Below are 144,179 nucleotides of genomic sequence, written 5' to 3'. Positions count from 1 at the left end.
CACATACAAACACACATATACTCTTTGTCACACACACATGCTCTCTCTCTTACACACACATACTTTCTCTCTCACACATACTCTCTCACACACATACACACTCTCACACTCACACATACCCTTTCTCTCTCACACACACATACTCTCTCTCACACACACATACACACAAACACACACTCTCTCTCTCTCTCTCTCTCTCTCTCTCTCTCTCTCTCACACACACACACACACACACACACACACACACACTCTTTCTCTTTCACACACACATTCATACAAACAGTCACACACGTACAGGTTCTTGGCCACAGAATTTGAGACTGGTTCCATCTCAATGCTTATCTATCAATGACTCAAAATGAACACCTTGCTTGCTTCCTGTGCCCGCTGTTTCTCTGTGTGGCTTTCACACATGACACGCCATCCATCTGCATGTCCCTTCACATGACATCCTTGAACTTCTATTCATCCTTCAAAGCCTTGCTGAGGACCTTTCCTCCTTTTCCTTCCTCCTAGATGGCATGGTCCATTGCTTATGTGTTTATCCCTGTGACCCTGATGTTGCTTATCTTCTGTTAGCATTTGCTATGTAAATAGTTCCGTCCCTCGGGCATGCAAATTCTAAGGTCAAGGACTTTGATGAGTCATTGTTGTTGTTGTTGTTGTTGTTGTTTTGTTTTTTTACTCTGGAATACTGAGCACAGCATTGGATGCAAGATAGTCGCTAATAAGCACTTACTGAACTAAGCAGTGTCTTCTCACCCCAACCTCTGCATGTACAATGTGCTCTGAATTATCAAAACACAGTAGAGGTCATGCTCCTTGGCTGAGACAAGTAAGCTTCATTTTATGTGTCACCGTGACTTGGTTAACAAGCATGTAGGTAGGTGAAAGAACACTATTTCTGGGAGGTTAATTCTGTGATCAACAGACTCAGTAAAGAAGGCCTGCTTTTGCTGATAAGGCAGGCACCATCTAGTCCATTAAGAGTCTTGTTGGGCGTGGTGGCGCACACCTATAATTCCAGCACTTGGGGAGGCAGAGGCAGGCAGATTGATGTGAGTTTGAGGCCAGCCTGGTCTACAAAGAAAGTCTAGGACAGGCAAGGCTACACAGAGAAACCCTATCTTGAAAAACTAAAAAAAAAAAAAAAAAAAAAAAAAAAGAAAAGAAAGAAAGAAAAAGAGTCTGATAGAACAGGAGAGAGGCATATTTGCTTTCTAGCATTGGACAAAGGCATTCTTCCCCTGCCCCGAGCCATGAGAATCTGCGTTCTCAGGCTTTAGGCTCTGCAAGTTACAACAGAGGCCCACAGGCCCACAGGCTGAGTTAGTTAACCTGTTTGCTCCCCTAGCTCTCAGGCCTTTGGACTCAGACTGAGCTGTGCTCTGGACTCCTAGGTTCTCCAGCTTAGAGACAGTGTATCATGGGGCCCCTGAAACCTCAATAACCACATGAACTAGTTCTTACAATAAATGCCTTCTTATGTAGTCACGTCTATATCTGTTATTTCCATTTTCTGGAGAATTCTTAACAAATACAGTGTTAAAATAGGAAACCAGACACTGTTGCTTCTGCTATTAATTTGGAGTAAACGTTTGCTTGTCCAGCTTTGTGGTTTTTTTCATTTACTATTGATTAATTTACTATTATTTATTTACTTTATTGAGACAGTCTCACACTAGAGTTCATTGAGGCTGGCTTGAAACTCATTATTTAGTCAAGCCCGCCTTGAACTTACAGCTGTTTCCCTCGCCTCAGCTTCTCAAGTGCTGGGACCACAGGCATAGACCATCATACTGGGCTATTTTCTTATCTGTGGCTCTAATGTGCCCATATGTTTCTCTCCCACCCCCTCAGCACACTCTCATCTTTCTGTCACCATCTCTGTCACTGTCTGGTTAGGTTCAAAGTCAGCTCTATAATTAGACCAGTATTCCTTCATGTGTCTCAGCAGATCAGAATATTTCACATGTTGGGGGGTTAGGTGCAGTTAAGCATGACAGTTCATCTCTATAAATTCACACTGCATTTGATTGTCTGACTATTAGCTTTCTCTACTGCCCAGCCCTCCCAGCGATCCTGTCTTAGGGCACCTAACAGTAAATGATGGCCATGCCAAGAAGAGAAGTTATTAATTAGATTGATGCTCGAACAGTCTCCCTCAAGTTGTCAATACCCATATTTATATCATAATGCTGTGATTTGGGCAGAATTATTTGCTTTTTATGAAAATGTGATGAAGCAATTTTCCAATTTCCTAACGTGAATCAAAAGTTTGGAAAAGACCCGCATGGATATATAACTGTAACCCCGTTAACTTTCTACCACTCCGTGGGATCTTTCTATGCTTTGGGATGTGAGCTGGGGACAATTAACCAAATACGGCAAGAATGAGGTTTCCAACAGATTTTTCAGTCCAGTTTTGAAAAGGCAAGACATTCCGATAGAACCTCACTCATGAAAATGTGCTAGCAGTGGAGTCTGCCCAAGCTTCTGCTCTCTGCTGAACAATAACAAAGTACAGAGAAGATGGGAAAAGACTTTTTGTAATACCTACAGGAGTGTCACTTAGCAATGTGAGGTTGTTGTAAAGAGCTACAGAGTGTCTAGTGTGTGAAACTGTAAACAATATAACCACATCAGCTCACATGCGCTGACCCCGCGAATATAAAGCCCGTATTATGCTCCTCCATACCGAACCTCCTCCCTAGGAGACCTCAGCTCTCGTTTAAGATGCTGCTCATCATCCTGTAAGGAGAATGAGCTGCGACAAATAGCTGTACTTTCAATGTCAAGTGAGTTAGGTGTATACCAGGCAAAAGTAAAAGAGCAAATGCCAAGCAACAGATCGATCACAAGACAGCGTCAAAGTGTAGGTCTTAGGACACCCAAGAGAGAAGGCTGGAAGATGGGGCTGGAGTTCCCTGCTGAGAGTGTCCCTGCAGAGCAGAGCATCCCCTTGGGGCAGCGGCCTCCCAAGGCAGAGGTTCTCATACCACGTGGAAAACAATGACCCCTGTTGCGATAGGCTCACTTTCTAGTGCTCCTCAAGAGGGAGACACTTTTTAATGCTCCTGTTTGCTGTTCCTCTTTCTTCTTGTCACAGAGCAGGACTAACCCGCTCCAGAACAATCATTCTGGAAGTGGCAGAAAAACAGGAAGACAAAGTGCAGGTGTTTGGGTCAGCGCCAGGGTCATCTGTTTAGAAATACTAGCCTTGTTTTTGAAACCCATATTTTTAAAACCTAGAGTCTATTTAAAAAAAAAATACGTGTATGAACTTTTTTTTGCCTGTTTGCCTGTGTATACCATATGTGTGCACTGCCTGCAGAAGCCGAACATGGCATCAGTCCCCTGGAACTGCAGTCACGGGCTGTTATGTGTGGTGCTGTGAGCCAAATCTAGGTCCTCAGCAAGAGCCGCCCATGCCCTTAACCTCCAGGCCCTTGATTTTGTTATTTGTCACTGAAAAAAAAACAAAAAACAAAAACAAAAAACAAAAAACAAACCCATAAACCTCCCCCAACACTGAGGAAAAGCTTCAGGAGGAGGGATTCTCTCTGACAGTTACGTGGAAGAAGTTAAAGGAATCTGACAAGGGCGTCACAAATCCTGCACCTGGGGACATGGAGGTGAGCGTGGACCTTCCTGTTTGCATTAGTGCTAATCAAAGGCGCAGTGTCCATCTCCTCGGGAGCACAGAAGCAGCTCTGCACCGGCCTCTGCTTAAAGACGCCTCCATCAGAGGTGTCTTCCTTCTTCGTGATAGTCTGTGGAGCCCTGATGGAGGCGCAGCTCTGAAGGTACATTTCATTCACATTAACCAACACTGTCTCTGGGCCATTGAAAGTACAATTCAATATGCAAAGCTTACCAAGTGTCTCTTATATGAAGTCCCAGAGACTGAAGGTAAGGCTGATAAAGCCGGTGCCTTTTCTTTTCCCCAAGTACCGAGATTATAAAGCCTAGTTTATTCTTTTTTTTTTTCATAGTCACAGAATGACAATTGATTTCAAGCCAGGAAAACGTAGTAATCCACATTCATTATTCTACATGTGCATAGTCAAAGACTCACGCAGTCCGCATGCTCTGTGCTATTAACTGTCCTTGCGGATCAGCCGTCTCCCCATTGCCTCCCAATGCCAGGGATGGAGCGACCTGGGTTTAAAAGTCAGATGCTCACTGCAAGTATTCAATCATCCAGGAAGCCACTGGATAAACGTATTGAGTATTTGGAGCATCATGATGTCTAGTTGCTAAGATTCAAGGACTGGCATCAGACAGATCAGCCTGTGGTGAGTCCTCTGTACCCCGCGACCTCATGCTAACACAGTAGTAGGTTCGCTTGGTCAGTTCGCACGTCTAGCTCCCAGTCAGCTGTTATTCAGTCATTCAAGCATGAACAAAGATCAGCGTGCCTTACCTCATCTGAGGTACTGCAGGCCTTTCTTAGACTGACCCTCCGTTACTGGAGCTTTTAGCTCTGGTGTCTGTTGACTCTGGTTGTTATTGGGACTCTCATCTGGCTTAGAGTTCATTCCGCCTGGTCTCATGTTTGTGGCTCTTGCCTGCAGCCCCCAGCCTTAGGCACTTCCTGTCTCAGCCCTCTCTGCCCAAGAACTACTTGTGGGTTCTTGGATTTATATCATTTTCTACACAGTGCAGTTGCCCCTACGGTTCTGACTTTAGGTTGGTTTTAGAGGACACAGGTCCACATGAGTGAGGAGGACCTTTTAGTAGATTCAGTCTAGCATTTTCTCAGCAAGTGAACGAATCTATTACCCATCCCCACTATGTGTAGCATTAAACCCTCTTTAAGAGGGAACAGCGTCCCTTCTCTAACCTTTGATGCTGCTCCACCCTTGTTGGTCTTAGCTAGAAACATGAGCCCAATCCAGCACCATTTCCCTCCAGGCCTCAGGCTCTTGTGCGGGGGCTTGTTCTCCAAAGACTTGCTGCGTGACATCGTACCTGAGCTGGCCTTTTGCATGGTGGGGTCTGTACAGAGCACACATGACTCCATCTGTGTCCAGACTTAGGCCCAGGTGTATGAAAAAGCCCAGCATCCCCAGCAAGCTTCCCAGCTGACTCAGGAGCTAAGTAGAAGTTCATCATTTTATGCTCCTGGGTGGTGGTGGTGGTCATTACACTATGTACCATGAAGGGAGGTAACATCAGTGCTCATTTGCTGACCTAGGACAATGTAAAACACACACTAGTGTCAGAGTCACAGCAACTTGGAATCTGGGAAGCCAGAACGGCATTTCTCTATGAGGCTTCCATACTGGTCTGGTTTCTAGCCATTAAGTACAGTGCTACCCAGAAGTCTTGAGCTTAAGATGGCTAGCCACGGAGAAGCAGGCCTCATGTGTGATGAGGAGAATGCGGATCTGCGGTGAGCATCCTCACAGTAGGAGGCAATGGGTGAAAAGGGTACGAGTTAAAGCCTGCACGGACAGGATGCACAGTTTCTCCTGCTTATCCCGCGGAATCATGCAGATGGCTTCCACTTTCATCTTGGCATCCAAGGGCAAGAAGAAAGAAATGGCAGGGATTTTTTTTTTCTGGTTTTGGGTTGTTCTCTCATCTCCACTGGATCGTCCTCAGAAACCCCCGTGACTTTAATGGAACCCCCTTTGACTCACAGTCCTGACGGTGGCCAAGTCTTTTCAGGCATTGCTTGGGGAAGCAGTAGCTGGCAGTGAATTGGCAAAGGCGGCTTCCTTTGCGCTTTCTTGGCTCTTCCTCCCACCTCCAACACAGCACTGCCACCAGGTGGGGGGAGGAAGGTGAAGTCTAGGAATCAGGACCACCTCGTGTGACCCCACAGAACCTGACAGATTTCTGGCCGAGGTAGCTGGAGATGAAAGATGTGAAGGCATGAAGTACATGACACAGACTAAGGGGAAAGCCAGCAGTTTGCTTTGGCGGAAATACAAAGTGATGAGGAAAGCTAGTGGAAGGAGGAGGGGAGTGAACTAGTCTTCCAGGATGTGGGAACCTTGGAAGGTGCCATTAGCAGAGTTTCAATATCTGATGCCACCAAGGGGGTGGGGGGGTGGGGGGGGGAGAAAAGGTTAAGAGAAGAACAGTACAGATCGGGAGAATGGTTCAAGTGTTTGTTGTAGTAAAGCAGGGAACACAGGACCATGGCAGGTACAACAGGGCAGTTAGAACTGTGGCTTTGTTCTGAGGCTGGAGTGACGGCATCGGATGTAAAGGGTCATAGAAAGAGGATGAGGTAACACCTTGAGGGTCTTTGACGAGGATATATGATAGTCACAGAATAGAATGACAAGAGTAAGGCAACTTGTCTGCGTATTCACTCACTTCACAGAGGTTCTACATGCCCATGTGACCATCTGATGCAGGAAAGCAGAGTGGAGCTGGTCATGTGATGACAGAGTTTCTTCCTGAATGCAAAAATGGGCATTAGTGATGTGTCTGTGCCCAGCGTTTAGACACTGAATGAGCCAAGCTGCCCATGGAGGGGGTGTATACCTGGAAAAGATGCAGAGACAGATGCAAACAAGAGCTTAAAGGGATGAGTCAGAAGAAGACAAGTCAACTAGAAGGGAAGAAGATGTCAAAACAGGGTTTTAAAGACAATTTCTGATTGGAGTTGCTTTTGTAAGCTGTCTTTGGTTCACTCCAAACATGTATGCTACTGCATCCAAATGCTTCTTAGATCTGTGTTTTTGCATGTAGAAAAGAATGGAAGCTAATAAAAGGAAAACGCTCACATTCACTGTTTCTCCTTTTAAAGAGATTCATGCACTCTCATTGTGTAGATCAATAATTTCATCTGTCCAATGCCCTAGTTAGAGCAAGTCTCAAGCCACAAAGGCGTCTGTTACACTTCCTTGTGTTGTGTCTCATTTTGCATGCGTCCTGGTACACAGTTGGCCACAATCATCTCTAGTAGTCGTGGCTTTAAAGTGTATGAACACACTTAGTACAAGTTCAACTAGCACAGACAAAGTCTTAAGCACTCACATAACCCATTTGCTTTTTTTCCTTTTTAAAAAAACTCATTCATATTACATTTCAATTGTTATCCCATCCCTTGTATCCTCCCATTCCTCCCTCCCTCCCACCTTCACCCTATTCCCCTCCCCTATGACTGTGACTGAGGGAGATCTCCTCATAGGGTATCAAGTCTCTTCTCTGTAGCCTGCTATCCTTCCCCTGAGTGCCACGGAGCCTCCCCATCAAGGGGACGTGGTCAAAAATGGGGCACCAGAGTTCGTGTGAAAGTCAGTCCCCACTCTTCACTCAACTACAGAGAATGTCCTTTCCGTTGGCTAGATCTGGGTAGGGGTTCGATGTTTACTGCACGTATTGTCCTTGGTTGGTGCCATAGTTTGAGCAGGACCCCTGGGCCCAGATCTGCCCATCATAATGGTCTTCTTGTAGGTTTCTAGGACCCTCTGGATTCCTCTATTTCCCCATTCTCCCATACTTGTCTCACTTAGAGTCCCAATAGGATGTCCTCAAATCTATCCCACTTTCCTGTTAGATGAAGACTTTCATGGGACGTGCCCCTTGGGCTAGTATGCAGATATAAGTGAGTATATACCATTTGAGTCTTTCTGCTTCTGGGCTAACTCACTCATTATGATCATTTCTAGTTCAATCCATTTGTCCACAAATTTCGGGAATCCATTGTTTTTAATAGCTGAGTACTATTCCATAGTGTAAATGTACCACATTTTCCTTATCTATTCTTCTACTGAGGGACACTTAGGCTGTTTCCATGTTCTGGCTATTATGAATAAGGCTGCTATGAACATGCCTGAGCATATGTCCTTGTTGTATGCTGGAGCATCTTCTGGGTATATTCCAAGGAGTGGAATACCTGATAACCCATTTGCTTAATCTCATTTCCCAGATGTCCAAAGTTACATCTTATACCTTCTCCGAGACATTTAAGCCTTTGTACTTAGGATATAGTGTGTGTGTGTGTGTGTGTGTGTGTGTGTGTGTGTGTGTGTGTGTGTACCTGTGGAGGCCAGAAGAGGGTCTAAGCTCCCCTGAAGATGGAGTTACAGGTGGCTGTAGCTCCCTGATACAGGTGCTGGCACCTGGACTCCAGTCCTCTACAAGAACAACAGGTGTCCTCAACTGTGCAAGCATCATTCCGGTCCCTCAGTTCACACCTTAATAACCTCCATGTTGGGTTCTCTCCAGTGTGTGAGACCATGCTGCACTTCTGTGTGCAAGCATCGTTTCAGTCTCTCAGTACACACCTTCTGTGCAAGCATCGTTCCAGTCTCTCAGTTCACACCTTCTGTGCAAGCATCGGTCCAGTCTCTCAGTTCACACCTTCTGTAATAACCTCCATGTTGGGTTCTCTCCAGTGTGTGAGAACCATGCTGTACTTCTGTGTGCAAGCATCATTCTGGTCCCTCAGTTCACACCTTAATAACCTCCATGTTGGGTTCTCTCCAGTATGTGAGAACCATGCTGTACCTCTGTGTGCAAGCATCGTTCCAGTCTCTCAGTTCACACCTTAATAACATCCATGTTGGGTTCTCTCCAGTGTGTGAGAACCATGCTGCACTTCTGTGACCCCAAATACAAAAGAGGAGAACACTCTCCCATCTCTGGGGCAGAAACTGCATCATTCTGAGAGAGGCCAGCATTTCTTTGCTTAAATATGCTTTTTGTTTCTGTTTGTTTTGAGGCAGGGTTTCTCTGTGTAGCCTTGGCTGTCTTAGACTCACTTTATAGATCAGGTTGGCCTCAAACTGCCAGAAATCCACCTGCCTCTGCCTCCCAAGTGCTGGGATTAAAGGCCCATGTCACCACACCCTGGCTCAAATCAGTTTATATCCTAATTGTGTCCCACACCTTATTTCTCTTTTACCCAGTGTCCCATTTTGCATATCCAAAGGGTGTGGCTTGATAGTTAACGGGTGGTTTCCCTGTCATCCATCCAGCACTCACCAGTGGGGAAGGGCCACACCTTTGGATGTTCTAATCACAGTGGTCCCTATGGTCACCTCACCTTCTGCCTTCTAGAAGGACTGGTAGAGTTGAGAAGATTCCTCAGCATTGGTGTGAAATGTGACCTTCTTGTTAGAAAGTAAGGGGACGGCTTCATATTTAGTTGTGAGAATAAACCTTTTGTCACTTGTGGGAGCTCTCCAGGAAATTTCTTCATAGTGACTGTACTGGTTACCTTTTTTTTTTTTCCCAATTGACACAAGCTTGAGTCATTTTGGAAGCTAGAACCTCCCCTGAAAAAAAAATTGCGCCCATTAGAATGGCTTTTGGGCAAGCCTGTTGTTCATTTTCTTGACTGATGCTTAATCTATGAGGGCCCAGTCCATTGTAAATGGTACCATCCCTGGGCTGGTGGTCTTGGGTGCTATAAGAAAGTAGGCTGAGCAAGCCAGTCAGCAGCACCCCTCCATGGCCTCTGCATCAGCTCCTGACTCCAGGTTCCTGTTTTAACTTCCCTCAATAGTACAGTGTGATGTCCCAAATTGTTTTTTGGTCATGGTGTTTTTCACATCAATAGACACCTAACTAAGACAGCATTCAAGTCCCAGAACTCTACCATGTAGTAAAGTTTTCTTCTTCTAGGAAAAGGTGTGACTAGTGTGGAGTGATCTCACTCTCCTCTTCGTAGGATGCAAAATATGCTATTGTCCCTGACTTTCTCTTTCTAGCCTAGAGAAGATCCAATAGCACCTGGAAACCCTCTAGTGAAATGTGCCTGTTTATTTACGCATCTTGATGTTTTAGATTATGAGATAACTGCCCTTCTTATGTGTAAAGCAAGGTAAAGGTATTTGCATTTGAATTCTACTACAGGGTCCCATATTTCCGTTGTGGTAATGATTAGCCCAAGTGATGACTTGCTTCTTCTGAAACTGGTACCTGGTTTGTGGTCATAGGCAAGAGTCATCTTCTAACTGTTGACCGGGCAGCCTGAGTTCCTCATCACAGTCATTGGTTGGCCCGATGGGAGATCTGTGCCTCCAGGTAGAGTGCTTGAACCATGAGAAATCCCGTGTAGCCACTGGGTGTGGCACTGGTAGAGACTGCTATGGCAAAACAGCCCACGGACTGGATGCTGCCCCATGGACCTTACCGGAGTCCCTGAAGTCTTCCTGTCAACTCACACATCTAGATGTAGCTTTTCCCGGAGATCCCGAGAGCAGATGAGGTTTGCTCTCATTTCTGTCCTACTCCATCATTGGGGGAGAGTACATTACAGTAGCGTGGGAGGGGATCCCTGTGTGGAATCATTTTATTTATAATGCTGCTACATTCTCAGTGAAAAGGGGGGGGGCTGCATCTTGTTATTGTAAAGGGGACAGTGACATCCTCCTCCATAGATCATAAGCACGTGATAAGATTCTAGGAAGATCTGCATGGGCATATCCAGATAAGAATTAAGTTTAAAAGTTAATGTTACATATATGTGGGGCATCCTGGAAGAGTAAGGGGGCTAAGAAATGTGTTTCATGTTAGAGGGTTCCTGTACTCAGTTTGCCGAACTTGCATTTTCACCCATTTTCATTAGGGCTGGCAATGGTCTCCACATCTCTATGCACGCTGAGTCCTCTCATCATCAGTAAGCTTTGCAGCTTGCAGCTCCCTGTGTGCTAACATATAAGGCAGCTTTGAAATTATGCTCACAGGCATTTAATTTGCTCAATTATTTTGTGAATGGTGTACTTTCTTTTCTTTTGTTGAAAACTGTATTACATTTTATTATTATTTATTATTACTGTGTTACACAATAAAATGTGTGGGTGCACGCATGCGTGAGTGAGTGTACATGGGTGTGCATGCACACATGCCTGTATGTGTATATGTACCTACCACCTCACTTGTGTGAGGGACAGAGGACCACTGCTTAGGGATAATTCTCCTTCTACTGTGTCGATCTTCAGAATCAAATCTCACTCAGGAGATTTGGTAGCAAGCTTCTCTATACACAGAGCCGTCTTACAGGCCTGTGGTGCATTTCACTTGATATCCCATGCACATCTATTGCTGAGCGTATGGATTTGTTTTTGGAGCTTAGACTTAGGCACCATCGTCTTTTGAGGAATGGACTGACTGTGTGCTTATTTACCTTGGCACCCAGCTGGTCTCATACAGTCTGGCGTCCCATAGAGGTTCAGCATGGCTGCCCAGGAGCCAGAATAAATATGTTATCTACAACACAGACTCACCAGCATTTTGTTCCTTTAAGCTAAGAATTCGTTCATCCCACTTCCCTTTGCAGTGATTTTACAGATCGTTACATTAAGCCTCTTTAGTCATTCATCAAAGTGTTTGTAATTACACCCCGCCTCAATGTTTGTAGCTACAATGAAATATTCGAACAGTCATTGCTACACTCAAACCATACCTATGCACGCTCTCATGTCGCTTGCAATGTCTGCAGACAGACTCAGGTGGAAGTCTCAGACTAACTTCATCTTCCCTGGTCCTTCTCCTTCATCCATGTGAGTTACCTGGAGTCATCACGTTGTAAAGATAGTTAATCCACACAACGAAACTTATTAATGCTATCAGAACAAACGAGCCCCGTCACCCATACTCACCAGGCATAAAGCTTTCCCTAGGCGCCAGCATCCCAGAATAAGTTTCCTGAATTGACTTACAGTGCGGCCTGCTCTCTAAGAGATCGCGCGGCACATTTACGAAGGTATAAGTAATGTGGGGAGCTCTGTGCGGCAGGCACACGGTCCACCAGCGTTAATGAGGGTTGTGAATGTTCTGGGATGGATGCAAAATGTTTTTATTGGTCCTTATTCATGGGACAGTCAGTGCCTGTGGCACTTATAGGTAAGGTTCCTGTCCTGATAAGCTTAGAGTCTAATTCAGAGAGGCGACATCTGTCAGGCTTTGCTTTAGTGAGCCAGCTTCTCTCCCGCCCGTCATCACACCCTGAGGACAGTGGAATGTGGGCCTAGCTACCGAGCTGAGGGGCTAGATTCATTGCCCAAACGCAAGTGATATTTTAGAATGTTCCCAAATACAATCACTGTGCTTACCGATGGTGGTAGGGCGGTTGATTATGTGGGTCGTGCTTGTGTGTGGAGGGAGAAGAAAAAGAACCATGAAGTTTGGAAAAGAGAAGAAAGCAAGTTAAAAACAAAACAGAAAAAGCAATACAGAGAGCTTCCAGGTGCTGTGCTGGCCATATAAAACTGTCCAATCTGGGATTAATCATATCAGTCATTTATGAGTCGGCGTGTGTCTCACTTTTCATAAGCGTCTCGCCCCGCTATAAATGACATTTTGTTTTATGAAAGCATAATGTGAAAATCCACTGATAAGCCAAATAATAAAAACGTTATAGCATGTCAGGGCCTTTTTTTTTATTATTATTATTTAACCTCAATCAAGTTATAATACCGAACACATGTATCCTTGGCCTAAATCACCTTGTCAGTTTTAACTGTATATTCAAGTTCATTTACATGACATATGATCTAATACAGGAGAACAACAATACCATTGTAGTGTTAATTGAAAACTCCAAATGCAGAGAGGAGGAAACCACGAGGCTGATTGCTGAGGGTCCCAGGGAAGGGTCCTATTCCCACACCTGCAGTCGGTCCATAACACAGACATTGTTACGCACATCTGGGTCTAATCAGTCTAGGGGCCTTGATACGCTGCTCCTGGGGCACATAAATTTAGCATTACATTTATTTTAAAAGCCCGCTCTTTCAGTTTCCTAAGGACAAGATAGATTCATGGCTCCACAGAGTCTGACAAAGTAGAAACCACAGACAAAGTAAGTTACTGCCACAGGCCGTGCGGACTTGACTTACCAACTCATTGCCACTTCCATAATGGAATTTTATATCCAGCCCTGGCTAGCAACAGTGCGTTTCCAGCAGCAGTGAAGTCTGACTGAAAAGCTGGATTAGAAATAAAAGCAGATCCTCAGAACGGGAGCCAGTTTGTTTAAATCAGGGTTTCTGTGAGATCTTATAATACTGAACAGAGAAATACAAACTCAGGGCCCCATCATTCTCCCGTTCTCTTCATAGTCGGAGGGCTTTTGGGAACTGGCCCTTCGTAGCACGCTTTAAGGAGGCTTATATCCGTAGGGGCTTTTCTGAAGAAATCCTGGAGATGTTCAACTCTTCCACTGCACTGTGGTGGGATGGTGTCTGAGGACGAAGGGTCAGCTTGGACCTGGCAGTTACTTCATGGAACTGCCTCACAAAGCATGGCTAAGAGCTGCCATTCAGCGTGAGTGGAAACCAAGCATCTCCCCATGCTCTGTGCAGAGGCCCCGGGTGGCCAGGGTTCTGAGGAAGGAAAAGCCCATGTGCCCTTCACAAGCACATCTATTATGAATAAGATAAACATGAACAAGGGCAAAACCCTTGGCAGCCTTGCACGCTGCTTACTTGTGTGCCTCAGATGGGTTTGTTGCAGGGCAGAATTATGAATTTCGTTGTTTTGGGGGTTTCTTTTTTTCTTTAATTCTTTTATGTTGTCAAAACAAATGAACGAACAAACAAAAAAGAATTGGCTTATACAACTAGAGAATTATAGAGGATATCTGTGGGTTGATGCAATTTGTGCTTTCGGGCTGTACTGATTTTTTTTTTTTTTTGGCTAAACATGTCTGGTTTACAGGAAATCCTATTATCCAGATAAATTATCCACTAATAAATGTCCCTAAATAATCTACCACAGGAATGGATGAGTTTACTGTTCTCCAATTAGAAGTGAGAAGAGGCTAGGTAGCCACTGCCTCTTGCATTTCCATGCAGTGAGAAGCGGGTCCTTTCTCTCTCTCCCCTCCAGGGTTAGCAAGAGCACTCCCTGATGTAGAGTCTGTCGAATCTGAATCTGCACACATCCTTTCTCAGGTACTTGATGGTCTACTTTGTAGTTGGCCACATTGTACACAAATTTGCATTCCAGGCGAAAGCAGTCACATTTTCCATAAGAAAGAAGAGATTGTCAGAGTTCCTGGGGAAGCACAGGAGGGGAAATCAAAGGTCCCCAAGAAAGGCAACACAAGTTTGAACATATTTATAAGGAGAGTTTACCAGGAAGAAAGGTTTGAACAAGGCTCTGCTTTTGGGTTTAAAAACTATTTTCTCCCAAAACTTCTGATTTCAAAAGAATGCTTTGGGTTCTCTGGAAAAATACAGTGATATGAGGATAAATATTTAACTAAGCTGCTCACATAATTCAAACAGCCCAGGCATTTGGATCTCCAGTCAGGGTAGTAGTGGGTTTGGGATATGATAGGTTGCCTCAAGTTACATGTATTGAAGACTTGGTTTTCAGTGCAGCAATGTTCAGAGCTGGGGCCTCGAACTTGGGTCGTGAGGGCTCTAACTTTACTCATTGCTGATTAGTCTGTTAGCAAGGGGAGCTTAGCTGGTGGACGTGGGTTGCTGGGGGTTTGTCCCTGCCCCTTCCCTTCTTCCTTCCCAGTGCCATGCAGGAAGGAGCCTCCTCCACCACACTCCTGATGCTATGGTATTATTCTTTACTACAAGACTTGAAATAACAGAACCAAGGCATGGTGGATAGAAATCTCTGAGGCCCCAAACAAAATAAATATTTTTTTAAAATTATTATAATTTACTCAGATTATACCCTAATTGCTATCCCTTCGCTTATATCTGCCTGTTCCCCTCCCTCCCTCTTTCTTCTGCCCTATTTCCCTCTCCTAGACCTCTGACAGAAGGTGACCTCCTCCTCCACCATACGACCACAGCCTATCAGGTCTCATCCGGATAGCCTGCTTCCTCTTCCTCTGTGTGCCCTCAGGGCCTTCTCAGAAGGGGAAGTGATCAAATTGGGGACACCAGAGTTCGTGTCAGAGGCAGTCCCTGCTCTTCCCTGTGGAGAATGAGCTGCCCATTGGCCAGATCTGAACAGGGGTTCTAGATTTTACTACATGCATTGTACTTGGTTGGTGCAACAGCCCCCCCCCCCTTCCCCGGGTCCAGATGTGCCAACCTTGATGGTTTCCTTGTAGGTCTCCTGAACCCTCTGAGTCTTTTCATCACCTCCCATTCTTCCACACCACTCTCAGAGCGCCACCTGGAGTCCAGCAGCGAGTCCCAGCATGTCCCAGGGAGTCCCAATCCCTTGCTGGGTGAGTCTATCAGAGGACATCTATGTTGAATTAATATCCACTTATAAGTGAATATATACCATGCGTGTCTTTCCCGGTCTGAGTTACCTCACTCAGGATGACCGTTTCTCGCTCCATCCATTTGCCTGCAAATTTCAAGATTTCCTTGTTTTTAATAGCTGAGTAGTATTCCATTGTGTAGATGTACCACCATTTCTTTAACCATTCTTTGGACACAGGGACATCTCAGTTGTTTCCACATTCTGGCTATTATGAATAAGGATGCTATGGACACAGTTGAGCAAATGTCCATGTTGTGTGGTGGAGCATCTTTTGGGTATATGCCCAGGAGCAGAATAGCTGGGTCTTGAGGTAGCACTATTCCCAATTTTCTGAGAAAGTGCCAGATTGGTTTCCACAGTGGTTGTACAGTTTTGCACACCCACCAGCAATGGAAGAGTTTTTGCCTCTCTCCACATCCTTACCAGCATGGGCTGTCACACCTACCAGAATGGCTAAGATCAAAATAACTCATACTTAAGTTGATTGGTTTTGGACAGTTTGCCACATTGATAGAGAACTCATTAACACAGGAGTAGGCTGGGCTGCGATGGGAGGTAACTCCTCTTTGCCAACCTGACTAGTCTTGAACTGCCTAGGAGGCGCACCTCAGGCTTCATCTGTGAGGGCTGACATAGAGAGGGTTAACTGAGTGTGGGCAGCATAAAGGCTGGGGGCTCACAGTGAACATAGGGAAAGGGGAGTTGAGGACCAACATTCCTTGTTCTCTGTTTCCTGATCGCCGCTGTAAAGGGAGCGCTCTTCCTGTGCCTCTAACCTCCCTCAGCTAGGGCCAACCTCTGCCGTCCTTTTCCCTCCATGATAAAATGCACTCTCACACTATGATCCTAAATAGACATTTCTTCCCTTGGTTGCCTTTTGTCACAGCTAGAACCAGAGTAACGGACCCCCGTGACCTACCAAGAGAACCGAGTAGGCGGTTCTGCATTTAGTTAGTAGTGGTTAGTACTTTCGGGTCATTTTTTCTAAACTAACTTGTAATCTGCGTTTGTTATTAATGCCGGGTCACATTTGTTGAGATGTTTGTGCTTTAATTCTCTGGTATGGTTTTTAAAGGCTGGTGGGGACCCTCACTGCCAGTGTGTTATGATTGACACATTGTAGCTACACTAAACTCTCTGAAGAGCTTAAAGCTGGGTCAAGGGAGCCACATCTGTTTGAACATAATGCACACTTACAGAAGTATAGAGTTTATTTCATTTGTTTAATACAAAGTGATCTGAGTCATATGTAATGGGAGGATTTCCCATGAGACAGACTGAGGAGTGCTGAAAATTTCCCATTTACCAAATAACGCATGTGGGAAAACCCATCCCGAGTCTGGAAAGGCCCTTCAACATTTGCTTTCAATGTGTTTTTAAATACCTTGTTCCCGTAAGCTTAATTTGGCGACTCGGAACACTTTCAGGAAGTGAGTGTGCAGTGTGTTAACAGTCTTTGTACGCGTTGGGGTGTGAGTGGGGTTGGGGGAGCAGAGGCTGTCTTTATTAAGTTTTATTCAGTTACCTTGACAAGCTCTGCAATCCCTAGAGCCGCCCACTGATCTGAGTGTGCACCCATTTCCTAGTGCTGCCCTGTGAGGGGAGAGGTGAGGAACCTGCCAGGAAATCTGAGCCTGTAGCTGGGTCTCTTAATACACATGCAACCTACATGTCCACGGGTGGGGGTGGTGGGGGTGGTGGGGGTGGTGTGGTGGGGGGCAGGGGTGGGGGTGAGGGTGGAGGTGGGGGAGGGGAACAAGGAAGGGTCTCAGCCCCTGTCCAAGAGCAGTGTACAAAAGATGGCGCCTTGTTTTAAGTGAAAATTCCAAACATTCTAGTTTACCAGTAAAGACTCAGGAGCCAGATGCTAGGGTGAAAACGTGATAGCTCACAAAGGCAGAGAGAAAGCTCCCAGTGGACCTTCCTCCTCAACCCACTACCAGAAAAGGCCCAAAAGGCTCGCCAGTTCAACTGACAGGCCCAATTGCCAACGCCGAGGAGCTGAAAAGCTCGAGAGCTAAAGGGCTCCTTCTCCATGCTGTCTTAAATCACCTCAAGTCAAAGTCCCTCCTACTCTTTAATCCCTGTCAGCTGGCTTCTTGTTCCGCCCCTTGACCGAGGATTAACTTTATTGAATTCTGTGTACAGAAAGCTCTTGGATTAAAGGTGTGTGTTAGGGCTCAACTGCACCAAGCGAAAGACAGGTTTTTACAGTTTACAATCTCCGGGATCACAATGGGATCCAAGATCCTGCCAGAGTGCCTCTAGAGCAGCCACAGCTCAGACCACTGCAGACCTCTCTTCCTCAGCATGGACCACATCTATTACCAGGCGCCAAGCAGTTAGATACATTGTCTTACTTAATTGCTATAGCAACAACCAGTCAAAAAAAAAAAAAAGGAGATTGCAATTCATAGAGACTAACACGCCCAAAGCCACACAATTCCCAGGCTTCTCAGGTACTTCATGTGCTGTTTCACATCACCGTTTGCATTCTGAATTGCCACCACTGTTGGTAGGTAGCTTTCGTCTCCCTTTCAAGGGCAGAGTCATGCTATTTTCGAGTCTGACGTCTGGCGATGGTGCCTAGCACATAACTAGTGCTCCTACGTTCTTGTCTTCTTCCTTGCCTGCCACTGAGGACTATCTGAATGGACACTGTGGTCAATGCCTGCCTTGATATGTTCCTCTGAGTCGAATAGTAACACTAATGGAGCTTGTGGAGGACTTTCCTTTTCCCTTGGCTTATCATTCTTGTCTTAACTGGATTTTGTACTTCAGCTCTTTTAGTTTGCCTTAGTCACCTCTCCATTCCTGCCACCACCCCACCCCCGCCACCTCCAGCCTCAGTCACAATCTCCAAGGACAGCAAGACTTGCCTCCCCAGGCTTTAATTCTGCCTCCCCCTTAGACTTTTATAAACCAAAGTTGAGCTCTTAGGCTCTGTGTAGTAGCAGGGAGGGCCATCACCAAGCGCCTGTCTGCTGCATTTTAGATCCTCATCCCAGCACTGGACCTATCGCCCTGTGTAGACCTGGTGTTGAGGGATAGCTATTTCTTCCAGGCATTGACCACCAGGCATAATGGAATCAGCATTGTGAGGACCTGCAGAATGATTGGTCCATCATCATGGGAGCAGGGCTAAGCAGAAAAAGATGTGTGTGGACCTGTGTATGGTATTGGTGATGGAGCTGGCATCATCTATTACCAGAGGAGACAGAGGAAGGAGGGGCAGCCAGACTCTCACCTTGGATTATAGCTGATAATGCTCCACTCACCCCTGTCCCCAGACGTAACGTGGTCGTGGTGGTTGGTAGAGGATATAGGAGGCAAAAGTTTAACTGGAAGCGGGACTCCATGAGGCTGTCACCCATAATGGAGCGGGATTTTATTGCATCACAGCTGTTTAGAGATCGTTTATGCTCCTGTTAGTAGCCCCTGCCACATGCTCCTATAGCTCAGTCTGATAAATCCATTGGTTCACCAAGGAAGTAGAATAGCTTGGGTGGAATAATTCCTATAGTCTGTTGTTGGTGCCCTATCTGGAGGGAGAAGATGTTTGCTGCTCGTGTCCTTTGGGAAGTGACACATCTTATGATCATGCAGAATATTCAAGCCTGTCAAACCAGGGCTGCACGTATGCATGAGTCTGCATTGTTGCTACCAAGAGAGTAAGCAAGGAAGAGACCTTGAACCAGCATCCCGATTCTCAAGACATCTTGCGTTGTTGCTATGGAGATGGCCCAGTGAGTTAGAGCATTAGCTGTGCAAGCATGAGGACCCGAGTTCTAACCCCCAGCACCTTTGTAAAAGAGGATGGGGCAGGCAAATGAAACAAAATTTGAAGAATTGAAAGAAAATGGAATAATAACATATTTTAAATTGCAACTCAGCCAAAACTAATGTCTGTTCCTTACCCTTCTTTGGATCTCTCTATTCTTTTGAGGGGGTTGTCTTTGAGTGCTTACAGCCTAAGGGATTGTCACCTGCTTGGTGACAATATACTATGGTAATATACACCACCCCCTTCATCTACCAGGTCTCACCAGAGAGGTGACAAAAAACACCAGAAGACTTTTCCATTTCCAGACAGGGTTTCTCTGTGTAGCCTTGGCTGTCTTGGCCTCACTTTGTAGACCAGGCTGGCCTTGAGTTTAAAGAGATCCGCCTGCCTCTGCCTCTGCCTCTTCATGTGCTGGGATTACAGATGTGCACTGCCGCCCCCAGCTCACATTTAGAAGACTTTTATCACTAGCCGTCTTCTCTCTCAGAACTGTTTCATTCCCACACAGCACCTGACATCACTTGTACTTTTCTAGGGTCTTCTTTGCCTATTGTAACATTTGTTGAACGTGTTCCAGCCTTCTGGGAGCGGGGCCATTTTCCCTTGGATGGCCTTCTGCTTCCACAGTACCAGAGATTAGGGTCCGGAGGCTGAGTCATCAAGGCTAATGTATATAAGATGTCTTTCTTTACCTGAGCTTCCCCTAAGGAATGGATCACGTTCCAAAAGCCCATGTTATATGCTTCGGAGAGGTTTAGAAAAGGCTGTACACCTCATGACTGATCTGATTGCCTTTTGCATCTCCCCTCAACTCTCTAGCCTACTCCCATTCTTAGGACATCTTCCCCTTTCTTAATAAGCTGCCCCTATTTCAGTTTCTTACCACATGTCCCTGACGTAATCTTTTGTGCTGATTTATTGGAGCCTGGAACGGGGTATCCTTTCAACACAGAAGGGGATGCTTTCCTGGACGCTGGGCTTCCTCCTTGTTTCTCAGATTTCTATGCCTTACTTAAAAGATATGACTTTCTTTCTCCATTCTCTCCTTCTCTTAGTAGCTACTAAGCTTTTAAGCTTGCTTGGCCTATGGTTTCTCCTCTCAAACTTTATTAAAATTGTCCATGCATTTCCTTTGGGGTCCATTCTTAGAGTCTCTTGCAACACACAAAGCCAGGCAACTATGCAAGATGCTGGTTCTGTGTTGTAACTGTTACTGTGTTTATCACATTGTGTTGTATTCCTTAAGCATCTACAATAAAATGGTATTGAAAGACCACTAGGTCGTCTTAAAAGTCATTCAAAGTGGCCTCAAAGGCCATGACTGTGAAGGTCGATGGGTCTCAATTATCCTGTGTCAAAGGTGGAAGGGACAAAAATAAAGACCCCCAAACACATGACAGATGCCTTAGAACAATTGAAGGCTAACTCTCAATTCACTGAGTAGACACACCAACCTTAAGAGTTTATGGTCACAATAGCCTATCTATCAAACAATAGGAAACCTACACTTAGACAATAAAAGGAGGAGACAGGAACCAATTAAACATAACTGAGAATTTCAGCACTTTGTTCTCAATAAAACATAAGTTTATACAAACACACACACACACACATACACACACACATGAAAACACACACATACACACACATACACACACATGAACACACACACACGAACACACACACACACGAACACACACACACACACCAATAAGAAAAACCTGAAAGCACTGTCAAACACTTAACCTTACTGGCACTTATATAATAGTTATTTCAACAACAGATCCATATCTTTTCATATAGCACAAAAACTGTTCAACAGTGTATATTTTAATCTGAGCTATTAAAAAACTGTCTATATATTTTAACAGACCTCATTATTTGTGCTACATAGATTAGACATCAGTGTGAGGTATCAAGAAAAATCCTAAATACTTGGAAATTCAATACTGTAAGGCTACATAAGCCATAGATCAAAGCAGATAGTACATGGAAGCTAGAAATCTTAACAATGGACTAACTGCAAAAATGCAAACTATCAAATTCTGTGATGCATAACTAATATGATATGGGAACAGACAATTATAGTTTCAAATAGCTTTTTTAAAAATATTTTTTGAGCTGGGCATGGTGGTGCACACCTTTAATCCCAGCACTTGGGAGGTAGAGGCAAGCAGATCGTTGCGAGTTTGAGGCCATCCTGGTCTACAAAGCAAGTCTAGGACAGTCAGAGTTACACACAGGGAATCCCTATCTCAAAAAACCAAAAAAAAATTTTTTTTTGAAATTTAGTTACATATTTCTACCTTAGGTAAAAGCAATGAAAATGACCAAAACAAGACAATAAATATAAAGTCCATTGACAAATTGCACTTGTATTTTGGAAAGATTGCTAAAATTGGATGGCTTCATTTTTGTGGCATTGTAGTATTTTGTAGAAAGTCTTTTTTCTAAGCCCATGTCTTGAAGTAGTTTCTTCTAGCAGTTTTAAGGCTTAAAGGATTCACATCACAGTCTTTGGTCCATTTCGAGCTGACTTTCTTACAAGGTGAGAGGCATGGATTAAATCTCATTCTTCTGCATGAGGATACCTAGTATTTGAAGAGGTTGTGCAACTTTCCAATATTTTGATTCCTCTGTTAAAAATCAGGTGCACTTTACTGTGTGGTAGAACCTCTGGGTCTTCTATTCCATCCCAGGTGTGCCTCTTCCTGTTTGTGTGACTGGATCAGCTGGTTTTGTTACTATGTCTCTGCCTGCTTGTAGTCCTGTATCAGCTTGGTTTGTTACTATGTCTCTGCCTGTTTGTGTGACTGTATCAGGGTAGTTTTTGTTACTACGGCACCGCCTGTTTATGCTCCTATATCAGGCTGATTTTTGTTACTATGGCTCTGTAGCACAGTTTGAGATCAGGTAGTATGATGCTTCCAGTATGACTTCTTCTGATTAGAAACCTACACAGAGAGATGCGTTTCCTAAATTAGCTGAAGCCCTCATTCATGGTCAGCTTTTCGTTCTTCTCCAATTGAACCATAGAGTCAATTCAGTACCAACTAGTTTTTAAATAAAATTTGAAACGGTGATTTTAAACTATGTGTGAAACTATAAAGTTTCCAGAAAACTCAAAACATATTGAAAAAGGAAAAATATGAAGTAATTATATTACTTGATTAAAACCATTACTGTAAAGCAATTCATTTGGTAATGTGTCACTGTTCATACCTAAAGTAGTTCATACCTGAAGTTAATCGAAGAGTCCAGAGATGGAACAAATTAATTTTTGACAAAGAAACCAATGAAAGAAGCAGGAAAAAACCATGTTAATGCCAATGTTGAACTGAAAACTATATGAAAACAGTGGCTTTCATGTCTATGGTGTCACAGAAGTAATTCCAGGTGCTAGTAGGAGGAATTGTTAAAAATAGAAAAATTTAAAGTGCCTGGGAGAAAACATAGGGGAATATTTTCAGAACCTGGGTGTGAACCAAGACTTTATAGGCAAGACACGGAGGCAATGAGGAGGCTCGGAAGGTAAAAGTGCTTGCTGTGTGTGCCTGACGAACTCAGTTTCAGTCATGGGACTCATGGTGGAAGGAGAAAAGATGGAAAGAGAAACATGATCCTTCAGAGTTGTTCTGTTGCATATGTGTGCCTTGACTCAGATAAACACATCGCATACATGCATCATCCTACTCTAAAATAACACTAAATGAAGGAAGGTTTAAAAAAAAATAGACCAGAAACATGAAGGAACCATCATCCAGCTAAAGAATTAACAATTAAAATTAACCTCTGCTCACTAAAAGTCTCCACTGAAAGAAAACAAGACTAGATGAGTCCAAAAATACTGAAAGAAAAAAAAGGGGTGGGGCTCAAAGATTTCTATTTAGAACATATGAAAGAAAGACAGTCCACCTATAAACTAAGAATACATACTTTTAAAATAGTGAAGCCCATAGATATTGCAGAGGCAAGAAAGGCAAGCAGCCACTAAACACACAAGAATGCTCTCAGCATCTTTAATCATCAGGGAAACTGATGCAAACTAAACACTTAGTAAGAACCCATTACGCACCCCCAGAAAAGTAAACATTGAAAACACCTATGCCACCAAAAACTGGCTAAAAGTGGGGGAACCAGGACATTTAAAGTTTTTATTTATTTCCTTTTATGTGTATGTTTGTGAGTTCATGTACACCACATGCATGTGAAGCCAACAGAGGCCAGAAGAGGGCGTAGGATCCCCTGGAATCCATGTTATAGACAAAATGCTAGTAGCAAACCCAGGCCCTTTGCAAGAGCAGTAAGAGCTCTTAGCACTGAGACATTTCTCTAGCCCCACAATTAGAATCCTTACACATCACCAGAGGCCGTAAAACAGCCAGTTTCTGTAAAGGTTAAGGTAGTCCACATAGCATTCCACAGAGCGTTCCACTCCTAAAAGCCCTATGCTAAAAGAAATAAGAGAGGTTTGTGCAGAAACAGCAGCAACTGAGCATGATCCCTCCTGTCTTTGTTTCTACTAGCTCTAAGCCAGAAACAACTCAAATGCAATTAAAGTCATAATGGATAGAAAGGCTTTGGTATAGCCATATTCAAACATTGGATGAAATAATGTAACACTTATTCATAAAAGATAAGGGACTACTGACAGTTGCAACAATGTGATGTGTCTCAAGGGCCTTATGCTGAGAGATAGACACAGGAGGAGTAAATGCAATGCAGACATTAGTGTAAACTTCTAGAACGAAGTGAGAAAGACTATGAGGAAGGAAGGAAAGAAGGGGGGATGGAGAAAATGGATGGAGGGAAGAAGGGAGGGAAGAAAGGAGGAAGGGGGAAAAAGGAAGAAAAGAGACAGAAAGAAACAAACAGAAGGTTGCCTTTGGAGTAGGTGGGCTTGACAGGGTAGGGGCTTGAAGCAGACTTCTCACCGATAGATATAGTGTTTATATTTGAGATGATGTTAAATATCACGAGCAGTTTAATAAGTTCATTTTATTGTGCACTTACAATTCATACATTTTTGGAAGACAACTTGTATCCAAAAGTAACAACAACAACAACAACAACAACAAAAACCCCCACAAAACCTCATAACATACATTTACAAAATAAACATGACCTTTCCCCCCATTAAGATAAAAGGATATTACTTGGGAAATAAACACATAGATTTGAGATGCTTTTATACAGAGGGTAGAAAGAAGCACAGATATGTGGTAGATGCATCCAAAATCATAGAGGTGATGATAGAGGGGCAGGTGACAGAAAGGCAAGGAGGTGGCTGATTGGGGACAGGTAGGTAGGTAGACAAATAAACACCCAGCTAGCTGGATGATATGTTGAGCTACTGATATAATTATCTATCTGGCATAAGCCTTGCATTCCCTTTCTGTTTTGAAATCAACTGTCTCTATATTATCATTCCTTTCTTATTCCCTGCCCCATCTGGCACATAACACACACATTTAAGATGTTTCAGCAAACTTAAGGGTATTTCTTTTTTGAGAAATGGCCATGGAAGGCCATGGAAAGAGCCCACTCAAGACAGATAGACCTAGTTTCCACCCCAGATCTGCAGTTCATTAGTTGGATGACCCTGTGGAAAGGACTCAGCCTCCCCTGAGAAGCTGCTTCTCTAGTCATAAGTGGCAACAATATTTACTTGAAAGGGTTCATTTGCTTAGACCTCCAAAAAGGCATATTCAGGACTGGCTGTATATTTAGAAAAGGGCATTTATACCCAGAACATAAGATGCTTCTAAATGACACAATAAAATAGGATAAGCTACTCTCTTTAAAAAAAAAAAAAAAAAAAAAAACAACTAGCCAGCAGGCACTCGACAGTGGAGAGTGAGGAGCCAGAGTAAACACAGGAAGTGGGTTAGGCAGGTCTTCCAATAGTTTAGGGTTGAGATGACATCAGTTTGAAATACGACTGTAGCAGTGATACAGGAAATGCATCCTGACTCCATGTACACTTCAGAGGCGAGATAAATAGTGCCTTGTATGAATTAGATGTTAGCATATGATGGCATAGGCAACAGAGATCTTTCTTGCACCACAAAGGTGAGGGTGAAGCTTTCCCAGGGAAGGGGCAAGCTAGGATAGCCAGCTATGGTCATTCTTAAGAATTATTTCACAGTGCCTGGCCTACAGTAGCATTCCACAATTGCCCAGAGACTCCAGAGAATAACCTCGAAGGACTCAGAGTTTCAGAAGTATAGATTAACATCTATTGGGTCAATAGGCCTCCAGGGCCAACAAGGCAGAGCGTTGTCAGGAAGGCATGGCAGGTCAAAGGTACCTCTCTAAGTTTACAAAGCACAGGAAGCAAGGCAAGGTTCCCACCATCTCTTTTAGGGTCATAGAACCAATGGCCTAAAGACCTTCCCATGGGCTTTACCTCTTGTGTATGTGTGCATCTTCATGTGTATGTATGACTTGGTGGTGGCATGTATGTGTCAGTTGTGCTTTATTCATGTTTGTATGTGTGTGTGTATGTGTGTGTTGTGTATGTGTTTTGAATGTGTGTATGAGTGAGTGAGTTAGGCAGAACTCAATATTGGATATTTTCCTTTATAACTCTCCATGTTTTTTTTTTGAGACAAGGTCGGTCACTGATTTTGCTAGACTGTGGTCCAGGGATCTTGCTGCCTTTCACATCCCTTGTGTTGGGTATAAACGCTGTTGGGGATTTGAACTCAGGTCTTTATGCTTGAGCAGCAAGCTTTTACTCATTGAGCCCTCTTGCAGCTCCCTAGGCCTCATCTCTTTACACTTCTACTAGATCCAGAAGAGTCTCATGATGGCAACCAGGCCCATGGGAAGACTTTGATTTCAGCCTGTGACACTGTCTCACTAGAAACCTCTGCTGATGTTAGAATCTCATTAATGTATATATGTAGATAACAAATATGTGGACTTGAGTATAGATGCTATTGGAAAATCTTAGGAAAGCACACCAAGATGTGCCCAATTTATGTGCGCAAATGTTGAAGATTTTAGTTTAGACATAACTACCATTGATCAATGAATTGATGACCTTCAGTGTGCTTTGAGCACATTATAGGGCCCAGATGTAGCTAACATCAAATCACATTTCCCCTTCCCCTCTACTCTGCACACAGAAAAGTTTCAGAAACTCAGAGAGATGCACAGACATTTGTCCCAAATAACTTTATTTGCTGAAAAAGTTGGTGAGTTGGTCACAAAGAAAGAAGCCTCTCTTACAATGGAGAAACAGGGTGTAAGACAATGCTTATTGTGTTTGGTCGGTGTTGCTTTAAAAATGTCCCAACTACATGTGGCAATGTTGTCTCACTTGGGCACATGTCCTGCTGTGCTCTTATAACTAGGTTATGTATGAAACCTTTCGGTCCCCGTGACAAAGCCTGGCCCTGACAAGATGACCTAAGACACCCGTACTTTTACCTCATGCTTTGAAACCTGAACTGGAATATTCCTCCATGATGAAATCCCAAGAGCCTCAGGACACGGGCTGAAGCCCTGGGGAGGTTACTAGCAACTTTGCTTTCATACCTCCTACACGGTTAGACATGTGGGCTCTTCTTCCCAAGACTCTAATTCCCATGTTTAGTACAGCTGCTGTGAGGTCAACAGAAAACCTTAGTAATTACAGGGGTCCTCCACAGATCTTGCCCTAGAAAGTGAAATGGTAATGGCAGAATATGTTATAGGTAAGCCTTAAGTTGCGGGGAACTTGCCTTCCTGTAGAGAAAAGGAGACATGATATAACACACGTGTAAGTAATGCTGAAACATGGTAGATACTAATTTTCTTCATAACAGGGGACTAAAAGATAAAAGTTTCATAAGTGAGGTAATATTTGACCAGAGAAACACAGGTTATCTAATGCAAAGATGGGTGTAGACCTTTGTGATAAGGTACCACGTAAGTAGGACTCTGGAGCTCAGAGGGTCCCCTAAGGAGGGGCAGGGGACTGTTGTGATGGGAAGTGGGTGGACTCCAGACACACGTGTGTGGGTGGTGGGGGAAGGTCTCAGCTTAGTGCACTCATTGACTTGTGAGGAACCAGGATCACCGAAGTGAATTGGGGAGGCCTTATTTCTAGTGGTTGTGAATTTTAGCCCCCCTGGTTCAGGTTATTGATAGGGCAGGAGAATTGACTTAGGTATATTCTGGAAAAGCAGTGAGTGTGGAGTCGGCCTCTGAGGGTTTTGAGTTGTGTAAGCAGATGCAGCAGAGCGCAGCTTTCTCAATCGATCACAAAGGCATTTCAGAGCTTCCCCACCCTCATGGAACATAAGCAGAATATTAGGGGAACACTTATAAATTCAATGAAACACAGCCAAGTTGGGTAGAGAGAAGATTCTAGGACAGGCTGTAGTTAAGTTCCTGTAGTCAGTGATGGGCTTCTTGTAACATACGCTCTGGCTCTAGGCAGTCATAGCTGCTGGGAAATACAGGATGGAAGATCTTAGTGTTGTAAGCTATTAAACTGCAAATAGGAGACCGAATGGCACACGGGGCTGTATCTTTGTGAGAAGCCATCGAATCAGGGCAGGGAGGTGTTTCGACTGGTTTTTCCACCACTGTAGGAATTGAGAATAGGAAGAAGGGTTGGCACACACATCTTCATAAGTCCCTCTGGACTCTGAACTGATGAGTGGGATGTTGCCTGTAACTGTGGCAGCTGGCGAGTTATTTGTAGCCTGTAGCCACCTTCCTTTAAGTGTTTAGGGCAAATCTTTGGCTCTGCTGTTGGGTCAGAGCCACTCTCCCTGGACCCATTATCACCAGGCCACACCATATTTATGGCATGTGACCAAGGCCTGCAGATGTCTGGAGATGTTTTAGCTCTAAGATATGCTAAGTTAGGAATTAAGATTCTTAGAGTGGAACAGGGAGAGGATTCCTGGGTAGACGGTGCTGTTTTGGTGACCTAAGTGTGTGAAAAGTACTCCCCACCCCAGCTGTATGTTTATGGAGCTGAACTTTGGAAGCAAGGATACCTAACAGGGCTGGGTGTGGAGGAGACACTTTTCATAGCATGAGACAATTCTCATAGACAGTTCTCAAACCCTGCTGGCCTCACATGGGCTGTGAAGAGGACCAGGGGAAAGGGTCTCCCATAATTCCACAGTTAATGAGATGCCTTTCACTTTTCAGGGCCATCCTAGCATATAGTCATAATTTGGGCTCATCAACCCTTCCCCTAATTTCATTTTTCTTAATTTGCAAAACAAAAGATAGGGTTAGGGGTAGAGTTCAGTGACAGAGCAGTTGTTTAGCCAACAGGCCCCATGTTTGATCCTTAGCATCTAAATAAATAGTTAAGCAAACAAACGAGCAATTCCCGTTTGGAATCCTAGCTCAACAACTTGTGTTTCACGGTCTCATAACTTCTCCGTGAGCCCATGTTCCTACTCTTTGAGTGGTGCCTGCCATTCTCCCACCAAAGGGACGAATACAGTTCTTCATGCCCTAACCAATGAGCTCATCTTGTGACTTAACTTTGATCAACAGAATGGAACAGAGCGAGAAGGTGCCAATTTCAATGGAGTTCTCAAAGGTCTCCAGGGTTTTTCTTATTCTTTTGGATCTGTGCCAGCAGTCAGTGAACAACCCTGGGTTGGCCTGATGGATGATGAGAGACGTGTGGCCCGGCCACCCCTATCACTCCAGCTGGCAGCCAGAAAGACAGCAGATGTAAGGGAGACCACGGAGGCCAGCCAGCTCCTTGTTAACCTGCCAGCTGATGGCAGGTGCCTGAAAGAGCCAAGCTGAGATCAGCTAAACCTGGCTGTGTGCACAGAACAGTCCATCTGACCTATAGGATAGTGACCAATAATACCCGGTCATACTTTCAAAAGAGAGGTTGACAATGATGGCCGATGAGCCAGCTGCCAGTTTTTGTAAATAAAGTTTTATTGGCACACAGCCATGCCCATTTGTCTTGGTCTGTCCATGGCTATTCTCACTCAGCAGAGCCAGAGCTGAGGAGGTGGGAAGGAAATTTCATGGTTCACCAAGTTTAAAATGCTTGCTATCTGGCCCTTTAAGAAAGAATTCGATGTAATATTGTCTTAAATGGCTAAATTTGGGGGGTGATTTGTTACACAGTAAGGCCTAACTGGTACACTGTCACTATGGGAGAGTAAGAAGTTATTTTGTTTAATCTTATGAAACCAAACTGTAGAATCTCATTGGCTTAAGCCGTAATTATTTTGCTATTGCACACAGTGCCTGGGTTAACTGCGCTCAGCTGAGCACTCTGCTGTGCTTGATGGTGGCTCTTGATGTGCTGTGGAGGAGAAAGTAGACCAGAGTTTCTGCACTGGCTCACTCAGGTTGCTGGCAGTCCACGCGGGCTGCTTGCTGTCTGGGAGATCAGGCAACAGCTCTGTCCTGGGGCTCTCATGTGCAGGCTGGATTCTAAGGGGAGTGCTCTTGTCAAAGGAGTGAGTTTTAAGAGAAGCACGTGAAAACCACAAAGCTTCCTATGGCCTAGCCCTATTGGATGTGCATTGCTGTCATTATTCATTGGTCAAAAAAAAAAAAAAAAAAAAAGAGTCACATCATCAGCTCAGGGTCAAGGGTCAAGGACTATGCAAGAGGTAGGTTCACTTTTATTATGGGACCAGAGAGCATCTTGGGAGCTTTTTTCTTCACCTTTTATCCACCACCACCTTCATTTTTGGGGGTGGGGGTGGGAGGTCTTCATTTTATAGTAAAGGGAGTACTAGACTTAGAAGCAGAGTTGATAAGCATATATATTTGCATACGTAATATATGCTAATGTATGTATAATATTGGTACTTAATCACAGTTCTGAGACTGGAGTATTGGGATTTGAGTGCAGCCAGGTGATGGTTACATACGGATCTCTGCCTCTGGAGCAGGTCACCACGGAATCTCTTTAATCAACATGGTGATGACTCTTTAGCCTCGCCAGTTTTACAGCCTTAAGTAATATCCTCTCACTTCATCCATCATAGGCTGGCCTGTGGCTTGGATTGGAAGGCATCCAAGAAGGAAGTGTATGCAATAGTGGAGCAGCTCTCCATGATTCTTCATCTCCCTTTGGCAGCCATTGCCTCTTTTGCACCTGTGTCTTCACCAGGATCTGTTGGCAACGGGGCCGGAGGGAAGTCAGAGGGCAAGTCACCCAGCGCCGTGGCATTGCTCACTGATGAGGTTCTGCTGTCAGTGGTCACCTGAGACGCCCACGCTAGAAGCTCCCGGTGCTTTCCTCTAATACAGATCAGTTGCTTTCAACCACAACCTCTCTACTATTCGCTTTGTGCTTTTGATTTCAGAACATCCAGCTCTCTTCTCAGGACCCTTTCACCCTTGATGTGTCTGTATCTAGGCCCTATCACCCTCTTTTCCTTCGCATTCTCTGGATCAGAAGTCACCCCTCAGCACATACAAACATGGCTCCTAGACACAACACTGCGTCCCTTCGTTTGCACTGGAAGTCACTTTGAGTGGAAGGAAACAAGGCACCAGCATCCATATTTTCCACTGGTCCCTGTGATTTAGCAGCACCTCAAACATCCTTTGACCTGTGGCATTCACAGGTGACAAATCCTGCACTTTGTATTTCCGAAATTAATGGGTTTCTTTTGTGACTGTGTTGAATGTTTCCACTTCTTATTCTCTTTGACCAACTTAATCCAATACTTTAAGTAACCCCAATAGCTCCTGGACATGCATTCCTTCTTTTGCCTTCACTCCTAGACCTTCCTTAGTCTGTGCTCAGTTCTATCCCTGATCTTTCTTGTCTCTCTCTCTATGTGAATGTGTGTGTCCATGAGTATGGTATATGTGTGTACCCATGTGAAGCTATGTGTGTAGGTGTCCTTTATATCCCTTTGAAGAATCGTTACAATATGAATTCATTTTATCCCCTTTGATAGGCTTAAAAGGGTATCACTGATACAGACTAGATGGCCTATGTCACCGACAACAATTCTCTAAGTTGTGACAGGTGTATAGCTATAAAAACATTGACCCAGTCAAGACAGGGAACAGATTCATCATGTAGTGCCTAATTTTCCTTTCTACATTCTCTGTGCACAGATTTAATAAACATATGGATGATAATTGAATTACTTTACCTTCCACCCTTCTTTGACCTGGATACCAGTGTCCTTGGGAGAGGTGGAACCTTTGACCTGTGTTTCACCCTTTTCTGTCTGGAATCCAGAAAGCTTCCCCTTCCTGAGGGAGAAGCACATGCTTCCTGTCTGGCCACATCTGGGCCTCTGAGGAAATATGGAATGTTACCAACCAGCATATGAAAGACCCTCTTTCTCCAGTTCCCTTTGTCATCCCTTGGCATTTTTTCTTTTAGCCATTTTTATAAGTAGGAGCCATTTTTATAACACTGGCTTTTACTTGCTTTCCCAATGACTAATATTAGCAGCGTCTTTTCATGTACTTATATTTTGTGCACATTTTGCTATGTGAAATGTTTGTTTTGACCCTTCATTTAATTTTATGCTTTTTTTCACATTGTTGAGTTGAAGGTTCCTTATGTATTTTGGATACAAGAACTTCATCAGACGTACTCTTTGCAAGCATTGTCTTTAAATTTGTGGCTTCCCAGCTGTTTTTTTTTTTTTAAATATTTAGTATCTTTAGAGGATCTCAGCTTATAATTTTGATGTGTGTTTTTCTCTTACACACATTGATGTATGTGTTCTGGTGTGCTTTTTTCTTTCACATTTTATTTTGATGACATACCAGTGGTTTCTCTGCCCCATCTTCAGTCAGAAACAGTTCCTTCTGTGTTTTATGTTTTATGAAGTTTTTATGTCTATGTATGTGCTATAATCTATTTTGGATTAAATTTTAACATAATGTGAAGTTTGGATCCAGTTAATCTTTTTAAAAATCTGAGTACCCAGTTGTTTTAGCACCACTTGTTGAAAGGGCCACCCTTGCCAGTGTGGTGGTGCACACCTGCACTTAAACAGGCAGAGGCAGGCAAACTTTTAAGAGTTTGAGGCCAACCTTGTCTACAAAGCAAGTCCAGGACAGCCAAGGCTATGTAGAGAAACCCTGTCTCAAAAGAAGAAAGAAAGAAATATAGAAGGAAAGAAAAAAGAAAGAAAGAAAAGAAAACAAAATAAAGAAAGAAAAAAGAGAAAGAACAACAAAAAGAAAGAAAAGAGAAATACAGAAAGAAAGAAAAGAAAAAGAAAGACAGACAGACAGAAAGAAAGAAAGAAAGAAAGAAAGAAAGAAAGAAAGAAAACCACCTTTGGGTGTTTAAAACTTTCTATATAGAAATGAACAGTATGACTTTATTGTCTCTAATTTCCTTTTTCTGGAAGTTGAAATTATGCCTTAGAAATGGACTCATTGCCTTGTGCCTCCAGCAGTTTGTGTCATCAGCCCTCACAATGTATTACTTCACTGTAAAAACATACCACCATCACACATCATGCCTACTGCTGCTGAGCATGTAGGCGGGTCCAAGCCTCTTGCTCTTGGGGGCATTCTGGCCTTCTGAAGACGTGAGCACCAGCCTCAGCGAGGCACATCTTTAGGAGTGGAGTTTCTGAGTCATAGGGTATGAACATGTTTGGTACTCTAGACAGCGCCAAGAAAACCTTAAAGTGGGTACAGCAATTCAATGTCTCATCGGCCAGTACGAGAGCTTCACTCACAACCACATGGTACTGCCTGCCTTTATTTCAGTTGCCACAGAGCCACGGAGTGATGCCTAGGTTTGCTTCTAAGTGGACTTCCTTAAGTAATAGCAATACTGAGCCTGTCGCACAGGTTTCGAGGCTAGTTGGCGGTCTGTTCTGATGTATCTTTTCAAGACTCTTTTTATTTCAGACACATATATACTTTTCCATGTTTTAAGGCTAGAGAGATAAATCAGCATCTAAGAGCATGTGTTGCTTCTGTGGAGGACCCAGGTTTGATTCCCAGCACTCACATAAGCAAGCTTACAACCCCTTAACCCCAGCTCTAGGGCATCTGACACCTCTGCTCTCCAAGGGCACCAGCACTTGTACCCATACCCACATGCATAAAAGTAAATATATATATATATATATATATATATATATATATATATATATATATATATATATCCTTGTTAAAAACATTTATATTTTGTGTGAGTGCTTTGCTGAATATATTAAGTTTATTGATTTTTTTAAAAAAACTTTCATTTTAATTAAGTGTATATTTGTGTGTCTATAGGTATATGCACGGGAGTGAAAGTGCCCCAGATGGCTATATAGGGGTGTGAGAGTCCCTGGAGCTGGTGTTACAGGGGGTTGTAAGACACTGGTCATGGGTGCTGGGGAACAAGTTTGATCCGCTGAAAGATGAATAAGCACTTTTAACCACTGAGCTGTTGTTTCCCCAACCCAGAACACATTTCAATAGCATGAAACTTGAATCTTTCATATAATGGCCTGGGTTCCAAGGCATCATTTGAGGACTTTGTATGGACTCTTGTTTGTGTTCTCTTTATGAATTTTTGCCTTTCCTTTGAAATTTAGACCTATTAAGTATTATCTTGAATTAAGTTTTCTGTGAAGTAGGGAAGCTTTCTCACCTAGAGATGTCTGTGCTGGTCTGGATGAGAGCAGCCTCCATAGGTTCATATGTTTGAATTCTTGGTCCTCAGATAAGCACCTTTTTGGGAAGGATTAAGAGGTGTGGCCTTCTTGAAGAAGGTGAGTGGGCTCCAAGGTTTCAAAGGCTCATGCCAGACCCAGTCTCTCCCTGCCCCCCACTATCTCCCTTCCTCCCCTGCTTTCTGTCAGGAGATAAAGCTCTCCAGCCGCTGCTTCCGGTTCTATGTCTGTCCGTTTCCTGCCATGATGATCATAGCCTCACTTTCTGAAGCTGTCACCAGGCCCCGGTGGTTTCTTCATAAGAGTTGCACTCGTCACAGTGCCTCTCCACAGCAGTGGAGCACTGACAAAACAATGTGGAATAGCCTTTGCATGCTGCACCTTACCACCTCCAGTTTACTGTGTATGTATGGATCTTCTACAGAGTTTGATTTTGTGACATTGTTTTCGTCTGTTTTTTTGTGACATTGTTTTCATCTGGTTTGCTTCACAAAATGTTGAAATCCACCAGGGAAAGATTTGTTCTTCAAAAATGGCTGTCATTGCCTGGATCATTTATTCCCATTGTCCTGTAAGTGTGGGAACAGCTTACTGGTTTTCACAACAATCTCATTGGGATTTCTACTGTGACTGTGTCCATTCTGTAGGTCAACTTGAGAAGAAATGCTTTGAAAATGATCCGACCGTGGCACCTCCTGAAATGGCACAGCTGTATTCAACTTCTGTATTTACCTGGTAGGATCCTTTCATTGCATTTATTCCTATAGGATTGATATATTTTGTTGCAACATTAAAAACCATTTCAATTTCCATTTTCTTTGGGGCCAGGGAAATGACACAGTGGACAAGGACACTGGCTGCTCTTGCAGAGGGACTAGGGTTAGTTCCCAACACCCACATGATGACCCAGAGCTGTCTATAACCATGTCTCAGGAGATCTGGTACCCTCTTCTGGCCTTTGTGGAAATCAGGCATGTGTATGGTGCACATGAATACATGCAGGTGAACATTGATATACATGAAATAAAAATAAATTGTGTTTTAAAGAATTTTAACTTTTTTTTTTTTACACGTGTATGAAGACATGGTCTTCGCAGGAATCATGTGGTCACATGTGTCACACAAAGGGTCCCATTTCTCATCTCAGTTCTCTGTATTTAGGTATGTGTGCTGCTCTGGCAACAAACAATCCGCAGGAGGAAGCCTTCATCCTAGCCAACAGTTCAGGACACAGAGACTGGCTGGACATATTCTGGCTACTGACAGAAAGCAGAAAGTGGACAGTAAAGGGGGTGCACACACAGTAAGCCACCTTCTGTAGTGAGGCTCCCTTCCTACAGTGTCCCCAAACAGCACCCTACCTGGGTCCCACATGAGCCAAAGTGGTACGTATCACATTCAAGCCACAAAATATTTTGTTGTTCTGATTACAAGATACCGAAAACCAACTAGATAGTTTTGTGTCTTGTACACTAAAATTAATATTTGTAGGGTAGAGATTATGTTTCTTTGATCCCTTTATCTTGGGCACTAATCACACGACATGGGCTCAGAAGTGATATTTGATGAATATTTGCTGAATGAAAGCATGATTCTCAAACCCTGAGCTTGCAGGAGCCTTCTATATCCAGTTATTAACCAGATGCTTTCATCTGGCTCCACATCCAGGGGAATACGTATGTCTTGAATTCATTGAAATAAACATATTTCTCCCTCCATGTTCCTTTCCCAGTGACTCAACTGTCCAGTTAATTCCCTTGGACATGCATCTGATGGTTTTTGACTGCTTGCACTGTCTTCTTTGGCTGCTTGTATCGAATCAGCTCTCACAAACTATTCACTTTTGCTTGCTTGGGTTTGTTGGATTTGAGCCCCTTCCCATGATCAGCAGCCTGTGGCAAAGTGTTGCCTCTTCATTCCTTGACCGAGTTGACTATCTTGATGGTATTGTCAGTCCCTAGCTTTTCTGTTTCCCAGTCTTCTCCCCACACATCCAACAAAGCAGCCTTCTGCAGGCGTGGGTTTTAATTACACATTTCCTCCAATAGATAAACTACTATAGGCCCCCTTGCCTATTTCATAGCATTCTGTTATAGTCATTGCGCCCTGGGTATACAGTCCAATGCAGTTTCCCCCATGCTCTGACTACCTCTTTGTCAGTGTCTTCTTCCTGTTGTTTCAACCATGCCACAGCTGCAACCTTCTGTAAGACCCAGTTCCAGACTTACCTCCTTCAAAAAGATGTCAGAGAATTAGGTCATCTCAAAGGGAAGATCTCCATCACTCTGTACCCTCCTGATCTTTGTAGCTTAAAAATACTACTTTTGAGATAAATTAATTTTGTTGTGCTTTATTTTTAAGTGTGTGTGTGTGTGTGTGTTTGTAGAGGCCTGAAAAGGACATTGGATCCCTGGCTGTTGTGAGCTACCATGTACATGCTGGGAACAGATTTGGGTCCTCCACAAAAGTAGGATATTGAAGGTTCTCCTCTGACCTCTACATGTGCATCTACATACATGCATGCATATGCTCACACATAGACACATGTGAGCACACACAAACCACACAACAAAAAGATACCTATGATAAAACCAATTATTTTTCTTCATAGTTATAAATGATCATAGAAGGCTGAGATATGTTTTACCTACACACACACACACACACACACACACACACACACACACACACACACACATGCACACAGGAAACCCAGACTTCCCAAGCAGGACTATTTTCTACTGTGTTTCCTTAGCCGTCCTGTTCACTATCAGAGCTGGAACAATCCATAAGGGAAGCCCAAGCGTGTCACAGCAAGTGTAGCCCCATGTGTCATTGAGGCTGCAGTTGGGGATGGCCATATGCAGATGGCCCTATGCAGCTGTCCTTCTGGGGTTTAGGATGCCCTGCAGATCAACAGAGAAACTAGAGTATTAAAGAGCAAAATCTTTGGTACAAGTTCCAGAAAAGAGCAAAGACTGATAGAATTCTTAGCTATTTCCCTTCAAATGCAGATACCCACTGTTGCTTGGGTTAAAATCCTCCTGTTTGGTTAGTGCTAGAGGACACATATTCCTTTATTTAAAATCTCTAGATCCAAGTCCAGCAAAGTGGAGGAATAGGAAACGAAGGCAGCTATTTACAAAAGGAGAAATGCTTGTTTATATGAGGGGCTGCACACAAAGCTTAACAACCGACAGGCAGTTAAAAGTATGGTCCGCTGAGTGATGCGGAGCAGGCATGGAGTCTGAATGCAGAGTTTGTCAGTGGTCATTTGAATGGGAAAATGAAAGCTCGTTTTTCATGCCTTGCTACTTCTGAAATGTTATTTGCAAGCTCAGAACCTTCCTTCACCATGCGGGTTTGAACACTGTTAATTTGTTTCAAGCAATTTCTGTTAGTCATGAAACCCCCCATTACACAACAGCTGCACTTTGGTCATCTGTTTACTTAGTTACCTCATGAAATTACAGGGACTATAACTTTTAGGCTTTATAGACTTTCCCCATTTCTGTTTTATGCAAAGAAAACCCAAACAAATTATTCCCATATTTCCTTTTGTAAGGAAGGTCCCGTCTGAGCAACACTATGCCAGCCACTGTAGTTTTTGTTTCCTCCTTAGCTGGAGTATAGCAGTGGTTCTTTTTCCCCCTTGAATGTGCATATTCCTGACGGAGCTTAAAAACTTCCATAAATCAATAAAGTAATTGCTACATAATGACCTATTGTTAGTGTTCGTGCCCAGAATGATGTCACAAGGGGGTAATGGAGCTACTGAATCAAAAAAAAAAAAAAAATGGCAGCTGTTTCCAATTTATTTGAGAGTCAGTTGGACAGAAAATTAAATAAACACATAGACAAGAGGACAAGGGCAAGCTCTTGTATTATTCTTATGATCGTTTTAATTCAATTGCAAAAGTCAGCAGGCAGCTGATACTGTGGCCCGGAGTTTCATTAATTGCCTGTCTCTCCTGTCAGCAAGAAGGCACATGCTCACTCTGTCCTTCCTGGCTTCTGTCATTTGCATTTTAAAGCCTAGGTCAAACTCTGCTCCCATGAGTGTGTATTTTCTCCTTATAATTTGTTAGTACAGCCCTTCAGTTCTCAGGAATGTATGATTCGAAGGAGCTGCTTAATTGCTTTCTCTTTCTTCTCTCTTCTCTCTCTCTCTTCTCTCTCTCTCTCTCTCTCTCTCTCTCTCTCTCCCCACCCCCGTGTGTGTGTGTGTGTGTGTGTGTGTGTGTGTGTGTGGTGTGTGTGTGTGTGTGTGAGTGTGTGTGTGTGTGTGTGTGTGTGTTTTCTCCTTCCTCAGGAATGCCAGCCTAGAAAATTTTAAAACAATCGCTCCCTTCCTTGAGGAAAGGCCTAGAGACTTGTGTTTGTTGCTGAGCCTGAGGAGAAAAGCAGTCACCAGGTTTGCAGGGCTCCCTCCACTGTGCCCGGGCCCTTTGATGTGATCTTTTGAAGTTTCTGCCTGGGGGCTGCTGGAGAGGATTATCAAAAGTAGCCTTAACAGCCCAGGTTGGAGTTGGGCATGCAGCTCTGTCCACTCCAGGCTTCTTATCCCTTCAGCAGGTTTGCAGGTTTTGGGGGCGGGGGTAGGGCTCCACAGAGGACTTGGCCAAGGCAGTCCACCAGCTGCCTGTGTGGGCTCTCCCCTCCACAGTGCCCTGTTGGCAGGACCCAATAACTGAGAAGTTTGCCATTTTGTGTGGTAACCAGCACCATTATTATTATTGTTTTTCTTTTCTTAAACCTTGAGATTTAATTGCCTCAAGAGAAGTGCTTTAATTTCCCATCTAAAGGGGATTATAGTCCGCTCTTAAGAACCATAAAGGTCATTTTTAAGAAAAGATTCTCTTAAGTCAGAGGGTCTTTGAAACATACACAATGCCTCTTTGTTTTAGAGGTGAGAAGAGCAGACATGAGATGTCTCAAAGATTCTCACTATGAACTGACTTTTGGGGGGGTCCCTGTGATGAACTAGAGGGAGGAATGGAAGATGGACACCCTGGGGAGAAGCTGCAACAGAAGAAAGGACATAACAGAGGCTCTAGAAAGCAGAGAGGATAAAAGGGAGGGAGAGCCATATGGGAAGGGAGGGGCTATCACAGGGGACAAAGCCAATTAACAGGTACATGCAGGGTGGCAAGCACTGCAGAGAACAGTGGAGTCTGTCTTGTCTTTACAGAGAAGTCCCAGCAGTGGCATGCAGGGGCCATGGCTAGCTCAATGGGTCAAATCTGTCTTCATAACAAACTATTTAGCAAGCAGACCGGGTAGATGTAAGAATTCCCATCAGCCCTGCAAACATAGGAAGAAAAAGGAGCCAAGGTGCTCAGGGACAACAGATGCTTCACTCTAATCCTACCCCTAACACGGAATGAACTTCCCATTTTAGAGAGAAGGCTGGGAGGAGTGCGCGTGCGCGAAGCCTGGGTCGTTTGAGAGGAGACTGGAAAGTTGGGTGGGACCGGAAAGAGCAGAGCATACAGGGATGTGGCAGGCCACTTAGGAGTGTGAGATTTACTGTAATTGCAGCAACGGGCCCAGGATTAAGTACAGTATGACACACATGATGAGAGCTCATGCTGGGAGGTTGGCAAGACCGACGGTGATCGGAAACTAACCACGCCCTACGTGCACCCACGCCTCACCCAAAGTGCAGATGACTGAGTGTTCTGAAACCTCCGGGGTGCCCATGAAGGCTCAGAATCATAGACAGGACATCTCCACACGCAAAGAGCTTTTCCTTTAACCCTGAGAGATACCCACAGGAAGCCAAGTCCCTCATAGTTGGAGGCCATCTCTCATGCTTACTGCTGTCCTGAGGCTCCAGGGTCAGATACTCAACAGCAAACTGCATGGCTGGGGATACACGTGCCTAACTGTTCTTCTTAGTGGAAGCTAGTGGAAGCTAGTAATTTTCACCAGCACTAATTACCCAGAATTTAAAAGTAGTTTGTGTGTGTGTGTGTGTGTGTGTGTGTGTGTGTGTGTGTTTTAAAGTCTTTTTGAAAGGAGAAGGTAAGTGTAAATCCACAGGTAAGCTACCAGGTAAAGACATGTTGAATTGGACTTCAGAGTTTTTTTTCCTCCTGAGACAGGGTTTCTCTGTGTATTTTTGGCTGCCCTGGACTTGCTTTGTAGACCAGGCTGGCTTCAAACTCACAGAGATATGCTTACCTCTGCCTCCCAAGTGCTGGGATTATAGGCATGCACCTGAACTCCAAAGCTGGAGTTCAAAGTTCTAATATCATTATTTTATTAAAATGTCTTCCAGTAGATGCCAGGAGTACCTCTGCAACAAAACGGAGAGAGCAATATATTTAAGTAAGCTCACAGGGCAAAAGGCACATCAGGTCATTCTTATTATTTTTTATTTTTTAATTTTATTTATTTTTTCATCAGGTCATTCTTATGCAGTAGGAAAATAGTTCTGGCAAACCGATCAGATTTAACAGGAACCTGTATGTGTGGTGTGGGACAAGCAGACAAAGAACTGAAGGCCTAGGAAAGCACAGGCCCTCTTTCTTCTGCCAGTCTCATAGACGGCAGTGCGTCTTGGGTACAGAGACGGGAGGGGAACGTGACACTGTGAGGGTGAGAGAAAGCCTAGGCAGCTAAAGGGAAGTCTCTCCCTCCAGGCTCAGTTCAGAAAACTGCAAGCACAGCAGTCAGGGGTGGGGGTGGGGTGGGGAGGGCGGTTCTGCTGTGAAGAGTTGAGAACAAGATGCATTGTGGGTGCTTGCTGTCTGCAGAGGCCATAAGAGGGAGTTGGGTCCCCCTAAAGCTGTAGTTACGAAGGAATGGTTGTTAACGACTGCTGAGCTATCTTCCAACTTACTCCCTCCTTTAAAATTTTCCTTAAGAATTATATGTACAGTTATATTTTATTATTTATATTCATCATGTACATGATGTATTTTGATCAAATCTACCACCATTGCCTCCCTCCAATGTTGTAACAGTAGTTAAATAAAAATGGGCATTTCAGGATGAAATGTGTGTGGGTTCAAATCCCAGCTCATGCACGATGAGATAAAAGACAGGACTTTGGAAAGGAATCCCACCTCTCTGTATTTGGTTTCTCATCTGCAAAATGAAGAATGCCGTGATAACTATTTAGTTTTAGGTATTCAAGGAGCCTTAGCTGTTGTTGTGACTGTTAAAAATGAGTTGAGGCTGGGATATGGCTCAGTGGTATATCATTTGCCTAACACACATGAGCTCATGGGTTTAATCCCTTTTACCACACATACACATAAGAAGGGGGAATTTGGGTAGAGTGTGTTTCAACAGCCGTGTCAGGAACATGTACAATTGGTGGCAGCTTATTTAAACCATCCAGTCAATTACTAAGAGATGAGTAACCCTTACACAGCAGAATGGAAACTTCCCGTCACTCATGAGCTCCATGACAGTTGGCAGGTCCCCCGTGGGAGAAGTTTCTTAGGATAGAGAACTGCCCAGGAGCTTCGAGGACGCCACCCAGCCTGTGACGTCTTACCAAGGGCGTTTACTTGCCTGAGCCATTCCTGGCCAGAGGTGGGTGCGGACCATGCTACAGGCGCCTCCGGAGGAGCTGAGGCGTGGGCAGCATTCATAAATCCTTACCAACCATATGTTTGTTATATTGGCCTATGATTGTGAGGTGTCTATGTTAAAATCTCTGATTCCCTTAGCAACGAAAACAGATCCCCAGATGCCTCCCATTTTCTTATTTCTCCAATTAAAAAAAAAAAATGGAATTTGGAAGCACGTTTATGAGAAAAAATATCATGTGTCGCTATTTTACTAAAAAGAAAAAAAATACTCATTTAACAGTAAAGGACTGTATATACGAGAGAATCAAGTCGCCTTTCCTTCCTCTTGGGGCCTCTGGGAGGTTGGTGGTATTTTAGCTGTTTCCATCACTTCAGCACATCCCACGGTTGCTCAAAGCCACTGCCGCTGATTACACTTTCAGTTAGGCACCCATGGAATCATGGGAACCCTGAGTACACTATATTCTTTTAAGGAGATAAAAGGAGAGGCTAGACTAACGAAGCCAGAGTCATAAAGAGAGAATGACGAAGGGTATAAAGTCACACGGAACCACCAAGTTTGCACTTAATATTGAAGGCTCTTCCGAGGCGCTCCCTGCCGCCGCCGCCGCCACCGCACGCCTACGATGTATGCACGTGGGTGGGGTGGTTTGTGCTTTGGGTTTTCATTTATTCCGTTTAGATGGCACGGATCGCTTTGGTGATATAAAAAGTAATGTCTGCTCCTCAGTAACCCTGTTGTCTTTCCATCTGAAGCCCTCTTTTAAAGCTGCTTCATTTGGTACGAGATCGGCTTGTAAGTCAGCTTTTATGGATCAAGCGGGCTCGGCATGGTCGTGCTACAGCAGATTGTACAACTAATTTCTTTCTGCACTTCCTCCCTTCAAGAGACGTTGCATGCACTTGCGGTGTAACTACATACCCTATTAGTTTTTTAAACCTAATAGGGCCCTTGGCATTTTTGAGTCTTAAGCTAATTTGTTTAATTCCGCCTCCCTTCTGTTGTAGTCAGAAAAGAGCTGCCTTAAAGTTAGGCGACTTATGATCACATTTTGTGAAGGCTGCTGCTGTGCAAGTGCCACTCTCACCGGGTCCTGTTCTGTACTCCCCCGCCCTTGTGCCCTATGTGCAAAGAATTCAGAGGCGCACAGAGCATGGTATAGACAGCAAATAGGCTTATTAGAGAGCGGGGGAGGACATACTCTGAAAAGGTGAGGGTGGATATGGCCAAAGAGAACACTGCCGATTTGCATTTTAGGAAAGCTGTATGCGCACTACTTCTCATGCCTCTAGAGCTTTTCCTGAAGGACTTCGTTCTGACCAGGTGATTGACGGGTAGACGCTTTTGGATCGACTCTTACAGGAGGGCTGATGGCATTTCCTTGCTCTTTCTCAGAAAGTCTCCTGTTGAGCATTACTCCAGTAAGGAACAGGGCTCCCAGAATCGTGTGTAGGTAGTTAATACATCAACCACCTCCTGGGTTACTCAGGATATCATTCCCCCTGCCCCCCCCCCCACCTTAGACATATGACTCCAGCCCCTCCCATTGGTCTGGTCAGTCACAACTCCCATCCCTGGTTCTACACACTGCTAAAATGAGGGAGGGGTCCATCCCCCAAAGACCTTCCAGCCTGCTAATACCCAACTGCTACCTGGTCTATGGATTGGCAAGTGTCTTTCCTCCCTGAACCGCCCTCCTAGCCACAGCAATGTAAGGAGGAGCAGACTTGATGCTACGTGCGTGTAGCATTGATTGCGTCCTTAGGCTCGTCAATTCACTAAGCTTCTGAATATAAAGCTCTTCATACAAATACATAGGACCAAACAGAAAGAAACTCAGTCAGCGAGGGAGTCTGTCAAAGTGGATTTCTCTGTGGTTTCTATTCTTGACTGTGAATGACCTGATTTTGAGGTGTTAAGATGTTATCTAAATCTGGGAAGGGCATGTACCTCGGGGTCTAGCCCCACGGGTGCAAGGTTTGGGGTCTGATGCTCAGCACTGGATAAAAACAGATCCTAGGCAGACTCATCCTGACCTCTGTGTTCTTGTGACCACACTAAAGAAAGGTCAAGCCACTGCATCAGCTCCTGGGAAGGCAACACAAGCTCAGACTCCAGGTCTGCTGAATTGGGGTCATATTTTGTGTCAAGAGCTGGAAGTATTTAATAATCCACTAGCTACTGTCTCAAAATTCTACCTCAGTATTTTGTAATACTTTGTAGTATTTCAAAAGAGCTAACTTAATGCTTAACATATTCTTAAAAGACATGGCTTAGCCACTGAAATAAATTAGTGAAGATACAAAAATAGTACTGAATGTCCCTCATTTTCTGTGTTAGGGTTGGCTTCATTGAATTGCCACTGGTACTATCATCAATAAAAAAAGTGGTTTGTACTAGGTGAGTATTATTGTGTATATTAAAGTTTTATCTTTAAAGCCATCATTGTTTTACATCTTTATAATATGTTTTATTAATATAATTTAGAATACATGAATATGTTTTTAATAGTCCATAATGCATTTGCTGCTATTGGGATTTGCTATTATTAAGATATAGCCCTTTAGGTTTTTTTCTGAGCTGTGCATAATTTTATTTTATGAAGAAAAAATTCATCAGCTTAATAATAGCATACTTTCAAATACCTAACTAAATTCTGAACATTTTATTTGCCACCAAGGCCATTGTTCCTATTTGAAGGCGATACATGCCTATGCTTTGACTGTGGGAATCCCAGATCAAAGCTTATGAATCCGTTTTTGAAAATGTTTGAGTTTCAATCGTTACAATATTCTCTTTTAACAATCACCATTGCTGCTTATAGCTCTTTGTCTAAGACAATTTTTTTTTCTTTTTACAATTATTTTTTTCAGTGAGCTTTTGCCATATATTTTCTTCTTTACTCTTTTTTTCCGCCTAGCAGGCAATAATCCCATCTGGTCAATATGCCTGATACAACATGACATTACATATCAGTCATAACAGCCCATCCTCCCGCGTCTTCTGTGTTAAGATTTATTTTTGTTTTCAGTATTCTGTATGTGTGCATGATTGTACATGGGTGTGTACATATGAATGCTTGTGGCTACAAAGGTCAGAATCGATCACAGGATCTCCTGGAGCCACTTAGAGGCAGCTGTGAGCTGCCACCGAGTGCTGGGACCTGATCTCGGGTCCTCTGCAAGAGTAGCCAGCACTCTTAACCACTGGGCAGCCCCTCCAGCTCTACTTCCTCACCTGTTTGTTGTGCAAATGAGATATTTCATGCACACATAGAGCTGTTAGATATTACAAGATAGTTATTTAGATAAAGGGATTGCTTAATTTAAAGGACTACCAATATGGTATATTCCTGCTGCTGCACGGTTAACCATTCCTGCACTGGGACCTTTTCTTGTGGACTTAGAGACTCATATTATCACATTTTCTGGATGGTCTTCACTCTTCAGGCCAGGTTTACCATGGCTTCTAAGCTATAGCAAAGGACAAGAGGTAGAGCTGATAGATGCTGAGTTAGTTGTGATAGGATGTTTGACACTTGATATGAGACCTCCAAGAATGCTAGCTTCAAATAAGGGGTCACTAGGGGTCTGGCGTCTTCACTCAACTTCACAAGCCCAACAATATATGAAAAAATTACCCACCCAGGGATCACAAGAATCTGAGAGACAAAAAGCACACATGTTAAATATAATTAAATTAATAGTAAATAAAATAACTATATTCTACTTAACTTTCTAGGAGGATATTGTTTGATAGTGACATTTAAAAAAAATAAAAACATGAATTTACAGCACTTGGGAAGGTAGAGGCAGGAGGATCTCTGTGAGTCTGAGGCCAGTCTGGTCTACAAAGTGAGCCCAAGACAGCCAAGACTACACAAAGAAAACCTGTCTCAAAACAAACAAACAAACAAACAAACAAACACAAAACCAAACCAAAACAAAAAACCCCTTGAGTTTAAATCTGCAACACACACTCATAGAAAATAAAAAATCCTAACTGCTCTGATCTCAGTAAATGGTGGTATGACAGTTTTATACTTTAAAAAAATTGTGTTTATATATTACATATATACATAATTATTGATACATATATGTATAAATTTTGTATATAGGCATACTATAGATAGTTACAAATAATTAGCTATATTAGAATTCTACTAACTTCTCTCCTTGTGAATATGATGAAGAAAGGGAGATGGTAAATATCAGTAAATAAATGGACAAGATGGCCCCATGCTGTGCTAAGAGTACAGAGAAGAACAACACATGGAAGAGTCAATGGGAGGAAGCCAGGTTGACCAAGTGGTCAGGAAAGCCTTTGAGAAGGCAGAGGATGCAGATTAGAGAGAAGATCAAAACAGAGAACGTGGACATCTGAGAGAAGCGACCCACCATCTAGGAATCATCTAGTGACTTGGTGTACTTAAAGAGAAAGTCCATATCTAGTGAAGTAAGCGGGGGTTGGGGGGTGGGGGGAGGAGAGACTCGGGGGTGTGGGGTTGGGGGTGCGGGGGCAGGGCACTGAAGGAGAAACACCCAGGTCCAAGCTTGTGTTTTGAATGCGTGATCCCCACTTGATGGCGCTGTTCCAGAAGGTCATGGAACCATTAGGAATTAGAGGCTTACTGGGAGGAGGTATTCACTGAGGTGGGCTTTAAAAGTTTATAACCTAGCCTCACTTCCTGTTTTATTTCTCTGTTTCCTGTGTGTGGACGGAATGCCATGCATCCACTTCCTATGCGCTGACCTGGCCAACAATCCTGTTACCATCCCTTTCTGTGATGCTTTCCCCCGTATCTTGCTTTTTGTTTGGGCTGCCTGGCTGTTTTATTACGATGGCTAGAAAGCCCTGGGGGTTTGGACTGTGGTGAAGAATGAGTCCAAGAAGGGATATTATGTGGTTTTCCCTTGAAAGGTTTGAAGAAAGAACTGAGAGGGTGAGGTGGAGGAAGTGGGGTCAGTAATGGGAGACGGACTCTGTAGCAGATGCCTTGAATTGTTAGAAGGGAACCGATGAAGAAGACATTCTGCATTAGAGGGACAGACCATGTCTGTGTGATCCAGGAAGGGCCATCAGGGATGCACTTGACGCTCTGCATTGATCATCTGAATGGATGAGGATCTTGTTAGGAAGTGAAGTAGGTCAGGATGTGGGAAGTTTATCATTGGTATGTTGACTTTGAGGTGCATATTGTCTTCCTGGTGGCTGATATCATATAAAGGGTTAGATAGATTAATCTTCCATTAAAGACTAAAAATTAGGTATTGAGTATTAGCCGGATAGAGGTATTTACAACTATGGGTCTGACTGATCACATAGGAAGACTGTAAAGGATGAGATCCACGTGTCATGCCTTGGGGAACATTGGTGCTTTCAAGTTGAGTAGTGCAGAAGTCAACAAAGGTTTAATGGAATGAAGTCAGCTGTGAGAAAGAAAGGAAAGAGGTAAGGAAGGAAGGAAGGAGGGAAGGAAGGAAACGAGAGAAGTATATTTTGTCATAGTGTCTTTGAAAGGAGACTGTCACTATAAGGTTGGGTGGTCCTGATTGAGTTGGCAAGGTTGATACTATTGGTAACTAAAGCAGAATTTTCACTGTGTAGTGGGGACAGAAATCTTGGAGATAACATGTTCACTTCCATCCACAACATTTCTACTTAAGAAACCAAGACTAACCAAGCAAATCTCAGAAATATTCCTTTTCTCTAAAAGGAAGGACCCTCAAAACCAAATTAGGTACTGTTGGTTGTGGCACAGCCATCCTGTCATGTCTGGGCTCATGGTGGCCTTCTTCAATACTTAGGCACATCTTTTTTCTTGTAGGAGTCAACAACACATTATCTTTAATTTGTCTTCTATTTACACCATTGTTTTAAACTACCAATTCAGTATAAAATGTAAAATCCATCCAGAGAGAGGCATAGAAGTGTGGAGCAGCCAGGCAACTCTTTCCCCAGCATGGAAAGTAATGATATGAGCCCCAGTGTTGCATTGTTTTCCTCCAGCCTTGTTACCTACTTACATTGAATTTTATTACAGGAACGTGGGTGAGCATGTTCATTGGAAAACATGAGATTTAAACTAAATTTATAATTTAAAATTTTTTGCTGTGTTTAGGACCTAAATGATTACTTTCCTGTTATCAAAGATATTAGACCACACAGAGAAATATTGTGAAATGCACGTGGAATCTTCCAAAGGACACCCACATGGGCACTCAGCATCTATAGGCTTCGGTGGTGATGTGGTGTCAAGACAGAGTTCTTATAACCGTAGGAGGTTGTACTTTCTTAGTATTGAGCACATCCTCTCTGAGTTCCCAGAGACTGGCCAATATTCTGCCCAATAATGCTTCCTAGATATGCTCTAGCCTGGAGACTTGTGCATGTGACAATAGTTTGACTAGTTCCTAAACAGCAACAAAGTAGTAAAACTGCAAAGTCTGCCCTTGTGTAGATGAGACAGAACAAGTTATGATAGATGAGGGCAGAGAATGTGGTCATCACGTTCCCACCACTGAAAATGATTGGTCACTGTGACCTGACATCTGCCTCACGTGAAGTCAGCCATGTTTTTCTGATGTGGTCACCTTGGTGGGTTAAGGAAACCCTGTGGTTTAGACAGTCAGAAATCAGAGCAAGTAGGTCACTTGGGGTTGGCTGGCCTTAATGTTGTATTGCATGCCCCTCCTTCTAGTCTGTCCTCTTCCTCCTGTTCCACCATGATCTGAGTGGGTAAAGAGTGCCATCTGCCTATTCCTGCCATAGTACAGACAGTCACCTGCCACAGTGCAGTCAGTCACCTGTCACAGTATAGCCAGTCACCTGCCACAGTGCAGTCAGTCACCTGCCACAGTGCAGTCAGTTACCTGTCACAGTGCAGTCAGTCACCTGCCACAGTGCAGTCACCTGTCATGGTACAGTCAGTCACCTGCCACAGTGAGGTCACCTGTCACAGTGCAGTCAGTCACCTGTCACAGTACAGTCAGTCACCTGCCACAGTGCAGTAACCTGTCATGGTACAGTCAGTCGCCTGCCACAGTGAGGTCACCTGTCACAGTGCAGTCAGTCACCTGTCACAGTGCAGTCAGTCACCTGCCACAGTGCAGGCAGTCACCTGCCACAGTACAATCAGTCACCTGTCACAGTGCAGTCAGTCACCTGCCACAGTGCAGGCAGTCACTTGCCACAATGCAATCACCTGCCACAGTACAGTTAGTCACCTCCCACAGTACAGTCCCCTGTCACAGTATAGTCAATCACCTGTCACAGTGCAGTCAGTCACCTGCCACAGTGCAGTTAATCACCTCCCACAGTACAGTCACTTGTCACGGTACAGTCAGTCACCAGCCAAGTGCAGTCAGTCACCTGTCACAGTGTAGTCAGTCACCTGCACAGTGCCGTCACCTGTCACAGTATAGTCAGTCACCTGCCACAGTGCAGTCAGTCGCCTGTCACGGTACAGTCAGTCACCTGCCACAGTACAGTCAGTCACCTGTCACAGTACAGCCAGTCACCTGCCACAGTACAATCAGTCACCTGCCACAGTGCAGTCAGTCACCTGCCACAGTGCAGTCAGTTACCTGTCACAGTACAGTCAGTCACCTGCCACAGTGCAGTCACCTGTCATGGTACAGTCAGTCACTTGCCACAGTGAAGTCACCTATCACAGTGCAGTCAGTCACCTGTCACAGTACAGTCAATCACCTGTCACAGTGCAGTCAGTCACCTGCCACAGTACAGTCACCTGTCATGGTACAGTCAGTCACCTGTCACAGTGCAGTCAGTCACATGCCACAGTACAGTCAGTCACCTGCCACAGTGCAGTCAGTCATCTGCCACAGTGCAGTCAGTCCCCTGCCACAGTACAGCCAGTCACCTGTCACAGTACAGTCAGTCACCTGCCACAGTACAGTTAGTCACCTGCCACAGTGCAGTCACCTGTCACGGTACAGTTAGTCACCTGCCACAGTGCAGTCACCTGTCATGGTACAGTCAGTCACCTGCCACAGTGAGGTCACCTGTTACAGTGCAGTCAGTCACCTGTCACAGTACAGTCAATCACCTGTCACAGTGCAGTCAGTCACCTGCCACAGTACAATCACCTGTCACGGTACAGTCGGTCACCTGTCACAGTGCAGTCACCTGTCACAGCAGTCAGTCACCTGCCACAGTGCAGTCACCTGTCACAGCAGTCAGTCACCTGCCCCCATGTGTTTCCTCCTCAATGGGGTATATCTTCTTAAACTGTGAACTGAAAGAAATGGTTCCTATTTAAAACTTGAGGCCAGCCTAGTCTACACAGCGAGTTCCAGAACATCCGGGATTATGTAGAGACCCTATCTCAAAAATCAAAAACAAGAAAACAAAGGGACAAAAAAGTTGCTTCAATCAAGTATTTTATCCTATGATGAGAAAATATCACTAATAGCATCACAGCAGCCTGATTATAACTCGCGTGGGTGGCAGTCCTACTTTAGAATAAGCTTGGAGCATTCTTCAGAACTTGCCTGGTCTCACCTCTATCTTGTCACCTTTCTCTCACGCTGTCTTTGTGCATTAAAACACCTTCCCTGACTTACCTCCCTCTCTGAGGCCCACATGTTCCTCAAAGCTGTTCCCGGCTGCTCTGTGCTGCTTCCTGCCAACTTTCCTGTCTCTCCCTGTGCTCCTGACATCCTTGTTCTCCATGATGTATATATATTTAAGACATTAAAAGTCCCACAGTTACTAGGCAGTGGAAAATCTGAGTCTCCAATGACTGTAACTCCAGGTCAATCCTTCAGAAACAGTGCAATCTTTTTACAAAGAAACTACAAAGAGCCATTCATTTTTTAAAATTGGCCATTTTTGGAGTTTGGATGCATTATTAAATTTAAAGCATGAGTAGTTATCAGCTCTGCAGGTTTAAGTATTTCCCAGGTAGTACACTATCAACTTTTGCCCATCTCTGATGGAAGAGACTAACAGGGTGAGGAGTTTGTGGGCACAGGTGTTAGAGAAATGCATACTTCAGAGATGTGGTCTTGTGGCACTGAGGTGTTTTTGTCTTAGAATAGCATTTTAAAATAATGCATAAGGAATGTTTCATAAAGATTACATATATTTGAATAGCTTTCTCTGTAATATTATATAGGGGATAATGACACAGAACATAAATCTTTAATGATGTTCTTTGCATTATACTCAGCAATAGTACATTTTATTAAAGATAAGTTGCTGATATCTGTTGACAAAATGTAATTAAGTTATGAATATTCAAATTAGTCCATTAAGTCAATTAATTTAAATATTAATTTTAATCAAGAGAAGTGGGAGATAACATGACACCATATAGAAAGCTTCTTGAGGGCAGGGACTATGTTCCTTGAACTACCTCACACATTCTTGAACATAAAAGCACCCTGTTAACAGGTCTTCCTGTTCTTAGAAGTTCCATGAGTGGACTGAATCAAAGTGAAGTACATTATAACATTTCCCAAAGCTTTCCAAGGAGTGGCTGGAGTGGTTTTACTATTCTTCATTTGTTTGCCTTTAACATCAGAGTGGCACTGTGGGAGATTATAAATAGATTTTTTTCCAGGGTCTAGACATATATGTGTATGTAGTGTGTGTATATACTGAAAAATATATATCCTGAATTGGTCAGATATTGAGTGTGTTTAAGGAAGTTCCTTACAGTATCCCACATATCATAGAATGTCTGTACAGTTACCTAAACTGAAACATTTAATATTTGCATAGTCATTTTTTTGTACAACTACATCGTATACACACGTGATCTTTTTTTTTTCCCCCAAGACACTACACAGCTGGAATTGATCTGGCAGAATCCAGCAGAGTAGCCTTTGCTGGGTGTGTTAGTGTTTTGGTTCTTATTTCTTCACTGACTATGTAAAGGTAAGGCCTGTGGCCACTGGTGCGTCACAGGCTGTTTTAAATATGGTAGTCCTAAAGATTACAAGAGGAATGAGCTCTTTAGTAGAGCTGAGATGGGCAGGGTCTGCAGGGATGTCTCTACTCGCAGTACTGGACAACCTCTTCCTGTCCAGAAGACCCTTTGCAGCGTCAAGCTCCATATTCAGAAGGGACGGGCAACACCTGGCTGAGTGTCCAGACATTTAGTTTTGCTGCTTCCTGAGCAAGTCTCTGATTAATGGTAGAAAAACATAACCCTCACTTCTGTTTAGAGCAAGATCTTAAAACAGGGGGGACCTAGCGATGGGCATCACGTGCTTGAGGCTGGGAGATGTCCCGCGGGTTAAGAGTATTTGCTGCTCTTGTAGAGGACCTGAGTTTTGTTCCCAACACCCACACTGGGCAATTTAACCACAATCTCCTGTAACTCCGGTTCCAGGGGAACAGTCACCTCTTCTCAACTGCCCTGCGTGCCCATAGTGTGCATACAGACAAGCAGGCACACGCATAGTTATACACATCAATGAAAAGATGTAATTAAAAACATTAAAAACAAAAACTGGAGGCTTTGAATCAGAAATCTTTTTTTTTTTTCCTGCAAGGTTGATCCTTGACAGATGTGTCCTAGAATCTTGGGATATCGTCGCTCGTGTGAGTAGACAAACTGTCTTCTATGAACACCAGCTTCCCTGGATAATGCCCTTGGAGCTGTGAAAACAGCTATCGGCACAAGAGCAGTTTCAATGAGCCCTAGCTCACTGTCATTATTAGGCTTGAATTTTATCGTGTATTTACTTTGCAACAAAAAATGTGGCTCCTTAGCAATGTCAGCTACAATGAAAAGGCAGGGGGAAAAAATCATGGTGGTGACGTTTTGAACCCATGAGGTTCTAAGAAATTATTGTTAATATTTGATGTGGGGTGAGATGGGCTGAGACGGAAACACTGAACAGTTGTACAAAGAAAGCCTCACTCTTGGGGATGTTGCACAGTTATAGAGTCCCTGCTTACCATGAATGAAGCCCTGGGTTTCAGCCTGTCCTAGTTTGCCGCCTTCTACTGCCAGGATAAAGGCAACTAGGTGAGGAAAGGGCTTAGGTTTGTCTAATACATTCTGACCACGATTGCAGTCCATCATGAAGGTAAGACAGGCACCTGGAGGCAGACACTGAAACAGTGGCCATGAAAGAGTGCTGCTTACTGGCTTGCTCCCCATGGCTTGCTCAGCCTGCTTTCCCATAGAACCTAGGACCACCAGGCCAGGGCTGGCACTGCCTATAGTAGGGCCAGGCCCTTCCACACCAGTCATTAATGGAAAAAGTGCACCACAGCCCTGCCTACAAACACTCTCAGGGAAGAAATCCTTCAATTAAAGTTTCCTCTTCTTAGATGATTCCGACTTGTGCCATGTTGACAAAAGTCTAGCCAGCACAGATCACAAACACTAGGCTTTGCATGAACTGGGTGTGGTGGCGTAGTCCTGCAGTCCCAGCACTCACAACGGGGAAGCAGAAAGATCAGAAACTCAGATTTATCATTGTCTATATACTGAGTTTTAAGCCAGTGTGAGATACATGAGATTTTGCCTCAAAATGCAAACAAGGGCATCTCTTCTAGTTACTCTGAAAACTCAAAACCCCCTCCCCCTTCTGCTTACGCATGGGCAATAGGCTAGTTTCCGCAGTCACATCCCTTCCAGGAATAGAAGGAGGCTCTAAGCTTACTGTATCATCCTCAGCATTTCAACCAATAGAAAATTTTTATTAAATATTTTTTCCTCTCCTGCCATGCCTGGAATATCCCAGGTGAGCATTTAAAAATATTTGAATAGTGTATTCACTATAGTTCTTTTTAGAAGCTCCTGATAGCTCAGGGACATGGCTTAAGTGCAGGATAAGCATCTAAATGTAAATATATTCCATTAAAATAAAGAACAAAAATGAAAGTTTGTGTATAGCAGTTGGAGAGCCAAATGAATGATTGCGTTAGGAAACCCTATTTCTTAATATTAAATTTACTGATTTTTTGAAATTAGCTTAATTATAAATCTCAAATCCTTAAACTTTCGTGTGTGTTTTGCACTTACTCAATCTGCGCCTTTTACAAAAACTTCTGGTGCGCTTACACATCCCTATATCTACAATCACACTTCAGCATGTACTAAAGAGAATGTCACTGTCTTTACAGAAAACTAGAAAGAGTGCATTTCACCTCTGTGGCATCTGACTACATAGATTTTATTTTCACACTGACAAAGCTTTGCCTGCCAGGTGCCCAGACCCAAACTCCTGATGTAAACATGGTTGTTCGCAGCATCGATGAGGGAGAGCAGTCTGATGACGTGTCAGGAGTGAGTTGTCAGCTCAGGCTTCCAGGAAAAACGATCATGTCTTGAGAACAGAAATGCCTCAATTTAACGCACACTTGATTTTTTTATTTCCCAGCAAACATTCAACAACGCAGCCATTTGCAGAGAACACATTTTCTCACTAAACATTTTTCTAATTCTTGAGAAAGAATTATGGACTGAGGTTTGCCTGACTCTATGACAGTGGCCATAGCCCACCCAAGTGTAGTTTTCACAAGGCCAGATTTGTGAAATAATGTTGCCTGAAGTTATCAGAAGAAAAAAAAAATAGGGAGTTATTAATGAAGTTATAATGATGAAAAGTAATGTTAGCCAGCCACACGGGTTTTCTTACAATAGCTATACTTTGCCATGATTTATGACTGTTTAAAAAATAATTAGTAAAATTTTCAGTCTTATAAATGGAGATGTAAAGGGATTGAAGAGTAAACAAACAAACACCCTACGTTCTGTTGTAATTTTAACCACGCATGCTGAAGGCAGACAAGGTCAGAATTTTCCACATAAACACACAGAAGCACAATAAGTGTTCTGGGCATCACGTGCCTTCAAAGGTGCAAATTGGTAATTGGACATCAAAAGAAATAAAGCTGTTTTTTTGTGGAGGTGTAAATTGACAGTTAGGTTACTGACATAGGCAAGGGAGGAGACAAAGGAAAGGACCCCACGGCGGTAAGCTATGTTGCTACCAAGGACCAAGGAGCCTTTCTGTGAAAGAAAGAGAGATGTGGTGTGTGTGTGTGTGTGTGTGTGTGTGTGTGCAACTGTGGCATGTATGCACTGAGAGACCAGAGGTCAATGTCAGGCATCTTCCTCAATTGCTCTCCACCTCATTTTTTTGAGACAGGGTCTCTCCTTTGAATTTGGAGCTAGCTAGTTGGCTTCACTGCCCCAGGGAACCCTCTTGTCCCTGCCTGCCCTATGGTGGGGTTACAGACATACCAGGCTTCACAAGTGGATCCTGGGCATCCAAACTCAGCTCCTCAAGCTTACACCATGAATACTTTACCAACCAAATCTTCTCTCACTTTAGAATGTCTTCTCTGGATGGAGAACTTTGAAAAGTCTCAACTCCCTGTCTGTGTTGCAAGCATCTAAGTCACATCTCAGCTTTCCATTTCAGGTGATTCCAAATCATGACTTGAAATGAATTTATAAGAGAAATAATGTAGAGACAGCACAGCGCAAACATCCTGGCTGATTCCTTCACAGCCGGCAAGGTTGATGGATTAGCCTTGGTGCCTGCCACAGAAATGGGTGTTTGCTCTGGAACTAAGGAAATTATTGAGCACCCCACCCCCTGGATTTATATCACAGGGATACATACAGCACGATGTTCTAGCAGAGGTCTATAGCTGCATTAGAAATTCCAACTGTAACTTCAAAAGCTTATATAGTCTTGTGTCATTACAGTGGGATTGGTTGTGTTATTAAAATATACACACAAATGAGACATGAAGCTATGGAGAAAAAAGGGAAAAACATGAGAGGCAGCTAGAAGGAAGAGATGACTAACTCTCACACCAATAGGAAGTGGCTGAGACTTACTAGAAAAACAACTATAAAGACATTGTAAATCAAACAGCATAGAGTTTAGAACATCAAAACCTTAGAAATTTTCATCTATTATTAATTATGATAAAAAATTCTATCTCAGAATATTTTACACAGCAACTGTTGCCAAGAAAATCTACATCTTCCCAAGCAGGGAAGTGAGATGGAGGAACCAGAGCTCTCAACGGCCAACAAAATCAGAGTCATTAATAAAATAGTTCGGCACCTTTGTAGTTTTTTCTTTCAATTAAAAAGCCACATTTTAAAGAGAAGACAATTTATTATTTCAGCAGCATTTAAATATTTAATGGGACTACAATTAGAGTGGCCACTGATAATGTGGGAAATTAGTAAGTTTCTAAAAAAAGAAATCCCTTTTTGCTATTAGGCTGTTGTCTCTTCACCTGTGTTATATATAAGCTTTACCCATAATAGCCTGAAAAAAAAAACATTAGGAAAAACTCAATACTATAGTTTTATTCTGAATTGCTGATGGAAGACCTCTATGGGCCTTCTTATTAACCTTTTTATTAACCTGTTAAGTAAGCTTCTTATTAACCCACACAGGCAATAGCAGGGTAGACATCTCCACACTGCCTCCAATGGTCTTTGAGGAGCTAATTAGTGGAGCGAGGCACCACTAGACTTTCATCTGCATCCAATCCATCTTCTATCCACCTGAACATCTGTATCCCAATTAACACCGTAACCTCATCTATTCTCCACCCACATCTGCACCAGGACTCAGATGGCAATGGAACGATCTAGGGGCACAGATCAAGGCTAGTCTCAAGAGCCCAGAAAGATTATTTAAACTTAGCTTCAGCCACAAAGCTCTAGATGGAGTTGAATTTTCTTATGTTATGGTTGTCCCGGTTTAGAAGGAGACATAGTTATATTCTTTTTCTTGTTGTAATATTATGTTCATACAATAGAAATGAATGTGACAGGAATTCAGTGAGTGGAAATCTTCTGGAAGCAAAACCAGCGCCCGCTGTTGAGTTGACAGTTGCTGAGTGAAGTGTAGAAGCCTTCTACCCACACACAGAGCGTGGAAGACAATGAGCCCTTTGAATCTAGAGTTGTGAAGGTCTAATGACGTCAACTTTCTGACTCCCCAGCCTCCCCCTCTCTCCACAGTGACATTGATAATGACTTAACTGACATTTTCAGAGTGTCACTGACTTATGTGTAAAAATGAGATAATGTTTATTTTGTTAGGTTGTTGAAAGAAGCATTGTATACTTTTAAATAGGGTCCAGGAAGGGATTAGACCTAATATTTTATTAAAGTTCTTAGAATTAAGCATTGGACTGGTAATTTTACTTCTTTTTTTATATACTTTGCAAATGAACATATTTTTAAAATTGCTATCTAGAATTTTGAAATTAATTTTTATTTATTTGTGTCTATGTGCACATGAGTGAACACAGGTGTGTAGGTGCCTGCAGAGCATGCCAGGTGCCCTGGAAAGCATGTTGCTAGCAGCTGTGGGTCATCCCTGACCCCTCACCCTCATGTGGGCACTGAGAACTGAATTTGGTTTTTCTAGACGAACAGAACAGTGAGTGCTCTTAACTACTGAGTCATCTCTCCAGCTCCCTAAATTTTTTATGTTAGCAAAATACTGTGGGAAATAGTTGCCTCCCTGTAAATTAGAAAGTAGATAATCAAATTTTACTATACAAAAATTATTGAAAACAGATTGAAACTATTTGGCTATTTAGTAATGTCATGGAATGTACTTACTAATGTATATCAGATCATTTCTGTAGCCATAGCAGAATTGACAAATGGGTTTTCTTACTGTGGAAATGTTAAGTAAGTAGAAAGACATACTCTAATTTTATGAAATAGAGTATGCAAATGGCTCAGTAGCAAATAGACTACTTACTATGTGAAGCAGTTATGAAAAGCCCCTCAACAATGCAAAGGGAAAAGACAATAGCAGTAGTTCTGAGATGTCATCACATTGTGCCACATTGACATTCAAGTTTCCACGAAAAGCTATATAGTAATTGTCAGCCGTCGATGGCACCTACCAATAATCCCACCAGTCAGGAGGGTGAGACAGGAGGCTGTGAGTTCGAAGTCAGCCGGCTTACAAAGTGAGACTTAGGACAACCTGGCCTGAGTATGAGATAAAACGTCAAAAATAATAAATAATCAAATGTCAATAATAAACAAAAACAGCAGACATTGAGGAACATACATAGAGCTACTGAAATGAGGTCTGGGCTCTCCTGGCCTTAATGGAATTATAGACAAGCAGACACTTTCTTAAAGATTCCAATAAGTAGGATCCATCTTACACGATTTGATGAGTGTCACCCTGTGTGTGACATGTAGGTGCTCATATAGCATTATTGGGAGAAAATCTAATTTTGTCTTAGCACAACTTGCACGTAAAAAGTTAGCTAGGTTTCCAGGGAGCCAGTCTGGGGCAGATGTGTGGCTCAGTGTACTCACAGCCAAGGTTGCCTGGAATAAAACCTTAGACTTGGTCTGTTGTGGTCCTAGGGACAGCAGGATCCACTGCTGTCGTCGAGCTTTATGAGTGAACACAAACAGAAAAATAGACCCCATGAGCAGTTGACTGGACAATTTTTAGATTTGGGTTGATTTCCTGAAAGATTTATTATTGAATTTATTAATGGAATGGGTGAATGAGGGACCGAGACAGGTTTGGTTCTCCACAGGCTGGTCTGGGACTCATCATACAGCCAAGGCTGACCTCCCACCCGTGAAATCCCCCTGCCTCTGACCTCTGAGTACTGGGTACATGGGCCTGAGCTGGTGTTGCTCTTATTTTTCTTTGAGAATTATTTATTTTATGTGTACTAAATTTTTGCCTGAATCTATGTGTATGTACCACATGAACACCTGGTGCCCACAGACATTAGAAGGAAGTATTGGATCCCTTGGAACTGGAGCTACAGATGGTTGTGAGCCAGCACATGGGTCCTGGGGATAGAACTTGGGTCCTCTGCAAGAGCATACAGTACCCTTGACTGCTGGGTCAATCTCTGAGCCCTGATGTGTAATATGTAATGATACTGTCTTGTCAAATAAGACCCTGTCCATGCTAAGCATGCATCTATTACTTGGCCTCTTGAACCAGTCCTTTGAGTGTGCATGACTTTTACAGACTCTAGTTGACCCATGATGAAATTAGTATGCCTGTGGACAATGGACATTGTCAAGGATGACACAAACAGAATTCTACTGAGCATCAACTATCCTCCACGGCAACTCTGGATCCATACCTAGGATTTTAGATTAGACTTGCTTTTATCTCATCACTTACAGTGACATACACTTTCACTGATGTAAATTGGCATAATGCAGTATATTAAAGGATGACAAATACAAGGTTGAGAATTTAGCCAGTAGCTTTTCATCTGTGCACATCTTAGAAATAAACACGATGATAGCCTGATGAAAGAGGGTTTTTTGCATAACATAGTTTTTCTTGATTTATTCTATACTTTGTTTACTCTTCAGCCAACACCTTCACTCAACTCTTCTTTTGTTGTGAGAACATTCATCTCCTACTATTGTAATTATTTGTTTACATATTTAGCTCGTCCCTGAGGCAGTGTCCCCTGCAAGGGCAGAGGCTCTGTTACCTCATTTGTAGGTGTAATTTGTGCGCATTTAACCGATGAATGTACCTTCTCGTATCTTTGTGTGGGTTCTCCCCATCTTCTCTGTCTTTTGGAGTACAAAGAAGAACCAGAAAGAAATAGACACTGCCTTTATTCCAGTGATTAGCTATAGCATTCACACAAGACCTGTCTTATGAGGACAACTAGGTAGAGGCAGGGGTGGGGCCCATGTTAACAACAGCATCCCCCCAGATGGAATCGATGTCTCAAACATGTTTTCTACCACCAATCAAATAGACGTTATGGTTTGTTCTCATAATTTCAGTGTTTTAAAATTCCCATTGATGGCTCACACCTACCCCCTAGCACCCAGGAGTTAGAGACAAGAGACTCATCATGAGTTCAAACCATTTTGGGCTACAGTGAAAGACCCCGTCTCAGCAAGCAAGCAAACAAACAAAATGTATATAATAAAAACTCAATAGGGTATTTTTAATTGCAGAACTGAATGGAAATGACTACTTACGTCTTTCATCTCAGAAAATCAACTTTTCAACACTCTGTCTCAGCGTGTGTATGGACATCACTCATCGTCTAAAATAGTGGTGTGTGAAACGAAGAGATGTGACAGGTTTCTAACAGTCATATAACAAGTCAATATAATCCATGAAAGACAATGTTGTTTAAAAACTCTACATCTCAAAGTTAAGAGATTCTTTTTAAGTGGACTTTTTTTTTTTAAATGAGCTTTACATTTTGAAATTTTTTCCAATATTACAGATAGATTTAGGTCATCAGCATTCATGATCCTACCACATGTTATGTCTCATAGACACAAGATGTAGATGAAAAAAGGTACAGGCATCTTCCTAAGTGTTCTGGATATATTTTATTCAACCTTGATTACATATAACAACCTCATTGCCAATGAATTATTTGATTCTCATAACTGTTGTATAACAGGAAGCCCAATGTTTCTGCACTAAGATATATCCTTTGGGATTTCTCAGTACTGGTGTGTTTTTATTTTAGAAAAATTCTCCTGCCTTAGTATTTGCAATATACAGATAGTGACAGGACTGGTTACTGACTCAATTCATACATGGCGTCGCCACCATGGCAAATAGGACTGATATATCTCTTGTCAACATTCATCCACTGTTTGATCCATCTAATGCACTCTGGATGTCTACACTGTGATGATGTTGTTTTAAGAGGTAAGAATGCCACAAACATAAAATTAAGTCCTGTCCACAGCAAGTTTATGGGTGGAAAATGGCAGGGGAAACCAAAAGTGAGCATTACTGCAATCTCCTGGGAAGAGAGGCGTGGCCTTTGCGCATGTTTGTGGATAGCTTTCCTGATTGTCTTCGTTGATTTGGACCCAGTTCACTGTAGTTGGCACCACCCCCTCAGCATGGAATCCTGAGCTTTAGGAGACATTGATCTGAGCACAAGTAAGCATGTATGTCTTTATTTCTTTCTTTCCTAAGTTGATTTTTATAAGAGCGTTTTATCACAACAACAGCAATGAAGACAGTGCATCAGTTATATACTTTTCTCATTGCTTTGGGAAAACACCCAGCAAAAAGCAATGTGAGAGCGAAGGGCTTTATTTTGGCTCACAGTTGGCCATTGATGACAGGGAGGCGTGGAGGCAAAACCAGAAGGCTGGCTGCTCACATCGCGTCGACAGTTAGGAGGCAGAGCGAAGATCTGACCTGGGACCACCCCAGTGACTTACTCCTGAAAGTTTTATCACCTTCCCAGATGGAGCCACCAGCTGGGAACCAAGAACACTCAAATATATGAGCCTGTGGTGGGGGGACATTTCCCCTTCTAGCCACGGCGGAAGACATAGATTTATGAAGACATTCGTGAGTGACACAGGCATGTTGCTAGCCCTCGTTTTACTTGGGACTGCTTTAATCAGTTCCTCTACCTCAGTATTGTAGGAAAGTGAAGTTGGAAATACTTTGGTCTGAGAATTGTCTTGGGCACTGTGATATATTTAGCACCTCTGGCTTCTACCCATAGATGCTAGTTGCATCTGCCAAATTATGACAACCAAAAGTGTCTCCTTTGCCAAATGTTCAGGCAGGAGGCAGGCATCCCCTTGTCAAGACTATTTTATCGTATCCAGCCGTTTCAAGCTTGACTGTTGTAGCCTGTGGTGATGCTCTTAAGAACAGCAGTTTCTACTTGAAAGCTATGGAAACATGAGAGTGCTGAGATGGAGGGATTTCACAGTGAAGGCAGTCGGTGGCCAGATAGATGTTACTTACGGCAGCATCTTATGGAAAAGGGGAGGGATAAGTTAGCTACTTTAGCTGATGTTCTATGGTTGAGGAGGGCTGAGGAGATGGCTCGGTAGATAAAGTGCCTGCCAGATAAGCTAGAGGACCCGAGGTTGGATTCCCAGAATCCATGTAAAGCTGGATGATGGCATGCATGTAAGATCCTGGGAGATGGGAGATGAAGACGGGATAATCCGTGGAAACTCCTAGGCCAGTCATCCTTGTGCACGCATGGCAAATAAGGACTCCCTTGTCAAACACATTGGAATGCTAGGACTGATAACTGAGGCTTTCCTCTTACCTTTACACACAAACTGTGACACACATGTTCTCCTGTTTTCACACCAAACACACACACACACACACACACACACACACACACACACACACACACACGGGAGAGAGAGAGAGAGAGAGAGAGAGAGAGAGAGAGAGAGAGAGAGAGAGAGAGAGAGAGAGAGAGAGACAGACAGATAGGCAGGCAGGCAAACAGACAGAGAGAGAAAGAGACAGAGGCAGAGACAGAGACAGAGACAGATTTAAAATCAATGATGATTTGAAAAGATGAAAGAGGTAAAGGGAGACTGTGACCCAGGTGAAATCTGAAATAGGTGATTGATGGTATTGTCATCTTGTAGCTGAGTCTTGGATGAGGACAACAAGGGAGCCTAGAAACTACTCATAAAGTTCTACTCTGAAACTTTGAAAGCTGTAATAGATAATAAATTGACATAGTAAAGGAACACAATTATCTAAAGAAAAGAAAGGGCTTCTACAACATCACGGCTGTACTAGATACAAAGGAGGGTAAAAACAATGGGCCAGTGAAAGTGTCCCATGGTGGTGACTAAGGCAGTTAGTTGGCAGAGGCAGAAGGACTAAGTCAGCCTGGAACACATGGAAACTAAATGTCAGGAACATCAGGTTTGGTTCCTGGGCAAAGGCTGTTGGATGGTAAACTTTAAGAATTACAGTAGGCATTAAGTCTTCTGTCCCTTCATCCAGCCCACACTTTCTGCTGAGTTGGACATGGCCATCTTGGGTCAGAGCATCTGTGATCATATGAAACCCTCAAGATCTGGACTCTTAACGTTCCCTCATTGAAGAAGATGAGAGGCCTTGGGTCTCACCAGGCCCCCTTTTGCCTCTGAGGTCATTTAAAATGTAAACAGTCAGCAGTGGTGAGAATTTGGGTGGCCTGCGGGTCTTATATCCTGGGTGGAACTCCCCGCTGGTGCAGCCTCTGGAGTGGAACAGAATTCTTTCTTTGGTCTGTCAGGGCCTTCTCTGCCTTGTGTAAATAGTCATCGCCCCATGCCAAGTAAGTCAACATCTAATTATGATCTCTATGTACATTAAAATTTTAAAGAGGCTGCCCTATAGCAACTGTTCTGAAGCTGGCTGGCTGTGCTATACAGATAAAGGAGGTATTTAGGAATAATGCTCTTGTTCAGCCCTCACCATCCAGGGCTCTGAGCCCGTCAGTCAGAGGCAGAGCACAGGCTTGGCTCGTGAGTAACCTCAAAACCTCACCAGAGAATTCAGTTAGGCCAGGCTTAGTTTAAGAACCACTCTCCTGGGGAACCCGAATCCTTGACGATCAACTGATAGAAAAGTTAGACTCTTTGTCCAGAAGTGGTGATGCATGAGCATTCGTGGGGGCAGAGGCACTCAGTTCTCCATGAGGCCATCATGGTCTACAGAGTGAGTCCTGCACAGGCAAGACTACGTAGAGAAACACCCTGCCTCAAAAAGGAAAAAGAGAGAGAGAAAGAAAAAAAAGTAAGCTGCCCAGAGTTCAGTTAAATGGAGCTAACTGGTTTCTTAGTAAAATGAGGTGGAAAAGAAATCTCCCAAAGCCACTTACGGCCATGAGCATCCTACAGTGAAGTTGGACTTACAAGCAGGTGTGTTATAGAGCGTCTGATCTTGGAGATACACGCCAATGCCTAATTGAAACCAAGGGTGGTTACACATGACAGGCCACAGTAAGTGCTGTCATGTGGCTCAAAGCTCATCATTTTCCTAAGAATTAAAAAAATAACCTAAAATGTAATAGAGTAGTTTTGCATATCTGGAAAATGTAGTGAATCCCCGATTCCAATGGAGTATCAGCATTTCCCTCCCCAATTTTTAATGAAGAATATGGATATTGAAATTACACATCTAAAGTCTTTAAGACCCCATTCTCAGGATCACAGTTGTTGAAAGTCCAGTAGGTTCAGTGCCTTGTTTTGGACTTTTCTACTCTTTAGTGGAAGGAGGTATATGTATAGTTATCTGTTGGTGCTAAAACAAGCTGGCAAGCGAGCAAGCAAGTGAGCAAGCAGCCCACAGCTCTCACATCAAAGGCAATGAGAGACTTTATTCTGAAGGGAAAAATGGAGTTAGGTTGCTCAGGTTCTATGTTCCCACACCGAGTGTGAGAAGTTTCGTGGAGTTTTATAGCAACAGAGCAAAGAAATTCATGAATCAATGGCAATGTAAACTATACTTCGGTGGAATCACTAGCCAGGCAGACAGAGCTGGCGTGGCTCACCTCAGCTGCAGATCTCTATGCCGTCTGGTGGGTAGCACTCTTAGCTCTTCTATCGGAGGCAAAAGGGTGTTGTGGGTTAATACACTCCATAGGTTTTTATCTGTTCATCAGGATGTCAGGTCTGATGCATAGGTGGGTGAGGAGAGGTCCAAGGGACCAAACATAGCTAAAGAGAAATTATCCTTAGGCTTGGGTCTTGGGACATCACAAACTCTCCATAGTCACTGAAGTGTTGATCAGTGGCTCTGACTTTGCAGACAGCTTCTTTCCAGGAATTCTCATCTACATGGTCCATGTGAGGGCAGTTTCTATGCCACATGTTAGGGCTCAGACCACAGGTACTTTGGTTGGCCTGGTTGCTGGTGAAGCATTCTAGAGCTCACATCCGGGATTTTGGAACAATGCAGCTCAGAGGTCCCACAGAGGAGGGAATGTGCCTCCCTTTCTGGCCTCTGCTGAGTATCCCGCCTTTGGGTCATAGGCCAGGAGAGTTTCTGTTGTTCTAGAAGATTCTCTGGCTCCATTGACAAGATTCCATGTTGAACTGCTACACAATTTGTTTAATTCTCTTGAGGTCTGTGTAGCGTCTCCTCGAGGCTAAGAATGTGTGATCTCTGGAGCAGAAGTACTATCTTCATCGCCATGAGTGTGTAATCAGTTCCAGGATGTCTCAGGGACTCCAAAATGTCATTTATGGAAAACAGCAGGTGCCATTCTCAGTAACTAGGTCTAATGGTTGGGTTTTGCTAAGTGCTCAAGCGGTTCCTATTTTTCTTTCATTGACATGGAAGTTGAAGTTTCTTATATATATATGTACAATATATATATATATATATATATATATATATATATATATATATATATATATATATATATTTCCCCCCCCTCCTACCCCCTTTTCTTTCATTCTCATTATTTTCAATTTTTCTTTACTCCAATCTTACTAATATTTGTCCTTTATCCCCATTTCAGCTTCCCTTTATGTTTCAAAATTATAATTTGGGTTTTTGTCTCCTCAAAATTACATTTTTATACCTTCTTGTTGAAGTGTTGTGTAGAGCTTTTTGTTATGCAGTCTCTTGGACTTTGTTCATAGCTTTGAGAACCAATATTGGTTGGCAGGCGTCTGGTCATGGCGATGGAGTTACTGTCAGATCCTATGAAGGTTCAGGAGACCCTGTGTGGAGTTCCAAAAGCTATTTCTTCTTCCCCTCAGTGGCAAGTGACCTTGTGAGATGCTGGGTTATCCGTAGACATGGCAGGCTGATAGAAAACAGGACTTTGTTATGCAGCGCCCGTGAGGTCACCATGATAGAGTGGGACTTAGTGGTAATGCAGCCATCTTCGAGGTCACCCACGCTCCTGTAAAGAACTCCTTACCCATCCTCTGTAAGAACGCCCAGTGAACTCATTGGTCTCACCGAGCTGGACTTTGATGAAATCATCCTTGTCTGTGGGATGACCATCTGTGGTGGTTGTGGCTCCCCTGGAAAAGCTAACACAGCATGTATTTCATGTGTCCTGTTAATGTATTAAGTGAAAACCAGTAAGTACCTGAACTACTGGTGCTTTGTTGTTGGATGAAAAGAACTAAAGACTGTGTATGGTTTTTTTTCCCCCTTAGGACACTGAGAGACTTTAAGAAGTGTTTTGAATATGATGCTTATCTAAGCACTTTTTTTTTCTGTGCTCTTTGACCTCTGGTTTTTTTCCCCTAACAGAAGCCGGCACCTCAGACATTTGATCAAACTGACAGTGCATTCATTTTTCAGATTTCTGGTTTTTGGAAGTGTGCCTACAAAACCCACAATGGTCTTTAATTGTACAGAGCACCTGCTTCAAAATACCTCAGGGTTAAACTATTTGTTTTTCCCTCCTTGGAAGACCATAGTGTTAGTTCTGTTAACACTTTGACACCATGCCAAAGTATACAACATTCATTTAAGATTGGGCACTAAAGGCCCTATTCACCAGTTTTTAAGAGAAGGGAAAAAAGCAATAAGGGTCTTTCACACATTCTCCCTGTAATTATAAATATAAAACTATTCTTGATTCATGTACCCAACAGATGGAAATACTGTAAGGGTTTAGTGTATAGCTCTCGTATTTTCCAGTGAAAAGCAAATACTGATTTTATTCATTTACTTTGGATTTCTTTTGCCTCTTTTTTTTTTCATGGTCTCCAAGGTGCAAAACTAAGAAAGAACTTGTTATATTAGTTAAATCAGTCATGCGTATAGGTAGGTACCTCCATGCCCAGAATAAGTGCCACTGGGCGTTTAACCACAGCTCTGGCCAGCTTCACATAGCTGCCCTTGTTCTCAGACCCTCCCCCTGCGCTGTTCAATGCCCCCACAGTCGCTGGGTCCTGATGCCCCTGAAAGGAAGGTGAGCTTGCTTTGTGTGATGGCTGGGTGGAATTTCCTGTGCCGTGCTGCCTCACAGGGCTCGTTACTGCTTCTCCTTCTGCCTCTTCTTAAAAATAGAAAGACAATGGCGCATGGCTTTGCAGAGGATGCTGAAAGACACTTCCATTGGGCTTGGCTTTGTAGAATTCAAGTATACATACAGGTGTATATAAAGGAGACTATCTGGAGAACACACACACACATGCACACACACACACACACACACACACACACACACACACACACACACACGTGGGTTACTGCATTAGTTGCCTATAAGATTTGCTTTGGTTGATTTTGTGTAGTACTTTATGCTCCTACAATCCCTCCTGGACACACTAGACCAGGCCGACTTAAAGACAGTCTAGAAAGACTGGCCAGTGACCTAAGCTGTGGTGACTCTGAGGTCCTGTGGCTGGGTGAGGATTATAGTCAGAAGCAGAGCCTGTATCCACGGTGACCACTGTGCTACAGTTACAAACAAAGAGGACACACAGTGCCCGCCCCCCCCAGTGAGTCCTCATAAGTCCTGCCTTCAGCCAAGGCAAATTCAATACCCACACTGGTTGCCCCTGTAACCCAGAAGCTTCCCAGCCCTGTCAGACATCGCACCTTTGTTCCAAACCAGACTCTTCTTGTCGCTGGCCGCTGCGTGATTGTTTTGCCTTTGGTGCTGGCAAAGGTCAGAGCAGGCCTTGAACCAACAGAGTGCATGGTCTACACTCACAGTGGATGTCGGTTAACTGTCTTCCTGAAATCTAGGCGGTTAGCTCAGGTTGGCCGCATCTCTCCGTGAGTGCTAGGAGACTCAGTGAAGCCTCCACACCTACTCATTTCCCATCTACAGCAGCTTCCCTCATGCATCATAAAGCAGCAGCATGTCTCAGAATGTGGCTGGCTTCTGTGCACCCCTCTCCTTTTCTTGCCCATCAGAAGGGTTCCATCTGAACCCGCCCCCAACCCCCGCTGTAGAAGCACACAATAGGATGGAGCTGTTTCCACTATTAGTTTAGAGTCACTGGAAGATAAACTCCATGGTAATAGTTCTGTAGCCAGTGTTTTGTACCAGTAATGAGTGTCTGGACATTTTCTATGGCTCTAGGTCTTGTTTTTCTATTTCCACCCCTCCCTGGCAGATGGGAGCATACCCACCTGTAAAGTCACATAACTGCCCTGCCCAAGTGCGCTTCATTCACACCAGCTCTTTGGTCAGGGTTAATGCTTACAAGTTTTTCTTCTGGAACCCCTCCTTCCAGATGCTGGAATCTCCACATCTAGTGCTTTTCACATTGATGATGCTGGGTCTCTTGTAGTGTGGTCCCTTTGACTTGTAAATGGGAAAATGAGGCATAGTTTCCCAGTGTGAGAGCTGTCATCTATATATCATAAAAGTTTAGCCAGCCAGTCATGTGCATATATAACAAACAAACTCACTAAAGGTCAAGCTAAGATTATTGGGTGGGTGTGTGTATGTATGTGTATGTCTCTCTCTCTCTCTCTCTCTCTCTCTCTCTCTCTCTCTCTCTCTCTCTCTCTCTCTGTGTGTGTGTGTGTGTGTGTGTGTGTGTGTGTGTGTGTGTGTGTCTATCTGTCTGTCTGTGAACCTGTCTGTCTGCCTGAGTTGTCTGCTTGGCAGAGATGGGAGATTATTCTAGTGCTTGTCACATTGTTGATACTGGGTCTCTTGCAGTGTGGTCCTTTTGAGTTGTAAATGGAAAAATGGGGCATAGTTTCCCAGTGTGAGAGCTGTCATCTATATATCATAAACGTTTAGCCACACAGGCACATGCATAAATCACAAACTCACCAAATGGTCAAGCTAAGATTATTGGTGTATGTGTGTGTGTGTATGTGTGTGTGTGTGTGTGTGTGTGTGTGTCTGTCTGTCTGTCTGTCTGTCTGTCTGTCAGTCTGTTTGCCGTCTGTCTGTCTGTCTGAGTGGTCTGCATGGTCAGAGATGGGCGATTATTCACTGGGGCAGGGGCAACTTGTTGGCACCTTCATCATTGAAAAGTGACCTCCTGACCCCCAGCACCATCGGCTGACTTAGTCCCTCAGAGAGGAGCGCATCCTCAAGAAACTCCCCCTCCTTAGGATGAGATGCTGATGGGAGCAGTCTTCTGCATGTCTTCCACGGGTAACCATAGCTACAGTGAGTTAATGAGTGCGATGCCATGTCATGTCCAGGTGACATCTTTTCTTTAGGGCACAATTTCCATCCACCAAGAGCTCACCTCCTTGAGAAAGTTTCCTGACCCTTGAAGGGGTGATCCAGTGACCTGTTTGGCGTCAGACATGCCGCTGTCACGCATTCTCTTACCTTGACCCACTATGAACCTCTGCAGTAGCCAGTGCTGCCACTCACAGCAACCAGAATCTTCTCAGAGGCTCGGGGCCGCAGTCGCTGGTTCCACACAGGAGTGTTTAGAAGGCAGTTTAGTGTGGGTTCTGGGTGTTCAATTTTGGGTCCTCAAGCTAACTGAGCAAGTGCTCTTAGCCACTGAAGCATCTCCCAGCCTTCACCATATGCAATTTTCATATCAAAGTAGGAGATTCAGTAATAAAGGAATTCAGTACTAAAAGCATGCAAAATACTTATATAAAAAAAACAATAACATTACACATGCCATTTGCCTGGTTCCCCAAATTAACAAATGTCCAAATCTAGTTTTTCCTCTAAGATTTATACAATATAGAAAAAAATGTTTAAAGATTTGAAACTAAGTGTGATTTTTCTCCTTTCTCAGCCCTGGGCTCTCTGTCTTACCCCTTGACTACCCCATGAATTTTAATCTTTTTAGTGATGTGCCCATGTGTTGCTTTGTTCTTTCATCCAGTGCTTTGGTGAAATCTGCTCACATTGGTAGATGTACTTCCAGCCCATACTGCTGTGTCTCCCTCTGTCTTCTTTTCATCAGCAGATGTCCCTGCAGCTTCAAATGCGAAATGCCCCCATAGGTTCATGTGTTGAACACTTGGTTCTCCTCACACCACCCCCTCCCCACCCCCACTCCTGCCACTGCACCTTTGGTGGCTCTTTCTGGGAAGGCTCTGGAAACTCTAGGAGGCGGGGCCTAGCTGAAGGAAGCTGGTGGCCAGGGAGCATTATCCGGGGGAGGAGGACTGTCTCTTGTCCCAGGCACCTTGATCTTCCTTTTTCTGTTTCCTGTTTTCTTTCAGGTCAGCAGATCCCTCCACATGTCCCTGCTACTGTGATGCCCTGCCTTACACTCAGTCCAAGAGGCATTGACCATGGGCTCAACCCTCTGAAACCATGAGTCAAAGCAAATGCCCTCTTTGAAGTTGCATGTGTCTGGCAGTTTGTTGCAAGGTGAGAAAAAAAAGACATTCCCAGGAACGCTTGCTTGCCCATTGGCTTCTTATCTGTTCTCTATCTGATGTCTCTTCCTCCTTCTTTCTGAACTGATTTGTTAGAGTTACTGTGGTGGTTTGAATGAGGACAAACCCACAGCCCCATATATTTGATTGTTTGGTTCTCAGTGGGTGGCCTGTTTAGAAAGAATTAGGAGGTGAGTCTCTCTCTCTCTCTCTCTCTCTCTCTCTCTCTCTCTCTCTCTCTCTCTCTCTCTCCCCCCCCCTCTCTCTGTCTTGGGAGGGGGTTAGGTCTTGAGGTTTCAAAAGCCCATGGCAGGCCCAGTTTCTGTCTGTCTGTCTGTCTGTCTGTCTGTCTGTCTGTCTGTCTTTCTGCTCCTCCCTCCCTCCCTCTCTCTCCCTCCCTCTTTGCTTGCAGCTTGTAACTCAGACTTGAGCTCTCAGCCACTGCTCCTGAGCCACACCCCCAGCTCCCCTCCATGAAGATAAGGGATCCATTTTTAAAGCTGTAAGCAAGCCCCATTGAATGTTCACTTTCGAGTTGCTGTGGTCCTCGTGGTTTTTTGTTTTTTGTTTTTCTCCAAGCAATGGAGCAGTGGCTCAGACAACCATTTACACAAATGCCACTGTTTCCTGATTCTTGAAAACCCACATCTTCCAGTTTATGTTGCTACTGTATACACCCACCCAAACAGCTGTTGCTTAATAAACAGGCAAGGAGGAGCCAAGGCATGAAACCTCTTACACGGTGTCTGAGTTGCACCTTGCTATTCCTTCCTAAATCACTAGGTCCAACATTTGTTTCCATGGAGGCCACAAAGTCAACTCAGAGGTGGCAGTTTGGTAACAGCTATGGTAGGACTCTTCATGGCTTCCACTGTCAATTTTATTAGCTATTCCTAGTTAATTGTACAAGGAGGAAACTTGAAGCGAGCAAGGCACTTTAGCAACCTGTCAAAACTCCATGCAAATTTAACACAAGGAGCACCTAGCCGCCATTCACCTATTGCTTACTCTTTGAAGAAGAAATGACACTGAGCTATGTGCTTAATGAAGCTGTATAAGCAGGCGTGGAAAGATGTGCCAGAGCCTGAAATGATGTTCTCAGTGCACAGCTGTGAGGAAGTCCAAATAAGAGTAGAGAGCCTTCCAGAGAGATTTAGACAGCTCGGAAAGGTTCAGGAGGAACCAGTGAGAAAGCCGAGTGTGGGCAGGGGATCCCAGGCAGTAGGCAACACTAGGAAACTGGGGAAGACAAGCTGGACGTTACACATAAGGGGACACCAATCACTATTTGGTGATTGAGGAAACAAATAAGTGAAAGAAGAACGGACCCTTGATGTTCTGGATTGAATGGAGCAGAGCGACTTCTCTGTGGCTCCGTTGCCTTGTTCTGTTTGCTCCATGAAGAAGGAGGTGAGGAGAGACTGTTATGAGCCAGTGGGTATAGCAGCATCTAAAAGTTGTCAACGGTGGTCATGGGGGTTATCCTAAGGTGCTTTCGTGAGTTCAGTGGGGAGCGAGATTGCATCTAATTTCTTGGTAACCCCACACAATGACAGTGAGTGACGGGGCTGACAGCATGCCCAGAGGCGATTTTATGGGGAAATCCCACAGTTCTTTGCTGTTTCAATAAAAGAGGGGCTACCAATTTAGTCTCACCTAAAATACTTCAGGCCAGTTATTCAACTTCTAAAAAAAATGGTAGCATTTTCTGTATATGTGGTCACACAGGTCATCACAAGTGGACATTATTTTAGTTGTACATGTTTTGTTTGTTTTACAAACATCTTTTATCATGTAGAAGTTTCATACTATTTATACTTAGTTTTTTCTTACAAAGTGAGGTTTGATCTTATCAAAAGTATTTTCTGTATTCATTGAAACAATAATGTGTGCTGTTTCCACATGTTTGTCATATTAGCATGGTTATGACGCATTGAACCAGCCTTGCATTTCTAGGCTAAACCTACTGATGCAATGCAATCCTTTGTGTATGTTCCTCGACTCAGTTTCCTAGTGTTGGTTTATTAGTTTTAATTTAAAGTATAGTGTTAATTCATACTTAAATGTGAAAATGTTTTTTAGGAAAGCATTTGACCCTAGGCTTTCTTTGAGAAAAGTGTCTGTCATTGTTATTGTTGTCCTTTGAATTCACTACAGCTCTGGGCAGAATTTGTATTTCTCTATGAGTCAGTTTTAATAGTTTGCGTCTTTCTGAGAATTTATCCATTGCACTTGATTGTCTCACTTGTTAGTACGTGATTGCTTGTGATACTGGCTTTTTGTTTTCTTCTAGAAGGGTTAGTTGTAATCTACAATTTCTTTTTAAAAAATACTACTAAAATTATTTTAATTTCATTAAAAGAATGGGCCCATTGTTTCCTGACTATTTCTATAGTTTCACGAGATAATTACATTTCTAGCTCTTTCTATCATGGCTTTATATATTTTCATGTATTAATTCATAACAAGTAAATTATGTTAAGAGCATTTCAGCTCATAATCTCCAGTTTTGCGTCTGAATCCCACATGTTCTCTTTAGAAGTTTTAACTAGGTTGTCTGTGTATTTTATATACTTATTAATTTCTTACTCTTCTAATACATTAGTGAGAAAAATATACTAAAATTGAACACCATTCACGGAACTCATTAATTCTGAAGTAATTTATGATTTCTGAGATATAAATGCATTTTATAATCATTTGACTTTTCTATGATATTCTTTGCATCTTTATTGACCTTTGTCTAGTTTATCCAATTAGTGGTTTTTAATTTTTATTCATTCTTTATTGATTAATGTGTTAGATATCAATTATAGTTTCTATTCCTGTTCCAATTCCTGAATTTTAATTTTCACATATAACCTAGAAACTTTGGAATAAATCAGTGGCTTTCTCTTCTTTCCAATCAATACAAGGAAACTTTAAGTGCATTGTAGCCAGTGTAGTAAATACCCTAGCTATGTATTTAATTTGCAAGTTTAGGTTCATAATGCTGTAGTGATTTCAAGTAAAGCTTTATGTAATTTAAATTGTAAAGGCACATGTAGTTTTTCTAAATGTATCTTACTTCTTCTTGATACTCATTAATTTTGATCTTTCTTTTTTTGTTTTGATTTCATTCTTAGATAATGGAATTAATAGTTACTTCTTTATCTAATTATGTTTTGTTTATCATATCTTTTTGTTCTTCCTAAAAATAGTTGTACTTCACACTTACTTAGTTTAGCAGGGTATGAAATTCTAGGTTGAGGGTTACGTTCTCTTGACAGATATCCTTCTGGTTAGAATTCTTTTTGGAATAAAATCTGTTTTTAGTTTAATTGTTCCTATGTATCTAATTAAAATTATGATACTTCTTTTCTTGATGGCGTTTTCTTTGTCTTTAAGTTTTTGTCATCTTGTTAGAATGTATCTAAGAATTATCTAGACTGGTTCTCTAAAGCAGATTTAGGGGTATAGATTTGTATGGTGGGAATCTACTATTTGTTAATTTATTTTGCCAGAGTATCCTCAGGGAAATAGGACAAAAGAACAGGTTGCAGGTTAAACAAAGATGTAAATTCCAATAAAGTTTCAGAGAAGGTAGTTTATTAATTTTTAATTCAAGAATATTTATACAATACATTTTGATGGTGATTTTCCCCTTCCCCAACTCTTTCCATATTCTCCTTGCCATCCCACCTTTATATTATTTCTATATTCAAAAAGACCCTCTAGAAACAAAGCATAAACGAATAAACCCAAAACAAACACAACAAAGAAAGAACAAACAAAAACCAATAAGACAAAAAAAAAAAAAAAAAAGCCAAAGCAAAACAGAAAGCCCGTCAAAACCACCACCACCACCACCACCACCACCACCACCACCACCACCACCACCACCAAAAAACCATGGAATTTGTTTTGTGTTAGCCAGTTATTCCTGCATGTGGGGCCTGCCTTGGCGTTGGGTTGATATACTCACTGAGCCTCCATTGATGATCATGATTTCCACGATGCCTGCAGGCATTGGTTGCAGGTAGCTTCTTGCTTAGGGATGAGACCTTGTTTCCACTTCCCCCCAGGAAGTTAGGGTTCATCACACAGGATACTTTTTTCCTTAGTTAGAGCCACTGACTCATGTGCTGACCAAAGAGCGAGGCTGAGATCAATCTATCCAAGCCTGCGTTGTCCTGCGGGTTAAGCAAGTTTTGGAGTCAGAAGTGAAGCCTGGAGCCCACTGTGGGGCCGGGCCTGGGAAGGAGTGGAGAAAATGGGGGGGGGGCAGAAAATTTCAATGTCTCATAGAGGAGTTGTTTGTATTGGCTCAGTGCACAAACTCCATGAGATCAGTGGACCTGTCTTCTTAAAATACGTTTTTACTTGTACCTGCTCTACTCTTTATACTATCCACTGAGAAATAACTTTAATGATTATTTCTTGATTTTATCTTCTGTCTTGTGAATTGAACACAGGGACTTGTACATGTCAGACAAATACCCAGCTTCCAAACAGCATCCCAAGTCTGTCATCACTTCTATTTAATTTGCTTTCCTAATGGTGTCTGGTTTTTGTCTATTACTTTTACTACAACTTTGAGCATAATTATTTTGATATATTTTACTTTCTCTTGTAATTTCCACTTTAGATATATTCATTTACTCTTACTAGTGTAGACATAGTTCTTTGTTTGTAAGATTTACTTTTACTTTATGTGAGTGGGTTTTTTTTTACATACACATGTAAGTGTGTTGTGTGCATGCCCACAGAGGCCAAAAGAGGCTACCAGGTCCCCTGGAGCTGGAGTTACAGATGGTTGTTGGCCACCATGTTGGTCCTGGGAAACGATTCCCAGTCCTCTAAAGAGCAGACAGTGCTCTAACCACTGAACCATCTCTCCAGAACACACACACACACACACACACACACACACACACACACACAGAGTTTGTTTTGGAAAATATTTGTAATGAAATAATCAACTGTAAAGATTATGTTGTAGGCAGGGGAGAGGGAGAAGGAGAAAAAAAGAGAAAAAAGAGATGACAATCAATATTTTCTAAACAAGTTTGTATCTGCTCCCTGGATTCAGTGTGTGTGTGTGTGTGTGTGTGTGTGTGTGTGTGTGTGTGTGTGTGTGTGTTTGTGCGCGCATGTATCTGTCTCTGTGTTTCTGTCTGTCACTCTGCTCTGGGTGTGTAGTGTCTCTGTTGGTCTCTCTCTGTCTCTCTGTATCTGTAGAGTTTCTATGCAGACATGCTTTCTTTGCACAGATGTCTGTACAGAGGTGAGGTTTGTGGTTGCTTTCCGGGGTGAATGGATTTACATTTGTAGTTTCTCTGTCAGTGGGGTTGGAGTGCCTGTGATTCTGCCTTCTGTGTCCTCTGCCTTGTTTCCCTGCCTGCTCTCTCCTGTGCTTGTCAGTGAGATTGAAACTCTTCTGGCATCTTAGGGATGCACTTCTAACACACTCCTGCTAGACTGCTAATCTATTTTTACTTCTAGAATCTGAGACTTTCTTTCTTTATTAGGGTGACCCGCTTCTCCACCATTTCACTGTGAGAAGATGAAGGGAGATCCCAGGAAACTTTAATTAGTGCATTATGCACTGAGAACAGATTATTTTGAAAGAAAGTAAAGGGGAAAATTCAAAGCTATAGTGTCCAAAGGAATAGCAGAGCTGTGTGTGTGTGTGTGTGTGTGTGTGTGTGTGTGTGTGTGTGTGTATCCATGTGCACGTGTCCTGTCTTTTATTATTTAAGAATTTCTTACATTTTTATCATATTAACTCTATTCCTCAACTCTACCAGAGCAGCCAGCCCCTTCTTCCTCATTCACACAACTTTGTGTTATTACTGTCATCTTCTTCTTCCTTCTCTCTTTCTCCTTCTTTCTTCCTCATTCCTCTTCTTCTCACCCCCCTCGCCCTCTTTTTCTTTTCACCTATCAAATGGTATGTGCTGCCCATATACATTAAAGCGTGCAATCTTCCACTGCAGTGTAGTTGACCTACTAGGGCCTAAACCCTTAAAGAAAGTCTCTTTCTCCTAAGCTATCAGTTGCCAATAGCTCCTTACCTAGGGGCTGGATTTTGCACCTGCCTCCCATTCTCTGTCCTGGGGTTTTCCAGGCTTGAACTTGTGCAGATCTTTTGTCATAAGCTCAGTGAGTTCATGTGAACAATTTCCTTGTAATGACCAGAAAACATTGTTTCTTTCTAGTCATATACCACTTCTGGCTTTTTAATTTAAAAATACTGTTCTTGGGGATGGGCAAAGGACTCAGCAGTTAAAAATAGTGACTGATTTTTCAGAGGACCCAAGGATTGATTCCCAGCACCTACATAGTTGCTTACACGTATCTATAACTCCAGTCCCAGGAGATCTGATGCTCTCTTCTGTCTCTTTAAGCACTATATGCATGGGGTACATAGACATAGTTGCAAGTAAACCATCCTTACATATAAAATGAAAATAAAATAAAATTATTTTTGATAATTTCATACATACAAATGATAAGTATTATATCCCATTCCCCTAATCTAGTTGCCCCACTTGCCCCCACAACTCAATTTCCTCCCAACTTCGTGTCCTCTTTACTTTTTAAGGGAACCTACCAAGTCTAATCCATGCACTTATATGTACATAGGAATGGGCCATGCCTGCTGCGGGGGCAGCTTACCAGTGGCCACACCCCAAAGAAGGCGCCCCCTTCCCTCAGCAGTTATCAACTGTGCTTCTCAGTTACAGCTAGAGTCCAATGCGGTCCTCTCCTGTCTGTGCTGAAATGTTGGCCAGCTTCATCTTGTGCAAGCCTTGCACATGCAACCACAGATGCTGTGTGTTCATGAGTGCAGTGCCCATGTCATGTCCAGAAGGTACCATCCCACGGCATTCCCTCCTGCCATTGTGTTACGGAGTAAACGGTGCTTCTAGGGCTGGGTAAGAAGTGAGGTCTACATCCTCCTACTGTCTGCAGCTTGGTCTTTCTTACATCCATGGTTGCATCATATTTCCCATAGCTTAAGGAGGCAATGCACAAATTTACCAACAGGCTATTTTACAGGAGGATGTGTGCATGGACACTTGTATTTTCTGAAAGATGATTATAACAATCTGAGAATATCAGCAATTTGGGGTACCTATTGTAATGACAGGAGCTGATTTTCTTGAGTAGTTGGGTCGCTGGATCTAAATAGATGAAAAAAAAATTTTTTTTTTAAGAATAAACCATATTGTCCCAGAGAATTTATGTTTCTCACTCCATGTGCCCCTTGGTTAACTTGATGGGAAATACTATCAACAACTGAGTAACAAAATTGAATCCTTGAACAGTGGTGATAATTATCAATCACTTGCGTCGGTGTACCAGACACTGGAATGTATGATCTCGCTTATTGCTTACGTGTGTGTGCATATGTGTACGTTTCGACGTCACTGCTCATTTTGTAAGAAGACACCCTGATAAGATCTGAAATCTGCCAAAGATCAAAGGAGGCGTAATGATCAGTGTGACCCCAAACCATGTGCCCTTGTGCTGCCTCCTAATAAGGAAATGAGGGGCCTTCTGAAGAGCGGGCAGCCGTTGCATAACGATCAGAGCAAAGCTGCAGATAAAGTGCTTCTTGTAAACCTGAAAGGGATTCACCTCGGGCGGTTAGCCCTTGGTCAAGCACTGGGAAGCCCGGAAGGGGGTAGGTCCTGAGTAAGAACTGAGAAATGTTCCATGCAGCAAGCACCAAAAACTGGCCCCAGCTGTGGGGAGCCACACCCAGAATGGGTGGAGCCATGACCCATGTGGCACCTTGGGTCCAGAGTGGCAATTTTTGGATGTGATTCTGGGGAGGCAGTGTACTCAAATGTATGTATGGCTTCCTAGTCGTAGTCTGTCTGGAAAGCCAGCTGCCCATCCCTACTTCTGGATGCCAGGGGCACATGCTGACACCACAGGAGCCAAACCAAGGCTTGACAAAGTTTCCAATAAAAATAGCAAAGTAGTTAGCTTTACTCTGCATCCATTTTTCCCCCACGTATTTCATAAACATATCGGATATTGAAAAGTCTCAGTTCTATCCAGAGCCCTAGCTGTGAAGGAATATAGCAAATGTGATATTTTACAAACATCGTAATTTATGGTCTGGGAAATGCACTAGACCAAGTGGCGTGGAGATGGGGTAGGCACACCCTGCATCCACTTCACAGGGTCGATAATGAAAAGACTCATAGGCAGTCTTCCTCTGGGACACGAGCAATTAGAAAAATGAATCTGGGACAGTGAGCAAACACCCTGGAAATAGACTGGGGAAAAGGAATTTCCCTTGGAATTTTCTGGGAAACCTTTAACCCCCCACAACTGAGGTGGGGTCATTTGACCAGAACAATACCAGCAATAGATCATTCAACTCATGTGATTGCCTTTGATCTATGACGCACTTCCTTTTTTGTCCCAATGGAAGTGAAAAGTTATTCATAGTAGCTCATAATACTAATTTAAAAAATGAAGTACAAGAAACATCCAATGCCAAATTCCAGCCAGTCCTATTGTTAGTGCTGTGAGTCAGTCCATATCAAATACTGCACATAGAAAATTGAAAATATTCGCTAGACATTAGAAATCAGGACAGGTTCATTTCTCCAGGAATTCTATCATCAATTTCTTATTCTCCCCAACGCCCCCCTCCCCCCACCCCCGACCCCCGTGTTCTGTGCCATTTGTCTAAGCACATTCTTCAGCGAGTAACTGAACCCTTTACAGCTATTTTCTGGGACCAAGACAGTTTGTATAGTCACGTCCAGTGTGTTGCTGCATCCCACGTGTCCACGCCTGTGTTTGTGGCCGTGGCCTCTGCTGTGGCATTACCTTCTCAAGTTTCTGGCAATTGGGGGAGGAGCGTGATAGTAATGACAGGAAGGAACAGCTTATGAAGGAACAATCTGCAGGAACTTGGAACTGATGAGGTCTGACAGGGCAGATTGGGGAGGGGGGGGAATATACCCTGGAGTTCTCTCTCTTGTCTCTGGTTGTGTTTTGTGGCTTCTTGAATGTTGCATAATATAAATCATTTTACCACGAGAAGAGCAATTTTATTCTTGCGAACTCAGAAGATTTACTTCTCCTCCTCCTCCTCCTCCTCCTCCTCCTCTTCCTCCTCCTCCTCCTCCTCCTCCTCCTTCTTCTTTATTTTTCTTTCCTACTTGGAGATCTGCATTAATTCTGGCCAAGATAGTATCTCATGTCACCTAATGCAGCAAAGAGATCCTGGAGCATTCAGGACAGTATCCGCAATGTTGGCAGCACAGGCTTCCCGCCCTTGCCAAGTACCACCAGCATTTTTTTTGGGTGGATCTGCATTTGAGCGGGGCAGAGTTTCCATTACATCTTCCTAATTGTCAGGGGTGGGGGAAGGGTATTGCTGTAATTTTGGAAAACTAATCTCCAGTTGTACCCGTTGCCATAACATCCAGCTGAAGTACCACTTCTCTGCGGTGCTTCGGCCTCAGTGTAGCCTCAAGCCTGGTAGCGAGAAAGCCTTAGGAAGGCAAAGCTGTCCGCAGCCCACAGTATGAATGGAGCAGTTCACAGTGTTGTGCATAGATATAGAGGTTAAACCCAAACACATGAAAAAGTGATGCTGGAAGCACTTGGGAACAGCTGGGCCAGATGAATAACTCGATTGGATGCCATGAGGAACAAATTAAACAACTGACTAGAGACGAGGCCGCTCCTGTGACAGACACTTTAATCAGGAAGTCAAAAGCTGATTGACAAGATGAAAAGCTGGATGACATGAAAAATGGAAACAGAAGGAACAACACAAGAAAAGGGCACCCCGGGTCAGCATGCTGACAAAAATAATCAAGGACGACAGGCCATAATCCAGTCTTCGAGCATTTGGCATGGCGTTAGTTACGAGAGCCTGCAGCCAAGAGGAAAGAAAACTATTATTAAGCAAAGAAATTATCTGGCTTTCTAGAACTTACTATTACATGTTCACTGCAGGATTTTTTTTCTCCTATTTCATTTTTTTAAACAGGCATAATAGCTTTTGTTGAGTTTCATCAGATCGACTAAAAAGCGCTGATATATCTAGATATGAACCCTTAGGGAAACAATGTGATACTGTTTTTAATTCACAATTAAATGGGTATTGTGAACACTGATTGCCTCAAATTGCAAATACAGGACCTTTCTATGTTCTGCTATCTGAGACAGAGAACGAAGGGGAAACAGCTACTGAGTGAAAGAGTCTGCAGCCCACTTACTAACTCTCGTGCTGGACTCTGTTGCTGGAGTATCAGGCTGAGCTGATGACCAATAGAAATGTGTCAGTTACTTGAATTATTTTCATTCTACCTCAGCATCTCACTGGCAACCCACCCAATGTATTTGTAGATGAAGTGTCTGAGGAGGGATAGGGTGATGATAAGCCTTTAAAGAAAAAAAAACAAAAAAACATAAAAGTCGGTCATTTGTGGGACAAATGTGTGCATTGATATCACATGGGTATAGCTGAAATTGTACTTTTATTCCAATAGTGGATCATTTACCAGATGAAGACCCAGGAAAATAAGCACCTTGGCAGAGGATTTAGACACTGACTTCATGCCTTTTCAACAAACTCATATGCCCTGTGGAAAAAGGAAAAGCTTACAGGAAATAGCCAAAGACTGCCTGACACTGTCTCCATGGGGCTCCTGTATAGGAGTTAAAGCCACGTCTCGAGAGAGAAGAAAAGAGGTTTTAATTCATTGTCTTAGTCTACTGGTTTTCCAACTGTGTTTCAAATCTCTGGGGGGTTTGAAAGAAAACCGTGGTCACGGAGGCCATGTTTCATTTGTATCTGCTCCATTACCTTCAAGTCCCAAAGGTATGGGAGTTCTGGGGCATTAAAAACATTGTCAAAAGGTTTCCTGGCCTAAAAGTGTGTTAAAAAAAAAAAAGCAACCCAACACTTTAATGATAATACTCTTATGTTAGTACACTCCTGTTTGTCTGAACATATTCAGCTCAAGGGGACAGGGGTTGGGGGGGGAGGGGAGCGCTGACACATTTTACCTTGTGGAAATCCAAACTGGATATATTTTAATTTTTTCTATAGAATTCTAGGCCATCGCTGGAAACATTCATTTTCCATGATTTTCTCAAGTGTCCCAGTAACCATGTGAGAGCCTGAATCTCACCCCGGCTATCTCTTAAAAATTGGCCTGGGGTCATCACTCTGCAGAGGGTCACCTTCTGCTTATCACTGCCTTGGTGGACATATGTAGATTCTCCAGACTCTAGGATTTGTCACTAACAAGTCCTATCATCATGCTCTGAGCACAGGGCTGACCCTGTAAAAACGTCGTAAAGGAGAGCATGGGAATTTCAGCAGATCCCGAACCCCTGGAGCCATGTGGCATCAAATTCAGAAGGAGAAAAGATGCGTCCATCGGATACGTATTCCAGGCACACCCTGCACTCTTTGAAGATCTGACCCATCCTTGGCTGTAAAAGGGAGCTGCTTATTTTAACCTGAAACATCTTAGGATGGTCTTGGTGTGTGGACCTGCTTTTGCTTAGATTGTGTACTGACTCACACACTGTGATCCTGTGTTTCTCCCACTTGTCACCCTCAAGGCTCTGTCTCTCTGTGCTTATCCCCAGCCTTTGCTCCTTAATTCTGCTGGTTCACTCTCCCACCCCTGGCCTCTCTTCATCCTGGTGCCATGGAGCTACACCTCGCCCTTATACACTCTTGTCTCCCGCCTTTCTCAAGATCTGGAGACTGCGTATGATGTAAGCTGGTGGCGAGGTGGAAGATGGACAGATGGAGGCAGTCACACCAGTCACGGCAATATCTTGTTATTACTAATTTGGCATTTTATTCAAATATCAGTCGATGAGAGAAGATTTAATTTTTAAAATAGTGCAGAAAACACAAAACATTTAGGGGGGAGAAAGTACACATATAGGTGTACACGTATGTACACTCTGTTATAGGCTATGCAATGCTAAGTCTGGCTATATCATCTATAGCCAGGGTATATGATTTGGAGGGTGTGAAAAGTGCGGTGAATAACGACTGTGGTGAGACCCGTGCTCCCCCCTTGCTGCTAGTCTGTACAGTCTGCCAGAAACAAAGACTTATCCCTTTCCCTTTTATAAAATACACTTGGACTTTTGCTTCCATCGCTTTTCCACCAACACGGCCCCAGCCCCAGATTTTCTGTGATGAACCAGGCAAGGACTGAAGCAGAAGCAGAGAGTATGGAGGATGGTGGCACCTTCTGGACCATGCATTTAAAAATAAAAACAACACATCATTTGAAAGAAATATGGGTGTGAAACCCTGACAAAGTTTTTTTTCCCTTTCATGACTATTTCAATGCCCCTTAAAAAAAACTTATCAAATATAAAAAATGTCAAATTTTTGTTCAATGCTTGAATTTTCCAGTGCCATAAACACACATTCATGAGTTAATTGGGTAAGCTGTCACTGTGGTATTATAGTAATATACATCACAACTCAGTAATTATATTTATGAATATATCTTTAATATATGCATTATCTACATCTCTACATAGACATCACCTATTAATCATTTGTTACCTATCACTTATCTTTCTAGCATCTATATACTTGCATATCTAACATCTATCATATATACATATATATTCTATATACCTATGTGTACAGCATCTGTCTAGCATCTATGTATATACTATTATGTCTTTGATCTATCAGTCATCAATCAATCTATCATTTATCTATTAGTCATGTATCTCTTTTTCTCTCTCTCTCTATCTACCTACCTACCTGTAATGTAGAGGTAAGACACAGATAGCAAATTATAAAGACTAATGGCAAGGAAGACTGTAAAAGCAAGGTGACTAGGCATGGTGGTACATGGTGGCTTTAATTCTAGCACTCAGAAGGAAAAGGTAAGTGAAGCTCAGTGAGATTCAGGCCAGCCAGGGCTACATAGTGAGATAAGTCTCAAAAACCAACCAAATAAACAACAACAAGGTAGATAAGAACTGAGGAAGACACCCAGGTTTACCTTTGACTTATACACACACACACACACACACACACACACACACATGCACGCATGCACACATGGTGCACACACACCTGAACACACTCATGCACCTACCCCACTCATGCCCCACATTATTCTACATTAAAAAATACCCTCCCCTGACAGTATACCATTCCAGGGAGTGCCAGTGGTGAGATGGGAGTAGGAGCAATTTAAGGTTCCCAACTCAATTGACAACCCAGCATGAGCTGGCATATGGAGCCAATATGTAAACGTCACAGACATGCTATTAAAAAATAAGCCATCATTGTTTAATTGATGAGGTTTGGATACCCATGTTTCAGCCCATAAAGAGTTAATCAAAGCAAGATTGACCTATGGAAGTGAGTTATGGGACTGAGTATCCAAACTTGGGTAGTGGGGAGTGATGCTGCTATTGGTATGTATCTAGAGAAGCAAGGATGAGAGGTGTTGGAAGATCAACAGAAGACCACTGTCAGAGGTAGCAGACGGACTGCTCATCATAGGTAGTGGTAGAATGTTGCCTATTATAATTTGCAGACAGAGTTTCATCCGCTAGGTTTCCAGGAAGAAGGACGTGAGCATTGATGGGCTCCGTATAGCTGTGTGGAATGGTGAGTAGGAGGAGGGAGATCAGCCATCAGGAGGACTGGGCAGCTTGCAAGTAGAATTCAGAGAACACAGAGAAGGTCTGATATGCACTGGGTTGGAAAAGATTATCAAAGAACTCAAAAAAGTGTGTAAAATAAAGTGTTATTGCAGGGGGAAGAGCATTGAAAGGATGCGATCAGGACCATGTGCCTCAGAAGTTTGCCCTCACCAACACTGATTGAAATGGATTGAACTAGAAATGATCATAATGAGTGAGTTCACCCAGAAGCAGAAAGAGTCGAATGGCATATACTCACTTATATCTGGACACTAGCCCAAGGGGCATGTCCCATGAAAGTCTCCCCTTATCAGAAAAGTGGGTCAGAGGGGAGTACATCCTGTTGGGACTTCAAGTGAGAGAAGCATGGGAGAATGGGAAAATAGAAGGATCCAGAGGGTCCTAGAAACCTAGAAGAACATTATGACAGGCGGATCTGGGCCCAGGGGTCCTGCTCAAACTATGGCACCAGGCAAGGACAATACATGCAGTAAACTTCGAACCCCTACCCAGATCTAACCAATGGACAGGGCATTTTCCACAGTTGAGTGGAAAGTGGGGATTGACTTTCCCATGAACTCTGGTGCCCCATATTTGACCACGTCCCCTGGAAGGGGAGGCCTGGTGGCACTCAGAGGAAGGATAACAGGCTACCAAGAAGAGACTTGATACCCTATGATCATATACAGGGGGAGGAGGTCCCCCTCAGTCACAGTCATAGGGGAGGGGAGTAGGGTAAAAGCAGGAGGGAGAGAGGAATGGGAGGATACAAGGGATGGAATAACAATTGAGATGTAATATGAATAAATTAAAAAAAAAAAGAAGTGGCAACAAACCCCTGATGACCAAAATAAACATGATCTCTACTTCATTGGGGATTTGATGTGGTAGAGAAATGGCATTCTAGAGAGGAGTAATATCCAATCATAAACACGACAAATGCTAAGAAGCCTAGTACAAGGGGCTATGAGGGGTGTAGGAATCCCTTAGTTTTTTACAAATTGATTTATTCACTTTGCATCCCAATCATAGTCCCCTCCAATCCTCTCTATTCCCCCATACCTCCTTCCCTCGTCCTCAGAAGAAGCAAGCCCTCCCCAACCCACCCCAGCTCATCAATTCTCATTAGGATTGAGTAAATCCTCTCTCCTGTGGCCTGGCAAGGCAGCCCCGCCATAGAGAAGTGATTAAAAACCAAAACACCACCACAACAACAACAACAACAACAACAACAACAACAACAACAACAGAGAACAAGCAATAGGGTCCATGTCCGAGACAGCTCCCACTCCCCTGACGAGGGCACTCACAGGAAGCCGAGCTGCCCATTGGCTAATCTGTGTAAGGGCCTAGGTCCATGCATGCCATGGTTGGTGCTTCAGTGTCTGCAAGCCCCTCTGAGCCCTGGATAGTTGGCTCTGTTGGTCTTCTTGTGGAACTCCTGCCACCCCCAGGTCCATCCGTCCTCCCCACCACACACACACACACACACACTTTTCTACAAGAATTTCTATGCTTTGCCCAATGTTTGGCTGTGAGTCTCAGCATCTGTTTTGATCCATTGCTGGGTGGCTCCTCTCAGAGGACAGCTATGCTAAGCTCCTGTCTGCAAGCATAATAGAGTATCATTAATAGTATTGGGGGTTGGCTCTCTCCCATGTTTTTCATCTTGTTAAGGGTTAAAAAAGGTTGGACCAGACATTGGCTGGACATTCCCTCAATCTCTGTTTTATCTTTATCCCTGCACATCTGTAGGCAGGGTAAATTTTGGGTCGAAGTTTTTGTGAGTGTGTGTTGGTGTTCCCCTCCCTCCACTAGGAGTCTTGTCTGGTTAGAGTGTGCCCTCTTCAGTCCCAGTGAACCCTGCTACTAGGGGTGTCAGCTAGTGTCACCCTCATATCACTCCTGGGAGCGTACCATGACTTAGGTTTCCGGCTTGTCACAGGGATGCCCCTGCCCACAGTGTCTCTTTTCTCTATGGTCCTTTTCCTCTTTCACCCTGGCTCATCCCAGATCTGTTCTCCCCTGCCTTCATATCTCTTAGTGTTTTCTCCCCTCCCTTGTTCCCTCTCTTCAACCACTTTCACTGTGTGTTCTGTTTCCCCTTCTGAATGAGATTTAAGCATCCTCCTTGGGTTTTCTTGTTACTTGACTTCTTTGGGTCTGTAGCATGTTTATCTTGTATTATATGGCTAAAATCTGCTTATAACTGAGTATATACCATATGTATATTTCTGCGTCTGGGTTACCTCACTCAGGATGATATTTTCTAGTTCTATCCATTTGCCTGCAAATTTCATGATTTCCTTGTTTTCAATAGCTGAGTAAATGTGTAAATGTACCATAGTTAAATGTACATTGTGTAAATATACCACAGTTTCTTTATCCATTCTTCAGTCAAGGGACATCTTGGTTGTTTCCAGATTCTGGCTATTATGAATAAAGCTGCTATGTGCATAGTTGAGCAAGAGTTGTTGTTGTATGCTGAAACATCTTTTGGGTCTATGCCCAGGAATGGTATAGCTCGATCTTGAGGTAGAGCTATTCCATATTTTCTGAGAAAGCACCAGATTGATTTCCAAAGTGATTGTACAAGTTTTCACTCCCACCAGCAATGGAGGAGTTCCCTTTTCTGTGCTCCCTTGCCTGCATGCGCCGTCACTTGGGTATTTTATTTTAGCCATTCTGATGGGTGGAAGATGGAACCTCAGAGTCATTTTGATTTGTATTTCCCCGATTACTAAGGATGTTAAGAATTTCTTTAAGTGCTTTTCAGCCATTTGAGATTTCTTTGTTGAGAATCCTCTTATTAGCTCTGTGTTCTATTTTTAAAATGGATTTTTTGTTGTTGTTGGATTTCTTGAGTTCTTTATATATTTTGAATATTAGCCTTTTGTTGTATGTAGAATTAGTAAAAAAAAATCCCAATCTTTAGAATTCCATTTAATTCTATTGATGGTGGTTTTTTTTTCTTTATTGCCTTACAGAAGCTTTGAGTTTTAAGAGGTCCCATTTGTTAATTATTGATCTTAAGTATGAGCTGATGTTGTCTCCTGTGCCAATAAGTTCAAGGCTCTTCCCCACTTTCTCTTCTAATATCCACTTTTATATTGAGGTCTTTGATCCTCTTGAACTTGAGTTTTGTGTAGGGTGATAAATATGGCTCTACTTGCATTTTCTACATGTAACATTTAGTTAGACCAGCACCATTTCTTCCCCTTCCCCCACTGTATGGTTTTGGCTCCTTTGTCAAAAATCAAATATCCCTAGTGTGTGGGTTTGTTTCTGGGTCTTTGATTCAATTCCATTGACCAACCAGCCTATTTCTATGCCAGTATCATGTACTTTTTATTACTATTGTTCTGTAGTACAGCTTGAAGTCAGGGATGGAGATACCTCCAGAAGCTCTTTTATTGTATAAGATTTTTTAAAAAATTATTTTTAGCTATTCTGGGTTTTTTGTTCTTCCATATGAAGTTTAAAAAAATTTTTAAGGTCTGTAAAGAATTGTGTTGGTATTTTGATGGGAGTTTGCATTAAATCTATAGATTCCTTTTGGTAAGATGGCCATTTTTACTATGTTAATCCTACCAATCCACGAGCACGGGACATCTTTCCATCTTCTAATATCTTTTTCAGTTGCTTTTTTCAGAGACTTGAAGTTCTTGTCTACAGGTCTTTGGCTTGCTTAGTTAGAGTTACACCAAGATACTTTATATTATTTGTGGCTATTGTGAAAAGTGTACTTTCCCTAATTTCTTTCTCAGTCCATTTGCCATTTGTGTAAAGAAGGGCTACTATTTTTGGAATTAATTTTGTATCTAGCCACTTTGATGAAGGTGTTTATCAGCTGCAGGTGTTGGTGGTAGAATTTTTGGGGGTCACTTATGTATATTATCATATCATTTCATTTACAAATAGCAATAGTTTGACTTCTTCCTTTCTGATTTGTATCCTACTGACCTCCTTACTGCTCTGGCTAGGACATTAAGTACTATATTGAAGATCTCCTAGCTTTTTAACCCTCAGGTGGAACCACGGATGATATCCATAGTGCTGGGGCAAAGGTCTAAAGACAATTTAATGACAGTGGCCAACAAGGAGCCCAGAAAAAGGCCACCATCAGTCAGCGATGGCCCCAGTTTCTCTTCTAGCTGCTGTGACAAAACTGACAAAAAGAACTTAGAACAAAGAGACTATTTTAGCTTACAGTCCCTGTCTATCCTATAAGCTCATCCTAGCAGGAAAGTTACAAGCAGCCAGAACATGAAGCATCCAGGTGACCCACAGCCAAGAGCTGAGAGAACAGATGCATGCTTGCCTATTGCTCAGCTCAGGATCTCCACTCCTGTGCAGTTCAGACCCCAGCCCCAAGGAGTGGTACCACCCACTTTTTTTTTTTTTTTTTTTTTTTTTTGGTTTTTCGAGACAGGGTTTCTCTGTGTAGCCTTGGTCATCCTGGACTCACTTTGTAGACCAGGCTGGCCTCGAACTCACAGCAATCCGCCTGCCTCTGCCTCCCGGTACCACCCACTTTTAAGCTAGGTCTTCTCACACCAATCACTGTAATCAAGAGAGTCCCTCCCAGACATGCCCATAAGACAATCTGATGTAGAAAATCCCTCATTGATATCCTCTCCCCAGGTGACTATAGATTGTGTCACTTTGGTTGCTCTTTATAGTGACAAGCCAGCACCAATACCCAGTTTCTAAGACCAAGCTGAACTGAAGCTTGTCCCGAAGGGTCTGTCTCTTAGGAAGTACTTATCACCTAAGCTTTATGACTGATATTATATTGATTTGAGAATTGGCACACAAACACACAATTGAAAGCAAATCCTAGGGTCAGGGTCATGGCTCAATGACTTAGAATGCTTCCTTTGTGAGCATGAAGGTCTGAGTTCAAGTCTCTACCACCATGTGGAAAAGCACGTCATGGTCAGGCATGCCTGCAGCCCCACGACTGAGAAGTAGAGGCAGGTGGATTCTGGAAGCTTGCTGGCCAGACAGTCTAGCTGAAATACTGAGTTCAAGGTCTGGTAAGAGACCTTGTCTCAAGACAAAAAGTGATAGAAAGAAGCAGCAAGCATCTTCTGTCTTCTGTGCATGCTCAGGTACACACATCTGTGCTCTCTCACACACACAACATATCCATGCGTGAAGACACGGAAAAGCAAGGTCACAAATAGAAGCATAGGTTCATTTTTGGAGACGGGCCAACAAAACAAGCACCACGCAATATTTTTAAGCCCTAAATAAGTCTTGATGTGTGAAAGAATAGCTAGAGGAAGGTGGGTGCGGCTAGGTGGGCCTTAGAATTCAAACAGTGACGGAATTTAGAGCCAACCATTAAATTTTACCAGCAAAATCTATGGCTTTTCACAGTAAATAACATAAAAGTTGAAAGTAGCCTTACATTTATTCAACCATCAAAGTTTGTTTTTCAAAAAGGTTAAAGATGACGGGTTTCCAGGTGTTCCTGGCCTTCAGAGTTATGTGTAGAGCAGTGGCGCTAGGCACTCTGGGTGCATAGGGTCGGGCACTGGCATGTTAATGATCTCAGTGGCACTCTGCTGTTCCCTGCAGCTGCAGAATGGGATCTCAGTTTTACAAGTTGACAGAAGTAAACCACTCGCTCTGTTTTCTATACTACGGTCCATTTCCCGGGCTTGGTGTTGGTACAGCTGGGGTAGAAGGCTCAGCTCACTGTTGAATGTGTGCATAACCCTTGCTTTGCTGCACTGTGGCAGCAGGCTGAGCATAGTCTTGGGTGCAAAGGATGACACCCATGACCTCATTTCTCTTTGAGGATTCTCATCTTCTTTCCTACCCTCAAACCCTCTCCAGACTCAAAGATGCCACTGACAGCACATTAGGTATGTCTGATGGTGCCAAAGATGCTGTTACTCAGTCCTGAGCACCCTCATTTCTGACTGGAGCTACTGTGGTCCTTCTGAAACTTGTCCTCAGCTGCAGCCTCTGCTGTTGGTGCTGAGCAGACTGGGTGTGATTGAGGATATAGGGTTCATTTCTCCTTAAATACTTGGGCTACCTTCTTGTTCCTTCTGTTTCTCCCTAGCTTTGGTGTGTCTGTGTCTTTCTGTCTAGTTGGATCTTTCTCCTCCTCTCTCTCAATAACCATCTGTCTCTATTCCTCTTTTACACACATTTTATCTACCTTCTCTGTCTTTCTCCATACACACACACACATACACACACACACACACACACACACACACACACACACACACACACACGATATATGTCTGTAAATTGAAACAGTCAAGACTTCTTCCAAGCTGCCTAGCTTGCTGTTTCCTGAGCTTACCCTGTATCCTGTATAAACACCAACACATTCTCCAGGAAGTGAGTCCGAGGGTACACACTCACTACAATCAACATCACGGAGCATCTCCTTTCAACACACCGTTAACTACTGTTCTGCAGTTTCACACGGGGGGTGTAGGCATGATGGACCAGTGAGCCAGCAGAATTCTACATGCTCAAAATCACACGCTTGTCTTAGGGTTTGATGACAGCCAGTTAGGCCCTATGCCAGTGCTATATCATTGCAAGCTCTGCAATCACTGGGAAGCCTTTGGAATGTGCCCTAACCCTGGAAGTTTGGAGGAAGCTGTGGCTTCACTTTCCTTGCTGAAAGTAGTTATTTTTGAACCATAGCCTGATGCTCAGACCTACTCTCTGTGTTAGTGTGATTTCTGTCACTACAACAGCACCAAAGACCGAATAGCCTTAATTCAGCCACAAGATCAGTCCACTGTGCCATGGCCCACAACTTTTCAAGGCCTTGCCCCCTATTGATCTTGCAATAGTAACTACTTTTCAAGATGAGCTTGGAGAATTTCCTCCTGCGTTATAGTGTTTAGTCAAGAATAGTATTTCAGTCAGGCATGGTGGCGCACACCTGGAATCCCAGCACTCTGGGAGGCAGAGGCAAACGGATCTCTGTGAGTTCAAGGCCAGCCTGGTCTACAAGTCCAGGTCAGCCAAAGCTACACAGAGAAACCATGTCTTGATAAAAAATAAAATAAAAAAGAAAGAAATGGTATTTTACCACTTAGCATTTCTTTGTGAAATGGCATTATTTTTCTCCTCTCTTCAGAAATACAAGGCCTGAAAACACAAGTGAACAAGCTGTCACAACCTTTTGCTTATGTTACAAACTGTGGTATCCATGGATATTTATATTGGATCTATAAGTTTAAACCTAAGAATATTAATAAGAGGACTTTTGCACATGCCTGATTCAGTTTCTCTCTCTAGTAGCTCTCTGTCTAATGCTTATACTGCAACCATGATAGAAGTAAGAACAAAATCAGAAAAGTGTTCATTGAAGAAGACTGGGATGAAGTTGTTCAAGTTTGTGTTGGGTAAAAACACTTGTAAAGAAAGCAATGCCATCTATGTCATATGTTGAGGATGCTCTTTGGTCCAGAAGTTCCTGGATATATGAACTATGCATGTGAGAATCTGATGTACAACCAATTCTATGTTGCATGACCCTTAAAATTAGCCCCCAATACAGAACACTACAATGGTACATATGCATTAAATTTTTATTGTTTCCTCCCTGAAATGTCTAGTGGCATTGTATAGTCATGATTTCTCACTTTTCCAGTAACTCAAGAGTTTTCAGTAAATCGTATTGGAGTCTGCAGTCTAGCCATGGCTGTACCTTGGCATACTGAGCATGCATGTGCTAGTCCTCACACTCACATCCTTAATCAGAATGACTCTTTGTCTAAATCATTTAATTATATATGAAACTATCAGTAATGAGGGTCAAAGTGTTTGATCTCTCTTCTCTGCTGTTTGAGGAGTGACAGGAAGTCATAGAAAAGGTTGAATTTCTTTCTGATTGTTATGTATAACATTCAAACAATTTTAGAGGGCACACTAATAGGAAAACAGAAAATATGCATACATTTTTATCTGTAAGGAGAAATTTTAATAAAGCTAGTGGGTAGTTTTTTTTTTTGACTGATAAATATGTCTTCTGAAAGCCAATGCACATTTAATGTACATTGCACATGGACTGCTTCTGTTTTTATCTATCTACATATCTGTTCATCTTTTTATCCTTTTTCACACACACACACACACACACACACGAGTTAAAATAGGTAGTTGTATATTTACCATCATTTAGACTGTTTATCTATGGCTATTCTCTGATAGAGAATGAAACATTTTTATTAATTCTCTGAGAATTTTCTATGATATATTTTCATCATATTTGTTCCAATATCTCCCTTCAGTTCCTCCCAGACTTGGCCCCACATCTTTATGTCCTTCTTTTCTGTTGTTCTAATATTCCTTGGATTCCCATTCGTGCTGTCGTGGGTGAGGGCTATCCGCTGGAGCATTGCTGGCCCACCTAAAGTCCATGAGTAAAACTGAATGTCCTTCCCCTGAATCACCAGCCATCCCTAGCTCCACAGTTAGGTGAGTTAGAGGCGGGGTCTCAGGAACCCAGGAACACTGAATGTCTGGGTCTTGTGCAGGTGTTATGCAGGCAGTCACAGCTGGGTGCCTTTATGAGTAGTGTGGTCCAGTGATGCCTGGAACCTCTGGATCCTCCAGTCTTGCTTCCCTTCCTCTGCAGTGCTCCTTGCACCTTGTAGGATGGTGGTGATGTAGGGATCCCATTTGTGACTGAGCACATGCTGCCGAGACGCACTTTTTAAAAGCAGGGTGGGTCTGACTTTCACACGTACTCTGGTGTCTCATATTTGACCATGTCCCCTGGATGGAGAGACCTGGTGGCACTCAGAGGAAGGACAGCAGGCTACCAAGAAGAGACTTGATACCCTATGAGCATATAAGGGGGAGGAAGTCCCCCTCAATCACAGTCATAGGGGAGGGGAGTAAGGGGAAAATGGGAGGGAGGGAGGAATGGGAGGATACAAGGGATGGGATAACCATTGAGATATAATATGAATAAATTAATAAAATAAAAAATATGTGAAAAAAAGCAGAGTGAATTTAAGGAAAAACAAAACTCAGTTGTAATACACAGAATCACCACTACAAAGCCAGTGAGCATCTAAAACCCAAACATCCTAGGGAGGCGACATCTTTTTTTTTAAGTGCCACTATTACACGTCAGCACATAACTCTTTGCCAGTGCATTTTGAACATTTCCTAGCTGTATATTTGTTTCTCCCTGGCCAGGCCAGCACACTGCACTCAGCACAGCATATATCTAGAGATTAAGTGAACTAATTAATTTTAAAAGCAAATACAAAAATCCAGTTTTGGATGTATAGATGAAGGGGATTCTGAGCAGAAACTGTGATGGCTTCTGTCCTAACTTGTGCTTTTGACATGCTGCCTGGGAGCCTGAGTTCAGATGGAGCAGTCCTTTGGAGAAACATAGCTTGAACACCCTGTTTATTCTGTAAAGGTCTTTCAGAAGCCTTAAGAACTGCAGAGATGCCCTGCAATTTCCTCTGAGACATGCCTTCATTAGCATTTCAATAATTCAGATTTCTCCTTGATCCCTTGAGATTCTTTAATCTTCGGCATTGAAACACCTAAGACATACACCTTGGGATTGTGGGTCTTGGTGCAGCGGTATTCATTTTGCACCAAGCAGATCTGAGATAAGACTGGGGGCCTTTCCCTAGCAATTTTGATTACTAGTTTTCTGTAAAACATATCAATTAAAGGCCAGACACATATAAGAAGTAACTTGGTGTCAACTCCCTGCAGGGAACAGAAAATAGTTAATTACATGTCTTTAGTGAAAGAACAAATTTGGATATTTTAGAAGTAGTAGATGCTCATTATAAATCAATAAAAATTTAAAGCAACTTCATCACTTGGAGATAGTAAGAATTAACATTTTGTATGCCCTTTCCGATATATATAAATATTCTTGTATCAATATACAAATAAAAAGAAACTTGCACTTAAGTTGAGAAGAAGGAATATGCAGACACATATCTGTATCCAACTGGGATATCACCAGCTTAGGCATCCTAGGAAGGTCATTTTGAAAGTTTATACAAGCACATGTACTCAATCAGTTGTCTCACATCCCAAGCAGAGGGACAAACTTTTAAGTGTCCCCAAGAGTCTGTGCTGGGACCAGGAACAGGAGAGGAGAGTTGAAAGCAGTCTCCCTTTGCTCTGGTATCTTTGCTCCAGACATTGGTTCCTTTACCCATGGCTCCTTTTCTTTTTCTATGTTGCTGTCCCCTGTGGCAGCCTAGGTTACACTTGGTAGCAACAACCTGTCTTTCGTCTTCTCCTACGAATATTTCTATCGCATCCTACAGCTTTGTGGCCACCACCTTCTAACTATCTCCTGGCAGCCTCTCAGCTCTTTCTACTCAACACTCAGTGGGAGATGCTATGGAGATGTGATAGTTCATTTTCACTGTCAATTTGGTTAGGTTCGGAATCACCCAGGAGCCACTCCTCTGGATGTGACTGTCCCGCTGTCTCCCAAGAGGCTTAACTGCAGAGGGAAGACCTACTTTGAGTATTAGTGACGTCATCAATGAGACTCCTGGACTGAATGTAAAAGAAAATAGGAAAGTGAGCTGGGTCCTGGTGTTTAACACGTCCTAGTCCACTCAGATGTAAGGAATCCCAGTTACATGTCCTTGTCACCACAAACTATGCCATGTCTTCACCACTGTGTAGGACTATACCCTCCAAAGAAACCCAAAATCCATTGTACATATCTTTATACCCATGCATAGACTTATGTATGTGCATATGTGGAGGGTACACATGTGTCTGGAGGCCAAGGGATATTTTCACAGGTCATTCCTAAGGTGTCATCAACATCTTTTTCTGAGACAGATCTCTCACTGGCCTGGAGCCTCGAGGTTCCACTTGTCTCTTTCTCCCCACCAGTGGGGTTGCAAGAGTGTACCCTCATGCATAAATAGCTTAACATGTGTACTGGGGATTGAACTCGGATCCTTGGGCTTGCAACTGAGCCATTCCCTTGGTACCCCATATTGGAGAACACCCTATCTACCACATCCAGTTTGACCATCTTTGGTTATATCATTTACTTTGTTTGCTATTAGGGCTCAAATGCTTGAGTCTGTAATTTGAAGCCTGTCACAGCCTGACTCTCCTGTGAATTTACTCCTAGGGTCCAAGCCTAGGCAGTAAGGAGGAGAGTTGGAGGAGAAATGGTCTCCATCTAAGTGGTCAATTTTCTAATTGGGCTTTCAATGGTTTGGTGCAAAAAAACAATCATAATTCATTTCGGTAACTGATCTTACTGGACGCAATACACATATTAAATGTTCCATGCATCCAAATCTTCAATAATACTTAGCTACAGGAATTATGCAGAAATATGTTCCATCTTGGCAAGTACACGGTGTAGTAAATCCTGTGGGCAGTTGAGACTATTGGAAAATTTAAACATCGTACTGTATCCAGAATAATATAGTGATCCCTCATCATGCTGGGTAGGATCATCAGCAAGCAATGATTCAGAAAATAAGAGTGATTTATGCTTTTATTTTTGAGCACTGAATTCTCTTTTAAATTTATGGAAGGATTTAGATTTATATAGTAGGCTCCAGTTCCATCACATGCTCGTCATCTTAATGGCCACTTTCGAATTCCATTCATCTTTACACTAGCCACAAAAGCATTTGGAGACTAAAATAAAGATTAAGATTGCAATTTGGATTCAGTGCTTAAAATTTTGAGTTGCAGCCTGAAAAAAAATCAAACCCAGATGGTAGGCATTTAGGGGTAGTTAAGGTCTACTGTTCGCCACACAGGAGCGATATTACGTGCTGAAGACGTGTTATGTCAGGGCATTAATTCTCTATCAGCAAGGGTCTTAAATGTAAACATCTATCTATCTATTTATATTCCATAAATATAACAACATAAGAACCGCTGTAAGGAGAGTGAGGAGCCTTTATAAAATGGGTTACTGCTGTGTTTTGTCTTGGTAGACTTTCCTCTCAAGAGTGAAGAGCAACCAAGGAATCCAGCTCTGTCCTCAAGGCTTTTAGTGTTCATCCTTGTGTCTCTCAGCATTATTTCTTCTTCTGTATGAATTTATCTTAAATGTATTGCTGTATTTGTATTGCTATTTCCTTTCCTTGCTCTCTTCTCACAACCCTCTTCCCCCTCCAAATAGTCTTTCTTCTGCTTTCATTGTTGTCCACATACACTTAAGTCTAAGTTCTGCATATAAAGGAGAGCTATTGATCTGAGCCTGGTGTATTCCATATCACATGATGCCCACCTCCACCCATTTTCCTACAAATGAGAGGTGATTGTTCTTTATAAGTCTGATGTGTATGTACATCCTGCTTTTCTTTATCCATTCGGTCCCTAACAGGCATCTGTCCTGACGGTTTAACTTGGCTATTTGTGAGCAGTGTTGTGGTACCGGGTGTGCAGGACCTCTGTGGCTTGCTGAGCTGGAAGGCTGTCTTACTCCCAAGCAAGCCTTCGGCTTCTGCTGTGTTTTATCATCTGTGAGGTGGAGATAACAATAGAGACCTTATGATGGGTTGACATATACAATTTGCCACAGAAGGTCATCCACCCATTTTTATTGAATAGCATTTCTTCTCTTTGGGAAGATGTAGTGAAGATGGCAAGGAGATCTAGATCAAAGACTTCCCACAGCAGCTGGGTGAATTGATGGTATATATTAGTGCCATTGGCAGAGAACAATGTAAAGACTAAAGCAAACCTTGTGTGCAAGGCAAGCAAGGCATGGCTGCTGGCCAGGCATCCCCAGGCCTGTGTGTGTTTCAACCCCTGAGTACCAGAAGGATTATTACAACAGGAGTTGGACGAGGAGGCCACACCCTTCCTTTGGCTTTGGAAGCCTGGGTCACACCCGCCTGTAGTCTCCATTTCTCTAGGGAGAACAAGATGTAAAGTTGTGAACTCCCTGAATGTCAGATATCTATTTAGAGAGAAGAAGAGGGAGTTTTAAGACCCTTTCCAGAACTTTATAAGATGTGTGCATGGGGAAGGGCTGGTTACCGTACTGGAATTAACCTTTCAATGAAGGAACACACATCTCAGAAGCCCCACAAGGTCACCTGAAGGAAACATGGGACTTCTGATGGCCAAAGAGAGCACAGGATGGGGGAAGGGACAGAGCAGGGCAACCCGGGTCCTGGGAGCCAGGTCAAGCCTGTAGGGCTTGCCGAGGTGGAAAGGATGGGAAGAAAGCTTGCCGAGTACCTGTGAAGAGCTGGTCAATATCACATGACCCCGCTTTGAGGGCAGGGCACAGTTCCACAATCCAGCAATGGTCAGTGACCTGGAGAGGCTGCCTGTGAACTTTAGCCTTTGGCATGTGAGGAAAACTGAACCAGGCCACTGGCTGGGTGCCTCCGTCTGTAGACATCCTCTTTTGCTCCACAGTCTTCTTGAGGGAGGCTCTGATGTAGTTTGCCATTCTTCAGACTGTGTTCTGGATCAGATTCCTCACTGTGGTGAGTGACCCTGTTCAAAGATGTGTTCCTTAGTACCCAGCTTTCTTCAGCTGTGTTCAGCATACATACTGCCACCAGGCCTGCAGTGTGCACCCGCCAGCACTGGATGGTAGAGAAAGGTGGATCCCGGGGCCCTGTTAGCACTGGATGGTAGAGACAGGTGGATCCCGGGGCCCTGTGAGCACTGGGTTGTAGAGACAGGTGGATCCTGGGCCCTGTGTGCACTGAATGGTAGAGACAGGTGGATCCCGGGGCCCTGTTAGCACTGGATGGTAGAGACAGGTGGATCCCAGGGCCCTGTTAGCACTGGATGGTAGAGACAGGTGGATCCCAGGGCCCTGTTAGCACTGGATGGTAGAGACAGGTGGATCCTGGGGCCCTGTTAGCACTGGATGGTAGAGACAGGTGGATCCCGGGGCCCTGTGAGCACTGGGTTGTAGAGACAGGAGGATCCTGGGCCCTGTGTGCACTGGATGGTAGAGACAGGTGGATCCCAGGGCCCTGTTAGCACTGGATGGTAGAGACAGGTGGATCCTGGGGGCCTGCTAGGCCAGCAGATGTGGCTGGGTTGGTGGTGAGGTCCAGGTTCAGTGGGAGACCCTGTCTTAGAAAGTAAGGTGAAGAGTGAGAGAAGACATTTGATGTTATTTTCTGGAGTCTGCGTATGAAGTGTACACACACACATACACACACACACACAGACAGAGGCAGAGAGAGACAGAGACAGACAGAGACAGAGACAGAGACAGAGGAAAGAGTCAGGCACTAAATCCATCTTCATGTGTGCAGGTTCAGTTAGAAAGCTAATCTTGGCTCACCAAACCTTTGTTTGAGTCCGTCTTTGATCTTTACCCCTGAGTCCTACTACCTATCTGCTTTTTGTTTGGCTTAAAGAGATAGTTTAAAAAAAAAAAAAAAGGACATACAAGGACCACAGGACAAATGCCAAGAGATCATGCAGCTCTAAGGAGGAGGTGGAGATGGAAAAGAACTGTACTGATGGACAGCCCACGTCACGTGACTCCTCTGGCATGTGGGTACAGTGAGGGCATTGACCTGCTAATGCCTGATCAGCCTTTTTTATTCAAAAGATAATAGAAATCCAGATTTTTTTTTATGTAAGAAATCGGCTGACTTGAGAAAACCCTACTCCAGTTTGAGTAATAACATAAATTCATGAACTATACCTGGTAGTCGCACTTAGCCATGAGCCAGCCTCTTGAATTCTTTACAAGTTTGGCATGACCGTGCATGCTGGGAAGACCTGACATCCAGGAAAGAAGGTCTCCTTTTCTCAGAACATGAACATTCTTGATATGGAGGATAAGGCTGAGAGCATACCAGCTGGGGGAAGGGACCTGCTACCTCAGTGATGTGAGGTTCAGTCTCCAGGGCTCTGCAGTCACTGGACGAGTCTACATGGTAACTGGCTCTGGACATCGAGCCGGTATGACTAACTCCAGTAGACTCCGCTGTACCATGTGTGAGCACCATGACCTTTCACTGAGATCCAAGGGGCTGTTGTTTTCTGAGCAAAAGGCCACTGGTGTCCACCACAGGGCTGTTTGTGAGCCTGCTACATATAAGTCTCTACCCTGCTCTTCTTTTAGTGTGAAGTGATATGCATGTGTTCATGTACGTGCACGTTTGCCAACAGGTGTGTGTGCACATACGTGTAGAGGGCAGAGGCTGGCACCCAGTGGCTTTCTGTATTACCTTAGTTTTTGGGGGGAGGATCTTTCACTGAACCTAGAGCTCCTACACTTAGCTAGATGCCTGCCTGAGCCTCAAGGATCCTTCTGTCCCCACATTCCCAACACTGGGATGCATACCTCACTGGCTTCTTCCGTGGTCCTGGGGGCTGACCGCAGGTCGTCTTCTCTACCTGGCAAGGACTGACTGGCCGAGCGGTCTTCCCTCCCCTTCCCCACTCTTGGAGCTCTCCAAATCCCATATTCCTTCTTTGCCTCCTGAAAAACATTTGGAGAGGTTTTTCTACCTTGTTCTCTCAGCCATTTCTTACCCTTGGTAAACTCAGCTTTCTTAGTGTCTCCCTGCCCAGGGACTCACGGGGTGGAAGAGCATCTCAGAACAGCTGCAGCAACTTCCTATATCACTCAGTTCAAACTTTACTAACGTATCTCAGAAAACTCTGCCGTCAGAGAGATCTGCTCCTTGTCAAAACAAAGCAAAACAAACAAAACAACAACAACAACAACAAACCACACACAACACTTACCTGGAGACAAATTCATCCAGCATTCAATACTCCAACCCCACACACTTAAACAACCCTCCGTGGTGCAGTAGGAAGAGGAGCTAAGATTAATGGCATGCTTTGAGCCAAGCCCACACACGCTGGCATTAATCTGCATGTGTAGAACTGGAGGCTTTTTTTTTTTTTTTTTTTTTTTTTTTTTTTTTGGTCCCAAAGGTACACATTTTAAAAAGCGGCTTTACTTTTTCTTGTACCTGATAACCTGGAAAATAGAGTTACGTACCCTCTGTTTCCCGGCGATAGTGCGAATCAATAAAGAGGTCCCATTGATGGTGCCATTGCCCACCGCCGCTGCCATTGAACCTCCTCTTTCCATCTCTCGCTCACCCCGTTGTGTACAAAGAAGCAGATATGCAATGTAGCAGGAGCCCTGAGAAAAGGTCTGGCTGTTCTGTCAAAACTATTTAGTTCAATATTGTTCTCAACGTGGCACCATAGCCCTGGACATGACACTCAGCACGTCCAAACAGACATGATTATATATGACACAGGAAGGCACTCACATCACTGCGGGTTGTTGTGCTTGAAAGGACTTTTTCCCCCCTCTTCAAATTAAAAGTTTTCAAAAATGAAATAAAAATAAACCTTTGAAGAAACCAGATTGAGACTGATTTTGGAGGGCCCTCCTGCCTGCTGTATACTAAAGAAACATTTTCAGAGTCTTTCCCTGATGCTTCTCCTTGTAGTTGAGAAACACAATCCGCCGGGAGCTTTTGTGGCAGAACAAGAATTTTATGAACACGAACTTTACAAAGACTTCCCTAGGAGATTTAAGGTCTGGAAATCAATAGATCAATCAGCGCCTTTTATCAATCTATAATGGCTCTCTCTCTTTGGAAGTTTGGAAGAAATGGGATCAACGTAAATTGAGCACGGAATCACTTATTCTCACAAGTTGAATTTGTCAAACTGTTAAGGCACATAAGTGACATGAAATATAATCATTTTTGAATTTGGGACCCTTCAGGGTGCGTGTTGATTGAAGAAAAAAGAGCCAGATGTTTCTAGCAAGACTCATAGTGGCAATCTAAATATTCTTCAACCCCGGACATGTCTGACCATTTCCCAAAGAAACCAATTCATTAGCTAATTATTGGGCCCTTTATTGTGTAGTATATAATTGGCCCAGGGCAAATAGCCTCCACAATTGGCTGGCTGAGTCAGTAGAATCTATTTTTGCCAAATTCTTCCCAGGGAAAAGGAGGGGAAATTAATGAGCCCTACCTCATCTGGCTTCTACTTTATTTTTAATGATAAAGGCCTCGGTGTCTGGACCCAGCTCCTCTTCATAAAGTTAGCTTGGCAGGTAGCGTATGGGCAGATGAGGTTTGAGAAAATACAGAAATTATCCTGGGAAATGAGAGCTATTTACTAAGTGTCTCCTGGGAAAAAAAAACATAGAAAAGTCAAGTTGGATTTCTATTTTCTTCTTTCAGTTGCACAAAAGTGTCTCGGAGGTAGGGGGAGGGGCCACACTCAGTTCTAAAGCCTTTAAGGAATGTTGGTAAGTGAATCAATGTTGAGGGTCCCTCAGGGCCCGCTGACTCTGGGCCAGTACAGCAACAACAATGGCCACGTCTCGCACATTCTCGTTGGATACACGGACATGGCTTCCTCTGGTCTGTAGAGTGAGTATCAACCATGGGGACCATGAAGACCTTTTAAAGGCAGATTTATTTTATTTTTATACGTATGAGAGTTTTATCCTTGTGTGTGTGTATGTGTGTGTATATGCATGCGTGTGTGCATACATGCATGTGTGTGTGTGTGCAAGCTCGCGTGCATGCACGTGCACCGTGGTTGTGCATCTGCTGCCTGTGGAGGCCTGAAGAGGGTGTCAGATATTCTGGAACTAGAGCTGCAGATGGCTGTGGGCTGCCACATCACAAGCAATGCTTGGAATTAAATCTGGGTCCTCTGAGAGACCAGCGAGTGCTTGTGACTGCGGAGCCTCCCTCTAGAGACTGTGGTGAACTTTCTTCAACCCTAGCATGTAGGCCAAAATCTAGTCACCAGTTGTACCATCTCACAAAGGACAAGTTACTAGACACTAGGTTAAATTTAAATTTCACAGAAGTAACAAACAACCTTTTGGTATAAGTTCATCCCAGAAAATACTATATATATATTTAAATTTTTATGGGATTTTGTTTATTGAAGGTTTGTGAGGGGTGAGGTCAAGGAAATATGTGCAAATGTGTAGAGGTCAGAGGACAATTTCCATCAGGCAGAAGTAGGTTCTCTACCAGCTGAACCATCCCACTGGCTCCTGAATATATTGACACGGTAAAACTTACTTTTATACGTCTGAAATTCAGCTTCCACTCGGTATCCAACTTTCTAATTATGGCCCAGTGAGACAAGTCATTGGTAAAGCCAAACAGGATGCCCTGGTTCCCAGGGAAGACCCCTGCAAAGCAGCACGCAACTGCGTCTTACCATAGAACTAGGCTGGGAACTCCAGCCTTAGCCAAGGCAGTTACTTACCCAGACGGGAAAATAGCAGTGACAGTAAGACGGGAAGCTGCTGTCAGAGAGTGGCCAGACACGCCTTCTGCTGTCCCAGAAGCGTGCAGCAAGCAAGGGCCGGCAGAACGCACTGAGGAGCCGGTGGGCGCTGACGTCAGTGCCTCTCTGGGCATCTCTGCTAGTGACAGGACCATATGTCTGTCTGCACTTTTCCGAGAAGAGCTGATGTGTGCTGCTCCGACTAGAAGGGCAGTTCCATTATGTAATTCCTACTTCTACCCGCCACCCTTCTAAAACATAACACGGAGAATTAAAGAACTTAACAATGGCAGCAGTCCTTGGGGCTCTGTCTGTCTCTGTGCCCCCATTTCCTTTTCTAGAGAATGGGACCAACAATACTCAGTAGACTCCGAGCAGTTAAACTTGTTTGTGTGTTAAGAGTAAAACCACTGTCAATGAAATTTTTCTCCATGCCCTTCACCAATCAGGGTTCTAATGAATTATCTAATACTTTACCACACTGCCACATGGGTTGAATATTATTTTGTCCACTTTAATGGGTGAGGAAACTGATGTATAGATGGGTTAATTTAAATGACAAGGGTAAGATTTGTGATCAGATTGGGTAGACCCTGACTACATGTTCCAACTTTCCCCATACACACAGGGAACATACCAAGACCAGAGCTTGGAATGCGGCCAGCCCACATTGCCTGTTAGCTGTTATTGTGAACTGGTGAAGACCGTTCTATGCACTGTTCTAATTACCCACTTGGGTCAAAACACAGATTGTACCTATGACAGACTGCACCATATTCATATGCGTCTAGCTACTCCTGAGGCTGTGGGGGTACACAGGGCTCCTCTACTCCATCAGCCGTACATCTGGCTGGTTACTAGATCGGAATGCTGTGAGGCAGGCAGCCACCACAGAAGACTACTCAGACACAGGATCAAGCCAATAGAAAGTCCCCACAAGCCGAGCAGTGACTACAGTGGGTGTTTGGGACCCACCTCAGTTATCAAGAGCAGTTAGCCAGAAGAAGAACAAGAAGAGCCAAAAGTGAGTTTAGTATCTTTAGAGAATGTACTGGAAATATGTCCCAGAAGTATAGGCTTTGATGTAATAGGTCTTGGTTCCATGTTGGCAGATTTCCAGGGCCTGAATGGTACTTCCTTCATGGGCGTCAGTTTTGCTAAGGTCTGGGGCTCTTCTTATCACAGAGCTTCCATATGCTGCCTCTCTGCTTCTTCTGCCTTGGCTTATTTCTAGCCTGAATCACCACCTTCTATCATGTCTGAAAAACTCTCTCAGTGACTCATCCCAAACCCTCCTATATGTTGGCAAAAGAGAAATTATTCTATAATAGAACTTTGGCCATGGTACTTGTCAGCTCCGAGTCCTCCTTAGGTTCTCAAGAGGAAATGCCTTGCAAGCATTATGACCTGAGTTCGAATCTCAGGAACCTGCTTATAGAAAGCCGTGGGAGGTGGCCCACAATTGTGACCCCAGTGTTGAGGAGCTAGAGACAAGTGGCTTGCTGGGGCTTGCTGGACAGCCTAGCCTACTTAGCAAGTCACAGGTTAGGGACAGACCGTGTCTGACAATGAAACAAAGTGAAAACAAGCAGTATGATTGTCAGCTAGCCTTCACACACATGAACTCAATGTGTATATGTACATGCAGACACAGAACCAACCAACTAACCAACAACCAACCAACCAACCAACCAAACTCACTCAATAGTTCTGTCATGGTCTTGCCTACCCTTTTTAATATCTTTCTCCACACAAACTTCATCTTTTACATCCAAATACTTTTTAGTTCCCCCAGCACATTGCGTTTCTTCCTTGCTCTATTCCTTTATAATGCTATCACCTCCCCTTGGAACACCCTTCTCTTTTGGTCTGCTTTTAAAACTCCTGTTCATGCAGAGAAACCATGGCCAAGTCTCATACAGCCTCAGACGCTTCGTCTGTCACCCCTGATTTCACTGACAGCATTTAAGGTCTTTGCTCACTGGGGCCTGCGAATCATTTATCTCATCCCCAGCTCGGAGAAGACAGGTTTGTTAAATAGAGTGAATGTTTTACCTTTGTTGACACAGCCTTACCAGCACTCTGCCCACACAGTAAAGCTAAATATAGCCGCTCCCAACCCCAGCCAGGCATGGCATGGAACTAACATCATAAGATTAAACTCGTTGCTTGCAAGGAAATCCAGGAGCAACCAGGAGGTGAATGGTTAGATTCTGAAAACTTCTTTATGCTGTTAGAAGTCCTGTTATATTCTATTCCATGTACCTGCCCCATGTATATATGCACGTTTAGGTTGTTTTAATGATTTGCCTAAAACATAAAACTGGCTTAAATCAACTGTATATAAAGAAATATCAACCATAAATATTGAAAAAAAAAAGAAGTCTTGACCATTCACAACTACCTGCCTTGTGTCTCTATAAAGTTCAGGGATTAAGATAGATCAAAGTGTATGAATATTTGCAAAGGTTCTGTTGAAGAGGGAGAGGCAGCTGGCATTGTCTAAGCCTTAAAAGGCACCACAGTAACTGTTTCACAAAACAACTGTACACAGGGGAAGACTCCTGCTCGCTCCAAGGTAAAGCAAGGCTATGAGGTGATTTAGCCACCTTGTTTTGAGAAATACTTTTGAGAAACACCTAGGGTGTGGTCGAGGAAAAAGGAGCTTGGCTTGGGTCAGAAATCAAGCAATAGCTTCTTAAGAGTTTTCTGCATCTTCTTTGCTGCTCTCCACTTAAAGGTATATCATAACTAAGATAGAACCACTCACTTCTCCTGTCTTCCCAGGACAGCGGTTCCGATACTGCAGATCAACCCTAACGTCATCTATTTCCTCACGAAAGACATCTGGCCCCAAAATTCACTTGTCAGGTAAGCATTTCACAGTGGTTGCAAATATTATTTTTTAACATCAATTTAACAATATTGAAAATTAAATTCCAGAGTTTGAGGAAAAGTTTGAGGAAAAGCGTCTGAAGCAGGTTTCCAAAGAGTAACAAATGAGGAGAGAATGAGACATTTAGAGATCAATTTCTTTCTCCCCTCAGGATACTTGCACCGTCTCCTCCGCCTCACAGCTCTGCCTTGTCTGTGCCCTGCATGTAGACTCTACATACTTGACACTCTGGGAAGCATCTGTGTTCTTCCTGGAGAACCACTGTCAATTTCTTTAGAGGCATTTTCTGGGGTTCAGTCAACACAGTCTTATTTAGTGAGAAAAGACTTGAGCTCTATGTGAACTGGGGCACTTAAGGCTACTACGAACTTGGCTTTCACTAGCATGGTGGGAGAGAGTGATGTCATAGGCAGAGCTATGGGGCCCAACAGTGGCCTTGGAGAAGATAAATAGGTGCATGAGGGAAAACAGATAACATCCCTCTACGCTTTTGCTGAGCACTGGATTGAAGGCTGATGAGGTCATTTTCCTCACTGGCCTGCAGTCTACCCAAGTCTGTAACTTCTTGAAATGGTTTTCTTCTATTCTTGGAATGAATAGAATTTGCACGGTGACTTTTAAAAAAGACGATGTGATTCTCCCGTGCTTGTTCCTCAACATGCACCGTTTCTTGTTATGTCCCACTGAGGCGCGCTCAGCTCACAACTGCACACTTATTAACCCTTTACTGTCTGCTGCAGGCTGCTGAATATCTACCACATGGTATAGTGAGAGGGCTCTAGTAAAACATCCGCAAATGCTTGATGGTGGAATTTGTAAATTGTGGCAGAAAAGATGGGCCAGTCGTTCAGTGTGTAATGCTCTTTCCGAGGACCATGTTTGGTTATAAACACATGGGTTGGCTGGCTCACAACCACCTGTAACTCCAGCTCCAGGCATATGACACCTGTATTAATCTCTCAACTTAGACACATGTACACACATGTAAATTAAAAAAAAAAGCCCATATTGTTTTTAAAGGAAACCCATGAGTCAGTCATCTTACTCACATGGTTTGGAACACACTGTAATCTGAAATGGGGGGTGATGGTACCATAGATGTCCAGTGGCAGCTAGACTCTGTTTTGCCATGATAAAGGCCCCAGTACAGGGGCACAGTCTCCCATAGCTTGTGAATGATGTAAAGTGCAAGTAAGACAGATATCAAACAATTTCCTGATGGGAATAAAACCCTTGCCTCCTGGGATGTTTGGGAAAGTATGTACTTTCGGGCTCATGATGGCCCCGTCTCTAAGTTCAGTATGATTCGGCTGCAGCTGCCCCTCATTGCTTTGCCATAGCCTTTCCTGTTTTTCTATAAGAGTCTATGTCAAGAGCCAAGCACCAAAGCCCGATTGCAGTGTCTTGTAGATTCACGTAAATCATCAAATTATTGGTATTCTTCTATACAACCTGGGATGGGATGTAGCTGTCATGGCCCCTCCCAAAGCCATCACCATTCTGCTGGCTCCTGAGTGATGGCACACACTTCATGTGCACAAAATATTGAGATTAAAAAACAACAACAACAACAAAACGGGGGGGGGGGGAGGGGAAACCATTGCTAAATCATTGTGGTTTTCTTCAAGCCACTGGCATGCATGCCATTTGTTGTGTTTGTTCCTACAGTGAGCATTCACTGTGTTTGTCGAGTTTGTCAGATCCCAAGTCATGCTGTCACTTCCCGTCTCCACGCTGAACTCTCAGAATTCCCACACGGAAGAAGTTCTGTGGATTCGGTTGCTGTCTTTGCCGTTGCCGATGAACGACAACGCTTTGCTCTGATCCTAAGGACCAGCAGTCATGGCTGAGACACCCAAACCATTACAGGATCTCACGCCACACTGAGCAAAGCCTGCCACTAGCCTAAATTCACCTGGAAATCTTGGAGGCACAGAAGGAGGTCTGCCCTTCTGAGCGTTTTGCTATTTCCTGCCGCTTGTCAGGCTGGGGACGCTGAAAACCGCCTTTCTCTTGGTATTTCAGCATGCTGGCTTCTGCTCCCAGATGGAACCAAGAAAAGCAGAGGAGTGTGAAAAATAAAAATATTTTCAGTGTTGTTACCCCAACCTTTTAAAGCCTTAAGAGATTTCCTTTGGATTGGTGAAAGAAGTGATTAAAATTTAGGGCACTGCTTCTCTCTCTGGGCTGAATAGCGCATTCTCAAGGCTGCTAGTGTGCTAAAATATACCTTAAAGTAAGGAAGTCAGGGCTTTTTTGGGTTTAAATGAGAAATTTGGATTTTTAAAAGAAAAATATTATTCTTCAAGCTAGTATCCTTCTCCACGCCCATGGAAGTTTCTAAAATAGTCAAGTTGAGCTTTGTGCTACCGTGAAAGACTCTGCCAATTGGAAGTGCCAGGCTAAGCCCACGAACCTCTCACAAGTTGTAACAGGCATATTGCTCAACAGAAAAAAAGCTATGGAGTCCATAGATCCTGGAGAACTATAAGGAAACAAAAAGACAGCCCATGCTTTCTCTGCAGATTAGCCCTATGCAGCTAGTCACGGTTCTCAGAAAACAGCCAAATGTTTCCTACAACAGAAATAAAAATAAATAAATAAATAAATAAATAAATAAATAAATAAATAAAATCTTAGTATCTTCTAGCATTTTCTACCCCCACGGGCCTCAGTTCCTCAGTTATATTCATATTTTCAGCTTTTTCTTTGCTTAGTTGAATTAATTGATGAGTCCTTTGTTATTATTTAAGGATTTTGTTTTCTCCTAGGCCTTACCGTGTTCTGACTCAACTCCACGCCCTGCACCGGTCTTTGTACGTGTTACCGGAAGCTACTTGGCTTAACTTCCGGTTTACAAGGCCTGTTACCCGCACAGCAGCTGGCTTAAATAGACTCCTCAACGATGTCTACACCGTATTCCCAGAAACTGTAAGTGTGATAACCGACAGAACAAAGGGCTCTGGCAGACAAGACTGAGGTGTTCATCTGAGAAGGCGGCATGGCCTGCGTGTTATCTAAGCGTGATGTCCCCTGTGAGAGAGCGTGGGAGGGTCAGAGGGACAGTAGAAGAATAGAAACCGAGAGAAGAAAAATATGCATATGACTTTAGAAGTAAAGGCTGTGACCGAGGAATGCAGGCTGCGTCTGGTTGGTACAAAAGCTGAGGGCAGCTCTGTAGGGGAAAGACATGCCTTCTCATTCATATGGGGACTTCAGTCCAGTCTCAGTGATTTTGGCCTGTGTTTTCTTGCCCGGAAGGACAGTTGGGCTCTGAACTCTGGGCCGCAAGTGCTGTACCACTGAGCTACCGTCCCAGCTTGCTCTTGTTGGACCTTGGAGCTCCGATACTGTAAGAGAATGAAACTGTGCTGTCTTGAGCCACTACGTTTGTGCTAATTTGTTAGAGGGAAGTGAGCAACTAGTACGAATTGTTTTTAAAAGTTGGCGGTGTGGCTCTGCCTGCAGTAATCATGTTACGCGCTACGCTAGCCAGAGTTAGCGGCCATCCTTAGACTGAGCAGGCGAGGAAGTGGAGAGGCAGAGAGATTAGGACTCTTAGGTGGGGTAAGTGGTAGAGCTGAGATCTGGGCCGGCTATGAGCACCGTGAACCTGGGGGAACATCACAGCCAGCACAGGATAGGCGTTTCTACTTAAAAGAACCATACTTAACCAGAGTCCAACTTACGGATGGGAAGGCTGATGCAGAAGATATCAGGACTCTGAAGCCAGAGCTAACTAAGCTTTTAACAATGGATCGTGCCCACCACACTCCACGCGCTCACCCCAGGGCACAGCCGACTCAGAACCCTATTAATCAGCTCTCCTACACATCGTTTTCACTCACAAGCATCTGGCTTTCAGTGGGAGGATGGAAACAGTGGTTCTAATTTTAAGGGACTTTGTATGAGTAAAACAGTAAGATCTTCACATGTTTTTGAAACATGGGGTTCACAATGAATGGTACTTGAAAATTGAAAATCGTAGGACAGAAGGAAAGGCTTTCCTTTGCTTCCCTAACCAACAAAAACCTGTGTCCCATCTTCCACAAAGGTTTGTCACTGGGAGAAGGCGAGCACCCATGTGGAAAGTGTACTGTTCATTTCCTGTTTTGTCTGGGTGTGGCCATGCTATAGTGGTGCCAGTGCAACATGGTTGCAGGTTATATATCAAGGCAGCTGATAATTATGGAAGCGATTGTGTCTTTTTCTGCTACCCCAAACCCAAGGCAGAGGACTGGAGCATGCTTAGGAATGACGGACGGGAGTCAGTGGGTGCCTTGGTCACCGTCCAGAGGCGAGCTGCCCATCAGTCAGAAGCAGATAGTGGATTACTATATGAGCAAGAAAGAAGTTAGTGCTTTGCCAAGCATCAGGCAGAGCTCAGGGAAATCCTACAGAAGAGGGGGAGGAAGAATTGTAGGAGCCAGGGCTGTCAAGAACACCACAAGAACGCCCACAGAATCAACTAACCTGGGATCATAGGGGCTCTCGGAGACTGAACTCACAACCAGGGACTGGCCTGGGACCTCTGCATATATGTTATGGTTGTGTAGCTTGGTGTTCGTGTGGGATCCCTAAGTATGGGAGCAGGGGATGTCACTGACTCTTTTGCTTGCTTTAGGGACCCTTTTCTTCTACTGGGCTGCCTACTCCAGCCTCAATAAGAGTAGGAGTGTCTAGTCTTACTGCAACTTGATATGCCATGTTTGGTTGATATGTGGGGTAGGCCTGCTCTTTCCTGAACATAAACAGAGGAGGAGTGGATGGGGGAGGGGCAGAGAGGAGGTGGGGGGAAGGACTGGGAAGAAGGGAGGAAGGAGAAACTGCGGTCAAGATGCAAAACAATGACCAAAAAAAAGGTAATACATTAGTGCCTTGTAAGCCTTTGAGATTTTTTGGTTTGTTACAGTAGTTGGTGTTAGCCTAGGTATTAAATACAGAACGATTCTTTTCTTTCTTTCTTTCTTTCTTTCTTTCTTTCTTTCTTTCTCTCTCTCTCTCTCTTTCTTTCTCTCCTTGTCTCTTCTGTAACTTGCTCTACCTGGCAGTTACCCCTTTGTTATTCCACGTAGATTCAACTATTGCACCGAATCTGTGGTTCCCACTGCAGGTTTATCAGTAGTGCCAGTGTCGCCTTCATCCTATTTCCCCTGCTCCATGCACCAGCCAAGCAGCACATATTATATAAACTTGGAATCTCCCTCCCTCCCTCTCTCTCTCTCTCTCTCTCTCTCTCTCTCTCGCTCTCTCGCTCTCTCGCTCTCTCGCTCTCTCGCTCTCTCGCTCTCTCTCTCTCAGCATTGTCCTGATATTAGGAATGGCCCCTTCCGGCATGGCCCAGCAGTCTCTGGTGCTGTGTTCCGGAATGGCTCCTCAGCTTCTTCAATCCTTCTTGGCTTGGGATTTCTGAAAACCTTACACATTAGGGTTTGCCTCTCTGTTTAGACATGTCTGTTTCTTCTCAAAGTAAAACCCATACAGTCAAGCAGTGCTGCAGTGTCCACCTTACCCAGCAGACCGTGGTGCAGTGCCCACCTTAACCAGCAGACCATCACACTCAATTCTTTCAACATTGATGACCTGAATTACCATTAGTTGATGCTGCTGTTTGCCAAGGTTCTCTTTATTGTTACTGTTACTGTTTTTTTCAGATTCTATAAGCTTTAAAATAAATATTTAAAATGAACTATTCTTTAAAATTACTAACAAAAGCCTAGATATTTTACTGTTCCAAATATAAAAGTTAAATGAAAGTAGCTGAATTAATTTGCAGTAGGATCTCCCCCCCCCCTTTTTTTTTTATTAATCAATTCAGGCTCTGCAGCACTTAACAATCAATGTGCTTTGGAGGTCTCACTTTGAGTCTAGATTTCTCAGTAATTTTCATAGACTTCTCCAGTTGAGGAAAACGGACATAAATCTCACTGCCTTCATTAGGATTACTTTTGTCTAGATTCACTAGAAAGCATTACCTGAGATAAAAAGCAAATGCTTAGATTTTTACTGGTAGATATAAACCCAAGGTACAAGGAAGAAGTTGGAAAAGAGGCCCAAGGAGCAGGACATATGTGATGTAGTTAAATGTGTCTCTCCCTCTGTCTCCAGTGAACTTTGTAGAGTCAGCAGGTCACCAAGCAGGCTTCCTAGCTCAGATGAATGTGTGGTGCTCCTCTCGATGAGCTGGGTGGCATCCTAGGGCAGACCATAAGGTGATGGATACATGGAACCTGCGCCCCAGCTCCCCAGCCCCTGTCTCAGAGCTTAGAGTTCACCATGGGCCGTTCTTCTCTGGAAATTCTTGCCTGCATATGATCAGAGTCACTTTGTGACAGCCATGGACATGGAATCCACAGACTCCAGAATTGGCTAAATCTCTAAACAGGAGGCTAATTGACTGGAGTCCATGACAGGCTGGCCCTAGGCAGTCAAGCTACGTGGACAGAGAAGATTGACAGGCAGTCGGTATCCAACGAGACATTGATCTTATGGTGTCTGCTACCTGTGTCTCTCTCTTTTTGTTTTTGCTTGTTTGTTTGTTTCTTCAAGACAGGGTTTCATTGTGTAGCCTTGGCTGTCCTGGGCTCACAGAGATCCACCAGCCTCTGCCTCCCCAGTGCAGTGTCTCTTTATTGAATCTGTTTCCCCCATTTTTTGGCAAAACATGACTGAGTATTTTATAGTATTTTCATTTCAAATTTCTAAAGTAGAAGAGTGCTGCAAGTGGACCCACTGTCATAGTTTACAGTATGGAGCTCTGGCTTCTTATATGATTCAGCTAAAATTAGGAATAACACATGGACTGAGTATGCAATTATTTTTTCCTTTAAAGATTTTAAAGGACAGTGTGTGTGTGTGTGTGTGTGTGTGTGTGTGTGTGTGTGTGTGTTGGGGGGTAGTGAAAAGAAGTAAACTTCCTCTTTCAGGAACAAAAGAATCTCTGTGGCAAATCATAGTGTCCTAATTAAAAGTCATAATGATTTTTTAGAATTATAGACTCTTAATGAGGGAAAAATATAATAGAAAGAATTCCATCACTTTTCTTGCATGAGAAATTAGCATGGAAATATTAGAATATAACTCTAAGAAATGATGGACTGGGAGGTAGGTGAGACAGAAAGCCTTGTGACATTTAGAGGATCCATAATCCAGAGATAGCGTCCCTTGGTCTGGATGTTCAGACTGCACTCAGGTGTTCCGTGATGTCGCCTAGTCAGTGCGAGCTCTTCTTAACACCGTGGCACACAGACAGAGGGAAGGCAGGAGCTGAAACAAGGAGTACACATTACATGTAGACATCATATTCCTCCCCCAGGAAAGCAATCCTCAGGCATCACCTTCCCACTTCATTACAGTGAGAAGTGGTGAATTAAACCCCAGTAAGGAAGGATAGGAGCTACCTGGTTCCATCTGGTAAGGGGGATAACTAAAGAGTTAAGTGAAAAGGAAACATGCGGGAGACCTTGGCTTGCCCACAGAGCCTTCTGGAGCATAAACAAAGGTCTACCTGTTTCAAGTATCAAACAAAATAATTCTAAATATGGCATTTAAAAACAAACACAATAAAATTCAATCTTTAACCAAAGATCCATAAAAGACAGGTGAGCAGAGCAATCCTTTCACTGCTGTGGTTCTATTAATTGTTTTTCTCTGGTAGTGACTCTTGCTTAGAGCTACAGTAGCTTTTTTCATACGAGAATAAAAACATTGGCTTTGGGGGTGTTAATGAAGAAGAAAGAATATATAAAAATTTTAGAGTGAGGAATTAATTATTTTGAGGAATAATTAAAGACTATGAGTTATTTGAAGGCAACGTGGTTTAGGAAACACTAGCAGCAGGCCCATAAATACTACTTTAATAGTCATTTTTCTTGTGTTGCTGGAAGTTTGTATTGAACTAAGCTGGGAAATGGAAAAGTCACTCAATAAGCACAACATCGTGGGGCTTCTCCATTCTCCCTCAGTGACTTCCAGATCAAATTTCCTCAGCGTCTAAGTGAAAAGATGATGTTTCTAGCAGTCAGCCCTGCAGCTTCAACCTGCGATCTGGAGAGCCAGCTGTGCTCACTCTGTCTCGTATGCCGCCCCATAATGAACACGCTACATGGCTGACAACCGTGTTGATGGCGCGTGAGCCTGAATATCATCGAGCTGGTCTCTGCTGTGAAGGATTTTTCAGTCTGCCTGTCCCAGAAGAATGAGGAAAAAAGGATTGGTTTCCTCCCACCTCTTTGGACTTTTAAGAATGTTTGTTTGTGTATTTGGGGAAGAATTAGGAAAATGCTGGAAAACACAGAGTGTGAAATTATTCAGTAGGGAAATTCTGTGATCACGGAGACACTTCAGTCCTTCATGTAATCAAGTGATCGTAATTGAGGCTTAGTGCAGTTCACCAAAGAACAGCCCACGTTATCACTGCTGTGGTGCAGCTTCCTCCCGTAGGCAATGAGACAGTCAGCCAGTGTCATGAAATGTCATGAAATATAAGTAATTTGAAACTATGCATTTCCCAAGAGAACGCTGAGGGGCTGTCCGCCACCGGAGCACCTTGCTGAGGTACTTTACCTCTTACCTGCTGTCTGTCCAGACTCACACACACTGTCTGTCTGGAGCCATTGCTTGGGTTGTTTGTTTCCTTCTCGTTTCCTTTTGTTCTCCATGAAAAACCTGCCTCTAGCTTTCTTCTCACCTGCCCTGTCACGCCAAGTCAGTCAAGAGAGATATAGGAGCTATTTATAGGGGTAGGTGCTGAGAGAGTGCCAGTGAGAGCACCGGGAATGGCGGGGCAGGAAGGAGGGGGCGGGGAGGGACGTTTGGGCATGTGTGAGCATTACAGCGTGAGACAGCATCAACCATACAACACAGAACGGCGATGCGATGGAATGCCAGCAAGGAGAATTGTACTAGCAGGTGGTGCCATGGCAAGAGCCACTGGGATGGGCCTGAGAAGCGCTCAGTAGCCAAGTTGCCACTGTACGTCCTCCCTCTGCTGCCCAGGACTCAGTTCAGAGCGGATTCTGTCCCCCTCCATCATCGTTGGTCTTTCTCTTCCCCTGAATTTGCACAATCGATAATTAATTTGCATCCTTCCATGAGACCGGAAGGTGTTTGGGGCAAGAACTGCGCACTCAGACTGTAGCAGATATTAAAGGAGGGGAGAATATGGCGCACTGAGCAGAGGAAGTGTCTCAAGGGCTGAAGTGGCCAAGACCACTGGCATGAGCAGAAGGCACATTCTACAGCTAGAGGCCAGGCCTCTCGTGATAGAGCCCAGCGGGTACTGATCTGAGCATTTGTAGAAAAGGGCTGTATGAAGGGTCTCTGCTGCTTGCCCACCATCCACACCCTCTATAGATCATAAAGCATGGCGCACAGGGGTCCATCATATTCTGAGATGCTTGGAATGTTGGGAGGGGGAACCACCAGTGTCTCCATGGTGACAAGGACACAGCATCCATCAGATTTTAAAGTTATAAGCAGGGTGTGTATATAACATGGGGAATTTTCTTATTGGCCCTAGAGTCTGGTATTGGTGTTTTGGCTTCTGGTTTATGGAATGTTCTGGAAGGTGGAACATGTAACATTGGAGCCCTTCCGGATGGGGCACACACAGGTGTCACTGGTTCTACTTCACATGGCCCTAAGTGTCGAGAAAACTGAAACCCCAAACATTTAAATTATGACACCTTGCTTTATGCTCAATTACAAGACCAAAAGCTTACAAGACACTTTCTGGATTCATATAATTATTATACTAGGAACACAATGCAATGGATCCAATACAGAGTTTAGTTGAAAACACAAATCCAAATATGTTTTCACCACTCCTTCGTGGGGAGCTTTCGTGATTGTATGTTTGCCTTGAGCTGTTGTTTACTTACCTGTACTCAAGAACAACCAGCACTCTAAGGGTGTGCCCCTAACTCTGAGAACTATAAACATGTGTTAATAGGCACTGTGCTTGTTAACATAGAACAGTGCTTGTTATAAGCACTGGGAAGACTAGCATCGATGGCAGTCAGTTTTGGGGATGCTGCCTCTGTGGTTAGGTGGCCACAGCTTAGAGAACTCAACTTGTCGTTGCCTCAAAATTGTCATCTCTAGAATGGGTTTAAACATGTGTTCTACTTCATATGATTATCTTGGATATTAACTAGAATATAAATGATCCACGCGAAGCTCTCCCAACTGTGACTAAGGCACTAAGGAAAGGAGCTGTTAAGGCCTGTTAGGGAGCAGTTTCACTCTGCAGGATGGACCTGGAGATGGTGAGTCCAAGTGCATTTACATATTATGACCACTAGATGGCAGATGTAGCTTTTTTTGCTTACTTGGGCACCCAGCAGCATTTTGCTTTTTTGACTCTTGGCATTGAATGACCTTGGGGGAACCTTAGAAAAAGCATTTTCAATGACACAATAGAATCTACTTTTTAAATAAGCCACTAATCAGTGAGATGTTTTAATGAGTTTTTGATGTAAGTTATTTGGAGTTTTGTGTGTGTGTGTTATGTGGTGTGTGTGTGTGTGTGTGTGTGTGTGTGTGTGTGTGTTATATCTTCTATTCTGAAATATCTAAAAGGAATGTAGGTAGAGTAACTTGAACATTTACAATGTGAATTAAATGTTACAGTAGAAGTTTCCCGAAGGGCGAAAAACAGAATTTGGTGATGTGGAGTTCCTATTCTCATTCATGTGCAGTGTAGGAAGAAGGAACTGTATAAAGATATGGCAGGACCTCAGCTGCTTGCTAAGAGACCTCAGTTAGCTTTAGAGAGAGTCTGAGACATTTTCTGAAAATAGTAGAGATAAGGACAGTAAACATAAAAAGATAGGCAACTATACCCAATCTCCACCATCTCCACGTGCAAGAGGAAGGCATGGAGTTGTGAAGGGCACTGGAGAACAGGAAGATGTGCATGGAGCTGTGAAGGGTACTGGAGAACAGGAAGATGTGCATGGAGCTGTGAAGGGTACTGGAGAACAGGAAGATGTGCATGGGGTTGTAAAGGGTACTGGAGAACAGGAAGATGTGCATGGAGCTGTGAAGGGTACTGGAGAACAGGAAGATGTGCATGGAGCTGTGAAGGGTACTGGAGAACAGGAAGATGTGCATGGAGCTGTGAAGGGTACTGGAGAGCAGGAAGATGTGCATGGGGTTGTAAAGGGTACTGGAGAGACAGGAAGATGTGCATGGAGCTGTGAAGGGTACTGGAGAACAGGAAGATGTGCATGGGGTTGTAAAGGGTACTGGAGAGACAGGAAGATGTGCATGGAGCTGTGAAGGGTACTGGAGAACCGGAAGATGTTCATGGGTTGTGAAGAGTACTGGAGAACCGGAACATGTGCATGGGTTGTGAAGAGTACTGGAGAACCGGAAGATGTGCATGAGGTTGTGAAGGGTACTGGAGAACCGGAAGATGTGCATGAGGTTGTGAAGGGTATTGGAGGGACAGGAAGATGTGCCTGTGCAGTGGCCTGCAAATCTTGAGCAGTGTGTAAGAAGCAGCAGAGAACACCAAAAGGTCATATGACGCAGATGGCCATGCAGGCGGACATTGACAAGTCGCAGACATCATGGAGGCGTGTGTTGGAGCCAAGTACCCATCTAGTCCTTCATGACTGTCTCTGGCTCCTTTTTTTCCCCATCCTCAGTTTGAAGAATACATATTGGTAGACACCGAACAGGCTTTTGCCAGACATTGAAAACCAATTGCTCAGTTGCTGATGGGGACATAAATAGTTGGTTTTTCTATGAGTCCATGACCCTGCCGGTTGAGATCTTCCATGGGTAATTGCCTAGGGCTTCAGCATTTGTAATAAGCTTTGTTTTGTTTTGTTTTGGTGTTATTATTTAATTGGTTCTTCTTCTTCTTCTTCTTCTTCTTCTTCTTCTTCTTCTTCTTCTTCTTCTTCTTCTTCTTCTCTTTCTCCTCTTCTCCTCCTTTTCCTTCTTTTTCTTCTTCCATTGCTACTTTTTTCTCTTCCTCCTCTTCCTCCCCTTTTTAGTCTTCATTTTATATGAACAACAGTGAAAGTTTATTGAAGAGAAATGACAAACAGGTGACAAGAAGTTGGGATGAACTGAGGCAAATGATTAGAGAGCAATTCAAACAGATGTTGGCATCTGCATGAGATGAGTGGACTTGCACACACTGCCAGAAGTAAATCGACAGATTAGCAACGAGCTTTAGGGGTGAAACGCCAAGTGTGGTGCCAAGTACACGAGACTTCTCCCTGGGCCACTGCTAAACTGCTGGCCAATACTTAATTTCAACTGATGTGTTCATGACTAATTCTTAACATCACAGGCTATAGCAGAGAGATAATTATATATGTACACATGTACACAGACGTACACACACACACACACACACACACACACACACACACACACACACACACACATTCTCTCCACAATGACTCCTAATTAGTAGCAAACTGCCAAAACCAATCTGGAAATTACCTCTTCAGTCTCTATGGTCAGTTTGAGTGGCCATGGGAAGTTACTCCTCTTTATAATTTATTTTCTCATTTTGTAAAATGGTGAGTGTAAATTATTGCTATAAAAGCCACCTATATTATCAGGGTGCTTCATAATAGATTATTTTTATGCAGGAGGTCTTTAGAAATATTTTGGGGGCTAGAGACACAGGTCAGTGGTTAAGGGCATTCAGTGTTCTTGCAAGGTACATGAGACCCAGCACCCAAGTCAGGCCCCATACAACTACCCATGACTGCAACGTCAGGGGAATTGGAATTCTGGCTTCCACATGCATCCACACTCACATACACATGCACTCACATGTGCCCACACTCACATACACATGCACGCACATGTGCCCGCACTCACATGCGCCTGCACTCACATGCGCCTGTACTCACATGCGCCTGTACTCACATGCCCCTGTACTCACATGCCCCTGCACTCACATGCCCCTGTACTCACATGCCCCTGCACTCACATGCCCCTGTACTCACATGCACCTGTACTCACATGCCCCTGTACTCACATGCCCCTGTACTCACATGCACCTGTACTCACATGCCCCTGTACTCACATGCACATGCATGCACATGCCCCAGTACTCACATGCCCCTGTACTCACATGCGCCTGTACTCACATGCCCCTGTACTCACATGCCCCTGTACTCACATGCCCCTGCACTCACATGCCCCTGCACTCACATGCGCCTGTACTAACATGCCCCTGTACTCACATGCACCTGTACTCACATGCACATGCATGCACATGCCCCTGTACTCACATGCACATGCATGCACATGCCCCTGTACTCACATGCCCCTGTATTCACATGCCCCTGTACTCACATGCCCCTGTACTCACATGCGCCTGTACTCACATGCGCCTGTACTCACATGCCCCTGTACTCACATGCACATACATGCACATGCCCCAGTACTCACATGCCCCTGTACTCACATGCCCCTGTACTCACATGCCCCTGTACTCACATGCGCCCGCACTCACACATGCATACCCACACGCAGACACATGTATCTATCTCTATATAGTTAAAAGTAAGTTAAATCCTTAAAAACCTTCTGATTGCTGGGAAACCCAAAGCGTTTTCCCCATCAGTGCGCACCTTCTTTTCCTCCGCTGGCTAGATGATTTGAATGGGGACTTGGCCTAACTGGCTCTCCCTGAGACGCTGCGCAGGTCCCCGCCAGTGTTCCTGGGGCAGGAGCATGAGGGGCCCCTAAGCAGGCTTTTCACAGTAAATGAACCCTGTTCTTTGCAAGCTAGACCTGGAAGAGCCGTGACCATCCCCATCTCCTTGGCAACTTCCCTTTTCTTCTGTGAGACAGAGACACCTATATCCCAGGCTGGCCTCCAACTCACTATGTAGCCAAGGCTACACCTAAATACCTGACCTTCCTGCATCTACCTTCCAAGGCACTGGGTATGACTTCCTGTGGGTTAGCTTTGTAAGCACTTTAAATTTTTTCTTAAAGCAAAAGAAAATTCATCCTTTCACTTTTGAAAGAGGAGCCGGGAGGTGCCCTGTTATGTGCACTGCTACAACGTGACAGATCTTCCAAGGCCTCAAGAAGAGAGGGCTTCAGGAGACCACTTGTTTAGTGGGTTAAGAGACACTTTCTCTGGAAATACACAGTTTTCATTATCCTTGAAATATATTTATTTATGTCTTAAATAATGAGTATTTGAAGTGTTATTATGAAAGGAGAGACACAGATTTTCTATAAATGTGTTTTTCTTGTGATAATATGTGAAATTACATTCCATGTTAAATTGCTCGAGGCAAGCAAGGTTTAATATGTATCTAAATAATTAAGCTAATTGTGTAAAAATATATTTGCAGAATTCAGCAAATGTGTTAATACATTTACATCATGTTTGCCCATTCCACATAACTAAAGTTTGCTTTGCAAAACAGTCTCTCAAATACTGAGCGGCCTCCGTCCTTGTGACATTTAGTGTCCAGTGCTTTCTGGGAAGAAAAGGCAATTGGAGGCATTAAAATACAGCATGTTGTCCGCCCTTGCCTTCACACTGGTCCCTTCCCTTCTTCTGTGAGCTAGCATCTCTTTCCCTACCCTTCTCTCCTTTCCTCCTCCCTCCCTCCAGCCCTCGCTCCTTCCTTGTGCCCTAGACCTCTTATTTCTTTGTCAGAGATAGGGTCTTAATCTGTAGACGAAGCTTGTCTCAAACTCATGGCAACCCTCCTGGCCTTGACTTCTAAGCGCTGGGATTTTAAGCACGAGCTGCCGCACCCAGCTCTTCTGTGAATTTTAAGTTTACATTCTTTTTTTTTTTTTCAGACTGAGAGGATTTATTTTTGTAGACTATTACATGAAGAATAACATGGCTTTCTCATTTCACATGTATAAACTTCAAGTTCATGTTATCCGTTTCCTTGCAACTCAGGTTTAGTTCAAATACATCGTCATTTGGCGTCTACATAGTGTTACTTGTCTGGCACCTCCTTAAAGGCCTCCAGAGTAAAGGGGGGAAAGTGGAAGTGATGAGGCCTTCTGCACAAGGCAGAGGTTAACGAAATGCTTTGTTGGGGCTTATGAAGGTTAAGGCAAATTTGAATATTCTTTATGACTGGGGAAAAGTAAGAATTAAGAAGTTTACATTAATTTATATCTGCCTAACCATACACAACTTCTAAAGAAGTATTGAGAGAAACCATACAACAAAGCTTCAGAAAGATAAAAATAGGCCAAAAATTAGGAGCCAAAGTCAAGTTCAGTTATCTCGGAAAAGGCACCGAAATTACTGTAATGATCACTTGTTATTTTAAATAACCCTTCCCAAGATTAGCACCCTCGGCCTGAGGCAGGAAGAGAAAAGGCCTAAGCTACATGGTTGTCTTTGTGTAACGAAACGGGAGCAAGTGAGCTCAGCCTGACCTTTCCAGCTCCCCGGGAACTGATTCCTTAGTATCAGCATCGTAATCGGAGGGCTTTGGGATACTCGGCTGTAATTCTGAGTGGCATTGCAAAAAGAAAGGCTGTTTCTCACAGCCCCGTTTCCCCATCTCTACTAAGAGTACAGGGTCAACAGTCTACAATTTGCTGACAGATTCCCCTTCTGAGTGTGAGCCAAGCTGGTGTCACACGTCCTTTCTAGGCCTTCCCACAAGTCAGTTGTTTACATTGCTGGGTGTGGAGACCAGGCACTGCCACAAAAAGGAGAAAGAAAAAAACCCAACTGCTCATCACATCTCAGAGCGAATATGCTCCATGTTCTGCCGTGTAGAAGAGTGCGGTGAGCGTGACCACATTGTGGCGCGTGGGCATGGTGTGTGTGTGTGTGTGTGTGTGTGTGTGTGTGTGTGCATGCAGACATGCGTGCATGTGTACATGTGTTTGTGGGGTTGCATGTATGTGCTGATTAGCATGTGCTTGTTCTTGTTTGCATTCTATACTATGATCAGAAGCAACTTAGAAAAGAACAAGGTTTATTTCCGCTCACAGCTCTGCAACTCCCAGGTCACAGTCCATCACTGAGGGAAGTCAGGGCAGGAACTCAAGGCAGGAACCCCAGGGCAAGAACTGAAGCAGCCACTGCTCGCTCTTCCTGACGTCTTATATACCCGAAGACCATCTGCACAGGGCTGAAGCCACCCACAGTGGGCTGGGCCTTCCCACATCTGTGATTAAGTAAGAAAATGTCCTACAGGCTTATCCACAGGCCAGTCTGATGGAGACCCTTTTCCAATTACAGTTGCTTTTTCCTAGGTAGCTCCAGCTTGTTTGAAGCTGACATTTAAAACAGACGAACCAGGCGCCTGGTTAAAGTCGCCTCTCTCCTTCCACCCTACGGGCCCTTGGGAGTTGGACTCGGGTTGCAGCACTGGCAAGAAGCACCTTTCCCTGCTGAACTGTGGCTAACAAAGAACCAGGAAAGTGCACGCGGAACAGGTGAGCAGCCCCACGGTACTGAGTAGAAATGAAAGACCAGAGAGCAACATAAACATGGACTCTCTCGTCCTCTATACCATCCCCCAACCCCTGCCTCCTTCCCGTAGAATAATGCACACTTGACCATTCCTAATGTAAGAGTTAATGACGTATTAGAACTTCAACTGAGTGGGTCCTATAAAACTCCTCAAGGCCGGAAGTCGTGTGCCAAGCTTGTATTTGTCCCCACAACACACACAGGTCCCTTTGCTATGGACGCTTAGGGTTTCTTCAGCTTTCTCTCCCAGAATCCCACAGTAGACTGTGGACAGGAGGCACCCTGTGTTCTATTTATGGGTCCTCTGGGCATTGGTTGCCTAGGGCAGTGAAGCCTGGCCTGCTTTGCCAGGAGAAAATGACAGGGAAAAATCACGAAGGACTGGTAACATCCATGACATCTGCATGGGGCCTAAGTGCAGGCCTTTGAGTGGCACCTTCTTCTCTGGGAGAGAGAGGAAGGGCTATTTCTAAAATCTTTTAGTATCTTCTGCTGAAAGGAGCCATATGCCACACAATGAAATGTATTCCAGGCAAGATGCATATACATTTCACAATAAACATGTATGCAAATCTCACAAAGATTCATTTGAGGGACAAGAATGTGCTGTTGTTATTCATATTGATGCTGTGGGTGGGGTATGTCCCGGTGCCTCTGCTCTCAGGTCAGCTCTGTTTTGTACTCCTTCCTACTCTGTCCTATGGCTGGACAAGCACAGTTTTACACAAGAGAATTCTGGGATTTCTGTTCTGTTTTGGTTTTGGTGAAGAACTTGTTCCCGGCCACTAAAATTTAAGCCTCGATAAATCACAAGCTTGTAAAGGGCTGGCCCATATCCAGTGGGCCTGGCAGGTCTGTGAGTGTCTCCTGGGGCACATTTTGGGTGGGAAGAGCACTTAGCAGAGCTCCCAGATTCCAGAGTGGGGGGCCTGCCTGGTGCCCCGGAGTTAGAGCGTCCCCCTTTAATGGTTTGGAACACAGGGCTGACTTCTAATTGGAGCCAGTGGTGAAATTAGGATGCTTTGGGAAACTCATCTTCGCAAGGTTCCTGCTGCCTAAATGAGTCTCCATTGCAGGTGATGGAGGAGGGAGGACGCGTGGGGTCCCAATAATATTGTGCCGACTGCAAATCAACATGAAAATTCAGAAATCAGGGCAGCCCAGGAAATTCCATTCAGGGAGTGGAAGGCCTGGCTGCGTGGTGCTGTCCCTTTAATTGTCCCCTGCGCTGTCTGTTGCTTCCCATCACATATCCTCCTGAAAAGCCATATTGCTGCAAATACATATTTAGGACTTGATTACAAAGTCTCCTCCATTTCCATGTACAAGTCAGAGCCTACTGTGACTGATTAGAACTTCCAAAGTTTGGAAGGGAGGTTACACAAAGTGTTGCTTTTAGGATGCTTGCAAGTCTTTAGGAAGAGCTGCTAAGCCACAACAAGCTCTGTGACGCTGCACGCCGGGTGCATGCGTACTGCAGGCTGACAAGATGCCACATGTCCTTGGCCATCTGTCATTCGTCCTACCTTTCCATCCGGTCTACCCTAACTGTGGTGTGTGATCCAGTATTCACCAAGCATTTCACCTTCTGATCACCCAGTCAAAGCAAAGCAGCCGGAGTCCTGCCTGTGTGAGCCTCAATAGTACCCAGACAGCACAGGAAACAGTGGGAGCTGGGCCAGTGGCCAGTCAAGTCAATTGATATGCAAGTTGAGGGCTGAGATTGAACCCTAGGAGCCATTGTGAAACAGTACTGGATGTGAGTGTTGGTTCCTACAACCATGGCACGTGTGGGTCCATGGCACTTGCAGGAGCGCCTCAGTTCCTGGTGAGAGACCTTGCCTCAAAAATCAAGAAAGATGATGCCTGAGGAATGACACTCAAAATGACCCTCTGGCCTCCACATGTGCACTCATACATGCACACCTGTATACACACACATTTACACACTGTTTACACACACAGCATTCAGAGAAGACTTTTTCGGAGGCAATTCTGCCATGTCCAACTTGTTTTCTCCGCTCCTCCCCTGCCTTTCCTCTGTGAGCACCTGTTCACTCCAGATCCATCTCCTTCCTCCCACTGGAAGGGCCTCAAGTAGCCCCGAGCCTCTCTGACCACAGTGAGTCTCCGTTTCCCTTCAGCTCCCCCAACACGTGTGTGGGTGCAGCTTGTCATTGGGTCAGACTCTGGTCTCTTTTATGGAACACAGCTGTGTAAGAGGCTGTGACTGCTGGACCCCAACTTAGAATTCAGAGCTTCTGTCTGTGACCTTGAGGAGTGAGACGTGTCTGCCTACCCCTGGGGAAACATCCACCCCAAGTAAGCTTCAAGGATCAGGCTTTGCATCCATCCGTTTTCCTTGTTGCTTTTGAGGAGAATGGGCTGATGAGCACCAGGCGTCCAGAGGGACAGAGGCTCCTGTTGGCTGTGAAAGACAAAGGGGATGGTTTTCGTCCCGTTTTGATTTTATGTGAGGAGCCCTGGTGAGGTGAAAGGTCTAGAGGATGGGGAATGGGATGGCACAAGGATGTTTGCACTGAGTTGGCGTGAGGCCCTGAGATGAGGGGCAGAGGCAGAGAGAAGGCCAGGCCTGTTCGCCCTCATAGATTCGGCACCTTCTGTGCACAGAGTCCTGGTGTCTTCTGGGAAGAGAGCTGTTAAGAACATTCCTTCTACGGGTCAGCGTGGGGTCAACTGAGGGCAGCACCCCCATTGGGGCTGGCTCTTACTCTTCTTGAAGTGGACAGCATGTAAGGAGGTGAGAGTGAGAGAGTGATGCTGGCTGCCTGTGGCAACTGCAGGAGAGTCTAGGTGCCTGTTGCTTCACGCATTCCCTTTGGTGTGAGAGCTTCCTCCCATGAGCAGAGACCCATGCGTGGGACAGGGTTAGGACTCTGGGGGTTATCCCTCTTGAGGTATGATTTCATGAGTACTTGTAGTCTGCAAGTTTGGGGTCATTTCTCTACCTGCTGAGTTGTGCATCACTGTTGCATGCTGTTGTGCATTACTATTACATGCTGTTGTGCATCACTATTACATGCTGTTGTGCATCACTATTGCATGCTGTTGTGCATCACTATTGCATGCTGTTGTGCATCACTATTGCATGCTGTTGTGCATCACTATTGCATGCTGTTGTGCATCACTATTACATGCTGTTGTGCATCACTATTGCATGCAGTTGTGCATCACTATTGCATGCTGTTGTGTGCCAGTAATACATGCTATTGTGTGCCAGCAATATATGGTGCTGTGTATCAATAATGCATGGTGTTGCGCATCACTAATGCACAGAGGTGAATTATGCTGGGTGCTGAGTTGTGCATCTGGTACCCAGTTGTGTAACACTAGAGCTAGGTTAATGAGTTATGTGTTTCTAGTGCTCAGTGCTGAGTTGTGTGTCTCTAGTGCTTGATGCTGAGTTGTGTGTCTCTAGTGCTTGATGCTGAGTTGTGTGTCTCTAGTGCTAGGTGCTAAGTTGTGTGTCTCTAGTGCTAGGTACTGAGTTGTTTGTCTCTCTAGTGCTAGGTACTGAGTTGTTTGTCTCTCTAGTGCTAGGTGCTGAGTTGTTTGTCTCTAGTGCTAGGTAATGAGTTGTGTGTCTCTAGTGTTTGGTTCTGAGTTGTGTGTCTCTAATGCTCAGTGCTAAGTCATGTGTTGCTCATGCTAGGTGCTGGGCATCACTGAGGCTGGGTGCTGAAGCAATGGGAAAAGGCTGAGGGAAGAAGAGAGATTTCTTGTCCACATGTGGGACACATGTCTTCCTATGTATGGTAAACTTGTTACTTGCACAGCACAGAGGCAGGCCTGGACCTTGAGCGTTCCAGTGGAGCCTGAACAGGCTGAGTGGGAGAGGTGTTAAAATAACAGTCCCCTCCCACAGATGGCTGCCTCATAAAGTAGATTTACTTTCAAAGAACTCTGAGCAGGCTTTTCAACTCACTCTCAGCCCCATGGAGTCCCCTACAAGGTTAGGGAAAGAGGGAGAATGCAGATGAAGTCACCAGGGGGGACCCAGTCCTGGGTGTGTGAGTCACCCCCTCTCCACCCTGTGCTCAGGGGCTCGCTGGGATCACAGTAGACGGAGGACCAATTTGAATCCTAATTTCCATTCACTAGCTGTGACTAAATCACTCATAAAGATCTTTCAAAAATGCCAAAAAATTCAGACCACACCACTCAGCCCCCTTAGCAGTCTTAGGTCATGCTCCTATAGCACTCTGAAGTGAGAGATGACTGTACGACCATTCCTTCTTATTAAAGCTGTAGGACTGAAGGTTTTGGCAGGGGGTATGCAGAGATGGTGGTGAAGGTTTTTTTTTTTTTTGTAAGTTTTAGAAGAAAAACGAGAAATTAGAGGTTGATTTTGAGATTTTCTGCTGATTTTAGAATGTGTGCAAGTTAGTCAGATGTTTCACCTAGGTATGTAAAAAGTCTGGTTGTCTTTATTGTTTAGAATATAACCAGATTTAAGAGGGGGAAATATTGAATAAATACATGTAGCAGTGTGTGTATGTGTGTGTGTTTGAAGGTTGGATATACACTGCAAACTTTGAATATCTCTGGATTTCAAGAGGAGAGGAAATTAAATCAGAAATTAATTTCTATAGAGTTTAGGTATATTTCGAAGACTTGACTTCGACTGTTAACTATTTCAGATATGGGGGTCTGGGGACATGGCTTAGTGGGGACAGTTCTTGTGGCACAAACATATGGAATTGGTTTTCTAAAAGCCTGGCACGGTGGCATTTAGCTGTGATCCCAGATTGAGGTTGTTCATGAGAGAGAACAGGCAGATCCCAGGGCCTTGCTGGCGAGCCAGATTCACCAAACAGGAAACTCCTGGTTCAGCATGAGATCCTGGATTCCCTACTTTTTGCTGCTGTGGGAAAACACTATGGCCCAAACCAAATTATAGACAGAAGTGTTCATTTTGCCTTAGGGTTCCAAATAGGAAGATTATAATGGCTGGAGAGGCATAGAACAGGCCTTCATAACAGGAAGCTGAGTGATCACATTTTCATCTCCACCAGGAAACCTAGACAGAACAGGAAGTGGATGAGGCAGTAAGAGCTCAAAGCCTACCCCCCAATGATGCACTTTCTCTATCAGGCTCCAGTTAAGAAAGGTCCTAGGACTGGAGAGATGGCTTAGAGGTTAAGAGCACTAGCTGTTCTTCCAAACGTCCTGAGTTCAATTCCCAGCAACCACATGGTGGATCACAACCATCTATAATGAGATCTGGTGCCGTCTGCTCACATGCAGGCTGAATATTATATACATAAATTAATAATAATAATAATAATAATAATAATAATAATAATAATAATAAAAAGAAAGGTCCTATAGCCTCCATAAACAGCCTAATTCCAGAGGTGGGCATGCAGTTAGTGGTGGCTGGGCTCTGCATCTGTCTGTGAAACCATCACCCCCTACCCAGTAAGGGGCAACAACATCCTCCTATTGGATGGCAACAGACAGTGAGGTTTAAGATAGATGGGAGGCAACCTCCTGACCTTCCAGTTCCAGATGATTTCCATGAATTGAATCTGTTTCTGCCCTGAGTACCTGGGGTGGTTTCTATTTCCTGGTCTGGACTTTGGCTGAACCATAGAGAGAGAAAATGTCCAGGTGGAGTTTCATAAGGGAGGAGGTTTCTGCAGATGGAACAGAGAGCTGAGCCATAGACTGACCAGAAGAATTGTGGCTACAGCCAGTGATGTTTCCGGAGAAGGCAAGAATCAAAACAGTAAAGAAAGATTTAAATGAGTTTTTCTCAGAGAGTCAAACACGAAACTAAAAGTTTGGGGCTCTTCTTTATACACTTAAAGAAAAAGTAGACACATTTCTCAAGTCTAGAGACTAATGGAAATGAGAGAGGGGGCAGGGGAGAGGCGGTTAAGGGGAAGGGAGGGGAGGGAGGGGAGAGGAGGGGAGAGGAGGGGAGGGAGGGGAGGGAGGGGAGAGGAGGGGAGGGAGGGAGGGGCTATTTGTGAGAGTGTTGTGCTATGTGAATTTTTTACGGCGGTTGTGAGTTCTACTAGTAGCCTGTGAAACAATGCTGTGTATCTGGCAGCAGAAAGAAAGACAATTGGTTTGTTTCTGTTCCTGATGATGGGACCTGGAATTATATCTGCCAGGGATCTCCAGACAGATCTTCCCACAGAGGTAGGAATCAAGACAGTCAAATGTGATCAGATCTAATGCTAGCAAAACCATCTGGGAAGTCTAGGGTTCTAGTTCGCAGCACATCTAGGGAATGTTGAAACTGAGACCTCTGCTGCTTATAAACGAAAACCACTATCATGACATGATGTCACTGGGGAGGCCTGGGTCCAGACCCTCTTCCCCAGGCCATGGGTTCATAATTTATCCACTGAGCTTTGCATTAATTTTAGTATCAAGGGAAACAATGCTAACATCATCATATTTCTGGGAAATTAATTTAAATTATACGTGTAAAGCACCTTAAATTGAAAAGCATGTAAAAATATAAAGTAGGCACATATGTTTTCAAGTGGACAGACTATTTCTATGTGTGCGGTTTCTTCTAGAATTTTTTATTCACAGGGTGTCAGAAGTGTTCAAGTCAGCAGCATAAATATGCTAACTGGAAGTAGATGACCAAAATCTATGGTGGCTTTGAAGAGGTTCACTGTAACCTCAATTGTATATAGGAGAGAGAGAGAGAGAGAGAGAGAGAGAGAGAGAGAGAGAGAGAGAGAGAGAGAGAGAGAGAGAGAGAGAGAGAGAGATTGAGATTTAATTAAAACATTCAGGGCATCCCAAAATATATCAAGTCAATAATGCCCAGATAGGCCAATGATTCCATCCTAAAAATTAATCTGCAATGTTTTCAGAATTCAAAGCAGAGTCTCAGGGCACCCTGTGCCCCTTCTAGAACCACCTAGGATAGGAAGGCTGAAGGAAGATAAGAAGAAGAGAGCAGAGAGGTGGTGATGCCCATCTGCCAGCATGACCCTGGAGGCAGAGAAAAGAACTCTGTAGTTACTCTTCTGTCTTTCTACCTGCCAGGTTGCCCAAGGCTCATCTTTCTTTGAGAATGGCTTTGACCTCACAGAGCATCTCTGGATTCTGGTAGCACAGTCCTCTCTCCTATCATGAGAATCAGGAACATAAAAGGCTCAGCTGTTTGTGTTTTTCTTCTTGTTTTCCTCCTCTCACCTCTGTCTAGTCTTTTCATAAATTCCTCTTACATCCTTCTGACATGAGCTTCTGTCTGTGTTCTGGCCAGATGCTGACTAGATCTTGGCTCCCTCAGTAGATGGGGCTGTAGAGAACAACAGACAGAAAGGAGTGCCATGGCAGGTGGCAAAAAGTGACACAGCAGTTTTTATTAGTTCCTTTCCTGTTGCTGTGAGAAAATACCAGGACCAAAAGCAACTTAAGGGAGAGTATTGTTGTGGCTTTTAATTCCAGAGGGCTAGAGTCCATCATGCCTGGGACGGCATGGCAGCGTGAACAGGAAGCTAGCTGGCTGCATCATATTCTACCTCTACAAGGGAAGCAGAGGCAGAGCAGGAGGTGGGACCCGGGTATAAACCCTCTGGCCGTCTCCCAGTCGCATACTGCTTCCAGCAAGGTTCCATCTCATGAAGGTTTCAGAACCTTCCCATGCAGCACCAGCCAAAATGGGGACCAAGTGTTCAAACACACGAGCCTGTGGGGACCATCCCTTGTTCATCCCCCCGCAGAGTTCTTCCAGGGAAGGGCCCATAGTGTACTAGAAGGATCTCCCCCAGCCCCTCCCCCAGCCTTAGGGACTGCATCTTCAAGTGTGTGCTGTGACGATGCTCTTTGTGCCTGTCTTTCACCACTCTCACACCGAGAGCTTTTATTGAACTGATTTGTTTCTATTCTGTGGAGAGGAAGCTCCGCGTTATCCTTCTGATGACTCGCATGTGGAATTTTCCCTTTTGGATGACTGATGGGTGTTCATGTTTTATATATGCATCACTCAAAGAGGCTGTAGACAATTTCAAACAGTATTGTTACTGCACCTGCGGTTTGACTGGTCTGTCACATGAGGCCAGCTATGTAATTTGGAGTCATTACTGTTCAAAGAAACTTTGGGGTACTGGAACACTGGATTTTCACATTAGGAATGCTTACACTGAGGTAAGGACCAAGCTCAACTCAGGGGGCTCAAGAACACTAAGTGATGCCTTTCAAAGTACGGTTCAGCTACACTCTTGCAGATATTTCCTACCTCTTTTTATCACTATTTGGCTAAAGAGGAAGTTTTAAGATGAACACTGTTGGCAGTAGCATCTTTCCTGTCTCTCTCTCTCTCTCTCTCTCTCTCTCTCTCTCTCTCTCTCTCTCTCTCTCTCTCTCACACACACACACACACACACACACACACACACACGTAAAAATAGCTGTTGTTCATAAGTTAAGATTGTCAACAGAAGATGAAAACACACAGTGCCCTTTTCCGTCTTACGACCTGCCCATCCTCCCTCCCTCTTCTCTCTCGTGCTGGGAGCCCTTCCTTGCTTTGGTTACTTTCTGACATGTCACTCATATTATTATATTTTTCCTGTGTTCTGTCAGAGAGATCAAGTTTGCTATTGTACAGTCTGCTGAGTCTCTTCTACTACTAAATCTGACGAGTGACATTAGAAGCTAATCTTGTTAGAAGCAAAATAATTAATATACTCTATTAAGTTTCCTGTGTCATAGGATAAGGGCTCCCAATGTGGAAAATTCCAGCTGATTTTCAAAGAAGAAACAATGGGCATGGCATTCTGAACTGTGTTGACGTTTCTCTTCTACACAGGGGTCACTCATAGGGTCAATTTTCTCCTTTCACCGTGTCATATTCAGGAATTGAGACCAGGTCATCCACCTTGGCAGCCAGCACCTATACCCACTGAGCAATCTTGCCTGCCCTTCATCAGCTCTTAAATGACACATCCCATCAAAATCATCAAGCTATTAGAAATAGGCTAGATTTTCATTTTGGCCCAAAGAATTCTGAATAGCAGTTTTACAAACCACACAGAAAAATTGGCAGAACAGATTGCAGAAATTATAACTAAGCTAGAGGACATTTTCTATTTCTAGAATGAAACGTTGCTCGTATCCAAGGAGCATTGTTGTTTTGGGTTTGGGCTATCTTTCCACAGAAGCCTGGGAGTTTATTTTGCATCCCAGCCTGTGAGCAGAGCAGTTAGGTGCTAGAATAACCCATGTCTGGATGGAGGCTAAAGGGATGCGAGCCTTCTGGGACTTGGGCTGTATTCCACACTCAGGTCACAGTGACCTCGGGGAGGAGGCACTGAATTTCTCATAAAAGCTGTTTCCCCAGGGGCTCAAGAGACAGTTGGAACGAGGGAGACTCAGAGAACCCACAGGCAACCTCTTTGTTTTACAACTGAGGAAGCTTAAACCAAGAAAGGGAAGTTGTTCATTTGTGGCCCCTGAGTCCAAGTATTCAGACTCTAGCGCTGTCCTCTTTAGAGGCCAGCCAGCCTCCTAGACTGAGGTGTGTCTCTGCTTGGCTCTGCACTATACCCAGTGTTCCAGTGTACCAGGGCCAAAGGACTGGCAAACAGACCCCACCCTGCAGGAGTCTATCTACCCAGGGCCTGGTTTTCATCAGGGACATTCACAGCTCCTGTTCTTGCTTAAGACTTTTCTTTTCCTAAATCTCAGTGTCTGTTCTAGTTTGCTTCCGGTCGCTGTGATGAAATGCCTGGAGCAAAGCAGCTCAGGGGAAGAGAACTTTGTTGGATTCTACTTCCAGGTCACAATCCCTAGTGAGAGGAAGTCCAAGGCAGGAATTCGGAGAGGTTGGCTTTACTCCATCCGCAATCAAGAGCAAAGAGGGAATGAATGCATGCATTCTTGCTTGCTAGTTGGGTCTCTCCCAAGCAGCTGGCTTCTGCCTCAAAGTATTCAGGACTCCCTGCCTAGGGAATGATGGGCTGTATGTCTTTCTGTGTTGACTTACACCCAAGGCGGTCCCCTGAAGAAAATCACACAGGCCAACCTGACCTACACGCTTCCCCACCTCAGGACAATTGTAGAAGTCAGTTCTCTCCCCCCCACCCCCTTGGGCCCCGGGAATCCAGCTCAGGACATCAGTCTTGGTAGCATGCACCTTTAAGCAGTGGACCATCTAGCTAATTGTAGGCCCCACCCCTTACATGTCAAGATGCCCCAGTGCTACCACACTGGCAGCACATTAGCCATAGCACATGAAAAAACAAAGTTTATCTGCAGCTGTAAAATATATACAATGATACACACACACGTGCACACACACACACACACACACACATACACACACACACACACACACACACACACACACACACACACACACACCATTAAGCAAAGGTGACCCCTTTGTTCACCGATGCTGGCATCCACGTGTTTATTGATAGGCTGTGTCTCAGTACATATTCTCTGCCAAGCACCATGTATTGTCTTAGGGAATTAATGCACCCAGCTCCTGTCTTCATCAAGAATAGGCAGTGAAAACATGTCAGTGCCTAATTGGATTAAAATACTCACATTTCTTTTCTTGATACTCATTTTAGCTCTCTTATCATTGTTTTTTATTTTATTTTTATTTTAATATATATTATTAATCTGGTTTTTAAAGATTTATTTATTATTTATACAGTACTCCACCCACATACAAGAAGAGGGCCCAGATCACATTATAGGTGGTTGTGAGCCACCATGTGGTTGCTGGGAATTGAACTCAGGACCTCTGGAAGAACGGACAGTGCTTTTAACCTCTGAGCCATCTCACCAGCCCCTATTAATCTGTTTTAATGGTCATTCATTTTTTTAAAAAAGTTTTACTCATCTTAAAAATTGAACCACTAGCTGGGTGGTAGTAGTACACGCCTTTAATCCCAGCACTCAGGAGGCAGAGGCAGGCAGATCTCTGAGAGTTCAAGGCCAGTCTGTTATACAGAGAAACTTTTAGGACAGCTAGGGTTGTTACTCAGAGAAACCATGCTTTGAAAAACAAACAAACAAATAGCAGCAGCAACAATGACAAAACAACAACAGCAAAAAACCACTCTATCTAGTTGTATAAGCCTGTAGTCCAAGCTACTCTGGATGCTGAGGCAGGGAGAGCATAAGTTCAAGGCCAGCCTTGGTGACTTAGCAATATCCTGTCTCAAACGCAGAAAATACCACAAATGGGAGAAGGGAGTGGTAGAGTCCTTGCCTAGTGTATGCTGGGCTGCACAGCCAATCTAGAATCCTAGAAAGCAGCATGCGAAAGAAACAGAGAAGAACTTGTGACAGAAGATGTCTAAGTAGGTAGTAAGCGCACGGAAATGTGTATAGTAATGTGCGGCAGCAGAGAAATGCAAATTAAATCAGATACTAATAATACACATCCTTCAGCAAGAGGGTGAAAACGTCACAATGAGAATAGAGCAAACAAAATGTCCGAGTCTGAAGCCACGAGGACCTCCCTCACTGCCGGTGGGGAGGCGCAGTGTGCCCAGGTCATAGCGGCCGTAAGAAATTGTTTGGAAGGATCGACTACTCATAGATACCCACTATGCTAGTGTCACGGAAACCTCACTTCCAGTTATATATTCCAGAAAAACGTGTGCTTATGTTTACCATGAGGTAAATAGAAGGATGTTTATGTTAATATTATTAACAGCAGCAAAAGCTGGAAATAATCCAAATGTAATAAAATATAAATATATTAAAATATAATAAGCAAATCATATTATATTTAAGCCATCTAAAACTGTACATGAATGAAAATTAGTGAAGTCATTAGCTAACAATGAGATCTATGTGCCTTATGTTGAGTGAAAAAAAAAAACTAGAATGCTGAAAAGTGTTTGATTTGTATCCTGAAGTAGATTAAACAGCTTTAGGGTGCCAGAGATGACAATAATGAAGCAAACAGAAGAGAGTGGAGGGAAATACCTTGGATTCTGGGTGGGTATGTTCTGTACCCTGATGATGACCATGTAGGTAGATTACGTGAACATATATTAAAGACACACAACAAATATATCCTTTATAGTATGCAAGCTGAATCTCGATTTGTTTTAAAATTGAAAATATGTTCTTAACATTGGGTAGAGTGCTTGTCAAACCAATATAAAGCCCTGAGCTCAGATCTACAGGAGCCATATGCAATGCAGAGCATGGAGGCATGCACCTGTAACCCCAGAGGGAAGAGGCCGGCATGGGAGGATCCCTGAGGCTTGCTGCCAACCTGGTGAGCTAATTAGGGAGCAGCAAGCTCACTGAGAACGTGGACTCAAAAAATATGGGGAGCTACTTGAAAAGATACTCAACATCAACCTCTAGCCCTCATGTGCATGTTCATGCATGCACGTGTACACACACACACACACACACACACACACACACACACACACACACAGAGTCTGGAAGGAATCAGGGCTGTGCAGTGACAGCAGCACACTGTTCTAGAGACATAAAGATCCACCACACCCAGTGCCCCCCATCAGTGGACACTCTCAACTGACAGGCCTACAGTTGGCCTCTAATATCAGAGCCAATGCCGAATGTTGCCCAACTCTTCTATTAAGTTTTCTGTCTTCTCTTTATAGACATAGACAAAAGCCCTTTAATCACATTTCTTGCAATGTCAGATTCATGGATCTGGCGCAAGAGTTGAAATATCCCACGAAAACGTAGCATAAAGGCCAAAGTGGTTGTCAAATAGGGGCCCCAAGTGAACAGCGTGTCTGTGTGAGGAGGAGGAGTCCCTCCACCAGCATGGGCAACCTCTGAAAAGTGACATCATCAGCGTGTACTCTGCCTCCCATCTTCACCACACTGAGACAAGCGCGAAGCTTAGCTCAAGGGTGCATGGGGCTTTAGCATTGTAGCAACAAGTCGTAATTCAGCTTGCATGTGAGTCTTAACCAATCTCATAAAAGTGCTGTGTTATACGTCTGGTCGTAAGCTAATTAAGCTTGGAGCAGTCATCATGGACGGTTCCGAGAGTATGTGCCACAGCTCTTGGAAGAATTAATGTCTCCTTTGGGGTGTGGGAGAACAAGGGGGTTTAATCACTCACAGCCTTTTCTCACCTTTAAATGTGTTATGGAGTCAAAATGTATTTCTCGGCAGAAAAATCTAGATTTTTGGCTCACAACGTTAAAAAAACCATGTGTCCCACCCCAGCAACTGATAGCTTTTTAAGCTATTAATAGTCTGATCCCTGTATACTTGGTTCTTTGATATTTTTAGAGTCTATATTGGAGTGCAATAAAATTGTTCCTCTTTCGTCTTAAAAAAAGTAATTATTGAGACCAGATTCTGCCAACAACAACTTTCAGAATAAAATAATAGTATGGAATGGTTAAAAAACTACACTTTCACCACATTCCCATTGTTCCAGAGAGAAGTATTTTTAGTGGTTTATTTCATGAAAACAGGGCGTTCTGTGTAGGCCATTATTACCTTAGTTTATATTTACTGTACTTTCCTTAAAATCACGCGGGTAGGGGGTGTAGAATGCATGCCTTCTTTCAATGGGGAATTCAGCTCACTAGAAAGTCAAATCAACAGAAAACCACTTCAGGAAATGATTACAGCCAAAGGTATGAAATTACACCCACCTTGCTAATTACTGCTAATCTAATTTATTTTTAGCTTCTAAGACAACACCTCAAAAACTCACTCCTTCTACATGACCTGTATAAAGTGATTTATTTTCTCAATAAAAGGAGCCAGATAGCAATGGCAAAGACAAGGTAAGTGTCCAGGAGAAGGGGCTTCCAAACCAGAATTCTCACTTATAGGCCTGCACTGCCTCTGCCATCCATGGGGAAGGAGGCATGTGCAAACCTGCAGGATGCCGATGTGGGCTTATGAACCAGTGCTGCTTACCTGCCAAGGATGGTAGCAAGGACCCAGGCAGAAAGACTCAAAGGTCAAGATATGTAGAGTGCGACCAATTCATCATCTTCCCTCGAGCCAGGAACTGGGGACTTGAAGTCTATGGGATGCTGTGGAGTCAGGCATTTAGGATCCTGAAACTCATACTTTATAGCTAGATCTTTGAAATTCTCTAGGTCTTGAAAGATTCTCACTAAGGAAAATGATGTTTTAGGGCCCTTGGTCATTAAGTCACCCAGGTACACTTTCCCAGCTTCCTTTTCTTCTTTGTACACCCATTATATGTAAGCTGTCTCTCTATCCATCCCTCTTCCACACTCTAGATAAGACGTTCTGATAATCTTTCTATAAGTCACTTACTCTGCCTGGAGCAGCCATGCCAACAGAATCAACACTGTGCCCTTCTTCTGAACCCCATGCTTTTGTCTAAAATATGAACAAAACCTCCAAAATTTAAAAAAAAAATTAGTTTTCCAAAGTATTTCCTTGTTCTAAGAACACATTTTCAAATTATGTGTCAGTACTTACTATTTTCTTTTAAAATGTGAACAAATTCATCAAATTCTCCAGCCAGCCCCTCTCTAATCCCTAAAGGGATAGGAGCTGCTCTTTGAGTGTTGATGGTAGCATAGGAAGCTTCATGCCGTGCCGTGTGTAAGTACTAGTAGAGTTCACTATAGGCTCCCTCTCTCTTTGTGTGTGTGTGTGCGCGTGTGTGTGTGTACGTGTGTGTGTGCGCGCACACACATGCATGGAAGCGTTAGTTAGCATTTCACTAGAGATATTTCTAATATGGTTGCCAATGGCTGTCAAGATTTTATTTGAATTTGAATGTAAATTTATTAACCTTAGGTAAAGCATAAGAAGCCCTGTCTCCCCTGTTACTCTATGCACTTGGTGGTAGCAGCCACCCTCGGTGCACCCTCCCCGCGGCTGAAGAAGGTTCTGGCAGATGGGATGGTGATGCTCTACAGAGTCACCTGGCTGGGGCAGAGAAGCGCCTCTGTCATGTCACACTGCTTAGACTGTAAGAAGCCATGGTTTCCCACTGAATAAACAAATAGTTTCAGGTAACAGGCAACTGTAAATGTTGGTCATTTGAGGGGCTAGGTATAGGAAGCCATAGCTCATTGCTGACTTCCGTCTCCTGACTTTCTGGATTGTTCTCTTTTCTGGTGACTTAGGCCATCATCTTTTGTTTGATTATATCCTTAGAGACTGTGTTTTTAATCATGTGTGCGCATGTGTGTCTGTGTGGGAGTGTGAGCAACCTGAGTGCAGGTGTCCTTAGAGGGTAGCACTGTGCTTTGCATCCCCTAGAGCTGCATTGGGCACCTGTGAGCTCCCTGAACTGGGCAGAGACTGAATTGGTGTGAGCTGAACTCGGTTCCTCTGTCAGAGAAGTTCATGTCCTTAACTGCTGAGAGACCTCTCCAGCCAAGTTTAACTGTGTCTTAATTACCCTTTCTTTTCTAGTCTAAGTGCTCTCTGCCCAAGGCATAGTGGCCCTCCCATGTAATACTACTGCACTTGGGTTTTGGTAGAATGGATATGAAAATGACCCTGTAACCAAATCTTACAGATTCAGTGCAACCAAAACACCTATAACATTCTTCACAGAAATATATATATACTAAAATCCAAACATAACTAAAGGAAAATGCTGGAGAGATGGGCATACGAGATGTCCATATATAGTGTAGAGCTATCCTACCAAAAGCAGTATGGTGCTGGCACAAAATGCAAACATGCAGGCCAATGGGATTAAATAAAAAACCCACAAATGAGTGCTCATAATTACAGCCATCTGATAGTTGACAAAGAGACAAAAACAATATATAGTAGAAAAGACAGGGTTAGGGTTAGGGTTAGATAGAAAAGACAGCATCTTCAACAAATGGTTCTGGGAAAACTGAATGCCTACAAGTAGAAAAACAATCACGTGAAAAAGAAACCTACACCATCAAAGAATCTTTGCTAAATTACATATGGCAAAGGATTGATATCCAGAATATACGAAGAAGTATAAAACAGAGAATCAAGGAAACAAATGAACGGTTTAGAAATTGGTCTTGGGATCTAAACAGAGAGTTCTCAATAGAAGAAATTAAAACTGTTAAGAAATACCTCAAAACGTGTTTACCACCCATAGCAACTTGTGAAATGCAAGTTAAGGTTGGAAACTTCAGCTCATCCCAGTCAAAATGGCTAGGATCAACAAAATAACAAGTGCTGGTGAGGTTATGGGGGGAAGGAAAGCCCTAACTCACTGTGGTGTGAGTGCAAGTTGGTACATACACACAATGGCTTACAATAAAGAAAACTAAACCATAAAATCTATAGATCATATTGAGCGAGATAACAGACCGGGAAAGACAACGCCACATGTTCACTCTCATCTGCAGTTCTTAGTGCCAAACCTTCAGATATGAATTACATGTGGAGTAAGTGCAGAAAGCAGGAAAATATAAAAGAACCAAGTGGGGAGGGATATGAGGCAGCAATAGGAGGATGCCAGGGATGGGAGGACAGGAATGGAAAAACGGGAGGGGCAAGGTTAATCCAGGAGGAGAAGGGATGGGTGACAACACCACGGTTGTTTGGCAGAGCCTAAGGAGTCATACTGTGTAAAATTATGCGCACACACACACACACACACACACACACACACACACACACACACACACACACACTAAGCTACTTGGGCTGACAATGCTCCCTCAAGAACCACAGACTAACAAAAATACTACTATCAAGTATCAAAAAACCTATTTTGAATAATTTTTCAGGGTAGACCAGGTGACTCAAAAAATATGGACCATCAGTGTAGCCCTGTTTTGTCTCTCAGAGGTTGAGGGTAGAGCAGTCTTACTGGAGAAACCATACGGCAGTGCACAAGAATAGGATTATGTGAGCTGTATCTAACCGGAAACATAGCCTGAAACCTCCCTCCCTATAATCTAGCTTCCACAGTACCAGGAAGTACTATGCAAGCTGCCAAGGGATCCGAGCAATTGCTAGTCCTGCCCTGCTGCAGCACCTATGAACCACACCAGCTACCGGCATGGCAAGACATTTGTTGAGCTTCAGTAAGAAGCATTCACATGGCCGTGGGAACCAACAGTTGTCTAACTCGGTATAAAAGCCCATATATAGGGAAATCATACCTGGCACTAGAAGCTGACCAATTTCTCAGGGCCAGTGCCTGTCGTGGGGCTTACAAAAGCATCAACTCCTGCCACTATACTACCCTAGTGTAATTCCTTAACTGCATTCTAAATCCTGTCCATAAAAGTCTCGCTACCACCCTTCAGCAAAGAAGCCTTTTTTTTTTTTTTTACAACAAGTGGAAACCTTCACAGAAAACCACACCACTGGACACAATACAAAGATCAAGGGACCGTGGGTAGCCCAGCCCCAACTGATACAGCTACGTCACAGCTCCTGTGTTTGTGGTTCAGAGAGCATCAGGGAAGTGGAAAGATCCCAAGAGCCCAAAGTCCAGGAAGTCTGCTTTGAACCAGTCTCTTCTAGAAAAGGTAGAATAAACATGAGAGGAACAGTGTCAATATCAAAGCACCATTACCACGGAAGGAGGGAAATTTCACAGCATTCCATCCCAGGGCTGCCCCCCAAAAAACCCATAGGCAACTGTCCCTGGGATGAGCTCCCCAACGTTATCTGCTAAAAAGCAGCCATATACACACAGCAACAGCAGCAGGACTCAGTAGCTTGTGTTTATGTATTTGTGCATGTGTGTGCATAACAATAATCAATAAAGCATCATTATCAGTTTGAGAGCTGGTGGGCAGGAAGGAGGAAAGGAAATGGAGAAAGTGATGTAATTCTATTTTAATTGGAAATTTTATTTAAAAAAATTAAAAGCTATTAAAATGTCAGTCATAAAGCATTGTGTGTAATAAACTACTAATAGTGGTTTTTTAAAAAAAGAATGAGTGGGTGAGAGAAGTCAATATTATTTTAATATTCATCGAAGGACAAGCATTACTCAGATGAGGATATGATGTCTTAGGTTAATAGATGCCAGTACTCAGCTTGGTACATAGTATTCACTGTGAAATGCAGGGAAGGCAAGCAACCAAGCCAAACACAAATGCACAGGAAGTGGAGAAGAGATTTAAAATGAGACTGCAATGATTTAAAAATAACAACACTCTATAAAAAAGAGACATGACATACAGAATGACAAAGGCAGGAATTGTTGATGTGAACTTGTAAACAATATGAGCCAGAGGACGAGAGAGTGGCAATTTACCATGAATGGGAAGGCATAACCGTCAACCTGGAATTATATATCTAATAAAAGCATCTGCCTAAAGTGAGAGTAAATTACATCAATTTTTACTCAAAAAATGTTGAGAGAATACATTGGCATCTGTGTGCAGTACAATAAATGTTAAAAAATATGCTGAAGAAAAATGGATCAGATGGGAATGCAATTCGGCATAAAGATATAAAGATTAGAAATGGTAAATATATTGGTAAATATCAGAGGGATTTCCCCCCAATTTTTAAATATAATTAGTATGCATAACAGCATGAACAGTGGTGTGGAATAGGGTAGAGTGGGAGCAGCGAGCATAGATGTTAACTGTGGATGTAGCATAACGTTGTGAACAGAAAAGATATAAGTACCAAAGGCTAGCGCATTACCCACAATAGAAGGTATTCGTCAAGGGCTGACACCGAGAAATTAAAGATATGTGTTGCAAAGTCACAAGCTACTGAAAACAAAATGATGCCGCGATCATGGTGCAGACAGGATCTGGTGTTATAGTAAAAGGAAAGAGTGGGAAAGATAAGAGGATAGGGCACTTGAAAGCCAGTCCAAAAGCAGGCTGGGGGCTGATCTCAGTGGTAAAGCGCTTGGCTTGACCATGTGAAGCCCCAGGTCTGACATCCAGCACTGAAAACAAAGCCGAGATAAACCAAAATCAAGGCTGACGTTAGATTAAGTATAGATAGGTGAAAACTACAGTTAAATGAAAGAATAGTTTCAGTTTAGTGGAAAAGAGGTCATGACGAGATGGAATAAATAGGTATGATAAAAACCTGTCACACACCAAGCAAACTCTACTGCTGGACATACATGGCCATCCCTGGCCACGGTGCATTCCTGAGGCCAGATGTGGCCCTTCTGTCCTTTTGGATCAGCAGTTTCTTTAGACATAGCTACATTGTTTAGAGTCAGGTTTCTGCCCCGTGTGACTAAAAGCCAAAGTTCCTATTAGTCCCGAAACTCATGGGGAGTGGCATCTGTCCCAAGTTCACCACTGTTGTGAAGACCACACCCTTGGTAGACTAGGGTCGGTATCATGGGATATCTTAAAGTTATTATTGTAAAAACATTCTCTCATATTTCCAATTTGTATGACTATTTTTAGTTTCCACCATTATTGTTTTCAAAAACTCATTTTTTTTAACATGCGGTTTTACTAACTCGTCAATACTTCACAAAACATAGAACTGCTGGCTTATGTTAGATTCATGAGTTTATAAAATAAGATGATTTTGTTTGCTGCATGTTTTGACAAGTGCAGTTAACAAAATGGTCGCAGTGGCAACCCTGAGCTAAGTCACTGATGTCTGAACATTAGGTGGATCAAATTCTTAGTCAATTCTCTCTAAGACGATAAAGTTGTCAAAGCCTCTGGTCAGAGATGGCCTTGAGCTCTCAATATAGGGTATACTTAGAACAAACATGAGACAGGTCTTAATGATCATCAAATGTCAGTACCAAATGCCAGGTGGGGCTCCAACCGTAGGCATCAAAGCCACACAAGCCAGCTGCTGGTATTCTGTCCCCGAACTGGCTGTGTGCTGAGGCCTGCTGACCTCAGGAGGTCTCGGCTTGTCCAGCACGATGAACAGAGAAAGGCAGTCTTGCATATTTGAAATTACTGGAGCCTGGTGTCTCTGAAGACAGTGGAGCGTGATTGGCGGTTTCAGGTCACCCTGATTATATATTGACTCTGTCCCTCTGATAGCGGCTGCCAGATCTTACTTGCGGGGCTTGCATCCTGCCATCCTCCCCACCAGGTCAGCATGACATTTTTGTTCGAAGGGAGTCATCCAACTCTGATTACTACATACCACTGGGTTCTGCCTGCTTCAGCCCTTTCCCCATCTATTGGAGACTCTCAGCCCCCCACCCCCTCCCCAATATCCAGCTTCATGCATTCAACAACACACACATTTCTCTGAGCTACATGTCAGAGACCAACCCTCAGCAAACTCAGGAACACCAGGCAAAGAGAAAACAAAAAGTGCCTACTCTAAGAATGTTTCACAATTAAACAACAACTAGACTCTTCAGGGCAAGGTAATGACAGTATCATTAAGTCTTTTCCAGAGTTTTTTTTTCCCCAGAATCTAATAATTCTCATTTTGAAGTCTCTTTGAAACATTCACATACCATTTTGTGCACATACAAATATAGCCCACATAAAGTTTCATATATGTGACATTTCTTATAGATGCCTTTTAAGTGAAAACATTAATTATAGCTTTTTTCCTCTTTAAACTGTGTTTTAAAATTGGATTCCTTTGTGTGATGTGAGCCAAATAGCCAGCTGAGTGACTGATATTTTTCAGTGGGTTCGCGTGGAGATGGCGGGACTTTGGTCTCAGGTCTGACTCTGTCCGCAGTCCTCTGAGCTCTTTATCAATCGCCCCTTTCAACTAGCCTCAGAAACGTCCGTGAAGCTGAGGCCTGGCTAAACCATGAGGTTTTCTGTGTGAGCTTGTTTCCTTTCTGCTTGTAGGTTGTCAGCGTGGACTTTTTCTAAGTTTAAATAAACTGCTTCTTGCTTCTAGGAGTTGTGTGCAGTATAGCTTGTTTCTCCTGGGTAATAAGTATCCTTCTGCATCGATTCCCAAATGAGCGAGCTGTCAACATCTGTTTCTGGCAAAGTAAGAAAGAGAAAGGATGCTGGAACCAGCAACTTGTTTCCTGTGGGAATAATTCTGGGTTTGAACACCTCCTTGACTGTTAATTTATAAACACGCTCACCATACCCTTCTCCCCATCAAAATGCATGCCAGTGTTGAGCAGTCTTGGGGAATAAAACACAACATATCACAAACCCAGAGTCAATTCTCAAGCTTCTGTTCAGTCAGGCAGAGGTCATGGGAAATTTAGCAAATGTTCTATTGTCTGCTATGCATGGGCAAGAAGTGTAAACAGTTTACGCCAGAGCAGCCCACTCCCAACTCCTCCAGGTGTGATAAGAAAGCCCCACCAGATGTGGGTGGCAGCTTGGAAACCTGGCCTGGCAGGGACCAAAAAGCTGAGTGTGCAAGATGAAGGCTGAGTGTTGAGGGCCAGAGAATTGCTAAAATGTGGGGGAAGCCAGGATTCGCAATCCAGGGCACCCAGCCATATGCATAGAGTTAGCAGGTGGTGGTAGCCAAGAGAAAGCCAAAAAGAGAGGCACATGGGAGTCGGCTGAGGAAGGCTGGAGCAGAGGGGGGTGTATTTAGATGTTAAACAATAGAGAAGTTGAAGGGGAGGTTGACCACATACATTTTAAAATTACTTAAACTTGAGTTGACACACACACATATAACATGTATCTATTGTGTGCAACACGAAAGAATGCAACATTATGTGATGGGCAAATCAAGCTGACTGCTCTAGCATGCAGCATTACGCGATGGTCAGTCAAGCCGACTGCCATGGGCCTTAGTTGCATGTGAGAAAACACCTAAAGAGGCAGCTTGAGGGAAACAGTTCTCGGCTCACTGTTTGATGGTATGGTATAGTCTATCATGATGTGAAGACGTGGTGGCAGGGCCGTGAGGGGCACACTGCATCCACTGTAGGACGTAGAGATGAACGCTGGCCTGTAGAGTGGCCTTGCCATCAGCCACTGCGGGATTTTCCTCCTCTGTTAATCTTTGGGGGAACACGATCACAGACACATGGCTTAGCATACTTGTGTCAAGCATCAGTTGGACTTCTGCAGTGCTGCTAATCCCACTGCGCCTAACAGGGAAGATAACCATCATGGCGTGTCCATTTTTAAGTCAAGCAGCTACCTGAGACCTTTGGAAGCATTTTGTGATTGAGTTTGTGGAACTCATCATGTGTAGATCATTAGAGGGAAAGGAGTCCAAGATGCCCTTTGATCCACATCAGAACTAGAAACTAGATATAGCAGGAGAGAACCAAGTTTGGAGATATTCCCAGCAGCTGGGGAGGTACAAGATGGCAGCATTGCTGTCTGGTGCTTTGCCAACAGGTCAGAGCTGGAGGTCCAGGCAGGTGGATGGATACGGAACAGCCAGAGGTGAGCAGACTGTGGCTCCCTGGTGTGTAGGCAGAGCACGGGGTGAGGGCATGCTGGCAGAAGCAGAGTCCCAGCCATGGCAAAGAGCTCAGATCAGGACTTTCCTTGTTAAAATAATTAGGGTTGCTGAGTAGAAAATGGATAAAAATAGGAGAGAAGATAGGGGTTTGTTTCCTGTGTCCATAAGCCATCGTTGGATGAATGCTAGGAAAAAAGGAAGTCAAATATTCCTGACTAGAGATGGCCAGAAAGAAGGCTGGCTTGGTGGATAACCTCACCCCCACCCCTCAGAAGATGCTTAGATTTCTCAGATCCAAGGAATTAAGGAGGTCACAGGACAGCAGAGGTCTAGGGCAGTGGGGCAGTGAGGGGTGGTTGAGAGGCCCAGGCATGGAGTCAGAACTTGCAGTATTTGGAAGAGCCCAACACTGCTGTCCTCTCTCACCCAGAGCAGGGATGGGAAAGAGGACTCACAAAGACCCTGGGCATGTCCTTAGTGCTTTTAGATCCTAGGTCTGTGGAGTTTTCAAGGATATATGGTTCCTGTTCCTCTTTCTTCGTTCTGTTTCCTATTTGGCATCTTTCCAATTTATGTTGGAGGGAGGGTCCTTAAAACGCCCTCCCCACCTTCAATAGTCCTTCTATCAAGACAGAAAAGCTGACTCCCTCCCCATGAAGAACGTGCACTAAAGTGCCCTTGTATGAGGACATCCCAGGTTACAAGGAAAAGATTGGCCAGCTGTCCTGTCACAGCCTGTAATCCCCACTTTGGAGACTAAAGCAGAAAGACAAGCAAGTTAGATCTTGAGACCAAACTACGGTACATAATGAGACCCCGTCTTAAAAACCAAACAAAGAGAAAGAAAGAAAAGAAGAAAGACAGTTACAATGCACTCTGTCCTGCACTGTAATTCTTCCCCTTTGGGTTTTAGTTTTGTGCTTTTGACTCAATGTCTCACTATGTAGCCTAGGCTAGACCTCATTATGCAGCTAAAGCTGGCCCCTTATTTACCACTATGTGCTGAGATTAGAGCCCTATCCCGCCACACCTGGATGAATCTTTGGTCTTTAACAGCATCTCCTGCATTGTGCTGGCTAGGTTACGTGGAGAGGTCATTTGCAGTTGTTTGATTAACAGTTTCTGCTGAGATGATTTTTGTTCACTTGACATCCTGGTCTTAGCCTCATTCCTTCTCACCTCCCAGTCCCACCCTCCCCCCTCCCCCATCCCCTTCCCCTACTTCTCAGAAGAGGGAAGTCCCCCATCCACTCCAGCTCATTAAGTCACATCAGGACTGAGCTTGTCCTCTTCCCCTGTGGCCTGGCAAGGCAGTCCTGCCAGGAGGAAGTAATCGAAAAGAGAGTCCATGTCAGAGACAGCCACCTCTGCCCTTACTAGAGGACCCCCATGAAGTCTGAGATGCCCATCGGCTACATCTTTCTAGGGGTCCTTGCTTGGTGCTCCAGTCTCAGCAGGCTCCTCTGGCCCTGGTCAGTTGGCTCTGTTGGTCTCCTTGTGGAGCTCCTGTCACCCCAGGTCCTTTTCTCCTCTCCTCCCCTCCCCC

At 43.7% G+C, this 144,179-nt stretch overlaps 1 protein-coding gene and 1 long non-coding RNA gene across 2 annotated transcripts; one reads left to right on the top strand and one right to left on the bottom strand.

Annotated features, from left to right (window-relative positions):
• Positions 1 to 34,227: 34,227 nt before the first annotated feature.
• LOC311587739 (uncharacterized protein) lies at positions 34,228 to 134,157 on the top strand. The gene is made up of 5 exons (XM_084764877.1): positions 34,228 to 34,272; positions 103,839 to 103,922; positions 106,719 to 106,878; positions 120,184 to 120,366; positions 134,057 to 134,157. The coding sequence occupies exons 1-4, from the start codon at positions 34,238 to 34,240 to the stop codon at positions 120,334 to 120,336; spliced, it is 432 nt and encodes a 143-aa protein (XP_084621003.1). The 5' UTR covers positions 34,228 to 34,237; the 3' UTR covers positions 120,337 to 120,366; positions 134,057 to 134,157.
• On the bottom strand, positions 95,354 to 106,787 carry LOC311587740. Its single transcript, XR_014775958.1, has 5 exons — positions 106,726 to 106,787; positions 99,768 to 100,953; positions 98,767 to 98,913; positions 98,098 to 98,235; positions 95,354 to 96,275 (listed from the first exon to the last, which is right to left on the bottom strand). It is a non-coding gene; the product is annotated as an uncharacterized lncRNA (long non-coding RNA).
• Positions 134,158 to 144,179: the final 10,022 nt, after the last annotated feature.

This window comes from Acomys minous, assembly GCF_964271855.1.
Source record: "Acomys minous genome assembly, chromosome: 17".
NCBI lineage: Eukaryota > Metazoa > Chordata > Mammalia > Rodentia > Muridae > Acomys > Acomys minous.
The sequence above is the reverse complement of the archived record's forward strand: the minus strand, read 5'-3'. Positions and strand labels throughout refer to the sequence as shown.

Bases quoted from the DNA above. Each gene is read 5' to 3' on its own strand.
- LOC311587739 (XM_084764877.1), top strand. From the start codon at position 34,238: ATGGCACAGCTGTATTCAACTTCTGTATTTACCTG. The intron at 34,273-103,838 runs GTAGGATCCTTT...CTGTCTTCCCAG, and splicing joins TCAACTTCTGTATTTACCTG to GACAGCGGTTCCGATACTGC. The intron at 103,923-106,718 runs GTAAGCATTTCA...GTTTTCTCCTAG, and splicing joins CCCCAAAATTCACTTGTCAG to GCCTTACCGTGTTCTGACTC.